Source organism: Ahaetulla prasina, chromosome 10, assembly GCF_028640845.1.
Source record: "Ahaetulla prasina isolate Xishuangbanna chromosome 10, ASM2864084v1, whole genome shotgun sequence".
Lineage (NCBI taxonomy): Eukaryota > Metazoa > Chordata > Lepidosauria > Squamata > Colubridae > Ahaetulla > Ahaetulla prasina.
The window spans coordinates 23,570,757-23,698,152 of NC_080548.1; the positions used below are offsets into that span (position 1 = coordinate 23,570,757).

Consider the following 127,396-nt stretch of genomic DNA (forward strand, 5'->3'; position numbering starts at 1 on the left):
TGCCAAAATGTTAACTGGGAAATCAGCCCCTTGTAAACTTTACGCTCAGTCCCCCACCTAAGCCCAGGGAATACTTTTATTTTTAAAAAATGAGGTTTCTTGCCATTATAAATGCCTTTGTAGATGGAAGTAGAAGGGATAGATAAAGGAGCTTTTTTAATTTATTTATTTTTTATTTTTTGTCCGGGTTGATGGTAAGGGATTTTGCAATGTGTGCGTGCTGTCAACCAAGTGGGATTTATTTGAATTTCAGCTCTCTTTTTGTGTCAGATTTCTAGAGGCTTTACATCCTGGGGGCCTGCTGCCCCTTCAGTGTCTGCATCGTTCTGTTAAAAGGATATTGGCTAAAAGGAACGATGTGTAATTTCTTCGAGAAAAATGATTTCCCTTTAGGTTCCATGCGGCCGCCCTGTGCCATTTTAGAGAAGTATGTCATTTCTTCCAGAAGATACTTGCATTATTAGGAAACTCTGCAATCGGTTCTGTGGACGCTTGGAGATTTGAAACCACAGATTTGAATGGCTAGATCAAAATTAATATATGAGAGGCAGATATTTCCCCTCTTTTCTTCCTCGCTGATGTCCCAGGCTGGATCTTATATCCATTTCCCTCACCTCATTTTAGCACAATTTCACCTGGACGCTAATAACAGCCTTCAGCTTCTAGTTATGTTGTGCATCTTGCTGGCTCAGCATGTCATCTCTTTCGCAAGGCAACGTTTGAGCAATTTACCTTACTCTTTCTGGCTCTCTTTCTTTTTTGCTGACGCTTAATTTATTTGGGTGTCTGCTGCGCATGAGAATGCGATTTTGATCCAAAAGTAGGTTTGCCTCTCAAGTCGTTTCCAAGTTGTTCATTCAAATTTGTCCCACATGGGGCTGGAGAAGGTATTATGAGGAGCGGGGTGGAAAGCTTCCAGAAGTAATTTCATTGCAAACTTACAGAAAGAAATCTGGTGGAGCCCAAACTTTGATTGTAGGTTCCATTTGCTGGACTAGGAAAATACTACCACAGAGGTGGGCGAACCATAACCTTCTTGGTCAGAGTTTGCAGCATATCCAACCAGCACAAATAAATGCATTTCAGCAGGATTCAGCATACAATATCAGGAACACAGAAGCAATATTCATAGCAACAAGTCATTACAGAGTAGAGAGCTACAGAGGCTAATATATTGTACAGAGGCACCCATTACAGAGGCCAAACCAACTCTTATATTGTTGCGACCCAGGCCCAAGTAAGTAGTAGTAGACATACTCTGTTCAAAAACAAACAAACTTTATTAGAACAGCTGAGAATTAAACTCATTCTCAGCGTAGTCCAAACTAAATCAAAGCAAAGTCTTCATAATACAATTCTTCAGTCTCATCACCAACCTTGGTCTAATTAGGCAAACTGCCCAAGGCTTTTCTTGGCAAAGGTTCAAAAGCTGAAGACACCGACAAGAAATAAATGCAGCAAGACAAGGAATAATTCTATCAATATTGTTTTCCGGCAAAGAGCCCAAATGCCGTTGCTGGTCTTTTAAGCCTTATGGGAGGGGTCAATCATTTCTTGGCCCTACTCCTGAGTCATCCTCTTTGCTTTAGCTGCTCTTGCCTTCTGCCAGCTCTTCTCATGTGTGCATTAGGAACAGGCTCCTCCTGTTCCTCTGCCTCACTACTGTCAGCCTCTGGAGGCTCTGGAGTCTGCACATCACTCCCAAATGGCCCTGGCCCCACTTCTGCCTCCGACGCAGAGCCCTCATCCGGGCCTTCCCTAGCCTCCAGGAGTGGCCCATGTTTTTCCTCAGGCTCATTGCTGTCCAACTCCATTGCCAGCTCCGCAGGCTGCTGGCGTACCACAACATATATACTGTTCAGCAAGTCTAAGCCATGCCCAGACTCCAAACTGTCTCTTATGGCCCCATACAAACAAATATTATGTTTCAGTTTCCAAACAGACCCTATTGGTTGATCTGTTGCCATGCCTATTCCAGTCTATGAATATTCATACTCTGACATTCTTCAATATTGCTCAGCCAGAAATCCTGACTTCCCCAAAATGGCCCCTTCTATCTCCCCACTTCCCCCCCCCCCTGCCCATTGTAGGAGCACAACCAGCTGGCCAATGATGAAGTCTCTAGTTCTCCAATGAAGAAGTTCTCCAACCCTGAACTTTAAGGTGGCAATGGCCATAGAGAAGTCTTCTGGATGTTTTTGGATTACAACTCCCATCATCATTTCTTACCCCTTTTGCTTGGAGGTCTTCTAATCCAACCCCCTGCTCAGACAGGAATCCCTATGTCATGTCAGACACATGGTTGTCCAATCTCTTCTTAAAAACCTCCAGTGATGGAGCATCCATCTTGATTGCAATTGATTGCAATCCATCTTGATTGATCGCTCCAATCTTGATTGCAGAAAATATGACTTCAATAACAGAGTTGTTAATGCTTGGAATACACTACCTGACTCTATGGTCTCTTCCCAAAATCCCAAAAGCTTCAACCAAAAACTATCTACCATTGACCTTACCCCATTCCTATGAGGTCTGTAAGGGGCATGCATAAGAGCACAAGCGTGTCTACCGTTCCTGTCCTATTGTTTTCCTTTGTTATATCCAATTAATATAGTTATTACATACTCATACTCATATATATGCTTATATATTGTATAGTTATTTCATGCTTATGCTTATATATACTGTGTGACAAAAATAAATAAAAAATAAAAATCCACAACTTCTGGAGGCAACCATTTATTTATTTATTATTTATTTTATTTATTTTATTTTATTTATTTGCATTTATATCCCGCCCTTCTCCGAAGACTCAGGGCGGCTTACACTATGTCAAGCAATAGTCTTCATCCATTTGTATATTATATATAAAGTCAACTTATTGCCCCCAACAATCTGGGTCCTCATTTTACCTACCTTATAAAGGATGGAAGGCTGAGTCAACCTCGGGCCTGGTGGGACTTGAACCTGCAGTAATTGCAAGCAAGTAATTTCCACTAATAAATGGTTCTCAATGTCAGGGAATTTCTCCATAGTTCTAGGTTGTTCTTCAATGTTGGTGAATCCATTTTATCTGTACATTAATAATTAGTCATTGTTATAATATTCATCGCTAAAGGATTCACATTCATTTCTCAGATTACAGAAATAAACCACCAGCCTGAAGATAAAGCTGGAGATGAGACTTTGGCATCAAATGAAACATTAAAGCAAATATTTCATTACTGACTGATTCTGTCAACCAGCAGAACGCCAAACAATCTCCCTTTCATTTATAAAGAAAGAAAGTTTACTTTTCTTGTAAAACAAACACAGATGATTAATTTTAGGGTTTAAAAAAACCCAGATAAAAATACTGAGTTGAGAAGAGAACTTGGCCCATCATGTCTTTACATCATTGCATTTACAGATCAATAATAATTCCATATGGATTATGTTTTGTAGTTGGACGATCTGAGATCACACGATTACCTAATCACACTGGAACAGTGGAACAACTTGCCTCCAGAAGTTGTGAATGCGCCAACATTCCGTCGCGCAGGGCTGGCCTAATATTTTAATATTTTAAAAGAGGGTTTTAAATTGGAGTTTAACTTAAGTTTTTAGTTTTTGCTTAATTTTATCTGTTAGCCAAATTGAATAAGCTTTTTAATAATGTTCTTAATTTTTTATACTTTTGTTTTATCTGGCTGTAAACCGCCCTGAGTCCTTCGGGAGAAGGGCGGTATAGAATAGATTTTTTTTTTTTATTGGCCAAGTGTGATTGGACACACAAGGAATTTGTCTTGGTGCATATGCTCTCAGTGTACATAAAAGAAAAGATACGTTCATCAAGGTAGGACATTTACAACACAATTGATGGTCAATATATCAATATAAATCATAAGGATTGCCAGCAACAAGTTATAGATTGGTGATGGGAATTATACAAATCAAAACAATAAATAAATAAACACTGGAAGTTTTTAAGAAGAGATTGGATAATTATTTGTCTAAAATGGTGTAGGGTTTCCTGCCTAAGCAGGGGGTTGGACTAGAAGATCTCCAGGGTCCTTTCCAACTCTATTATTCTATTCTAAATATTGGAACAGTGCTATTTTATTGTGCTATTTTATTGTGAGTTGGACTAAGGAGAAATTTCCTAAGGGTGAGACCAATCAAGTTGGCCACGCCCACCCAGTCACATGACCCATTTCCCACAGAAAACACTGAGAGCCACAAAACCTGGGCAGGTATGGCTGGGGGGGGTCATGTGACTGGGTGGGAGTGACATTGAGTTGGCCACACCCACCCACCGAGTCAAATGACCACCAAGACACACCCACAGAACTGGTAAGGAAAAAAATTGGATTTCTCCACTGCCCCAACCCACTCCAGGTTGGCAAAATCTTCAGGGCCTTGCAAAAAAGTGTCAACATCGAGGCCAATTTTATCTCCATGGGGAGCATGTTCCATGAGGAAGGAGCCACCAGATAGAAGTCTCTTCTTGGTCCTAGGAGAGGTGACCTGTAACATTCCTTGCCTCCCTGTTCTCATGAGTTGAGTAGATGTGACAGGGAAAAGATGTATGGAAATGTATGGAAGCGGGTTTTCCTTTGCCCTCCTTCGTTCTATATAATTATTTATTAATTAAATTTTTATGCTGCCCATCTCACTCTGGGCAGCTCACAACATCATCAAACAGCAATCTAAAGCAACTAGAATGTGAAAACATTGAACATTAAATGTTAACAGAAGACTAGAGAAGGAACCGATACACAAGTGGGACGGAGGTGGGATCTTCATAGTCCACCAACCACTTCCAGAGTGGGACAGCCCCATCAGGGGCCCTAGCCAATCAGCAGAACCAGGTTTCCAGGCCCTTTCAGAAGGCTGGGGAGCAGGTGAATCTCACCTTGATTAGCATAATGTTACAAAGGATGGAGAAAAAGGTTTCCTCCTGTACCCCACCAGCCGAATTTCCTTGGCCGATGGGGTCCACGGCATGCCCCTTTTGCCAGAGCAAGTGGGGCAGGCCAACCCCATTGGAACGAGGCGTTTCCTAAGGTAGCCTCTATGTCCCCCCCCCATCCCTTTAACCTGTAGTCCTAGGACTTTCTGGTGGCCTTCAATTCAAGGATTAAGTCAGGTCTGACCCTGGTTAGCCTTTTGAAATTGACCACTGAGGTGCACTTTCTTGTGGCATTCAGGGCCCAACAATACCCAGAACAAATTTGTTTTTCAATATTTAATAACTCTGACATTTCTTCCTTCTCTCGTGACTCAACCCAGGAAGCTGGATTGCCCATCAATTCTGGTGTTGACTGTTTCTCACAAAAGATGGGGAAGTTCACACAATGGATTGAAATGTTTCAAAGCATTTTTGTTTGGTTAAGGTCCCTTTTCCTTTGTGGCAAACATTTGTTGCCTTTGTAAACCTAGGTGTGGCAGATGCATATGTTGGTCTTTGCGTGTGGAGATATATATATATATATATATACACACACACACAACACACGTTGGCTTTTCTTACGGTACAAGAAAACAAACGCACCACAGGTCACTGTGAGAGACATTCATTCAATCAAAAACAGGAACAAAATGGAGAGCTTTTATATCTTCCTATTACTAGCAGCGGGTAAGTGAAGATCTGAAATGTTGGGGTTATTGGGTTTTTTTCCCTACGAATGACAGATGGAGCCTAATTTCAGTTCCCGAAAAGGAAGCTGGATTTCAGATAAATTTTGTGTAATAGTAGTCCACCATGCTAGCTTATAGAGGTAAAAAGCATTTAAATATGTTAAAACGTCCGTATGAATCTACCAATTCATACTGTATAAGGCCCTTCATCGTCATATGGCATGATCATCAAAGCTAGATATTTAAAATGAGAGCATCTCTGTTTAAACCCGACACCCCCCCCAAGGGACTTTTTAACCTACAAGAAGAAGGGTTAAAAAATGATAACTGTATAATGTAGTTAATAAAAAATAAGAACATGGTTTTAATTGGACTAACCACCTTAATGAGCCATGGTGGCGTGAGGGTTAGAGTCCAGTACTGCAGGCTACTTTTGCTGACTGCCGGCTCCCAGCAGTTTGTCAGATCAAATCTCACCAGGTTCAAAATTGACTCAGCCTTCCATCCTTCCGAGGTGGTAAAACGAGGACCCAGACTGTTGGGGGGCAATAGGCTGACCCTGTAGACTGCTTAGAGAGGGCTGGAAAGCACTATGAAGCAGTATGTAAGTCTAAGTGCTATTGCTAATAAGTGAATGCAGGACTTTATATTGTTTTTAAGTTTTAATACTATGAAACACAATGGAATGGAAACAACACATATGGCTATGTGATCTGGTTGTTCATACAACATGCTAACACTCAACCTAAGTTATAAAATACTATGGTCATCTTAATATACAATGCTTCAACGATCTATATGATGTCATAACATAATGAATTGGTCGCCTAGCATGTCAAGATAAAAGCTGAATTCTTATAACTTCCTGGATCACCAATTGCTGAGTTCAATTTTAGTGTAGCCTAACATTCCTACAGATCTAATAAATAAGTAGATTGTTCTTATTCCAAAGGACAGGCAACTTAATCCTCTGAATCCTTCTCCATTCTGGCATTTTCTAGATAGCTTGCAGAATTTGCCAGCCATTTCTTGGCCATACTGGCTAGTCATTTAGGGACTAGTAACATGTCTGGAGGGCACTTAGAGAAGGAAACTTGAAGGATCCGTCAGATTTAAATGATTGAGATTGAGAATGAGATCAGAATTGGAAGGGACCTTGTAGGACATCTACTCCATCTAGTCCAAGCAGGAGACCCTACACCATTTCTGACAGATCACAGTGCAATCTCTTCTTGAAAGCCTCCAGTGATAAAGCTTCCACAACTTCTGAAGGCAACTTCTGTTCCATAGGTTGATTGTTCTCACTATCAGAAAATTTCTCCTTATTTCCAGGCTGAATCGCTCCTTGTTCAGTTTCCATCTGAAGGATGCTACTTTAACTTTGGTGACTACCAGGAGGTTTTAGCAGAGATCATGACATAGTTATGTAGGACGGGTGCAGGGGTGCTATTCAGCAGGTTATGACAGGTTCCGGAGAACTAGTAGCGGAAATTATGAGTAGTTCAGAGAACTGGCAAATACCACCTCTGGCTGGCCCCAGAGTGGGGTGGGAATGGGGATTTTGCAGTATCCTTCCCCTGGAGTTGGGTGGGAATGGAGATTTTGCAGTATCCTTCCCCTGCCACGCCCACCAAGCCGTACTCATCAAGCCACGCTCACAAAACCGGTAGTAAAAAAAATTGAATTCCACCCCTGGATGGGTAGACTTGCTGGTACTCCTTTCTGACTATCGGAGCGTTACAGAAAGTACTGCCGTCAGCACAAGTCCTATCCTTTTTAAGAAGATTATGTCCAAGAGGAACTCGGATGTCAAAAATGTACCAGCTCATCTGAAAATCATTCCACTTTCTGCATTCTGAGTTCCTCCTTTGACATTGCACAACAGATCTTTAGACCTCCGGAAAAACGTATCTGTCTTTCTATCTTCTGCTTTTGAATCAAAGTGGTTTTCAGTCGTGTTCATTCTCATTTTAATTAAAATTACTGAATAAGGAATGTTTGCATGTATCTAGGTTTACATCCATGAATGAAAACACTCCAGATCTGATTGTATTTTTGTTTCTACTTTTTTTTTTTCAGGGTTGGCGTTGCCTTGTCTGGCTGCAAGCCCGAAGAGTAAGTTTTAGCTGAATCCATCAATTTGACTAGGGAATTTTCTAGGGCCAAAAACAATGCTATGCTGAAACAAGTAGAATGGTGGAGGTTAATCCCGGGACAAGGATCACCGTTAGCTTCATCCAAAAATAATCTCCCACATTCCAGATCAACCTTGCCCCCATCATGTTCTCCAGGTGTTTGAACTACACCTCTCAGAAGGCTCACAGCAGCCATGCTGTTGGGAGAATTCTAGGAGTTGGAAGTTACACATCAAGGGGACATTCAAGTTAGAGAAGGTAACCTTCATATATGCCCAGATGTTTCTTCCTAGACCTGCTACACTGGACGGCAAGGTCTCAAAATAATTCTTCTCCCCCTCCCATCTGAGTGCAAGTACAAACTTCTTTAATGATCATAGTCTGTTTTATTGTCATGGGATCAACTGGCTAATTTTCTAAACTCCCGTTGGTGCCATCAATACCTTTGTAAGCAGAACTGGATGAGATTGCAGTTGAGTATTGGTAATCAACCTTTAAAATGCAAAAAAAAAAAAAAAGTTTGAAAATCATAGAATATTCAGCACAAAATGTTAGAGACTTACTGCTGTTATACTAATAACAAATTTCTACCAGCCCCTATTGGTCACTCCCAAAATAAAACTATCAATTCACCAGAGATCCTGCCAAGAGCAATCATGACCTAGCCATTCAGGAATAGAGATCAATGGTTAGATACAGGGGTGGGCTTCAAAAATTTTAGCAAGGGGTTCTCTGCCCAGTTGCTGGGTGGGGCCGTGGCCATGGTGGGTATGACCTAGTCCTGCACCAAGGTGGGGGGGAGGTGTTTTTGCCCTCCCTGGGCTCCGGAGGCTTTCCTTAAGCCTCCAGTAGGGCGAAAACAGTCTCCCTGGGCTCCAGAGGCCCTCTGGAGGCAGGAAACGGGCCCATTTCCGGCCTTCCTAACCTTCCAGTAGGCCTGTTTTTCACCCTCCCCGAGCCTCCGCACGCACCCTGCATCCAAAACAGGCCACGTGGGGACTCCTGGGAGGGGAGGGGCAGGGCAGGGTGGGTGAGGCCAACCAGGAGTGGGATCTGGGGGTTCTCTGAACTGCACAGAATCTTAGCTAGAGGTTCTCCTGAACCCCTGCGAACCCCCAGCATCCCACCCTTGGTTAGATACTACCCAGTAGGCAGAGGTGAGTTTCAGCAGGTTCTGACCAGTTCTGGAAGCAGAAATTTTGAGTAGTTCGGAGAACTGGCAAATACCACCTCTGGCTGGCCCCAGAGTGGGGTGGGAATGGAGATTTTGCAATATCCTTCCCCCAGGAGAGGGGAGGGAATGGGGATTTTACAGTATCCTTCCCATGCCACGCCCACCAAGCCACGCCCACCAAGCCACAGAACCAATAGTAACAGTTTTTGAAACCCACCACTGCCTGTAGACCATCAGCTAAGGGTTGAAAAGCCCAAAACCAAATATGGTTTTTTGAAGAACAGTATCCAACCCAGGCGGAGGCAGGAAGGGAATTTAGAATGAGCAACATCTGTAGAAATCGATGCTCCAGGTAGCTGTTTGGAGGGGGAGGAGAAACGCCAAGGCTGAACAGAAATGCTGTTGTAAACCAGTGATGCTCTCTCTTATTCCAGCATCATTGCTCTATCCTTATGGGAAAACCCAAGGTGACTCAGAAAACCCAGTAGCTGATGATGGGAATTCTCCAGAGATCTCCATCGAAAAGTCCTTCTCCTTCTACGGCAAGAAATACAACTCCCTTTATGTATGTAACACCTGCCGGATATAAACCTCATATTTCTTTATCGAAACTAAGAAAGGGGTTACTCAACTCAGCTTGTCCACCCACCCACTGACTCTAAATATGCCCTAATGCATAATTTATTTATACCTCTCTGGAGAGGCAAGATCAGGGGTGCTATTCAGCAGGTTCTGACAGGTTCTGGAGAACCGATAGTAGAAATTTTGAGTAGTTCGGAGAACCGGCAAATACCACCTCTGGCTGGCCCTGCCCCCATCTATTCTCTGCTTCCCAAGTCGCAGCTGATTGGGAGGAAATAGGGATTTTGCAGTATCCTTCCCCTGCCATGTCCACTAAGCCACACCCACCAAGCCACACCACGCCCACCAAGCCACACCCACAGAACTGGTAGCAAAAAAAATTGAATTCCACCACTGGGCAAGATGTAACATTTGCTGAGATAGCTGGGAATGCCCAAACTCCCCATGGCTTTCATTTCTAAAATAGCTTTCTGGATAGATAAGAGTCATAACTAATACTTGTCCATTAATATGCCTTTATGAGAAGGAATGGGTGGGATATGAGCAATCTACAGTCACCTAAATACATTCAGAAACCCAATCATGAGCACAGTAGAGATCAGTGTGATAAGGATATGGGGCTCCCAGTGTTGACCTCCAGGTCCCAATAGGTCCATTTTGAGATCCACAGGTTCCTCTTCTCTGATATTAACTTATACTAGTTTCATGATTTCTGTGAAGGAACAATGGGAACTATTTCAACCTGTTGTTCTCATTTGCTAACCATCTAGTTAACTTTGGTTAGTGTGTGTGTGTGTGTGTGTGTAGAGAGAGACAGAGAAAGAGTTGTGTGGATAGATAGATGATAGATAGATAGATAGATAGATAGATAGATAGATAGATAGATAGATAGATAGATAGATAGATAGATAGATAGATAGATGGATGGAAATAGGTACAGTAGATAGATTGATACGCTAGATAGATGATAGATGATAGATTGTGTGTGTGTGTGTGTGTGTGTAAGAGAAAGAGAAAGAGAGATAGCATCCTATGTTAACTCAGATTACTTAGTTTATATCTTAATGTCTTTTAAGATTCTAGAAAATTGCCTAATTTCATAATAATATTGAGCATGTCAAATGAACACAGCTTACCACTTTGCTTTATCTTTCTCTAGGTCAACAACAATGGGGTTATCTCTTTTGGAAAGTATGTCTCAGAGTACACTCCTAATGCTTTCCCTCTGGAAAATGGAATACCCTTTGTTGCTCCATTTTGGTCTGATGTTGACAATAGAGTCAGTGGGAGCATCTTCTCGAGACAGACCGAAGATCCAGTGCTACTTAGTCAGTTTGCTGCAGACCTCAGTCGGTACCACAATGATATTTCTTTCACACCCACGTGGATGTTTATTGCCACCTGGGACGAAGTAGGCTACTACGGATCTGCTTCAGATAAGGTAGGTCTCATGCAATAATGTTAATCTAGAGCATTCCTCCTCCTCCAGTGGCTGCTGCTTATTTATTGAGAATAAATGTAGTGTAGAGGTAAAAGTGCTGAGCTACAGCCTCCCCCACCCCACATCACAGAATCTCACTGGATGACTTTGGGTCAGTCTTTCTCTCTCAGTCCAATAGCCATGGAGATAGAGGTGAAAGTGTTGGACAAGGAGCACCAAGACCCGGATTTAAGTCCATCTTAAGTCCATAGAGGGTCCCTGGATGACTTTAAGATTGTCTTTCCATTTTCAATACTGTCAGACCTGCCCCAGTCTGATCCCTTAGGAAAGAAAGACCCTCAACTCCATTGGTAGAAGTGATAGGTTCTATTATTAAAAGATGCTGACTGCAGTAAAGTCAGGCTAGAATTAAATTCCCCAAGCTAAAAGGATCCAAAATGTTTCCCCTCATCCCAACCCTCCCCCAGCGACCACTTCTTTTTCAGCCAATGAAGATTCACCTAGGTGTTTTGAGAACACTGAGATCTTTGGGGTAATCCAGATTCCTTCCCAAGGTGCATGGCCTTGAGTGCTGGCAGAAACTGGTTCGGAGCTTCTCTGTTCTTAGTCAAGCTGTCATCTCCCCCCTCCCTATTTCTCTGCACATACTAATATAGGTTTATTAAACATTTCTTCTCTGCCCCCCACATGCCCCTAGCCTTTGATGGCAGGATGCCAGCGAGGCACCAAGCCGAAGATGGTAGACTTGACACTTACCTTACAGACACTGAATTCCTGTAAGGAAACATGCAGGATACAAATTTAAGGAGGGAAGGATATAAATCTAATGGGAGAAAAAACCTAACAAAATATGCACCTGGCTGGAAGAATGTCCAGTTCATAGACACATAGGTTTTTGTACTAAAAAAACATATATGGGACCTGGACAATGTGATGAGAATGAAAGAAAAATGAGCAAACTCCTTTGTTTTTCTTGTACCATACTCATAGGTTGAGTCCTTTATCCCTTCCATTCTTTCTTATTTTATTTAATTTTAAAACTATTAAAGGTAAGGGTTTCTCTGTCCAGGTGTGTCCCACTCTAGGGCATGATTCTCATCTCCATTTCTTAGCTAAAAGAACCAGCATTGTCTGAAGACATTTCTGTGGTCATATGGCCAGCATGGGTGCACCGAACGCTGCTACCTTCCCACTGAAGTGGTACCTATTTATCTACTCCCATTTGTATGTTTTCAAACTGCTGGGTGGGTAGGAGCTGGGGCAAGGAATGGAAACTAACGTGGAAACTAATCAAGGAGAGCAGCAACTTAGAACTAAGGAGAGATTTCCTGACAGAACAATTCATCAATGGAACAGCTTGCCTCCATAAGTTGTGAATGTTCCAACACTGGAAGTTTTTAAGAAGTTATTGGATAACCATTTGTCTGAAGTGGTATAGGGTTTCCTGCCTAAGCAGGGGGTTGGACTAGAAGACCTCTGAGGTCCCTTCTAACTCTGTTATTCTATTCCATTTTAAATCACTAGTCCAATATGATTTTCCTTTAGAAACAGCTTTGCTAAGCAAGGATAGTCATGCCTTAAAATACCATTCTTTCCCTTTTTGTTGCAGGTCAACACTTTTCAAGCTATCTTGGCCACGGATGGACGAATATCCTTCATTATGATGAACTATGCTTATATACAGTGGACCACTGGAACTGGAAATGATGGCGATATCCATACAGGACTTGGAGGAATCCCAGCTCAGGTAGCTTTGGGATAGCTTGAAGGTGCAACAAGAAATGTAGGGTTATGTTTGCCCAGTTAATGCAATCTCATTTAATCAAAGTGGATAGATAGAATAGAATAGAATAGAATTTTTATTGGCCAAGTGTGATTGGACACACAAGGAAAGTGACCCTTAGTTATCCTTCTCATCTCATACTTTTATGCTGCTGCTTTCCCCCCCCTTACTTGTGAGCTTCAGAAAACTTCAAAAAAATCTATTGTGACCCAGGCCCAGGTAGGTAGTAGTAGATGCACTCAGTTCAAAAACAAACAGACTTTATTAGAACAACTGAGAATTAACTCATTCTCAGCGTCGTCCAAACTAAATCAAAGCAAATTCTTCATTTATTTATTTATTTTATTTATTTAATCAAATTTGTATACCGCCCTATCTCCCGAGGGACTCAGGGCAGTTCACAGGCCAATAAAAACATATAAATACAAATTAAGATCACAATTAAAAAACTTATTCTAAAGCCAAATTAATTAAAAATGATATAAATACTAAAACCAATTAAAATCAATATAAATTTAAAACCTAGTCCAGTCCTGCGCAAATGAATAAATATGTTTTAAGCTCACGGCGGAAGGTTCGGAGGTCCGGAAGTTGACGAAGTCCTGGGAGGAGTTCGTTCCAGAGGGTGGGAGCCCCCACAGGGAAGGCCCTTCCGCTGGGTGTCGCCAGACGACACTGCCTAGCTGACGGCACCCTGAGGAGTCCCTCTCTGTGAGAGCGCACGGGTCGGTGAGAGGTATTCGGTAGCAGCAGGCGGTCCCGTAAGTAACCCGGCCCTATGCCATGGAGCGCTTTAAAGATGGTTACCAAAACCTTGAAGCGCACCCGGAAGGCCACAGGTAGCCAGTGCAGTCTGCGCAGGATAGGTGTCACGCGGGAGCCACAGGGGGCTCCCTCTATCACCCGCGCAGCCGCATTCTGAACTAACTGCAGTCTCCGGATGCCCTTCAAGGGGAGCCCCATGTAGAGAGCATTGCAGTAATCCAGGCGAGACATCACGAGGGCGTGAGTGACCGTGCATAGGGCATCCCGGTCTAGAAAGGGGCGCAACTGGCGCACCAGGCGAACCTGGTAAAAAGCTCTCCTGGAGACGGCCGTCAAATGATCTTCAAAAGACAGCCGTTCATCCAGGAGGACGCCCAAGTTGCGCACCCTCTCCATCGGGGCCAATGACTCGCCTCCGACAGTCAGCCGTGGACTCAGCTGACTGTACCGGGATGCCAGCATCCACAGCCACTCTGTCTTGGAGGGATTGAGCTTGAGCCTGTTTCTCCCCATCCAGACCCGTACGGCTTCCAGACACCGGGACAGCACTTCGATAGCTTCGTTGGGGTGGCCCGGTGTGGAAAAGTACAGCTGGGTGTACAGCTGGTACCTCACACCGAAGCCACTGATGATCTCACCCAGCGGCTTCATGTAGCTGTTGAACAGAAGGCGAGAGAATCGACCCCGCGGCACCCACAAGTGAGGCGCCTCGGGCCGACCTCTGCCCCCCTGTCAACACCGACTGCGACCGAGGGGAGAGATAGGAGGAGAGCCACCGGTAAAGGGTGCCTCCCACTCCCAACCCCTCCAACCGGCGCAGCAGGATACCATGGTCGATGGTATCAAACGCCGCTGAGAGGTCTAATAGGACCAGGGCAGAGGAACAACCCTCATCCCTGGCCCTCAGAGATCATCCACCAACGCGACCAAAGCCGTCTCAGTGCTGTAACCGGGCGGAAACCGGACTGGAACGGGTCTAGATAGACAGTTTCATCCAGGTGTAAGGAAACTGATATGCCACCATATTCTACAACCTTCGCCGCGAAGGTTGAGACCGGACGATAATTACCTAAAACAGCCGGGTCCAGGGCAGGCTTCTTGAGGAGGGTCTCACCACCGCCTCTTTCAAGGCGGCCGGAAGACTCCTCCACCAAAGAAGCGCCAGAATTGCCTGGACCCAGCCTCGTGTCACCTCCTGAGTGGCCAGCACCAACCAGGAGGGGCACGGGTCCAGTAAACATGTGGTGGCATTCAACCTACACAACAAACTGTCCATGTCCTCGGGAGCCACAGGGTCAAACTCATCCCATACAATGTCACCAAGACCACCCTCAGACACCTCCCCTCAGTCACCGCAATTTTGGTCCAGAACGTCCCGGTTGAACGATTTTATCGTATAGATAACAGTTAAACTCCTCAGCACGCCCCTGTAACGGGTCATCCCGCTCCCCTGGTGAAGGAGGGAACGAGTCACCCAAACAGGGCGGCTGGGCGGTTATCTGTCGACGCAATGAGGGAGGAGGCGAGCAACGCCGCTTCCTCAATGCCACTAGGTAAGTCCTATTATAGGACTTCACTAGTGTCCGATCAGCCTCCGAACGGCTAGACCTCCAGGAACTCTCTAGGCGTCTTCTCCGGCGCTTCATCCCCCTCAGCTCCTCGGGGAACCAAGGAGCCGGTTGGGACCTGCGCCGGGTCAGAGGCCGCAAAGGCACAACACGGTCTAAGGCCCCCGCCGCGGCCCGTTCCCAGGCCGCAACAAGTTCCTCAACCGTGCCGTGAGCCACAACTCACGACAAGAGTCATGACACAACTCTTCAGTCTTATCACCAACCTTGGTCTAATTAGGCAAACTACCAAAGGCTTTTCTTGGCAAAAGTTCAAAAGCAGAAGACGCCAGCAAGGAATAAATGCAGCAAGACAAAGAGCAATTCTATCAATGTTGTTTTCCGGCAAAGAGCCCAAACGCCGTTGCTGGTCTTTTAAGCCCTATGGGAGGGGCCAATCATCTCTTGGCCCTACTCCCGAGTCATCCTCTTTGCTTTAGCTGCTCTTGCCTTCTGGCAGTTCTTCTCATGCATGCATTAGGAACAGGTTCCTCCTGTTCGTCTGCCTCACTACTGTCAGCCTCCAGAGGGTCCGGAGTGCGCACATCACTCCCCGATGGCCTTGGTCCCACCTCTGCCTCCGACGCAGAGCTCGCATCTGGGCCTTCCCCAGCCTCCAGGACTGGCCCATGTTCTTCCTCAGCCTCATCACTGTCTGACTCCATTGCCAGCTCCGCAGGCTCCTGGTGGACCACAACAAAATCTAAATATTTAAAGGAAGGATGTCTACAGCAATGGGGGTAGGTTTTACAGGACCAGACACTAAGAGAGTTTTCTGCCTATCACTGAATTGTTTTTTGGTTTTTTTCTGGATGTGTATTGTCAAAGTTTGCAAATGAAGATTTGCTATTACTTTCAGATAACAACTGTGTTTGTCTGCAATGGTTGCTTACGGTTCCCGCCCTTTCTCCAAGGAAGCCTAGCCTAGCCTCCATTTCTCCTGTCATACATTCAGTCTGAACAGGGAGTCGATGTGCAGGTGTGCAAATGCTCCTCTCACATTTCCAGGACATAATTGGTTAAATTAGGGATATGCCAGGAGGGAAGTGACAAGGTTTGCACATGCGTTCTCCCAAAAGGCTTTCCACACACGTGAATGGTGCACTTCTACCCAGAAGTATTAGAAGATGCCCAAAACAGATTAGATGAGGCTAAGATGAGACCGACAGTAATTCAGACCTCCACTGCAGATGAATCCTAGATTTGGAAGAGACATTAGGTGTTATCTAATCCAACCACCTGCTCGACGTATTATCTCCTGAAGCACTTAGGACAGAGAGCTATCCAGCCACTGTTTGAAGACCAGTAGTGAAGGGGAACATGAAGCAACTTGTTCTATTGGTTGCAGTTCTCCTGTCTAGAAGGAGAAGACATATCCTCCTAATACATAACCATAATCTACTCCCCTTTAGTTTCAACCCATTGGTTGTGGTCAGGGGTAGTTTCACTTACCTTTACCACCAGTTCGCTACACACACACATTCCATGTATGCACCCAGCCTTCCATGCTTGCACTTTGCTCACTCATGCGCCTTCCACTCATGCACCTGGCCTCGAAAATGTGCCTAAATAGCACGACGTGGAGCCGATCGCTGCTACCAATTCACCCGAACCGGTGTGAACCGGCTGAATACCACCTCTGGTCCCTATTTCTCTTTCTCTACCTCTTCACCAGGCTGGCTTTGACAGCGGGGACAAAGAAAATTACTACAACATTCCTGGTTCCCGAACTCCTGAAATTCTCAATATTATGGAGACCACCAATGTCGGTGAACCAGGTCGCTGGTTGCTTCAAGTGGATAAGTCAATTATTGGAGTTCCCACGGCAAAAAGTGATTGCTTGTATAAATAAGTAAGTGACAGACCTTCTCTTTTATTGGCTAGTAGGATAAATAGGTAAATAATTGGAGTGGTGCGGTGGCCTAGAGGTGGGACTCAATCAGGAGGCCGTGAGTTCGATCCTAGGTAGAGGCAGATATTTCTCTCTCTGAGCTCACTGTGAATATATTTGCTGAACAAAACTCCGCCTTGGCAACAGGAAGGGCATCTGGCCATTAAAACACTCTGCTAGCTCTATTAAATTGCCCAGACTCCACCCTGTAAAGGGATTATGGGACCTTCAAAATATGATGATGATAGATATGTAAATAATTACATATAATCCATGGCCCCTTATTTATTTTGCTGTTATCTCTTTTCATCAGGTGAAAACCACTTCCAACGCAGACAATCTGCTTCTGCATGCCAGCCTGGGACAAGTTGAACAGCATCTGCCAATTTTCTCATATCCCTCTGCTACCTCTTCACCAGGCTGGCTTTGACAGCGGGACAAAGAAAATTACTACAACATTCCTGGTTCCCGAACTCCTGAAATTCTCAATATTATGGAGACCACCAATGTTGGTGAACCAGGTCGCTGGTTGTTTCAAGTGGATAAGTCAATTATTGGAGTTCCCACGGCAAAAGTGATTGCTTGTATAAATAAGTAAGTGACAGACCTTCTCTTTTGGCTAGTAGGATAAATAGGTAAATAATTGGAGTGGTGCGGTGGCCTAGAGGTGGGACTCAATCAGGAGGCCGTGAGTTCAATCCTAGGTAGAGGCAGATATTTCTCTCTGAGCTCACTGTGAATATATTTGCTGAACAAAACTCTGCCTTGGCAACAGGAAGGGCATCTGGCCATTAAAACACTCTGCTAGCTCTATTAAATTGCCCAGACTCCACCCTGTAAAGGGATTATGGGACCTTCAAAATATGATGATGATAGATAGATAGATAGATAGATAGATAGATAGATAGATAGATAGATAGATAGATAGATAGATAGATAGATAGATAGATGATTGATAGATAGTAGAGATAGATAGATAAATAGATAGATAGATAGATAGATAGATAGATAGATAGATAGATAGATAGATAGATAGATAGATAGATAGATAGATAGATAGATAGATAGATAGATAGATAGATAGATAGATAGATAGATAGATAGATAGATAGATAGATAGATAGATAGATAGATAGATAGATAGATAGATAGATAGATAGATAGATAGATAGATAGATAGATAGATAGATAGATAGATAGATAGATAGATAGATAGATAGATAGATAGATAGATAGATAGATAGATAGATAGATAGATAGATAGATAGATAGATAGATAGATAGATAGATAGATAGATAGATAGATAGATAGATAGATAGATAGATAGATAGATAGATAGATAGATAGATAGATAGATAGATAGATAGATAGATAGATAGATAGATAGATAGATAGATAGATAGATAGATAGATAGATAGATAGATAGATAGATAGATAGACAGACAGACAGACAGACAGACTAGATACTATAGATAGATAGATAGATAGATAGATAGATAGATAGATAGATAGATAGATAGATAGATAGATAGATAGATAGATAGATAGATACTGTTGTGACCAAGGCCCAAGTAGTGATTACTAAACACAATAGAATAGAATAGAATAGAATAGAATTTATTTTATTAAAACAGCTGAAAATTAATTCATTCTCAGCTTCGTCCAAAACAAAATTCTTAATAATCAGTCCGTGGGCTTTATCACCAACCTCTGATGTCTTTGGCAACCTGCCAAAGGCTTTTTCTTGGCAAACCCCCCACAAAGTTCAAGAGACGCTGACAAGAAGCATGGAAATCAACACTGCTTTTCTACAAAGAACCCAACGGTTCGTTGATGCTCTTTTAAGCCTTGTGGGAGTGGCCAATCATCTTCTGGCCTTACTCCTGAGTTGTCCTTTTTTCTTCAGCTGCTCTTGCCTTCCGGCAGCTCTTCGCATGTGTGCATTAGGAACAGGCTCCTCCTGTTCCTCTGCCTCTCTGCTGTCCGTCTCTGGAGGCTGCAGAGTCCGCGCATCTCTCCCAGATTGCCCTGGCCCCATCTCTGCCTCTGATGCAGAGCCCTCGTCTGGGCCTTCCCCTGATTCCAGGACTGGTCCATTGTCCTCCCCAGCCTCATCACTGTCTGACTCCATTGCCAGCTCCGCAGGCTCCTGGCGGATCACAACAAAATCTAAATATTTAAAGGAAGGATGTCTACAGCAATGGGGGTAGGTTTTACAAGACCAGACACTAAAAGAGTTTTCTGCCTATCACTGAATTGTTTTTTGTTTTTTTTTTCTGGATGTGTATTGTCAAAATTTGCAAATGAAGATTTGCTATTACTTTCAGACAACAACTGTGTTTGTCTGCAATGGTTGCTTACGGTTCCCGCCCTTTCTCCAAGGAAGCCTAGCCTAGCCTCCATTTCTCCTGTCATACATTCAGTCTGAACAGGGAGTCGATGTGCAGGTGTGCAAATGCTCCTCTCACATTTCCAGGACATAAGTGGTTAAATTAGGGATATGCCAGGAGGGAAGTGACAAGGTTTGCACATGCGTTCTCCCAAAAGGCTTTCCACGCACGTGAATGGTGCACTTCTACCCAGAAGTATCAGAAGATGCCCAAAACAGATTAGATGAGGCTAAGATGAGACCAACAGTAATTCAGACCTCCACTGCAGATGAATCCTAGATTTGGAAGAGACATTAGGTGTTATCTAATCCAACCACCTGCTCGACGTAGTATCTCCTGAAGCACTTAGGATAGAGAGCTATCCAGCCACTGTTTGAAGACCAGTAGTGAAGGGGAACATGAAGCAACTTGTTCTACTGGTTGCAGTTCTCCTGTCTAGAAGGAGAAGACATATCCTCCTAATACATAACCATAATCTACTCCCCTTTAGTTTCAACCCATTGGTTGTGGTCAGGGGTAGTTTCACTTACCTTTACCACCAGTTCGCTACACACACACAGTCCATGTATGCATCCAGCCTTCCATGCTTGCACTTTGCTCGCTCATGCGCCTTCCACTCATGCACCTGGCCTCGAAAACGTGCCTAAATAGCACGACGTGGAGCTGATCGCCGCTACCGGTTCACCCGAACCGGTGTGAACCGGCTGAATACCACCTCTGGTCCCTATTTCTCTTTCTCTACCTCTTCACCAGGCTGGCTTTGACAGCGGGGACAAAGAAAATTACTACAACATTCCTGGTTCCCGAACTCCTGAAATTCTCAATATTATGGAGACCACCAATGTTGGTGAACCAGGTCGCTGGTTGTTTCAAGTGGATAAGTCAATTATTGGAGTTCCCACGGCAAAAAGTGATTGCTTGTATAAATAAGTAAGTGACAGACCTTCTCTTTTCTTGGCTAGTAGGATAAATAGGTAAATAATTGGAGTGGTGCGGTGGCCTAGAGGTGGGACTCTCGCCTCACAATCAGGAGGCCGTGAGTTCAATCCTAGGTAGAGGCAGATATTTCTCTCTCTGGGCTCACTGTGAGTATATTTGCTGAACAAAACTCTGCCTTGGCAACAGGAAGGGCATCTGGCCATTAAAACACTCTGCTAGCTCTATTAAATTGCCCAGACTCCACCCTGTAAAGGGATTATGGGGCCTTCAAAATATGATGATGATAGATATGTAAATAATTACTAGATCCATGGCCCCTTATTTATTTTGCTGTTATCTCTTTTCATCAGGTGAAAACCACTTCCAACGCAAACAATCTGCTTCTGAATGCCAGCCTGGGACAAGTTGAACAGCATCTGCCAACTTTCTCATATCCCTCTGCTACCCTCTTCAAACAAGTAAAAGTTTTCTGGCGCTGCCATTGACCGTAGATTTAGCAATAAATGATCGCACTCACATTGGTGGCGTATCCATTGCAGAGTGCAGGAAAGAAATGCACAATTGTTATGTGTGTGAATACGTCAGCCTGTGCATTTATAAAGGTGGTATGTATGTTTGTGGGTGTATGCTTGTGTGATGCTTTTAAGGGGAGTGACAAGCCTAAAGTCCTGTGAAGTTGGTTTCCTTCATGGGAGATGAGTGCAGATGTAAAATCCAAAGAGATGGGAAATGTGATGTGGACATCCATACTGTTGTGACCAAGGCCCAAGTAGTGATTACTAAACACAATAGAATAGAATAGAATTTATTTTATTAAAACAGCTGAAAATTAATTCATTCTCAGCTTCGTCCAAAACAAAATTCTTAATAATCAGTCCGTGGGCTTTATCACCAACCTCTGATGTCTTTGGCAACCTGCCAAAGGCTTTTCTTGGCAAAACCCCCACAAAGTTCAAGAGACGCTGACAAGAAGCATGGAAATCAACACTGCTTTTCTACAAAGAGCCCAACGGCTGGTTGATGCTCTTTTAAGCCTTGTGGGAGTGGCCAATCATCTTCTGGCCTTACTCCCGAGTTGTCCTTTTTTCTTCAGCTGCTCTTGCCTTCCGGCAGCTCTTCGCATGTGTGCATTAGGAACAGGCTCCTCCTGTTCCTCTGCCTCTCTGCTGTCCGCCTCTGGAGGCTGCAGAGTCCGCGCATCTCTCCCAGATTGCCCTGGCCCCATCTCTGCCTCTGATGCAGAGCCCTCGTCCGGGCTTCCCCTGATTCCAGGACTGGTCCATTGTCCTCCCCAGCCTCCTCACTGTCTGACTCCACTGCCAGGTCCGTAGGCTGCTGGCAGACTACAACACATACCAATATCTCCATACACACATTGACTATTCAATTCTTTATGCCAGAGGTGTCCAATCTTGGCAATTTTAAGATTTTTGGACTTCAACTGCTAGAATTCTCCATCCAAAGCTCTTAAATTTGCCAACATTGCTTTAGTTTTAGGCAATGAGAACAGGGGGAAGCAGTTTTTGCCTTCCCGGAGGCTCGAGGAAAATCTCCGGGAAGGCAAAAACTCCGGAGGAAAGCCACCCCCCGCCCATGGTGCAGACGGCCAACTAGGAAATGCCCACCATGGCCACACCCACCCAGCAAAAGGGCAGCGAACCCATTGCTAAAGGCTCTGAAACCCATGCCTGTGTCAACCCGAAATCAATTTACCAAGTCAACCGGAATTCTATTTTTTGTTTTGGTGGGGTCTTTGAATTAATTTTGATCATTTGGATTGGCTGGACAAAGTTTATGATATTTTCTTGGCAACAATTTCAGAGGTGGTTCACCATTACTGCTTTCCACAACTCACTCTTTCCTGGTTTCTAGCTGACCCGGTTTAATTCCAACGACACCATTGGGCAGTTTGAGTTCCTTTAATTCTGCATTATGGGGTCTGCTTGGGAATCAATTGATCTCCCTAAGAGTATTTATTTATTTATTTATTTATTTGTTTGTTTTATACCGCCCTATCTCCCTAGGGACTCAGGGCGGTTTACAGCCATATAAAACGTATATATATACAGAATAAAACATTAATTTAAAAAACTTATTACAAAGGCCGAATATTTAAAATAGAGATATAAATAATAAAACCCCATTAAAACCGGATTTAAAATTTAAATATTTAAAATTTAAAAATTCTAGTCCAGTCCTGCGCAAATAAATAGATGTGTCTTAAGCTTGCGGCGGAAGGCTCGAAGGTCAGGAAGTTGTCGAAGTCCTGGGGGAAGCTCGTTCCAGAGGGTGGGGGCCCCCACAGAAAAGGCCCTTCTCCTGGGTGTCACCAGTCAGCACTGCCTGGCCGACGGCACCCTGAGGAGTCCCTCTCTGTGAGAGCGCACGGGTCGGTGAGAGGCATTCGGTGGCAGCAGACGGTCCCGTAAGTAGCCCGGCCCTATGCCATGGAGTGATGCCTTTTCATGTTCCCATGACACATCTGCCTCTCCAGTCACCCAGGAACAGAATGTCCTGGTGATATTCAATTTTTTCCCCTACCGGTTCTGTGGGCATGGCTCTGTGCGGGAGGGGGGAGTCCTGTGACTGAGTGGGCATGGCCAACTCTATGTCACTCACGGCCATGGCCATTCAGTCATATGACCCCACCACCACCAAGCCACACCCACCGAACCAGGTAGGAAAAAATGTGTGTATGAGCACCAGAAGTGAACGCTGTGGCACAAAGAAGCTGAACTTTTCTCCCTCCATTCACAGCAGAACTGCTGCTCCCTTTATGGTCCCCCCCTCCAGCCCCCTCCCTCCTGGGGGTTGAAGTACCTTAAAGGGACAGATTGCAGCAGCTCCGCTGTGAATGGAGAGAAAAAAATTTGGATTCTCTCTGCTGCAGCATTTAACATTGAATTCTGTGGCAGAGAGAAGCTGAACTTCTCTCCCTCCATTCACAGCAGAGCTGCTGCAGCCTGTCCCTTTAAGGTAGTCCCCGAGAGGGAGGGGGCCGGGGTGGGAGCAGCAGCTCCGCTGTGAATGAAGGGAGAAAAGTTTCACCCTATAGGGTGGGGTGAGCAGCCAGAAGAGGCAACGAGCAGCCGAAAGGGGTGAGCGGTGATCTGGTGAGTGGGTGGGTGGGCCATCCGGTTCAGCAAACCGATTCAAATCATCCCTACCGGTTCTCCCGAGTTGGTCCGAGCCGGTTGAATTTCACCCCCGGTCTGAACACTGGGAATCTATTGCAGCACTTCTGACATTCCAAGGTTTTTTCAAGAAAAGATCCCTTTGAAAAGTCAATCGGGTATAAACTACCAGACCCTTACAATCATCTTCATTTCCATGGAATTCAGATAAAATAAACATTTTAGCAAGACGCAACAAGTTCAGCATTTTATTAGAAAGTCTGGAGGTCCACTCATGTCTAAAATAAAGAGTAAGATAAGCTGGGCTGGCAAAAGGCAATGTTGTACCTCGCCCGCCCTCCTCTCCTCAGCTGGGCCCCTCCCTCCTCCTGCCGGGCCTGCTATCAGATTCAGAGTCTGATAATGGCTCAGACTGGTAAGACAGTCTGTTATTAACACAGCTGCCTGCAATTACTGCAGGTTCTAGTCCCATCAGGCCCAAGGTTGACTCAGTCTTCCATCCTTTATAAGGTAGGTAAAATGAGGACCCAGATTGCTGGGGGCAATAAGTTGACTTTGTATATAAATATACAAACAGGATGAAGACTATTGCTAACATAGTGTAAGCCACCCTGAGTCTTCGGAGAAGGGTGGGATATAAATGCAAATAAAAAAAAATGAAGAGGAATGGCCTGGCATGCCTCCAGCCCCCAGCCCTGGCACCATGCCCGGACAGAATGTCAGGAATGAACAAACAAACCTCACTCCTACAGCGTGTGAGCACGAAGCCAGCCACGTGTTAGAATTGCCGGCAGCAGATCCGGAGGAAGGGAATTTACAGTGGACAGATCCCCGCTTCCGGAGAATTGAGAGGCGACGTCAGCAGAAGGAAGGGAGGGGCAGGCCTGGATAAGTGCTGAGTCATGGAGCCACACCCCATGGCTGGCCTATATAAAGGATCTGCTTTTTGGGCATTCCTTGAGTCAGGCAAAGTCTCATCTGGTTTGCTGAAGTCACACCTTGGATTCCTGCCTGCCTGAGAAATCTGAAAGGAATTTGGCAAAGCTGCAGAGGCTTCGTGGCCACGCTTGATACAGACTTCCCAGACCCGGTCGTCGGAGGAGGAGGGGGACACGACAGGCAATCTGATAGAAAGTCAAGTGGCAGGGAACAAGCTTATCTTCCAAGATATGCATTTATATCCTGTCTTTATTATTTTCATAAATAACTTAAGGCAGCAAACATGCCTAATACTCCTTCTTCATCCTGTTTACCCCACAACAACAACCCTGTGAGGTGAGTTGGACTGAGAGAGGGACTGGCCCAAAATCACCTAGCTGGCTTTCCTTCATAAGGTGAGACTAGAACTCACAGTCTCCTGGTTTCTAGCCTGGTACCTTAGCCTGGTACCTTAACCACTAGATCAGTGATGGCTAACCTTTTTGCCATCACATGCCATGAGCGGGGGAGGGGGGAGTTGCCCGCGCGCATGCCCACACCCATAATTCTTCCCCCGTGTATGCTCGTACAACACCCCCACACACACTCCCCACGCTCCTGGCACACGATGGCACGGTAGACCAGTTTTTTCCTCTCCCCAGCCTCCAGAGCCTTTCTAGGAGTCTGGGGAGGGTGAAAACAGCCTTCCCCACACACCCCCGGAGGCCCTCCTGAGCTCGTCTGCCCACTGATATGGCTACGCGTGCCATATCGGCACTAGATCAAACTGGCTATAAATTTAAATTATGGCTACAGATTTGGTTGTTTAGTTTTCATGGGACTTTATGGCTGCTGAGCCTTTTTTTTTTTTTTAACAATTCCTGTTACAGCCCAACCATCAATTTCTGGAACGTGTTGCAAGCATTAGCTGTCGTGTCCCACTCCTCCGCTGACGGCCGGGTCAGGGAAATCCAAATCAGGCTTGCCTCTGCAGCTCTGCCCAAAGTCCTAGCAAAGTCCTCAGAGCAGGCAGGAGACCAGAAAGTGACTTCAGCAAGATAAGTTCGACTTTGCCTGACTCAGAGACTGCCAGAAAGCAGATCCTTTATATAGGCCATGGGGCGTGGCTCCATGACTCAGCACTCATTAAGGCCTGCCCCTCCCTTCCTTCTGTTGCCTCCGCCTATCCAGTCTTCTGATGCGAGGGTCACTCCAATCAGCAGCTGTTGGAAATAAACCTTCCTCAGGCTCACATGCTGTGGAGGAGGGGGAGGGGTCTAGCTGCTCCGTTTGCCTGGGCATGGAGCCAGGGCTGGGGCCGGGGGATGCTCCCTCCTCTGCAGCCTGCTTGGGCATGGAGCCAGGGCTGGGACCGGGAGGTGCCCCCTCCTCTTCAGCTTGTCTGGGCATGGAGCCAGGACTGGGGCCGGGAGGCATACATTCCTCCGTGTTCGGGAGCAGATAAGAAGGCCCCGGCTGCTGTGAGAGCGGGCAAGACACAACATTAGCTGTTTCACGCAACCAGCGTAATTTGTTGTATGAATGCAGCTGGGTGCAAAAAAAAAGCATTTGGCTAAACTCTGTTGAGTTGAGCTTTGGACTTCTCCTTAATCTGTGACACAACCATTGCAATGAGGAAACTATAGTGCATCCATAACACGCTGTGTAAACCCAGCCTACTACAGATAGTCCTCGACTTACAACAGTTCGTTTAGCGGCCATTCGCAGTGACAAGAGCTGTGGAAGAAAAATGACCATTTTTCACACTTACGACCATTGCAGGATCTTCACGGTCACTTAGCGACTAGTTCATATTTATGACGGTTGCAGTGTCCCAGGGTCGCGTGGTCAACTTTTGTGACCTTCTGGCAAGCAAAGTCAACGGGAAAGCCAGATTCGCTTAACAACCTATTTACTAATTTAACCGTCACAGTGATTCGTTTAACAACCAGGGCAAGAAAGGTCATAAAATGGGACAAAATTCACTTAACAAATGTCTCACTGAGCAACATAAATTTTGGGCTCAATTGTGGTCATAGGTCGAGGACTACCTGTACATATTTTCCAACAGCAAACCATAACTTGGTGCAATAGCAATAGCGTTTAGACTTTACCTTCTCCAAGCAGTTTACAGAGTCAGCCTACGGCCCGCAGCAATCTGGGTCCTCATTTTACCCACCTCGGAAGGATGGAAGGCGGAGTCAACCTTGAGCCTGGTGAGATTCGAACTGCCAAATTGCAGGCAGCCGGCAGTCAGCAGTACTGCATTCTAACCACTGCACCACCACGGCTCAGCCGACCCCCTCCTAAGGAGATATTTTAACCAGCAACAACGAACCTTGACAAGATCTTTTATATATGATCCTTTTCTTAGTCCATTAAAAGCCTTTATGTTCCACTGATTAAAAACTTCCGTGCAATTCAGTGATGGAATTCCGTTTTTTTCTTACTACCAGTTCTGTGGGCATGGCTTGGTGGGTATGGCAGGAGAAGGATACTGCAAAAATCCCCATTCCCACCCCACTTTGGGGCCAGCCAGAGATGGTATTTGCCGGGTTCTCTGAACTACTCAAAATTTCCGCTACCGATTCTCCAGAACTTGCTGAATAGCACCCCTGATGCAATTCCTTAAAAAAAAAAAAATTTAAGGCTTCAAGATGCAGGAGGTGAATGTACTCCAGAATAGCTGCTAGGAAAGGAAAGCAAATCAGGGCTGAATTGCTGCCTCTTTACAGTCGAGGTCGGGACGTTGTTCGGCACTGGCAGGAGACACATTCTGATAAATGACCACAACCTAAAGAAATAACAAAAGCATTAGGACCATTTGTGTGTGTGTATACATTCTCATTCCACAGCTCAGAACAGAACCCCTCAGCTTTCCAAAAACCTTTGGACTAAATCTATCTGCTTTCAGTATGACTGTACAGCACTTTGATTCCCAAAAGAGGAATCTGGATCTTTGTTGAAGCATAAAGATATCACTGTCTCTCTTTAAAGCAGCTGAATCAGTAGTGAAATCCATTTTTTTTTTACTACCAGTTCTCTGGACGTGGCTTGGTGGGTGTGGTGTGGCTTGGTGGGCGTGGCAGGAGAAGGATACTGCAAAATCCCCGTTCCCTCCCCACTCCACGGGAAGGCTATTGCAAAATCCCCATTCCCACCCCACTTTGGGGCCAGCTATAGGTAGTATTTGCCGGTTCTCTGAACTATTCAAAATTTCTGCTACGGGTTCTCCGAACTGCTCAAAATTTCCACTACTGGTTCTCCAGAACCTGCTGGATTTCACCCTTGAGCTGAATCCTTTTTCTGATTGGCATGGCTAGAGCTCCCTCCAAAGCCCCAGAAAAAGATGCAGCTGCTTTAAAAACATTAACAGAGTTGCTGGGTTCAAGCTGTCACATATTTCAAAGCATCTTTTTGGAATTCAGTCTGAAGTGTTAGCTGGAGCCTCCACAGATTAGGCATCCCTCCTTATTTCAATGAACGTCAATGATTCCAATTGGCTGGAACCTGAGCTGAGATTTATAAGGTGTGTGGGGTTTTTTTCCCTTTAGGTTTATCACAATATGAGAATCTATCCACTATCATTTATTTACTGTATAAGCCAGGTGTCAGGGTTCCAAGGAACACCCCCAACGAAACAAAGCTCTGAGGCTTGAGGTTTCTCAAAGTTCCAATTTATTAGAGATGTCATGTTGGCACAGCTGGGAAAACCCGAAACTGAAACGGTTGACAGTTCACAGCCCTGCCCCACACCCACAAGTTCATCACATTGTCCAATCAACTCTTCACACTCAATTGGATACAGTCTTCAGACAGTCTACATCAGACGCAGGCAAAAGTCCTTGAATATGGAATGTTGTTATGACTAACTTTCTACCGCTCCAACAACAACCCCCTCCCAACTTCCCCAGCTAAAATATGTGGCAGTTAAAAAGCAAAAAGAAAATTGCCTTCCAAAACTGACACCAGGTTTGCAACACAGCGTATGCATTAAGCCAAATTATTCTTTTGTGCATACCTAGTACAACATGTGAACTCACCCTATCTTGGCAACCTTTTGCAGCAATCTTTCATCTTTGTTGCCAATGGCATCCCTTCGCCTGAAGCCATAGTATACACATTGCTTTTATCATTTATTTTTATAATGCAATTCAGCGCCTATGTTTTACATATAACAAAATAGCCAGGTCTGCAAAATTAATCATCATCATCACCCTCTTTTAATGACCCCATAATCTCTAGTGGAGTGGAGTCTGGGCAACTGAATGGAGCTGAGTGTTTACTGGCCAAATGCCTTTTCTGTCACCAATGCGGAGTTGTTGTTTTTTTCAGCAGATATATTCACATGGTACCCAGAGAGAGAAATATCTGCCTCTACCTGGGATCAAATTCACAGCCTCCTGATTGTGAGGCAAGAGCTTCACCTCTAGGCCACTGCACCACTCATCTGCAAAATGAATGAGTTAAGGTGAAGGGAAATGTGGTTGTAATCTCTCTAGGCTTCAGCTTTTTCACTCTCCTCTGGGGTCCAAATGACACCCATCCCAACTTATGCCAAAACAACCTCCATAGGATTTTATCCTTTTAATGAGTGTCTCTAAAACACATATGACTCAAGACATCGGCACAAGAGTAACTCAGAATCTCCCTACAGTGGTACCTCAGTACTCAACTGCTTCAAAACTTGTTGAATTTGGTATTTGACACATTTTGACCTGAAAATGTTGTCCCAGTACTCAACATTTGTTTAGTACTTGATACCCTGTGATAGGAAGAGAGGGACAACCACAGAGGACAGACAGGAAGTCGGCCATGCTGGAAAGATCACTACAAAAGGAGGGGGACAATCACAGAGAACAGACAGGAAGTCGGCCATGCTGGAAAGGTCGCTGCAAAAGGAGGGGGATAATCACAGAGGACAGACAGGAAGTAAGCCATGCTGGCAAGACCGCTGCAAAAGTAGGGGACAACCATAGAGGACAGACAGGAAGTCGGCCATGTTGGAAAGGTCACTGCAAAAGGAGGGGGATAATCACAGAAGATAGACAGGAAGTCAGCCATGCTGGGTAGGTCACTGACATACCGTAGGAAAAGGGACAGACAGAAAGTTCTTCCTGGCTAAAACAAAGCGTGATAAGTCACGTGGTTTGTTTAGGACTCATCCTTTTTTGTACCTATCACACCTCCTGAAACCAATTAACGCCAAGTACCGAGGTACCATTGTATATGAAAACTAGCCTGAGGAGAGGTGGCGAGAAAGAGATGTTATCCTATCCAACATAATGCCTTCCAATCCGACTATTCCATATTATCCAGATAACCAAACATCCGAAATCCGTGTTTCTCAATCCATTTCCCTTGATGAACTAACCATCTTCTTTTGGAAATCTTACGTTTTCAGGGAAGGTATCTCGGCAAACCATCTTACATCCAAAAGACGCAACTGAGATGGTGATGCAAAACTCCAGGGCGGTGAACAGAGTAAGAACAATCAGTATTCCTCTGCCGATATTCTGTCAATGAAACAGAAAAGTAACCTATCCATTTTTATACATACAGACAGGCATATTTATCTCCAATTCTAGAGTAAGGAAGATGATAGGGATGTGATAGGGAGGATCTATTGCCTAGGTCATAAGGGGATTGAAGTTGTTGGGTTTTTTTTAGTCCAAAACAGAAACAGAGTAAGAGTTGGAAGGGACCTTGGAGATCTTCTAGTCCAACCCCTGCTCAAGCAGGAATCCCTATGCCATTTCAGACTAGTCGTTGCCCAATTTCTTCTTTAAAACATCCACTGTTGGAGCATTCACAACTTCTGGAAGGAAGTTGTTCCACTGATTAATTGTTCTAGCTGTCAGAAAATTCCTCCTTAGTTCTAAGTTGCTTCTCTCCATCCGTTGTTTCTTGTCCTGCCTTCTGGCGCTTTGGAAAAATAGGTTGACCCCCTCTTCTTTCTGGCAGCCCCATAGATATTGGGGGCAACACAGAGATGGGTTTCAGCAGGTTCTGACCAGTTCTGGTAGCAGAAATTTTGAATAGTTCGGAGAACCGGTAGTAAAAATTGACTGGCCCCGCCCCCATCTATTCTCTGCCTCCCAAGTCCCAGCTGATCGGGAGGAAATGGGGATTTTGCAGTAACCTTCCCCTGGAGTCAAGAGGGAATGGAGATTTTACAGTATCCTTCCCCTGGATTGGGGAGAGAATGGAGATTTTACAGTATCCTTCCCCCGCCACGCCCACCAAGCCACGCCCACCAGGCCACGCCCACCAGGCCACACCCACAGAACCGGTAGTAGAAACATTTGAAACCCACAACTGTGGCAATGAGCTAACATTGGGAATGCTAGGGCCATGGCCTTCTTTTTCCTTCTCTGCCCTTTTGAAACCAACTTCTTACGGATGAATTTGGGAAGGTCACATACTTATTATATAAAAGGACGTACCTGGATTGGATTACACTTTTCCTGAATTTCTTTTTCAAGGGTATAGCAGTACCAAGACAAATTGAATTGAAAGAGTACACTGAAGCTGAGAAACAGGGATGCCAGGCCCAAACCAGCTGCTACAGTACTTAACACATTCATGGCCACCATGCTTTGCACCTAGGGGAGAGAAAATAAATTAATAAACATGCACACAAAGACACACACACACACACACACACACACACACACAGGCTGGCTATGATGTAACTGAGATTTCTCGGGCGATGATGGGAACAGAAGAGTGTCAGTTTTGGATTTGCTTTAGCCAGAAAAGATGAGATTTAACCCCTTGCAGGAGTGGCTCAGGGCCTTCTTGCTCCTCTCGAGTAGTGCAGCTTGGATGGAGACTCTGGCATAGCAGATTAGCCATTGTGAAAGAAGAGGGCCTCTGGTGGCTCAACAGACTAAGTCTGTCTGCTATTAACACAGCTGCTTGCAATTACTGCAAGTTCAAGTCCCACCAGGCCCAAGGTTGACTCAGCCTTCCATCCTTTATAAGGTAGGTAAAATGAGGACCCAGATTGTTGGGGGCAATAAGTTGACTTTGTATATAATATACAAATGGATGAAGACTATTGCTTAACACAGTGTAAGCCGCCCTGAGTCTTCGGAGAAGGGCGGGATATAAATGCAAATTTAAAAAAAGAGAGAGAGACAACTTCAAGACGTTTGCTTCCATGGAAGCAACTGCCTCGACCAACCGCAATATTCCATCGCCAGAGATGGAGACACTGAACCTCTTGGCCAAAATCGGGCACAAAGAGATTTGCGAAAGATTTGCAGCTTCCAAAAAGGGAATTTGGGGGAGAGGCTCTTAAACAAGAAATCACAGCCATGTGTTGTGGCCCGCCAGCAGCCAGTGGAGCTGGTGGCAGACTCAGAAAGTGAGGAGGTTGGGGAGGAACATGGGCCAGCCCTGGAATCTGAGGAAGGCTCTAATGAGTGCTCTGCGTCAGAGGCAGAGATGGGGCCAGGGCCATCCAACAGTTATCAGCTGCCTTCGGAATTGGATATCAGTAGGGCAGAAGAACAGCTAGAGCCTGTTCCCGATGTGCGCATGCACAGAGCTGCCAGGAGAAGGGAACAGCTAAGGAACAAGGGCTGACTCGGGAGTAAAGACACAGGTGGATGGTGAATGGCCCCTCCCATAGGGAATAAAGTGGAGTGAAAGGGGAGGGGAGTTTGCAGGAGACAATTAGTTCACTTAATTGGTTTGTGACTCTCAGAGACTCCTTGCCAAGTTTTGAAGATATCGGCCTGGCAGCTCTCCAAGCCAGATAAGGTCTGTGACTGTAAATTCACCCTTGAAAGACTTTGCTGGATGTGAATGAGAATAATTCACAGTAACAATAAAAAGGGGTTTTTGTCGGGGCAAGGAATCTGCTTCGTGGTTTGGGGAAGCCTAGGTCAGAACACCATCATGATGCTCCCGTGGATCTTAGTGATCCAGGAACGTCAGAAATCCACCAAGCTCCTGATTGGTAACCCAGTGGGTTGTAGCTCTCCATGACTTCAGAGGAGAGGCTTTCTCGATCTTTCATTGCTTGGATCCTACAGGTGGAGGATTTCTGATTAAACTCCACTTTTTCTCCAATGGATTAGCTACCAGACGGATCCTGGGATTCCAAGCAGCTGCCACAGCTAAGGATCCGGAGATGATGTACTGGAAGAAAAAGAAAAGGAAGTGAACCACTATGGCTTTTCTATCCCCGGAAACTTGGATTTACAGTAGAGACCCATAATCTCTTTGCCACCTTAAATTGCTGCCTATTGTCACTGCCTACTGTTCTCTGGTCATCTTTTGTGTTGAAACCCAATCAACTTTCCCTGTTCCAGTTGAAGATGCAGCTGCTTTAATGTGTCACAGGCAGGAGTTACGTTCATTGAATTTTTGTGTAACACAGCACTAACAGATTTAAGCAGTTAAAGGGACCTTGTAGGTCATTTAGTCCAAAAAAACCCCCACCCCACCCAAGCAGGAGACCCTGGTGGCAGTCCAGACCAGATCTGTGATGGCAAACAGATGGCATGCATAACCATATCAGTGGGAACATGAGCTCAGCTCCGGTGCGCATGTGCGCACTGGCCAGCTGATTTTCAGGACTTCTTGGCCCACCAGAAGTAGGGAAACAGACCGTTTCCTGCCTCCGGATGGCCTCCAGAGGGTTGGGGAAGGCCGTTTTCGCCCTCCCCAGATTCCTAGAAAGGCTCTGGACCCTGGGGACAGCAAAAAACGGGTCTTCCGGTCCCACCGGAAGTTGGCAAATGGGCCGTTTCCAGCCTCTGGACGGCTTCCAGGCAGGGGTGGGAAAGGCCATTTTCTCCCTCCCCAGACTCCTAAAAAGGCTCTGGAGCCTGGTGAGAAAAAAAAACAAAACAGGCATACCGGGCCATCATGTGCCAGGAGCGGGGGGGAGTGGGGGGGAGGGGTTGCGCGCACATGCGCGGGGCAGGGCGCATAGAATTATGGGTGCGGGCACATGCGTGACACACACGCACACCCGCTCCTGGCATGCAATGGCAAAAAGGTTAGCCATCACTGGTCTGGATCATGCTATTGAGTTGTTTAAATGCATCATCATTTAAAACAGGGCTGTCAAACACAAGCCCCAGGGGCCAGATCCAGCCCACAGGGCCATCCTGGAGCATATAAGAAACCGGCCAGCCTGGCTTCGATCCGGTCTACCCAATGCGAAGAGGAAACATGCCAGCAGTTTGGGGAGTGGCATCAAGCTGGCCACACCCACCCAGTCGGATACGCCCGCTCGGCCCCCTGAACGGGCGTATCCCTGATGCGGCCCTCAATGAAATTGAGTTTAACACCCCTGGTGTAAAATTACCAAGATTCCACTCCAATAGGGCATCCATACAGTAAGGTAGAAAATATCATCTCCACTAATTAAGTTGATCAGCATCCCAAAAATAATTTGTATGATTCCTATGAATATCTGTGTGATCTGCAAAGAGAAGAAAAAACAGTGCCTTCACTTCCAACTTATCCATGTAAATTTCATACCTTTCCTCCCCTCCAAAAAACCTCTGAACGTTAGTAAAATAATACAATATTTTAAAATAGAATATCTAATTATACACGCAAATCACCTGCAGCTGCTACAACCTTGCCACGGTCAGAGATATTCAGGACCAACAGAACTCCAGAAATTGCTGAACTACAACTCCCAGCATCTCTCGGCACTGGCAACTGGTGGTTTTATTACTACTGTGTTGTTCACTAACCTTTGGAGAACCTATTTTTCATGTCACCTTAGCTACTGGCCAGTAGGAGGCACTACACTTCTCATGTTCAACCCTGTTTCATAAGTATGTGTATATGTATATGTATATGTATATGTATATGTATATGTATATGTATATGTATATGTATATGTATATGTATACAGGGAAGCAGTGACTCAGTGGCTAAGATGCTGAGCTTGTCAATTGAAAGGTTGGCAGTTCAGTGGTTCGAATCCCTAGTGCCGTGTAATGGGGTGAGCTCCTGTTCCTTGTCCCAGCTTCTGCCAACCTAGCAGTTCAAAAGCACGTTAAAAAAAAGGGGAAGTAGAAAAATAGAGACCACCTTTGGTGGGAAGTTAATTGTTCCATGCGCCTTTGGCATTTAATCATGCCGGCCACATGACCACAGAGACGTCTTCAGCTTTGAAACGGAGATGAGCATTGCCCCCTAGAGTCAGGAACGACTAGCACATATGTGGGAGGGGAACTTTTATCTATGTGTATGTATATGTATATGTGTCGTGTCCCACTCCTCCGCTGACGGCCGGGTCAGGGAAATCCGAATCAGGCTTTCCTCTGCAGCTCTGCCCAAAGTCCTAGCAAAGTCCTCAGAGCAGGCAGGAGACCAGAAAGTGACTTCAGCAAGATAAGTTCGACTTTGCCTGACTCAGAGACTGCCAGAAAGCAGATCCTTTATATAGGCCATGGGGTGTGGCTCCATGACTCAGCACTCATTAAGGCCTGCCCCTCCCTTCCTTCTGTTGCCTCCGCCTATCCAGTCTTCTGATGCGAGGGTCACTCCAATCAGCAGCTGTTGGAAATAAACTTTCCTCAGGCTCACATGCTGTGGAGGAGGGGGAGGGGCCTAGCTGCTCCGTTTGCCTGGGCATGGAGCCAGGGCTGGGGCCGGGGGGTGCTCCCTCCTCTGCAGCCTGTCTGGGCATGGAGCCAGGGCTGGGGCCGGGAGGACATTCTTCAGCGTTCGGAAGCAGATAAGCAGACCCCGGCTGCGGTGAGAGCGGGCAAGACACAACAATATGTATATGTATATGTATATGTATATGTATATGTATATGTATATGTATATGTATATGTATATGTATATGTATATGTATATGTATATGTATATGTATATGTATATGTATATGTATATGTATATGTATATGCCGTGGTGAAACAGTAATTACAATATGGTACTGCAAGTTAACTCACTGTTCACTCCAGGAGTTCGATTCTGACTGGCTCAAGGTGAACTCAACCTTCCATCCTTCCCAGGTCAGTAAAATGAGGACCCAGATTGTTAGGGGCAAGATGCTGACTCTGTAAACCGCTTAGACAAGGCTGTAAAGCACTATGAAGCGGTCTATAAGTCTAAGAACTATTTTAAAAGGAAGATAAATACAAAGAGAAGGGATTTTGGTGTTAAATTTTATTTTTCTGGGCTTCATGCTATGGGCCTCACCTTCCCTTAAGGGGGAGAGGGTTATATAGTTTTTCGACGTTACATTAGCTGGCCAATAAAACAAATGGATCAAAAATTTTCATGTGTACATAACGAAGAATCCTCATAGTCCTATTGCAACAGAATTGGGCAGGGGTCTCCAACCTTGGCAACTTTAAGACTTGTGGACTCCAACTCCCAGAGTACCTCAGTCAGCAAAGCTGGTTGAGACACTCTGGGAGTTGAAGTCCACAAGTCTTAAAGTTGCCAAGGTTGGAGACCTCTGGAATAGGGGACGATGGGATCCTCAAAATGAGAGAAGCTATCATACCACTCATCTCCATACTCACCCCCAGTGCCAGAGGTTCGCCCCGATAAAACTTTTTCAGCGGGACTGGAAAATCAGTCTGAGCGATGTAAGAAAGAGACCCTGCACTCGTAACCACAGGCTGAGCATCCATACTGGGCTTTGCAAGTAGGGAAATCCTTTAGGACATCCAAGTCAGCAAGGCTATGGACCGTAGAAAGGAAAGAAACAGAGAGAGGATAAATAAAATAGAGAGTCTTACAAAATATAAAACATATGATCCCCGTTATTAATTTCCCAATCCTCAATAGTTAGGTTCTTCATCAGGAAGCATGGAAGGAATGCACTTTACAGTATCTTTTATCCTTAATTTGCAGTGTTTGCCTTCCCCTACAGTAGCAGACAGGGGTCTAGTGGTTACATTTTCCTAAGGTGGAAAAAAAAGCAGAGACATCACCCTGCCAACAAAAGTGCGTATAGTCAAGGCTATGGTTTTCCCAGTTGCAATGTATGGCTGTGAAGGTTGGACTATAAGAAAGGCTGAGCGCCAAAGAATTGAGACCTTTGAACTCTGGTGCTGGAGAAGACTCCTGTGAGTCCCTTGGACTGCAAGGCGAACAAACAAGTCAGTCCTAGAGGAGATCAACCCTGACTGCTCTTTAGAAGGCCAGATCCTGAAGATGAAACTGAAATACTTTGGCCACCTAATGAGAAGGAAGGACTGGGACTAATGCTGGGAACGATGGAGGGCAAAAGAAGAAGGGGATGACAGAGAACAAGGTGGCTGGATGGAGTCACTGAAGCAGTAGGCATGAGTTTAAATGGACTCCAGAGGATGGTAGAGGACAGGAAGGCCTGGAGGAACGTTGTCCATGGAGTTGCGATGAGTCGGACACGACTTCGCAACTAACAACAACAAAGGTGGAAATGCAATGCTCTGACCTCGGCTTCCCCAAAAAAGCACGAAGCAGATCCCTGGTCCCGACAAAACCCCTTTTATTAAACGAATGTGATTAAGAGGTCGTGGTAGCTCAGGCTGGTAAGAAGCCTGTTATTAGAACACAGCAGCCTGCAATTACTGCAGGTTCAAGCCCGGCCCAAGGTTGACTCAGCCTTCCATCCTTTATAAGGTAGGTAAAATGAGGACCCAGATTGTTGTGGGGGGCAATAAGTTGACTTTGTAAATATACAAATAGAATGAGACTATTGCCTTATACACTGTAAGCCGCCCTGAGTCTTCGGAGAAGGGCGGGATATAAATGTAAATTAAAAAAAAAAAAGTAATTAAGAAAATATTGGATTGTGCAGAAATGAATAGATTGACTTAGACAATCAAAGAAAGAGAGGAATCTGAATATTTTAAGACATGGAGACAATTTTACCATTGGTTAGAGAAGAAATATAAATAGGGTAATGTTGTCATGAAACGTGGGAAGAAGAAAGAGGAGAGAAGATTGATAAATGTGTGAATAGTAAAGTATGAAATGTGGGAGAACTGTTACAATAAATGAAAGGATGACATTATGAAATGATTAACATTGGAGAACAAGAAGAAGACACAAAAGACGTACTCAGATGAAGCACTGAACGATTGATAATGTATTAATGTCCTTCCTGTCAAAGACTACTTCAGCTTTAATTGCAATAATACTAGAGCAACTAATAGATTTAAACTTCATGTCAAGCGCTTTAATCTAGATTGCAGAAAATATGACTTCTGTAACAGAATCATCAGTGCTTGGAACACTTTACCTGACTCTGTGGTCTCTTCTCATAATCCCCAAAGCTTTAACCAAAAACTTTCTACTATTGACCTCACCCCATTCCTAAGAGGACCATAAGGGGCGTGCATAAGCGCACAGACGTGTCCTATTGTTTTTTTTCTTTTCTTCTTCCTATATATATGCTTATACCTCCTTATATTTACCCATATATGTGTTTATTTACTATATAATCTTTTTGTATGATACCTACATATATTGTTGTGACAAAATAAAATAAATAAATAAATAAATATTATATGTTTGTTTGTTTATAAAATAAAATACAAATGCAAAAAAAAAAAAACCTCCCTTCCAAATTCTGTTAATCTGTATCTGTATCTAGATCCCCAGTAGCTTCTCCACCCTTAAGACACCAGCACTTCAGAGGCTGAACTTCCTCAGAATCCACCCTCCGCGACAGTTTTGGCGTTCGTGGGACCTCAACTGGATTGACGCAACAATACCCTTAACGCCCTTACTTCATCCACCTGCTTTGCGAAACAAGCCGAGTCGTGCCAGCGATGGGGCCCGGAAACGCGCCGATGCAGACAAAACAAAACAAAAAAGTAATAATAATAATCCAGTTTACAAAACTCAAAACAGATTTAGAGCAGGGGGTCTCCAATCTTGGCAACTTAAAGGCTTGCGGACTCCAACTCCCAGCTTTGCTGGCTGAGGAACTCTGGGAGTTGAAGTCCACAAGTCTTCAAGTTGCCAAGGTTGGAGACCCCTGATTTAGAGCATCGCCCGAATGCAGCTGCTGCGGCGTTCGATCCAACAGGTGAAACCTGAACAGCCACCCGGGCATCTACTACAGCCCCGAGTGCCGGGCCGGCTCGTTGCTCAGCTGCCGCCGTGCGAAAACAAGGAAACGGGTTTTCTCTACAAAGCAACGGCGCGCTCCAGAAGCGCCCCCTTCCCCCGCGCGTAAAGACGCGCGCCGTTCGGATCTGGCTGAAAGAAACTCAAGGAGTCGATCCCAAACCGGCGTCTCCTTGCGATCTCCTGCCGCCCAGCAAGCCCCTTTCCCTGCCCACCGACTACCACCTCCAGCGGCTCCCAAGGAAGAAGAGGCAGGCAGCCGGCAGCCTTCCCTCCCTCCCTCCCTGCCCTTTGGAATGAGTCTGACCCATCCGCTTGGCTTGGCTGGGCTCGGCTCGGCTCGGCAGCGCCCCGGTCTTATCGTCCGGCCCAGTCGCTGCTCGAGGCCCGCCCGGGAAGGAGGAGGTGATTCACCCGAGCGGATTGTCATTGACAAGGCGGGCTTTTCCGCCTCTTCCTTTCCCTTCTCCCGGGGGAGTTGGGCTAGCGATCTGTTGCTGCGAGGAAACGGAGCCCGGAGTTTTCTCCAAACGCCATGTTCAAAGAAGCTGGATATTGTGCTGCTCTGCTTCTTCAAAAGTCCAACTTGGGTTTCCCTTACAAGGAATATATCATGGCTTGCTTGATTCTGATCCAAGAGACCCATCGCAGCATCTGAATATTTATTATGTTATGCTATGTTATAATAATATCAGAGTTGGAAGGGACCTTGGCGGTCTTCTAGTCCAACCCCCTGCTATGTTCTGTTCTGTTCTGTTCTGTTCTATTCTGTTATGTTATGTTATGTTATGTTATGTTATGTTATGTTATGTTATGTTATGTTATGTTATGTTATGTTATGTTATGTTATGTTACGTTATTATATTTTTTATTTATTTATTGGAATTTGTCAAACAAAAACGAGAGCAAGAATAAGAAAATACAAATACAATGACAAGGGACGATAGGCACGTCAGTGCACTTATGTACGCCCTCCTCTACCGTAAGTATGAAGTAAAGTCCATTTGTGGCTGAAACTCTGAAAATTTGTAGCTGAGACAACTAAATCAGGTAGGGCATTCCAAACTTTGACAATTTTATTACAGAGATCATATTTGTTTTACAGTCAAGTTTAGAACGATTTACATTGAGTTTAAAGCAGTTGTTTGCGGACCTATTATTGCGATTAAAGCAGAAAAAAATCATTTACAGGCAAAACATCACTACATATAATTTTAGAATAGAATAGAATTTTTTATTGGCCAAGTGTGACCGGACCCACAAGGAATTTGTCTTTGGTGCATACGCTCTCAGTGTACATAAAAGAAAAAATATGTTCATTAAGAATTCTTAGGTACAACTTTTAATGATAGTCATAGGGTACAAATAGGCAATCAGGAAACAATCAATATCACTATGTATGCAATACCTAGGTCTGACCGCAAGTGAGGCAGTTCTAAGTTATCCAAACAGAGAATTTCAAGCCTAGTAGCATAAGGAATTCTATTTTGTACAGAAGAGTGCAAGGATTTTCTCATGAAATACTATACTCTAAAATTGGTCTAGCATAAGCTTTATAAGCTCTAATTAGCAATACAATGTTTCCAGAAAAACAGCTTCGCAAAATTAAGTTTACAACTCTTAATGCTTTTTTAGCCATGCTTTTACAGTGAGCTTTGGAGCATAATTGTCAAAGATAGGTACCCCTAGGACCTTAACAAAGAAAGGTCATCTGCTAGATCACTGCCACCTAGCTTATAGTTGACATTCTAATTATGTTTACCAATGTGTAAGACAGAGCATTTATTAATCGACATTTGAAGTTGCCAAATAGATGACCATTCAGACACATAGTCGAGATCAGAATAGAATAAAATAGAATAGAATAGAACAGAACAGAACAGAACAGAATAGAACAGAATATCCCAAAGAATAAGACACACACTACCACCCCACTCCCCAACGCTCTTTATTTCTGTGGAATTTAGAGGGGGGGGGGAAACAGCAAGCCATAACCGAGTTCAGCAAGTTTATTAGTTTGGAGTGCAGTCGTGCCTCAAATAAAGAGTGAGATGAGCTGGATTGGCAGAAGGCAACCTGATGGAAAATGGAGTGGCAGGAAACAAGTTTGTCTTCTGATGTATACATTTATAGCTTGTCTTTATTATTTTTATAAATAATTAAAGGCAGCGAACGTAGCTAATATTCCTTCCTTTTCCTTTCCCCCCCCATTACAACAAAGTGAGTTGGGCCGAGGGAGGGACTGGCCTAAAGTCACCCAGCTGGCTTTTCTATTTAAGGTTGGATTAGAACTCACAGTCTCCTGGTTTCTAGCGGTATTCTAGTGGTTTTTCAACCACTAGAACAAATTGGCTAAAACTTTAAATTATAGCTATAAATTTGTCTCTTTCATTTTCATGGGGCTATATATGGCTGCTGAGCCTTTTATCTGAACAGTTCCCAGGGACACAATTAAATCCCACATATCAATTTCTGGAATGGGTTGCAAGCATTTGATGGTTGCTAAGCTCTGTCGAGGTGGGTATTGGACTTTGCCTGTTCTGTGATGCAACCATTATAATGGGGAAACTCTGGTTTATCCATAACATGTTTTATAAACCCACCAACAGGGCATTTTCCAACAGCAAAACATAACTTGGTACAGGTGCCAACCATCATATACGTAAATGTTTTAACCAGCAACAAAGAACAGCAACATTCTCAAGACCTTTTACGTGGTGCTTTGCTTAGCCCATTCAATATTTTTATGTTCCCCTGAGTAAAAAGTCCAATGTAATTTCTTTAAAAAGCTGAAGACTTCCATTTTGCAGGAGCCAATGCACTCCGGAATAGCTGCCATGACGGGAAAGCCACTCAGGGGGATTCTGGCTCTTTGCAGCCGATCGATGGATTTTCAGCACTGGCAGGAGGCGCATCCTGATAAATGACCACAACCTAAAGAAACATATAATGAGATTTTAAGCCACTTGTTTGCATGCATTTCTCATTCTGTAGCTTAGGACAGAAATTCTCAGCTTGCCAACCACCTGTTGAATGCTTCTGTCTCTCCTTGTTTCAAATAAGGCTCTGAAGCACTTTTGATTCCTTTCCCAACAGGAATCTGGATTCTCTGTCAAATCCTGGAGCATTAAAGACATCACTGCCTCTCTTTAAAGCAGTTGCATCCTTTTCTGCTTTTGCATGGCTGGTGCTGCCTCCCAAGTCCCAGAAAGAAATGCTTTATACCAGGGGTTTCCAACCTTGGCAACTTTAAGCCTGGAGGACTTCAACTCTAGAATTCCCCAGCAAGCAAAGCTGACTGGGGAATTCTGGGTGTTGAAGTCCTCCAGGCTTAAAGTTGCCAAGGTTGGAGACCCCTGCTTTATACACTCTCACACCTTTTGGGGATTCTACCCGAAGTGTTGCCTGGACCATGTGTAGATGAGGTGCTACTTATTGTCATTTTTAAATTATTATTATCGAACGCATTTTCTGCCCATCTTGTAGTTCGAGGCAACTCTGAGGAAGTCTTAATTGGGTGGTGAGAAGATTACCTCCTTCTCTGCCAATTAAGGATGAAGGTTGGGCCCTCTGAGATGTGTAAGGTGGTTTCTTTCCTTTGGGTTTATCGCAATATGAGAATCCACCATCACTGTTTATAACTCAAGATTTGCAACCTAGCATAATGTGTGAAGCCAAATCATTGTTTTGTTTCTTTTACAGCACCCTTAGTGCAATGTATGAACTACTAGAACCTAAGTTGACTGGCCAGCCATGTTTCTGAATCTCTTTCCTTTGATTAACTAACCTGCTTCCTTTGGAATCTTACCGTTTCAGTGAAGGCATTTCGGCAGAGCATCTTACAGCCAAAAGACGCAAGAGAGGTGGCGATGCAGAGCTCCAGGAGGGTGAACACAATAAGAATAGCCAAAATTCCTTCAGTTATACCCTATCAAAGAAGCAGAAAAGTAACGTGTCCATTTTTATAAGTAGAGATAGGCATAAAGGTAAAGGTAAAGGTGCACCTCACACATATGTGCTAGTCGTTCCTGACTCTAGGGGGCGGTGCTCATCTCCGCTTCAAAGCCGAAGAGCCAGCGCTGTCCGAAAATGTCTCCCTGGTCATGTGGCCGGCATGACTAAACACCAAAGGTGCATGGAATGCTGTTACCTTCCCACCAAAGGTGGTCCCTATTTTTCTACTTGCAATTTCTTCGTGCTTTCAAATTGCTAGGTTGGCAGAAGCTGAGACAAATCTCAGGAGCTCCCTCCATTACGCGGCACTAGAGTTTGAACCACTGAACTGCCAACCTTTCGATCGACAAGCTCAGCGTCTTAGCCACTGAGCCACCGCATCCCACAGAGAGAGGCATATTTATCTCCAATTCTAGAGGAAGGAAAATGGCCTGGATTAGATATGCAGGCTCTGTCTTGCCTGGCCAAAAAGGAGCATGAAGTGGTGTTGGGTTTTTTTAAGTCGAGAACAGTGAGATAATGTTTAAAAGTATCTCAGGCCAACACCTTCCTAACTGAATGCAGTATAAGAAGGGGGAGCAGGGACAGCCCAATCAATGTTGCAAGATTCTATTATTACAGCCGTTTCAATAAAATCAATAGTAGCTTTCCTGCAAGTTAACATTTGGTCAAAAAAAATGAAATGCCAGACACAACAGTGGAATCAAAGCTCTGGACAGATTTTCCTGTGCCCCACCTAAAACTCTGGCAAAACTTTGGGTGTGCTGATACAGCTGCCATTTCCATTCTTGGCCATGCCTTGAAGACGCTACTCTTGAAGCGGTCTTGAAAAGATTGGGGGAAAAGAAAATCAGAGCCAAACTCTGGAAACCCCAAGATGACATTTCTGCCCCTCGATTCCATGGTTAAAACTCTGTTGGAGAGATATTTTTGACCCCACCATGTCCTCCAAAGATCTGCATTTCCAGCTAGAGGTCACCATTGGCCTTCTCTGCCCTATGGAAGCCAATTTTTTAGATGAATTCTGGAAGGTCACAGACTTACAGCAATTTCGTGACAGTTTTCCTCAGAATAGTTTCCATATATATGGCAAAGGTAGATGGAATGGTATCTATAATGGTTGATTGAGAGACCCAGGAATATGATGCCAACACCAGCCGTTACGGCACTTATCACATTCATTGCCAGCGCGCCTTGCACCTAGGAGGGATAAAATAAATTCATCAGCATATAAAAACAGACACACCCATCAAGAGATTCAGCTGACTTTGAGTTCTGAATTTGCTTTAGACAGAAAAAGTGAGACTTTTACTCTTTACACCAGGGGTGTCAAACTCAAGGCCCACAAGCCAGATCTGGCCCACCGTGTGCTTAGATTTGGCCCATGGGGCCACCCTGGAAACAGTGAAGGATCGGCCCACACTGCCTCTGCTAGTGAAAACGAAACTTGGCTCTTTTTTTGGCTGCGACAGCTCCTGCAATGCTGTGCCAGTGAAAACAGAGCTTTGGAGGGCCGTGCCACGGCGTTCCTGAGCTCCATTTTTGCTGGCACAGCCCTGCAGGAGGCCATCGCAGCCGGAAACTGAGGGAAGGGTGCCCCTGACACGAGTGATGTCGAGCTGGCCACGCCCACCCCAGTCACGCCCACCCAGCCCCCAAGGTCAAACACAACCCTGATGCGGCCCTCAATAAAATCCAGTTTGACACCCCTGCTCTTCATCCTCAGGAATGGCTGAATTCCTTCTTGCCCTTCTTGAGTAGTGCAATTTGGAGACGCTCATTTGAATGCCAGATGTCAGCTTTGGAAGCCATACTAGGCCGAAGGCTTCCACGCTGCCACTTTCTCCTGTGTGAGAAAGTAGGAGAAGTGGGGGTGGGTTGGTACAAGGGGCCATTAGACATAATAACATTTTTCCTGCCAGTCAAGGTCAGGCCAAGACTGCATCTGGAGAAGGAGTGGTCGGAGTGATGCCTTGAGATGGGACAGTTGGTGATTGGAGCACGTGATCGGCAGAGGAGTCAAAGGGGGTGTGGTCTGGAGTTTTGTACCCGGAGGAAAAACTCAGATCTCCAGATTCGGAGTTTATCCAGCTGTGCCAGTTTACCTATGCTGGTAAAAGAACTGTGAAAGATGTTTGCCTCTGAATCTTTTCTGCAGGAGGGGGTTTTCTGGAACGTTGACACGAGACCGATTACCATGGAGGAAGAGATTCAAAGTGTTTCCTTCCAAGGAAGCAACAGCCTCTGTCAGGTCCCTAAGATCCCTATAGGGACACTGCCATTCTGGAGGGGGAGGGGGTCTTGGATGCTCTTTGACAACCTTTTTCACTTATCTGGTCTTCCTATCACTTTGATGCACCTGCTTGGGAAAGGGAGGGGGAGGGATTGACTTGGGACAATTTGCTTTGTCTCAGCTCAGAAGGAGCCCGAGAACAACTTCTTATCACTTACTCAGTTCTGAATTTTCACAACAATTTCACACCTGTGGATGGACATGGGGGAGGGGTTTTCTGCAACATTTAATCTAACAGTTTTTGAACGAAAACGTCAGATCCTGCATTGTTTTCCTTACTATCACTGTCTCTTTTGAGTGGGAACTTCAGATCCTGCCTTGCTTTCCTTGCTATCACTTTCTCACAATAAAAGTTCCTTTTGAAATGATGCCTGTTTGAAGAGTTCTGCTTTTTTGAGGAGAGAGGAGAGGCAAGTCCTTACAGCCTCATCCAATCAGAATATTCAATCAGAGACTGAGACAAACAACCTCTTTGCAAAAAGCTGGCATAAAATGATCTACAAAACATCTGCAGATTTCCAAAAGGGAACTCAAGACAAGAATTTAGAGTGGAGAGGCTCTTAAACAACAAGCCAGAATCATTGTGATGCTCCATTTGAGGTTAATGATCCAGGAACTTCAGAAATCGACCAAGCTCCTCTTTGGCCACCCAGTGGGTTGCAACAGTCCAGAGCTTCAGATGAGAGGCTTTTTCAACCTTTCCTGAAGTGGGTGGAGATCATGGCCAGGATTCCAGAAATGGAGGGCTTCTGATGACGCCATGTCATTCACTTATGTCAAATGGGTTAGTTACCAGAGGGATCTTGGGATTCCGAGCAGCTGCCACGGCTAAGGATCCAGAGATGATGTACTGGAAGAGAAGGAAAAACAAGTGAACCACTATGGCTCTATCCCCAGAGAACAATATAGACCCAGAATCTCTCTCCCACCTTAAATTGTTGCCTACTGTCACTGCTGATTATCTGTTGTGTTGAACCTCAGTCAAGGTTCCATATTCTAGCTGAAGATGCAGCTGTTTTAAGCCATGAAAGAAAGGAGCTGCTACATTCACAGGCCTTTTGTGTAGCCCTGCACTAGCATTCAGTGTTTTCCCCTGTTTGTTATGGCAAAGACACAGCTCTCCAGATGCTGCAAACAACTCTCAGATTCAGGATTCAAGTTGAAGGAAACCACTAGGAAGTGCAGGCATTAATGGCAACTAATACTCAGAATGATTATATGGGCAGTCCTCACTTACCCACCCAAATTGAGATGGGCACCTCAGTGCAGTTATTAAGCGTTATGTGATGTGATTCATACCGAGAGAGGTCCAGGTGCCGTAATGAAGCAAATCAATTAGCTGATTGGAAGCAGAAATTCCCATGAAGGTGACTTTCAACCTCCTGCCGGCTTCCCCATTGACTTAACAGGTCAGAAGCCGATTGTGCAAATGATGATCTCATGACCTCAGGATGCTACAGCCATTGTAAAATGTGCACCAAGTGCCAAACAACCAAATCATGATCATGGGGACCTTGGAGTGATTACGAGGCTTGAAAACTGCTCTGTCCCCCGTCCCCCCATATTGTAATTCGGAACAATGGCTGAATGAGCTGGGAATGAGGAAAGAGAGCCAAGGAAGTGACTTCCGTTAATGTTTGTAATCTCTTAGTTCAGCGGTTTTCTGAAATTTTCTGAAATTTGGAGAACGGACATAAGCCACAAAATGAAACTAGCCAAGCTGCTAAACTATAGCGCCCTTCAGCTAAGGCCAGTTTGCCTTGAGGATGCTATGATATCCACCGGGATCCTTGGTTGTGCTGTTGACTTTTTTAAAAATACACCCTTATGTAAAATTATGTAAAATTACCAAGATTCCACTCCAATAAGGCATCTTTATAATAATATATTCCATTAAAAAATCATCGACGACATCGAGGATGATCCCAAAAATAATTCCAATGATTCCTATGAATATCTGTGTGATCTGGAAAGAGAGAAAAAAAGAAAGAAATCACAGGATCAGTGATGGTCAGGACTGGGGAACCAACAAAACTCTGAATGTCACTGAATTACAACTCCCCTCTGGAGACCCTATTTCTTTCTTCATGTCATCTTAGCAACTGGCCAGTAGGAGGCACTACACAATCAATTTCATCCTTGTTGACACTCAACAGGCATAGAAATGTTTATGTTCAACCCACATATATATAATAAAGGTTTTGAAAAATAATGATAAAAGCTAAGAAAAGGATTTTTTTGTTTTTAATTTTCTAGGCCTCATGCTACAGCCCACAAGACCAACTTCCCTTAAGGGGGAGGGGGTTATATAGTTCTTAGATCTTACATAAGCTGACCAAAAAAAGAAATCAACATCATTTAATCACCCCATAATCCCTTGCGGAGTGGAGTCTGGGCAACTGCATGGAGCTAGCAGAGTGTTTACTGGCCAGATGTCCTTCCTGTTGCCAGTGCGGAGTTTTGTTCAGCAGATATATTCTCATTGTGGACAGAGAGAGAAATATCCACCTCTACCTAGGATTGAACTCACAGCCTCCTGATTGTGAGGCAAGAACTCCACCTCTAGGCCACTAAACCACTCTTGGCCAATAAAACAAAGGGATGAAGACTTTTCATATGTACTCAACCAAGAATCCTCATGGTCCTATGGCAACAGAATAGGGGACCCCAGGGATTTCCAAAAGGCAAGGACCACCATTCTATTTCTCTTCATACTCACCCCCAGAGCCAGGGGTTCACCCTGAAAAAACTTCTTCAGGGGGACTGGAAGGTCAGTCCGAGTGGTGGAAGACAGGGACCCTGGATCCAGGTTTAGAGGAGAATCCATGCTGGGCTTTGCAAGAAGGGCGGCTCCTCTAGGCAGCAAATCCAATGATGCTGGGGAGCCTAGAAAGGAAGGGAAAAGAGAGAGACTGTAGAAAAGACACCATCCCCGACTTTTGATTTCGCATTCCTCAGTAGTTAGGTTCTGCGCCAGGGAGTTGACAAGGAATGCATTTTATAGCACTTTTTACAAGTGGTGGAATTTAAATTTTTTACTACCGGTTCTGTGGGCGTGGCTGGGTGGGTGTGATGTGGCTTGGTGGGCGTGGCTTGGTGAGCATGGCAGGGGAAGGATATTGCAAAATCTCCATTCCCATCCCACTCTGGGACCAGCCAGAGGTAATATTTTCCGGTTCTCCAGAATCTGTCAGAACCTTCTGGATTTCACCCCTGGAGCAATTTCAGAGAACCAGACACATTAAGAAAAGCTTTTGCTGACTGGGGAATTCTGGGAGTTGAAGTCTTCCAGGCTCAAAGTGGCCAAGGTTGGAGAGATCCCTGCTCTATAGCCTTGATGATCCCTTCAAACAACAGTGTTTGCTTGTCAGATCTTTGGGAAGGATTGGGAAGCCTAAAAATCCAATGCTTTAAACAATCCAGCTGACTGCGCGACCAACGCTAATGGAGAAGAAATAGGCTATAAGACAACAGATCTTATTGCCCATGCCAAATTCCTGCTGATGGTAAGCAGAGCGTCCAACAATTCATTGGGTCAAATATGCTGCAGCCCTGCTGGTACCCTGCTTTTCTTTCTTTTCTTTTCTTTCTTTCTTTCTTTCTTTCTTTCTTTCTTTCTTTCTTTCTTTCTTTCTTTCTTTCTTTCTTTTTCTTTCTTTCTCTCTCTCTCTCTCTCTCTCCTCCCTCCCTCCCTCCTAAACGTAGCTTGCTCCCCTTTTTAGCCACTCCCCCAAGACTTTCTCCACCTTTGACGTCAACACCTCAGAGGTTGTACCTCCCCAATCCGGACCCCTCCCCCTCCCCCACGCCCCCCAACCCCTACCCCCGCCGGACAGATCGGCGCTCTGAAGAGCTTTTCTTCGATTCGCGCAAGGCATTCAAACCCCGTTCATTCATCTGCTTTCGGGGCGCAGGATCCATTTAAAACGCCCCCCCCCAAAAAAAACCGAATGGAGTTGGAAACGAGCAGGTTCTAAGCGTGGGGAGGAGGGGCGGAGGATGCAACGAACGTTCAGCTGATAAATTTAGGAAAGCTACTACCTTCCCTGGATTCAGCCGCTGGGTTTAGATAGGATCGGCTAAACGTCAACAGTCACCCCGAAACAGTAAAAGTAACGGAGTTAGAAGGGACCTTGGAGGTCATCTAGTCCAACCCCTCGCAGAGTAGGAGAAGGGAGAAGGGGAGCGAACCGGCTGAGGTTGACCTATTCGGCTTGGCCCGCTCCAAACTCTTGTTCTCCCAGCGTTGCCCGACGCCCGCTGGGCAAGGACAAGGTAACAACTCACCAGCCGGAGTTTCGTGGGAAGAGTAGCGTCCCGGCTCCTGTCTTCTTCTTCTTCTTCCTTAGAGTCGGGCGAGGGACTCCTTGGTGGCGAGGAAGCAGAGCGGATTCTTCTGTGACTCCGAAGTTCAATGAGGTCTCTGTTCTTCCTCTTCTCTTCTTCGAAAACCCATTTTCGCTTCCTCAGCCGAAAGCCTTTGGGGGAGTAGCACAGGGCTTGCGCGAGCCTAAACTTTGTAGCTACAAGACCCATCCCAGCATCTCAGCATCTTTTAAGCCTTCCAAATTTTCGTTTTGCTGTAAAGAACAAGGGAGCGTGTTGGGGACTTTTGTAGCGTGTAAAACATGTCAAATCAAATCTTGAAAAGATAGAAATTTAATAGAATAACAGAGTTGGAAGGGACCTTGGAGATCTTCTAGTCCAACCCCCGGCTTAGGCAGGAAACCCTACACCACTTCAGACAAATGGTTATCCAACCTCTTCTTCAAAACTTCCAGTGTTGGAACATTCACAACTTCTGGAGACAAGTTGTTCCACTGATTAATTGTTCTGTCAGGAAATTTACTCCTTAGTTCAAAGTTGCATCTCTCCTTGATTAGTTTCCACCCTTTGCTTCTTCTCCTGCCCTCAGGTACTTTTGAGAATAGCTTGACTCCCTCTTCTTTGTGGCAGCCCCTGAGATATTGGAACCCTGCTATCATGTCTCCCCTAGTCCTTCTTTTCATTAAACTAGACATACCCAGTTCCAGCAACCATTCTTCATATGTTTTAGTCTCCAGTCCCCTAATCATCTTTGTTGCTCTTCTCTGCACTCTTTCTAGAGTCTTAAATAGACAGAGAGAAAAACAGAAGGTATCCCAATTCTGATCTGATTTTTTTTTAAAGAGACTTTTCTGCTTCATCTCCTTTGAATGTCTGGGCTAAGTGGTCCTTGTACGAAAATGAGCATTTCCTCCTTCTGAGTACAGCTAAGCCAATGAAGGGATGAGCTGACCAAATATGTAGGTATACAGTATACAAGCCGAATCCAGAGGGGAGAAGGAGCACTTTGAAATCAGGCATTGGTTCCAAAATCACAACGTGGATATTTGCTGCTTTCCAGTGTAGGAAACCTTCACTTAAAGATGACACTTGAGGCTTCTCTCATTTGAAGAGGCATTCAGGACAATTCCACCTTTGATCAACTGCCCTATTGGGCTGTTCCTGGGTGGTCTTCAGAAGCGTCAAGTAAGGGACAAAGAAATGTGACCTTGCCTTAGGCTCATGCAGTATAATATTATGGAAAAGATTCAGAAAAAGTACTTTTGGGATACCTAGGAATGTTAATGTGGGGCCTTTAAAGCAGCCGTGTTTTTTTCTCAGGATTATTGTGCAATTCTGGGGAAAGACACGGCTGCTTACATATTCCAAAACATATTTTGGGGAATTAGATTGAAATCATTGCACAACCCTGCTATTATTCCCCCTATCCATCCCTGCCTTTCCGCCTTCCATTTTGTAAAAGACATGGTTCAGATGTTGTTGTCCAGATGGAGGGAACTTTATAAAGTTCTTTCCAGCTTCAGAGATTTCAATAAGAACCTCCATCTTGCCAGGCTTCTTTCCTGGCTCTTGATCTCAAAGCTTGCCAATCGTTTTAGAGAACAAGAAATTCTCACAAAACTGATTTTGTGTGTGTGTGTGTGTGTGTGTGTGTGTACTGTGATTTGGCTTTCTTTGCAAAGAATACAGGATTTCCTGCTAAAAGAGCAAAACTTAGGCAGAAATCACTTATGGTATGTTGTTCCCATTTCCCCTTTAGAAAAGCAGAAGGGGAAAATGACTGGGTGAGTTGAAGAATTAGAAAATGAGATTTCTAAGAACAGCAGCGATACAAATTGCAGTGTCTTGTTCAGGCTGGAATAATTAAACCATTTTAACTTTTTTTTTTAAAAAAAAAACTGACTCTAGAAACAATAAAAAAAATTTCAGGAGTCCAGCATATACAATAGAGGTAAACCAGCTAAGAAGTTGGCTCAGCAAATTGACTACTTCTCCCATATATATATATATATTTTTAAATACTATGGGATTTTTTTCTGGGGCCCAGAATGGTGTTTCAGTGTGGTGGTCTCTCATGATATAAGAGTCGAACGCGCGTTCTTCTCTGGATGAGAGCCCAGAGTCAAAACCAAAGCTCCCTTTTATTATAATTCATGCAAGGGGATACATACATGTAACATCATGATAGGTCAGTGAAGATGCATGTACAATGAAACAATATACGATTGGCTGAGGTGCTGCCTATTCAGTGAGTGCTAAGCTGAGAGAGATACCTGCTATGATGAAAATGATTTCTGCGTTATATCTGCTGGTAACAGTATGTGTCAGGTTCCTCCCAAGAGCAGAGATTCCCTGGGAATGAGTCATTTATTTATTTATTTATTTATTTATTTATTTATTTTTCATATTTATATACCGCCCTATCTCCCTAGGGACTCAGGGCGGTTCACAGGCAAGTAAAAACATATAAATACAGACTAAAACAACAATTAAAAAACTTATTCTAATAAGCCAGATTATTAAAAACAATATAAATGATGAAAACCCATTAAAAACCAACAAATTTAAAATCTAATCCAGTCCTGTGCAGATGAATAAGTGTGTTTTAAGCTCGCGACGGAAGGTTCGGAGGTCCGGAAGTTGACGAAGTCCTGGAGGGAGTTCGTTCCAGAGGGCGGGAGCCCCCACAGAGAAGGCCCTTCCCCTGGGCGTCGCCAGACGACACTGTCTCGCTGACGGCACCCTGAGGAGTCCCTCTCTGTGAGAGCGCACGGGTCGGTGAGAGGTATTCGGTAGCAGTAGGCGGTCCCGTAAGTAACCCGGCAGGATTGCCGGCTCATAGGCAGGAGACTAAAGTTCACCTTGTGGTTCAGCTGCTAGTCTGCCAACTAATGGTCAGCCAACTAAACAACCTGCATGTATAATCTCTACATTTCAGTAGAGTGTTTTTGAAAGCAGTAAGGTTTCTCATCTCCAACCGCTCCCTGGATGGTCAGAGGAGAGGTTGTAAGAGTGAACAGGAGTATTTGGTAAGCACATCTGTCTCTAATCAAGAAAACCCCAGGATCATTTAATTTATTTCTGGAGCCGAATTAATCCTCCATGTGTCCAACGTAGCCTTAAAGCAAGTGATAAATGAAGCAGAAAAGTAACATGTCCCTTTCGATACGTACAGATAGACACATTTATCTCCAATTGTACAAATCATAAAGTAAGGGAGATGACAATGAGATAGGCAGCCTCCATGGCTGGGACATATTTTTGACCCCACCATGTTCTCCAAAGAATGATGCCTCCAGCTAGAAGTCATCATGAATTCTCTTCTCTGCTTTGTTAATCAATCAATCAATCAACTCCTTAAAAGGAATTCTGGAAGGTCACAAACTTACAAATGAGGATTTCATGCTTTTGTAACACTTTTCCTTAGATCCATAATCATGAACGCAAAGGAACCGGACGTAAATTGGAAACAGGCGGCCGACGGTCAAAAACAAACTTATGATGCCAACACCAGCTGTAATGGCACTTATCACATTCGTTGCCAGCATGCGTTTCACCTAGAAGCAGAGGTGGGTTTCAGCAGGTTCTGACCAGTTCTGGAGAACCGGTAGTGGAAATTTTGAGTAGTTCAGAGAACCGGCAAATACCACCTCTGGCTGGCCCCGCCCCCATCTATTCTCTGCCTCCGGAGTCCCAGCTGATTGGGAGGAAATGGGGATTTTGCAGTAATCTTCTCCTGGATTGGGGAGGGAATGGAGATTTTACAGTATCCTTCCCCTGCCATGCCCACCAAGCCACACCCACAGAACTGATAGCAAAAAATTTTGAAGCCAACCACTGCCTAGAAGGGAGAAAATAAATTAATAAACACAAACATAGAGAGTAATTATGTGGCCACCCAGATTTTGTGCTTCCATTAGCTTGAAAATGTGACATTTATCTCCTCTAAACCACGGGTGTCAAACCCAATCTCATTGAGGGCCTCATCAGGGTTGTGTTTGACCTGGGGGGCGTGGCCAAGGGGTGTGGCCAGCGTGACATCACTCGTGTCGGAGGGGAGCGCCTGTGGCGGCCTGAGCGCTCTGCCAGTGGAAGGGGGCTCCTGAGCTCCGTTTTCGGCTGCGACGGCTTCCTGCAACCCTCTGCCAGTGAAAACAGAGCTCAGGAGGGCCGCCCATGGCCCTTCCAAGCTCTGTTTTTGTTGGCGGAGGCACCGTGGAATGGTCCTTTGCTGTTTCCAGGGCAGCCCAGTGGGTCAGATCTAAGCCCCCGGGCATTGAGTTTGACACCCTTATAAGAAGGGTTCGGTTCCTTCTTCCTCCCCTCAAGTAGTGCAATTTGTACACAGTCTGTCATTTGCATGCCAGGCCATCCACTGTGGAGGAAAAGAGACAGGTTCTCGATGTTTGTTCCCATGGAAGCAACTGTCTCATTTTTCCAGAATAGTCAGTCAGAGAAAGAGACACAGATCAACTTTGCATAAAGAAACCCACCAAAGACCTGCAGCTTCCAAAAAGGGGATGGGGGGGGAGGTGGATAGGCTCTTAAATAACAAGCTATAGCCATATTCTATAGAAGAGGAGGGGAGAGGAGAGAAGAGAAGAGAAGAGGAGAGGAGAGGAGAGGAGAGGAGAAGAGAAGAGAAGAGAAGAGAAGAGAAGAGAAGAGAAGAGAAGAGAAGAGAAGAGAAGAGAAGAGAAGAGGAAGGAAGAGAAGAGAAGAGAAGAGAGAGAAGAAGAGAAGAGGAGAGGAGAGGAGAGGAGAAGAGAAGAGAAGAGAGAAGAGAAGAGAAGAGAAGAGAGAGAGAAGAGAAGAAAAGAGAAGAGAAGAGAAGAGAAGAGAAGAGAAGAGAAGAGAAGAGAAGAGAAGAGGAAGGAAGAGAAGAGAAGAGAAGAGAAGAGAAGAGAAGAGAAGAGAAGAGAAGAGAAGAGAAAGGAAGAGAAGAGGAGAGAGAGGAGAGGAGAGGAGAGAAGAGAGAGAAGAGAGAAGAGAAGAGAGAGAAGAGAAGAGAGAAGAGAAGAGGAAGGAAGAGAAGAGAAGAAGAGAAGAGAAGAGAAGAGAAGAGAAGAGAAGAGAGAAGAGAAGAGAAGAGAAGAGAAGAGAAGAGAAGAGAAGAGAAAGGAAGAGAAGAGAAGAGGAGAGGAGAGGAGAGGAGAGGAGAATAGAATAGAATAGAATAGAATAGAATAGAATAGAATAGAATAGAATAGAATAGAATAGAATACCAGAGTGGGAAGAGACCTTCGAGGTCTTCTAGTCCAACCCCATGCTTAGGCAGGAAACCCTACACCACTCACTTCAGACAAATGGTTATCCAACATCTTCTTAAAAACCTCCAGTGTTGGAGCATTCGCAGCTTCTGGAGGCAAGTTGTTCCACAAGCCTTGTCTTCTGATCTATACATTTATAGCCTGTCTTTATTATTTTTCTAAAAAATTTAAGGTAGCAAACGTAGCTAACGTTCCTTCCTCTTCCTTTTTCCCCCCCACCAAAACAAAGTGAGTTGGGCCGAGGGAGGGACTGGCCTAAAGTCACCCAGCTGGCTTTTCTATATAAGGTGGGACTAGAACATGGAACTCACAGTCTCCTGGTTTCTAGCCTGGTATTTCAACCACTAGAACAAATTGGCTAAAAATGTTAAGTTCTGGCTATAAATTTGGCTCTTTCATTTTCATGGGACTATATATGGCTGCTGAGCCTTTTATTTGAACAATTCCCATGAACACAATTACATCCCACACATCAATTTCTGGAATGGGTTGCAAGCATTTGATGGTTGCTAAGCTCTGTCGAGGTGAGTTTTGGACTTTGCCTGGTCTGTGATGCAACCATTATAATCGGGGAACTCTGGTTTATCCATAACATGTTTTATAAACCCACCAACAGGGCATTTTCCAACAGCAAAACATAACTTGGTACAGGTGCCAACCATCATATACGGAAATATTTTAACCAGCAACAAAGAACAGCAACATTCTCAAGACCTTTTACGTGGTGCTTTGCTTAGCCCATTCAATATTTTTATCTTCCCCTGAGTAAAAAGTCCAATGTAATTCCTTAAAAAAGCTGAAGGCTTCCATTTTGCAGGAGCCAATGCACTCCGGAATAGCTGCCATGACGGGAAAGCCACTCAGGGGGATTCTGGCTCTTTGCAGCCGATGGATGGATTTTCAGCACTGGCAGGAGGCGCATTCTGATAAATGACCACAACCTAAAGAAACATATAATGAGATTTTAAGCCACTTGTTTGCATGCATTTCTCATTCTGTAGCTCAGGACAGAAATTCTCAGCTTGCAAACTGCCTGTTGATGTTTCTATCTCTCCTTGTTTCAAATAAGGATCTGAAGCACTTTTGATTCCTTTCCCAACAGGAATCTGGTGTCAGGCCTGGAAACCATATTAGCGATGGACATCTGGATTCTCTGTCAAATCCTGGAGCATTAAAGACATCACTGCCTCTCTTTAAAGCAGCTGCATCCTTTTCTGCTTTTGCATGGCTGGCGCTGCCTCCCAAGTCCCAGAAAGAAATGTTTTTTTACACTCTCACACATTTTTGGGATTCTACCCGAAGTGTTGCCTGGACCGTATGTAGATTAGCCACTACTTGTTGTCATTTTTAAATTATTATTATTGAACGCATTTGCTGCCCGTTTTACGATTCGAGGCAACTCTGAGGAAGTCTTAATTGCGTGGTGAGAAGATTACCTCCTCCTCTGCCAATTAAGGATGAAGGTTGGGCCCTCTGAGATGTGTAAGGTGGTTTGTTTCCTTTGTGTTTATCGCAATATGAGAATCAACCACCACTGTTTATAACTCAGGATTTGCAACCTAGCATAATGTGTGAAGCCAAATCATTGTTTCTTTTACAGCACCCTTAGTGCAATGTATGAACTACTAGAACCTAAGTTGACTGGCCAGCCATGTTTCTGAATCTCTTTCCTTTGATTAATTAACCTGCTTCCTTTGGAATCTTACCGTTTCAGTGAAGGCATTTCGGCAGAGCATCTTACAGCCAAACGATGCAAAAGAGGTGGCGATGCAGAGCTCCAGGAGATTGAACACAGTAAGAACAGCCAAAATTCCTTCCATTTTATACTATTAAAGAAGCAGAAAAGTAACATATCCATTTTTATCAGTATTATTATTATTATTATTATTATTATTATTATTATTATTATTATTATTATTATTATTATTATTAATTAAATTTCTATACCGCCCTTCTCCCGAAGGACTCAGGGCGGTTTACAGCCAGCATAAAACAATATTTATAAATACAATTAAAAGACAATATAAAAAACCTAATTCAAATTGGCCAGCACCTATTAAAATTATTCAAAGAACAATGATAAAACCCCACTTAAAACAATAGTCCATTAGGCCAACCCTCCGCGATGAAATAAAAAAGTCTTGAGCTCGCGTCGGAAGGTCCGGAGGTCGGGGAGTAATCGTAACCCCAGAGGAAGCTCATTCCAGAGGGTAGGTGCCCCCACAGAGAAGGCTCTCCCCCTGGGGGTCGCCAGCCGGCATTGTTTGGCTGACGGCACCCTGAGGAGACCCTCCCTGTGGGAGCGCACAGGTCGATGGGAGGCTATCGGTGGCAGCAGGCGGTCCCGTAAATAGCCCGGTCCTGTGCCATGGAGCGCTTTAAAGGTGGTTACCAACACCTTGAATTGCACCCGGAAGACCACCGGCAACCAGTGCAGCCTACGCAAGAGGGGTGTTATATGGAAGCCACGAGTAGCTCCCTCTATCACCCGCGCAGCTGCATTCTGGACCAGTTGGAGCCTCCGGGTGCCCTTCAAGGAGAGCCCCATGTAGAGAATGTTACAGTAGTCCAGGCGGGAAGGGACGAGGGCATGAGTGACCGTGCCTAAGGAATCCCGGTCTATGAAGGGGCGCAACTGGCGTATCAGGCGCAACTGATAAAAAGCTCCCCTGGCGACGGCCATCATGTGTTCTTCTAACGACAGCTGAGCATCCAGGAGAACGCCCAACCTGCGGACCCTCTCCATAGGAGCCAATGACTCAGCTCCAACAGTCAGCGATGGAACCAGCTGACTGTACCGGGACGCTGGCATCCACAGCCACTCAGTCTTGGAGGGATTGAGTCAGAGCCCGTTTCTCCCCATCCAAACCCGCATGGCCTCCAGACACCAGGACATCACATCAACAGCCTCGTTGGGGTGGTCAGGGGTGGAAATGTACAGCTGAGTATCATCAGCGTACTGATGATATTGCACCCCAATAGGCATAAAGAGATAGGCATAAAGGTAAAGGTAAAGGTGCCCCTCATACATATGTGCTAGTCGTTCCCAACTCATTTCCTTTTGAAAGCCGAAGAGCCAGCGCTGTCCGAAGACGTCTCCGTGGTCATGTGGCGGGCATGACTAAATGCCAAAGGTGCATGGAACGCTGTTACCTTCCCACCAAAAGTGGCCCCTATTTTTCTACTAGCATTTTTTACCTGCTTTCGAACTGCTAGGTTGGCAGAAACTAGGAGAAGTAATGGAAGCTCACCCCTTTATGCAGTACTAGGGATTTGAACCGCTGAATTGCCAACCTTTCGATCGACAAGCTCAGTGTTTTAGCCACTGAGCCACCACATCCCACAGAGAGAGGCATATTTATCTCCAATTCTAGAGGAAGGAAAATGGCCTGGATTAGATATGCAGGCTCTGTCTTGCCTGGCCAAAAAGGAGCATGAAGTGTTGTTGTTGTTTTTAAGTTGAGAGCAGTGAGATAATGTTTAAAAGTATCTCAGGCCAACACCTTCCTAACTGAATGCAGTATAAGAAGGGGGAAGAGGAAAAGCCCAATCAACATTGCAAGATTCTATTATTACAGCCATTTCAATAGAATTAATAGTAGCTTTCCTGCAAGTGAACATTTGGTCAAAAAAATGAAATGCCAGACACAACAGTGCAATCAAAGCTCTGGCCAGATTTTCCGACATCCCACCTAAAATCTCTTTCCATTTATGACTGTATGACTATAACTTGTTGCTGGCAATCCTTATGATTTATATTGATATATTGACCATCAATTATGTTATAAATGTTGTACCTTGATGAACGTATCTTTTCTTTTATGTACACTGAGAACATCTGCACCAAGACAAATTCCTTGTGTGTCCAATCACACTTGGCCAATAAAAATTCTATTCTATTCTATTCTAAAACTCTGGCAAAACTTTGGGAGTGCTGATACAGCTGCCATTTCCATTCTTGGCCATGCCTTGAAGCGGTCTTGAAAAGATTGGGGAAAAGAAAATCAGAGCAGGCCAAACCCTTGAAACCCCAAGACAACATTTCTGCCCCTGGATTCCATGGTTAAAACTCTGTTTGAGAGATATTTTTGACCCCACCACGTCCTCCAAAGATCTGCATGTCCAGCTAGAGGTCACCTATGGAAGCCAACTTTTTAAATGAATTCTGGAAGGTCACAGACTTACAATTTCAGGACAGCTTTCCCTAGATTCTATTCCATGTTTAGAGCAAATATACTTGAAATGAAAGGTAAAAATTGTGATTGTGAGACCCAGGAATATGATGCCAATACCAGCCGTTATGGCGCTTATCGCATTCATTGCCAGCGCGCCTTGCACCTAGGGGGGATAAAATAAATTCATCAACATATAAAAACAGACACACCCACCAAGATATTCAGCTGGCTTTGAGTTCTGAATTTGCTTTAGACAGAAAAGGTGAGAACTGTTACTCTTTACACCAGGGGTGTCAAACTCAAGGCCCATAAGTCAAATTCGGCCCACGGGGTGCTTGAACCTGGCCCATGGGGCCTCTCTGGAAACAGTGAAGTACCGGCTCACACTGCCTTTGCTAATGAAAACAGAGCTCTGGAGAGCCATGTATGGGCCTCCCAGGCTCTGTTTTCGGCTGCGACGGCCTCCTGCAGTGCTGTGCCAGAGAAAACAGACCGTGCCCCAGCCTTCCTGAGCTCCATATTGCTGGCACAGCACTGCAGGCCCTCACAGCCGAAAACGGAGCCTGGGAAGGGTGCTCCTGACATGAGAGATGTCGAGCTGGCCACGCCAACCCCAGTCACGCCCACCCAATCCTCGAGGTCAAACACAACCCTGATGCGGCCCTCAAGAAAATCCAGTTTGACACCCTTGCTCTATGTCCTCAGGAATGGCTGAATTCCTTCTTGCCCATCTTGAGTAGTGCAATTTGAAGACCCTCATTTGCGTGCCAGACCAATTACCATGGAGGAAGAGGTTCAAGGTGTTTCCTTCCATGGAAGCAACTGCCTCTGTCAGATTCCTAAGATCCCTATCAGGACGCTGTCATTCTGGAGGGGGAGGGGGTCTTGGAGGCTCTTTGACAACCTTTTTCAGGTATCTGGTCTTCCTGTCACTTTGATGTACCTGCTTGGGAAAGGGAGGGGGAGGGATTGACTTGGGGCCATTTGTTTTGTCTCAGCTCAGGAGGAGCCTGAGAACAACCTCTTATTACCACCTCAGTTCTGACTTTTCACAACAATTTTGCACCTGTGGATGGACATAGGGGATGGACATTTCTGCAACATTTAATCTAACGGTTTTTGAGCAGGAACTTCAGATCCTGCCTTGCTTTCCTTGCTATCACTTTCTCTTTTGAGCGTGGCTTCAGATCCTGCCTTGTTTTCCTTGCTGTCGCTTTCTCACAATAAAAGTTCCTTTCAAGATGATGCCTGTTTGAAGAGTTCTGCTTTTTTGAGGAGAGAGGAGAGGCAAGTCCTTACAGCCTCATCCAATCATCATCATCATTTAATCACCCCATAATCCCTTGCAGGGTGGAGTCTGGGCAACTGAATGGAGCTAGCAGCATGTTTTAATGGCCGGATGTCCTTCCTGTTGCCAGTGCGGAGTTTTGTTCAGCAGATATATTCTCATTGTGGACAGAGAGAGAAATATCCACCTCTACCTAGGATCGAACTCACAGCCTCCTGATTGTGAGGCGAGAGATCCACCTCTAGGCCACCACACCGCTCTTGGCCAATAAGACAAAGGGATGAAGACTTTTCATATATACACAACCAAGAATCCTCATGGTCCTATGGCAACAGAACAGGGGACCCCAGGGATTTCCAAAAGGCAAGGACCATCATTCTATTTCTCTCCATACTTACCCCCAGAGCCAGAGGTTCACCCTGAAAAAACTTCTTCAGGGGGACTGGAAGATCCGTCCGAGTGGTGGAAGACGGGGACCCTGGATCCAGGTTTAGAGGAGAATCCATGCTGGGCTTTGCAAGAAGGGCGGCTCTTCTAGGCCAGCAAATCCAAGGATGCTGGGGAGCCTAGAAAGGAAGAGAAAAGAGAGAGACTGTAGAAAAGACACCATCCCCCACTTTTGATTTCCCATTCCTCAGTAGTTAGGTTCTGCGCCAGGAAGCTGATAAGGAATCCACTTTTGTTATTTTATTTTATTTATTTATTTATTTATTTATTTATTTATTTATTTATTTATTTATTTTTATTTTATTTTTATTTATTTATTTTGTCAAGCACCTATTAGATAACATGTCTCTCTCTTGCTCTCTCTCTCTCACACACCCTCCTAAACGTAGCTTGCTCCCCTTTTTAGCAACTCCCCCAAGACTTTCTCCACCTTTGACGTCAACACCTCAGAGGTTGAACCTCCCCAATCCGGACCCCTCCCCCTCCCCCACGCCCCCCAACCTCTCCCCCCGCCGGACATATCGGCGCTCTGAAGAGCTTTTCTTCGCTTCGCGCAAGGCATTCAAACCCCGTTACTTCCTTCATTCATCTGCTTTCGGGGCGCAGGACCCATTTAACCCCCCCCCAAAAAAAAACCCGAATGGAGTTGGAAACGCGCAGGTTCTAAGCGGGGGGGGGAGGAGGGGCGCTGGAAGCAAAAAGCGTTCATCTGAAAAATTTAGGAAAACTACTACCTAGCCTGGATTCAGCTGCTGGGCTTAGGTAGGATCGGGTCAGTTAAGCGTCAACAGTCACCCCGAAGCAGTAAAAGTAACGGAGTTGGAAGGGACCTTGGAGGTCATCTAGTCCAACCCCTCGCAGAGTAGGAGAAGGGAGAAGGGGAGCGAATCGGCTGAAGTTGACCTATTCGGCTTGGCCCGCTCCAAACTCTTGTTCTCCCAGCGTTGCCCGACGCCCGCTGGGCAAGGACAAGGTAAAAACTCACCAGCCGGAGTTTCGTGGGAAGAGTAGCGTCCCGGCTCCTGTCTTCTCCTCCTCCTCCTCCTCCTCCTCCTCCTCCTCCTCCTTCTTCTTCCTTAGAGTTGGGCGAACGACTCCTTGGTGGCGAGGAAGCAGAGCGGATTCTTCTGTGACGCCGAACTTCAAAGAGGTCTCTATTCTTCCTCTTCTCTTCTTCGAAAACCCACTTTCGCTTCCTCAGCCGAAAGACTTTGGGGGAGTAGCACAGGGCTTGCGCGAGCCTAATCTTTGCAGCTACAAGACCCAGCCAGCATCTCAGCATCTTTTAAGCCTTCCAAATTTTCGTTTTGCTGTAAAGAACAAGGGAGTCCGTTGGGGACTTTTGTAGCGTGTAAAACATGTCACATCAAATCTTGAAAAGATAGAAATTTAATAGAATAACAGAGTTGGAAGGGACCTTGGAGATCTTCTAGTCCAACCCCCTGCTTAGGCAGGAAACCCTACACCACGTCAGACAAATGGGTATCCAACCTCCTCTTCAAAACTTCCAGTGTTGGAGCATTCACAACTTCTGGAGGCAAGTTGTTCCACTGATGGATTGTTCTAATTGTCAGGAAATTTAGTCCTTAGTTCTAGGTTGCTCCTTGATTAGTTTCCACCCATTGTTTCTTGTCCTGCCTTCAGGTGCTTTGGAGAAGAGCTTGACTCCCTCTTCTTTGTGGCAGCCCCTGAGATATTGGAAGACTGCTATCATGTCTCCCTTACTCCTTCTTTTCATTAAACTAGACATACCCAGTTCCTGCAACGGTTCTTTATATGTTTTAGCCTCCAGTGCCATAATCATCTTTGTTGCTCTTCTCTGCACTCTTTCTAGATAGAAAGAGAAAAACCGAAGGTATCCCAATTATTATCTGATTATTATTATTTTTTTAAAATGAGACTTTTCTGCTTCATCTCCTTTGAATGTCTGGGCTCAGAGTGGTCCTTGTACAAATTTATCAGAATGAGAGCATTTCCTCCTTCTGAGTATAGCTAAACAAATGAAGGGATGAGCTGACCAAATATGTAGATATACAGAAGCCGAATCTAGAGGGGAGAAGGAGCTCTTTGAAATCAGGCATTAGTTCCAAAATCACAACATGGATATTTGCTGCTTTCCAGTGTAGGAAACCTTCACTTAAAGACACTTGAGGTTTCTCTCATTTGAAGAGGCATTCAGGACAATTCCACCTTTGATCAACTGCCCTATTGGGCTGTTCCCGGGTGGTCTTCAGAAGCGCCAAGTAAGGGACAAAGAAATGTGACCCATTTCTTTCAAGTTCTAAGCGAGCCTTGCTTTAGGCTCATGCAGTACAATATTATGGAAAAGATTCAGAAAAAATACTTTTGGGATACCTAGGAATGTTAATGTGGGGCCTTTAAAGCAGCTGTGTTTTTTTCTCAGGATTATTGTGCAATTCTGGGAAAAGACACGGCTGCTTTAAAAACTAGAGATAAGAGTCATAGTTTTCACTTACATATTCCAAAACATATTTTGGGGAATTAGATTGAAATCATTGCACAACTCTGCTTGATGTTATTCCCCCTATCCATCCCTGCCTTTCCGCCTTTCATTTTGTAAAAGACATGGTTCAGATGTTGTTGTCCAGATGGAGGGAACTTTATAAAGTTCTTTCCAGCTTCAGAGATTTCAATAAGAACCTCCATCTTGCCAGGCCTCTTTCCTGGCTCTTGATCTCAATGTTTGCCAATCGTTTTAGAGAACAAGAAATTCTCACAAAACTGGTGTGTTTGTGTGTGTGTACTGTGATTTGGCTGTCTTCAGATTCTGTTGAACTTTATAAAAAATGCAAGACAAAGAATACAGGATTTCCTGCTTAAAGAACAAAATTTAGGCACAAATCAGTTATGTTATTCCCACTTCCCCTTTAGAAAAGCAGAAGGGAAAAATGACTGGGTGAGTTCAAATGAGAGAAGCCTTTAAGTGAAGCTTTAAGTGAAGGTTTCCTACACTGGAAAGCAGCAAACATCCACGTTGTGATTTTGGAACCAATGCCTGATTTCAAAGTGCCCCTTCTCCCCTCTGGATTCGGCTTGTGTATACCTACATATTTGGTCAGCTCATCCCTTCATTGGCTTAGCTGTACTCAGGAGGAGGAAATGCTCACTTTCTGATAAATTTGTACAAGGACCACTCTGAGCCCAGACATTCAAAGGAGTCGAAGTAGAAAAGTCTCGTTTTTCAAACAAACAAATGAACAAAAATTCAGATCAGACATAATTGCTTGGGATACCTTTGGGTTTTTCTTTCTATCTAAGACTAGATAGTCTTCGTTTCTAGAAAGAGTGCAGAGTGCAGAGAAGAGCAACAAAGATGATTAGGGGACTGGAGGCTAAAACATATAAAGAACAGTTGCAGGAACTGGGTATGTCTAGTTTAATGAAAAGAAGGACTAGGGGAGACATGATAGCAGTGTTCCAATATCTCAGGGGTTGCCCCAAAGAAGAGGGAGTCAAGCTATTCTCCAAAGCACTTGAGGGTAGAACAAGAAGCAATATGTGAAAACTAATCAAGGAGAGAAGCAACTTAGAACTAAGGACTAAATTTCCTGACAGTGAGCACAATTAATCAGTGGAACAACTTGCCTGCAGAAGTTGTGAATGTTCCAGCACTGGAAGTTTTGAAGAAGAGCTTGGATAACCATTTGTCTCAAGTGGTGTAGGGTTTCATGCCTAAGCAGGAGGTTGGACTAGAAGACCTCCAAGGTCCCTTCCAACTCTGTTATTCTATTAAATTTCTATCTTTTCAAGATTTGATTTGACATGTTTTACACGCTACAAAAGTCCCCAACACGCTCCCTTGTTCTTTACGTCCAAAACGAAAATTTGGAAGGCTTAAAAGATGCTGAGATGCTGGGATGGGTCTCGTAGCTGCAAAGATTAGGCTCGTGCAAGCCCTGTGCTATTCCCCCAAAAGCTCTCGGCTGAGGAAGCGAAAATGGGTTGTCGAAGAAGAGAAGAGGAAGAACAGAGACGTCTTTGAACTTCGGCGTCATAGAAGAATCCGCTCTGCTTCCTCGCCACCAAGGAGTCCCTCGCCCGACTCTAAGGAAGAAGAAGAAGAAGAAGAAGGAGAAGAAGAAAGGAGCAGGGACGCTACTCTTCCCACGAAACTCCGGCTGGTGAGTTGTTACCTTGCCCTTCCCCAGCGGGCGTCGGGCAACGCTAGGAGAACAAGAGGTTGGAGCGGGCCAAGCCGAATAGGTCAACCTCAGCCGGTTCAGTAAGAGCAACAGAGTTGGAAGGGACCTTGCAGGTCATCTAGTCCAACCCCCTGCTCACCGAAAAGACCTATATTATGGATTCGAACCGCCGAACTGCTGACCTTTCTGATGGACAAACTCAGCATTCTCCCTTCTCCTACTCTGCTGGGCTTCGGGGTGACTGTTGACGCTTAGCCCACCCGATCCTACCTAAGCCCAGCGGCTGAATCCAGGGAAGGTAGTAAACTTTCTTAAGTTTTTCAAATGAACGCTTTTTGCTTCCATCCCCCCTCCTCCCCCCGCTTAGAACCTGCGCGTTTCCAACTCCATTCGAGGGTTTTTTTGGGGTTCAATGGATCCTGCGCCCCGAAAGCAGATGAATGAAGTAACGGGGTTTGAATACCTTGCGCGAATCGAAGAAAAGCTCTTCAGAGCGCCGATCTGTCCGACGCGGGGAGGGGTGGGGGGGCGTGGGGGAGGGGGAGGGGTCCGGATTGGGGAGGTTCAACCTCTGAGGTGTTGACGTCAAAGGTGGAGAAAGTCTTGGGGGAGTGGCTAAAAAGGGGAGCAAGCTACGTTTAGGAGGATGAGAGAGAGAGAGAGAGAGAGAGAGAGAAAGAAAGAAAGAAAGAAAGAAAGAAAGAAAGAAAGAAAGAAAGAAAGAAAGAAAGAAAGAAAGAAAGAAAGAAAGAAAAAGAAAAGTAGGGTAGCGGCTGGGTTTTCAGCATACTTGACCAATGAATTATTGGACGCTCTGCTTACCATCAGCATGAATTTGGCATGGGCAATTAGACCTGTTGTCTTATAGCCTATTTCTTCTCCATTAGCAGCATCGGTAGCTCAATCAGGCAGATTGTTTAAAGCATTGGATTTTTAGGCCAAATCCTTCCCAAAGATCTGAAAAGCAAACGTTGTTGTTTGAAGGTATCATCAAGGCTATAGAGCAGGGGTCTCTCCAACCTTGGCCACTTTAAGTCTGGAGGACTTCAACTCCCAGAATTCCCCAGCCAGCAAAAGCTTTTCGTAATGTGTCTGGTTCTCCGAAATTGGTCCAGGGCTGAAATCCAGATGGTTCTGACAGGTTCTGGAGAACCGGAAAATATTACCTCTGGCTGGTCCCAGAGTGGGATGGGAATGGAGATTTTGCAATATCCTTCCCCTGCCATACCCACCAAACCACACCACACCACACCCACCCACCAAGCCACGCCCACAGAACTGGTAGTAAAAAAAATTGAATTCCACTACTGGTAAAAAGTGCTATAAAATGCATTCCTTGTCAACTTCCTGGCGCAGAACCTAACTACTGAGGAATGGGAAATCAAAAGTCAGGGATGGTGTCTTTTCTACAATCTCTCTTTTCCCTTCCTTTCTAGGCTCCCCAGCATCCTTGGATTTGCTGGCCTAGAGGAGCCGCCCTTCTTGCAAAGCCCAGCATGGATTCTCCTCTAAACCTGGATCCAGGATCCCCGTCTTCCACCACTCAGGCGGACCTTCCAGTCCCCCTGAAGAAGTTTTTTCAGGGTAAACCTCTGGCTCTGGGGGTAAGTATGGAGAGAAATAGAATGATGGTCCTTGCCTTTTGGAAATCCCTGAGGTCCCCTATTCTGTTGCCATAGGACCATGAGAATTCTTGGTTGTGTACATATGAAAAGTCTTCATCCCTTTGTTTTATTGGCCAAGAGTGTTTTAGTGGCCTAGAGGTGGAGCTCTCGCCTCACAATCAGGAGGCTGTGAGTTTGATCCTAGGTAGAGGTGGATATTTCTCTCTCTGGCTACAATGAGAATGTATCTGCTGAAAAAAATCCGCACTGGCAACAGGAAGGACATCCGGCCAGTAAACACTCTGCTAGCTCCATTCAGTTGCCCAGACTCCACCCTGCAAGGGATTATGGGGTGATTAAATGATGATGATGATTTGTTTTTTTTGTCCAGCTAATGTAACATCTAAGAACTATATAACCCCCTCCCCCTTAAGGGAAGTTGGTCTTGTGGGCTGTAGCATGAGGCTTTTGTTAGTGTTTATCATCCTTTTTCAAAATCTTTACTATATATGTGGGTTGAACATAAACATTCCTATGCCTGTTGAATGCCAACAAAGATGAAATTGATTGTGTATTGCCTCCTACTGGCCAGTTGCTGTGATGACATGAAGAAAGAAATAGGTTCTCCAGAGGCTGGTGAACAATAGTGATCTAATATTGCCAAGAGATGCTGGGAGTTGTAGTTCAGTGGCATTCAGAGTTTTCTTGGTTCCCCACTCCTGACCATCTCTGATCCTGTGATTTCTTTCTTTTTTTCTCTTTCTAGATCACACAGATATTCATTGGAATCATTGGAATTATTTTTGGGATCATCCTCGATGTAGCCGATGTTTATTTAATGGAGTATTTTATTATAAAGATGCCTTATTGGAGTGGAATCTTGGTAATTTTACATAATTTTACATAAGGGTGTATTTTTAAAAAAGTCAACAGCACAACCAAGGATCCCGGTGGATATCATAGCATCCTCAAGGCAAACTGGCCTTAGCTGAAGGGCGCTATAGTTTAGCAGCTTATTATTATTATTTATTATTTATTTGATTTTTATACCGCCCTTCTCCCGAAGGACTCAGGGCGGTGTACAGTAGCTTGGCTAGTTTCATTTTGTGGCTTATGTCCGTTCTCCAAATTTCAGAAAATTTCAGAAAACCGCTGAACTAAGAGATTACAAACATTAACGGAAGTCACTTCCTTGGCTCTCTTTCCTCATTCCCAGCTCATTCAGCCATTGTTCCAAATTACAATATGGGGGGATGGGGGATGGACCAGTTTTAAAACCTCTGGCCATCATAATCACTCCAAAGTCCTCATGATCATGATTTGGTTGTTTGGCACCTGGTGCGCATTTTACAATGGCTGTAGCATCCTGAGGTCATGAGATCACAATTTGCATAATCAGCTTCTGACATGTTAAGTCAATGGGGAAGCCAGCAGGAGGTTGAAAGTCACCTTCATGTGAATTTCTGCTTCCAATCAGCTAATTGATTTGCTTCATTACGGCACCTGGACCTCTCTCGGTATAAGTCAGGTCTCATATCACTTAATAACTGCACGTAGGTGCCCATCTCAATTTGGGTGGGTAAGTGAGGACTGCCCATATAATCATTCTGAGTATCAGTTGCCATTAATGGCTGCACTTCCTAGTGGTTTCCTTCAACTCGAATCCTGAGCCTGAGAGTTGTTTGCAGCATCTGGAGAGCTTTGTCCTTGCCATAACAAACTGGGGAAAATGCTGAATGCTAGTGCAGGGCTACACAAAAGGCCTGTGAATGTAGTAGCTCCTTTCTTTCATGGCTTAAAACAGCTGCATCTTCAGCTAGAATATGGAACCTTGACTGAGGTTCAGCACAACAGATAATCAGCAGTGACAGTAGGCAACAATTTAAGGTGGGAGAGAGATTCTGGGTCTATATTGTTCTCTAGTGATAGAGCCATAGTGGTTCACTTGCTTTTCCTTCTCTTCCAGTACATCATCTCTGGATCCTTAGCAGTGGCAGCTGCTCGGAATCCCAAGATCCCTCTGGTCAGTGGTGGGTTTCAAATTTTTTTACTACCTGTTCTTTGGGTGTGTCTTGGTGGGCAGGGCTTCGTGGGTGTGGCATGGGAAGTAAAATCTCCATTCCCACCCTACTCCAGGGGAAGGTTGTAATGTATTACTGTAAGTTTTGGCGGGAGTTTTAGGCGGGAAATATCTCGTCTCTGATTAGATGCAGCCTCAGGCTGAAGTGTATATAAGGAGAGGTTTTTCTCCAGAGTTTTGCTGGGTCACACTATATTAAAGAGCTGTTGTCACTAACCTGGTCTCCTGCCTCGTCAATACCCAAACTTAACATTGGCGACGAAGGTGGGATCTTGAGGCAGAGCACCAGAACAGAGCTGAACTCACTACGAGAATCAAACCCAGCAAGGTGACGGCGAATGCAGCGATGACCGGCTACACGCCACCCACTCCGTTTGACCCTGCCCAGGAGACATGGGGAATATATATGACCCGTTTCGAAAGTTTCCTGGAGGCAAACGAGCTACAGGGAGTCTCCGACAACCGCAAACGGGCTTACTTCATAAGCCACTGTGGGTCCGCAGTCATCGCCGTCGCAGAAGCCCTAGCGGAGCCAACACCGCTACACTCCGTTTCGTGGCAGACCCTTCAGACCCTCCTGAAGAATCACTACGCACCAGCCCCGCCCAAATACGCTCGACGGTACGAGTTTGGGGAGCGAGGCAACAAGAAGGCGAGTCTATCAGCGACTACATGGCAGCCCTGAGACAAGCCTCCAAGCATTGCGAGTACCGCGATCTGGACGAAGAGCTGCTGGAACAACTTATACGGGGGTCAGAGACATCCGTTTGAGGAGACGGTTGCTAGCCAAGAGCAACCTGACATTGGCAAACGCCTGGACGAAGCCAGAGCCCATGAGATGTCCAACCATGCAGCAGACACCTTACAAAGCGACTCACGCCGATGGCGGGCGCAAAGCCGAGCACAGTCCACCACGAAGAAACCTATCGTGAGTCAACCAGCGAAGAGGAGGAAGAAGTCCACTACACCGGAAAATCGACAAGGAAGACCCGGAGGAATGCGGAAGTTGCGGGCGACATCAGCGCCAAAGATGTAAGTTCAGGGACGCCATTTGCGGCGGTGTGAAAGGAAGGGCACCTGGCTCAAGTCTGCCGAGCACCCCAACCTTCCGCCGAAAATTCAAATCGGCCAATCAGAGCGGCTCTGAGTCAGAGATGCAAACCCCACATTCCGCGAAATTTCAAACCAGCCAATCAGAGCGCGAGATCGGCGAGGCGACCCGCGATTGGCCAGGAAAGAAAGAGCGAAGTCAAACCGAATGACTGTTACCATAGACCACGCAGCTACCCGCATCGAAGAAAAGATCTTCACAAACCCGACAATTGAAGGCGTACCGTGCCGACTGGAAGTAGACACAGGATCAGCTATCACAATCATGTCCTGGGACACTTTTGTGAAAGCCTTGCCGACATCGCAAAGCGCAAGCTACAGAAACAACGGCTCCGGGTGCAGGATTACCAGGGCAACCGCATCCCTGTTCGAGGACAACGACCGTCGAGGTCAAGTATGGCACATACGAAAAGACCCTGCCCATCACGTTAGTCGAGGGAACCTTGCCAAGCTTGCTGGGGCTAGACTGGTTCCGGGCGTTGGCAATGGGGCTGACTGCCGCCCACCGGAGCGGCTGCAACCTGCAAAACGCCTAATGGAGGAATTCGCAGACGTATTCGAGGACCGGTTAGGCAAGTACAAGGGGACCCCTATCTCCTTCAATTTAGACCCCCAAATAGCTCCCATTAGGTTAAAGGCAAGGAGGGTTCCTTTTGCACTCAAACCTAAAATCGACAAAGAGTTAGATAAATTAGTCAGCCAGGGGATACTAGTGCCAGTTGACCATGCCAAATGGGAGACGCCAATCGTCACCCTATAAAACCAGACGGGTCCATAAGAATTTGCGCTGATTACAAGGCTACCTTGAACAAAGCATTGCAAAAGAGCGCCTACCCAGTTCCAGTAGTGCAACACTTATTGCACTCACTAGGGCACGGACAAGTTTTCGCCAAATTAGACTTGGCACAAGCGTACCAACAGCTACCCGTAGATGCTAGCACAGCTGAAGCCCAGACCATTGTAACGCACCGGGTGCCTTTAAGTGCACCCGGTTACAGTTTGGGGTGAGTGTGGCCCTGGGCTATTCAAAATTTGATGGGCGGCTCCTACAAGGGTTACCGAGTCGTGCCCTATTCGATGATGTGTTGGTATCAGGGAAGATTTAAGAGAACTGGGGAAGCGATTAAGGAAAGTTTTGGCCATTTTAGGTCGGCAGGATTAAAAGTCAAAGCAAGCAAGTGTCAGATAGGGGTCGAATCTGTTGAATTTTGGGCTATAGAATAGACAAAAAGGATTCACCCACTGAGAGCAAAGTCAAGCGATAAAGAGAGCCCCAGCACCCAAAAACAAGACAGAACTCCAGGCTTTCCTGGGTCTGGTAAACTTTTATGCTGTATTTTTAAAAGACAAGGCAACCGTTGCTGAACCGCTGCATAAATTGCTTGGAAAAACACTGTTTGGTCGTGGGGAAGTCAGAGAATAGGGCATTTGAGGCAGTAAAAGTTTGCTATCAAGCGATAGCCTGTTAATACAATACAACAACAGACTGCCGTTAGTATTGGTTTGTGATGCGTCCCCTATGGAGTAGGAGCTGTACTTAGCCACAGACTCCCAAAGCGGCACTGAAGCCCCTATAGCGTTCTATTCACGAGCGATGTCCCGGCTGAGAGGAATTACAGCCAGCTAGATAGGGAGGCTCTACAATAGTGTCAGGGTGAAAAATTTCACGAATCGTTTTTGGGCGAGACTTTGAAATTATCACTGACCACAGACCGCTATTGGGGTTACTGGCTGGCGACCGCCCAACGCCAGTAACACTCTCACCTAGACTGACCAGATGGACTATTTTCTGGCCGCCTACTCCTACAAACTGCAGCATCGGCCTGGAAAGGAGCTGGGGCATGCGGACGCACTGAGCAGATGCCCATTGCCAGGAAATCGAGGACCCCACCCGGGCACCCCGTTCTACTAATTGACTCTTTGGACTCTGGCCCAGTCACATCTCAGGAAGTGGCTCGGGCCTCCTACCGAGACGTTGTTTTAAGAACTGTAATCGGTTGGGTTCAAGGGATGGCCCGCTGCGCGGCGACGTTTTAAAGAGTTTGTAAAGAAAAAGGGAATTGTCTGTGCAAGGGGTGCCTGCTCTGGGGGATAGGGTGGTAGTTCCAGAGAAGCTGAGAAAAAGTCCTGGAACTCCTGCATGAGGGTCACCCAGGAATTGTGAGGATGAAGGGTTTGGCTAGGAGCTATGTCTGGTGGCCCCTAATGGACAGGGAAATCAGTGACAGGGTTGGCGATGCCAAGTATGTCAGGAATCCAGACCACTACCACCCACGGCCCCAGTGTTGGAGTGGGAGAAACCCCAAGGCCCTTGGTCCCGCATACACATTGATTTTGCCGGCCCTTCCACGGCCAAACATTTCTAATTGTGGTGGATGCATTCTCCAAATGGCTGGAGATCATCCTAATGAAATCCACAACCGCTGGAGCTGTCATCTGCAGCACTAAAACACCTTTTCGCCACACGGGCTACCGGACACCTCGTGTCCGATAACGCCCACAGTTCACCGCAGCATTATTTGAAGGGTACCTGGCTGAAGAGGGCATCCGACATGCCCTCTCAGCGCCGTTCCACCCTGCGTCGAACGGCCTTGCTGAACGCTTTGTTCCGGAGTGCGAAAGAAGCGCTATCACGAAGCGGCCCGGCGATTGGCAGGCACAAATCGACGCATTCCTAACCGTCCAACACAGGACCCCTGTGGCCACCGCCGCAGCCCAGCCGAGCTATTAATGGGCGGAAGCTAAGATGCCCACTAGACCGGCTGCACCCAACTACGTACAGGACGGGTTCAAAACAAAACCAGATAGAAACTCAGAGAATTAAACATAGGAGACTCAGTATGGGCACATAATTACAGCGACGGCCCAAGCTGGAAGAGGGGATAGTCATAGACAAACGGGCCCCAAATCTATCTAGTGGAAATAGACGATGGCAGAATCTGGCGACGCCACATAGATCAATTAAGAAATAGATTGAGCGATAAGACAGAATTAGGCGAGACCAGCCCTGACTATGATTTAATTAACCCCACAGCTGACTGGAGCCGAGAACAAACAGAAAGCGTAAGCAAAGAACCAAACAGAGACTTATCTGAGTCAGGCGAGGTCCAGCGACACCCTCCGGTCCCTCTAGAGGACAGCAGGTCCGAGCCGGCGAATAATCCAGGGCCGGATGGCCGGGAGGAGGAGCTCAGAGGAACGAAAAGTCCCTCCGGCAAGCCCGACTCAACTCCAGAAAGTGACCTGCGCAGGTCGGGGAGAGTCAGGAGACGCCCCACGTACCTGCAGGACTACGTAGAGAAGTAATATGCAAATATTGGCAAAGTGCCTTCTGGGAGGGAAGGAGTGTAATGTATTACTGTAAGTTTTGGCGGGAGTTTTAGGCGGGAAATATCTCGGTTCTGATTGGATGCAGCCTCAGGCTGAAGTGTATATAAGGAGAGGTTTTTCTCCAGAGTTTTGCTGGGTCACACTATATTAAAGAGCTGTTGTCACTAACCTGGTCTCCTGCCTCGTCAATACCCAAACTTAACAAAGGTTACTTGCAAAAATCCCCATTTCCTCCTGATCAGATGGGACTTGGGAGGCAGAGAATAGATGGGGGCGGGGCCAGTCAGAATTTTTACTACCGGTTCTCTGAACTACTCAATATTTTCACTACCGATTCTCCAGAACTGGTCACAATCTGCTGAAACTCACCTCTGCCTCTGGTAACTAACCCATTTGACATAAGTGAATAGCATAGCTTAATCGGGAGGGCTGCATGTGCAAGCTCCGTTTTCGCTGGCCCAACGCTGCAGCAGTGCTGCAGCCGAAAAAAGAGTCTGGGAGGATAACGCACAGCCCTTCTGAGCTCTGTTTTCGCTGGCAGAGGGACTGTGGGCTGGTCCTCCCCTGTTTCCAGGGTGGCCCCATGGATCTGGCCCACAGGCCTTGAGTTTGACACCCTGGTGTCAAGAGTAAAAGTCTCACCTTTTCTGTCTAAAGCAAATTCAGAACTCAAAGCCAGCTGAATCTCTTGGTGGGTGTGCCTGTTTTTATATGCTGATGAATTTATTTTATCCCTCCTAGGTGCAAGGCGCGCTGGCAATGAATGTGATAAGTGCCCTGACAGCTGGTATTGGCATAATATTCCTGGGTCTCACAATCCCATATTATAGACATCATTTCTTGTACCTTTGCTTTGTATCTGGAAACGAATCTGAGGAAAAGTGTCGTGAAATTGTTGTAAGTCTGTGACCTTCCAGAATTCATCTAAAAAGTTGGCTTCCATAGGGCAGAGAAGGCCAATGGTGACCTCTAGCTGGACATGCAGATTTTTGGAGGACATGGTGGGGTCAAAAATATCTCTCCAACAGAGTTTTAACCATGGAATCGAGGGGCAGAAATGTTGTCTTGGAGTTTCCAGAGTTTGGCCTGCTCTGATTTTCTTTCCCCCAATCTTTTCAAGACCGCTTCAAGAGTAGCGTCTTCAAGGCATGGCCAAGAATGAAAATGGCAGCTGTATCAGCGCTCCCAAAGTTTTGCCAAAGTTTTAGGTGAGACGTAGGAAAATCTGGCCAGAGCTTTGATTGCACTGTTGTGTCTGGCATTTCATTTTTTTGACCAAATGTTAACATTATTTTTGTTCCACAAAAGTGTGGTTTTCAGTTTTTGTGACCAAAGTTGATGGTTGGAACTGGGTCTCATCTTGACTAGGCGCTAGCTATGCTGCCCAGGAGGCATTGGTCAGCCCTGTCAGGCAGAGCAGACCAGGAAACCATCTCTGCAGGAAAGCCACTACTAATTTTATTGAAATGGCTGTAATAATAGAATCTTGCAACGTTGATTGGACTGTCCCTCCTCCCCCTTCTTATACCGCACTCAATTAGGAAGGTGTTGGCCTGAGATGCTTTTAAACATTATCTCACTGCTCTCGACTTAAAACAACAACAACACTTCATGCTCTTTTTTGGCCAGGCAAGATAAGCCTGCATACCTAATCTAGGCCATTTTCCTTCCTCTAGATTTGGAGATAAATATGTCTATCTCTGTGGGACGCGGTGGCTCAGTGGCTAAGACGCTGAGCTTGTCGATCGAAAGGTTGGCAGTTCAGTGGTTCGAATCCCCAGTGCTGCCGTGTAACGGGGTGAGCTCCTGTGATTTGTCCCTGTTTCTGCCAAACTAGCAATTCAAAAGCACGGAAAATTGCAAGTAGAAAAATAGGGACCACCTTTGGTGGGAAAGTAACAGCGTTCTGTGTGCCTTTGGTGTTTAGTCATGCCGGCCACATGACCACAGAGACGTCTTCAGATAGCGCTGACTTTTCAGCTTTGAAACGGAGATGAGCACCGCCCCCCAAGAGTCGGGAACGACTAGCACATATGTGCAAGAGGAACCTTTACCTTTACCTTTATGCCTATCTCTACTGATAAAAATGGATATGTTACTTTTCTGCTTCTTTGATAGGGTATAATTGATGGAATTTTGGCTGTTCTTACTGTGTTCAATCTCCTGGAGCTCTGCATCGCCACCTCTTTTGCGTCTTTTGGCTGTAAGATGCTCTGCCGAAATGCCTTCACTGAAACGGTAAGTTTCCAAAGGAAGCAGGTTAGTTAATCAAAGGAAAGAGATTCAGAAACATGGCTGGCCAGTCAACTTAGGTTCTTGTAGTTCATACATTGCACTAAGGGTGCTGTAAAAGAAACAAAACAATGATTTGGCTTCACACATTATGCTAGGTTGCAAATCCTGAGTTATAAACAGTGGTGGTGGATTCTCATATTGCGATAAACCCAAAGGAAACAAACCCACCTTACACATCTCAGTGGGCCCAACCTTCATCCTTAATTGGCAGAGAAGGAGGTAATCTTCTCACCACCCAATTAAGACTTCCTCAGAGTTGCCTCGAATCGCAAGACGGGCAGCAAATGCATTCAACAACAACAACAACAACAACAACAACAACAACAACAACAACAACAACAACAACAATAATAATAATAATAATAATAATAATAATAATTTAAAAAATGACAATAAGTAGCGCCTAATCTATACATGGTCCAGGCAACACTTCAGGTTGAATCCCAAAAATGTGTGAGAGCGTATAAAGCATTTTTTTCTGGGACTTGGGAGGCAGCGCCAGCCATGCAAAAGCAGAAAAGGATGCAGCTGCTTTAAAGAGAGGCAGTGATGTCTTTAATGCTCCAGGATTTGACAGAGAATCCAGATTCCTCTTGGGAAAGGAATCAAAAGTGCTTCAGATCCTTATTTGAAACGAGGAGAGACAGAAGCATTCAACAGCGGTTGGCAAGCTGAGAATTTCTGTCCTAAGCTACAGAATGAGAAATGCATGCAAACAAGTGGCTTAAAATCTCATTATATGTTTCTTTAGGTTGTGGTCATTTATCAGAATGCACCTCCTGCCAGTGCTGAAAATCCATCCATCGGCTGCAAAGAGCCAGAATCCCCCTGAGTGGCTTTCCCGTCATGGCAGCTATTCCGGAGTGCATTGGCTCCTGCAAAATTGAAGCCTTCAGCTTTTTAAAGGAATTACATTGGACTTTTTACTCAGGGGAACATAAAAATATTGAATGGGCTAAGCAAAGCACCACGTAAAAGGTCTTGAGAATGTTGCTGTTCTTTGTTGCTGGTTAAAACATTTACGTATATGATGGTTGGCACCCCTACCAAGTTATGTTTTGCTATTGGAAAATGCCCTGTTGGTGGGTTTATAAAACATGTTATGGATAAACCAGAGTTTCCCCATTATAATGGTTGCATCACAGACCAGGCAAAGTCCAAAACCCACCTCAACAGAGCTTAGCAACCGTCAAATGCTTGCAACCATTCCAGAAATTAATGTGTGGGATGTAATTGTGTCTGTGGGAACTGTTCAAATAAAAGGCTCAGCAGCCATATATAGTCCCATGAACATTAAAGAGACAAATTTATAGCCACAACTTACATGTTTAGCCAATTTGTTCTAGTGGTTAAATACCAGGCTAGAAACCAGGAGACTGTGAGTTCTAGTCCAACCTTATAAAGAACAGCCAGCTGGGTGACTTTAGGCCAGTCCCTCCCTCGGCCCAACTCACTTTGTTGTGGTGGAGGGGAAAAAGGAAGAGGAAAGAATATTAGCTAAATTCGCTGCCTTAAATTATTTAGAAAAATAACAAAGACAGGCTATAAATGTATACATCAAATGACAAACTTGTTTCTTGCCACTCGACTTTCCATCAGGCTGTCTTCTGCCAATCCAGCTCATCTCACTCTATATTTGAGGCAGGACTGCACTCCAGACTAATAAACTTCCTGAACTCCTTATGGTTTGCTGTTTTTATTTTCTCTAAATTCCACAGAAATAAAGAGGGTTGGGGAGTGGGGTGGGAATGTGCATCTCATTCTTTGGGATACTCTGTTCTCTCTCCTTTTGCTGGCCCTCTTGCTTTGGAGCAAAGGAGAGTTTGGAAGGTTCAAAAACAATTCATCAGTGGAAGAACTTGCCTCCAGCTTGGAATGCTCCAACACTGGAAGTTTCTAAGAAGATGTTGGATAACCATTTATTTTTATTTATTTATTTTATTTTTCGTATTTTTATACCGCCCTATCTCCCTAGGGACTCAGGGCGGTTCACAGCCAAATAAAAATATACATATAAATACAAATAAAACATCCATTAAAAAACTTATTACAATGGCCGAATAATTAAAAATGACAATAAAAATAATAAAATCCCCATTAAAACCAATTCGAATTTAAAATCTAGTCCAGTCCTGCGCAAATAAAAAGATGTGTCTTAAGCTCGCGGCGAAAGGTTCGAAGGTCGGGAAGTTGGTGAAGTCCTTTGTTTGTTTGAAGTGGTGTAGGATTTTCTGCCTAAGCAGGGGGTTGGAGTAGAAGACCTCCAAGGTCCCTTCCAAGTCTGTTATTCTATTCTATTCTATTCTATTCTATTCTATTCTATTCTATTCTATTCTATTCTATTCTATTCTATTCTATTCTGTTCTGTTGTTCTATTCTATTCTATTCTATTCTATTCTATTCTATTCTATTCTATTCTATTCTATTCTATTCTATTAAGTTATCCAGATGCTGCGGAGTGTCCGCAATTACAAAGATCAAGGCTTGTGCAAGCCATCAATGGAAGCCAAAGTGAGGCTTGGAAAGAAGGCGAGGAAGATCTTCTGAACTTGGCGATGGAGAAAAGTCCAACCTGCTTCCAGGCAGCAATGAGTGACCGTCCCGCGGGTCCAGGTAGGAAGAGAAGGGAAAACGGCTGGAACCACCACCGCCTTTCCGATTCCGGCTGGCCGAAACACCTCCTTCTCCTCCTCCCAGCCCTCTGTGGAGCAGCGGCCGAGAGGACGGAGGGCCGCCGAGCTGAGCGGCAGCCGACTGGGTCAGTCTCAATCCGAAGGTCGGGCAGGGATGTGGATTTCCTCGGCCCCCCACTTCCTCCTCCCAGACCCGCGGGAGGCGGTGGGTAGGGAAAGCAGCTGCTGGCCGGCGGGAGAGCGCGGAGAGTCTGTCTAGGTAGGTAGGTAGGAAAAGAGAGAGGTAGAAGAGGGGGAAAGGAGAGGAAGAAGAAAGGGGAAAGAGAGAGGTAGAAAAGGGGGAAAGGAGAGGAAGAAGAAAGGGGAAAGAGAGAGGGTTAGAAAGGGTGGAAGAGAAGAGTAGGGAAGGAGGAGAGGAAGTAGAAAAGTGAAGGAGAGGAAGGATGGAGAAAGTAGAAGAAGGTAGAGAAGGGAGGAGGAAAGGTCATGTTAAGGAAGAAAGTGGTAGCTGAGCAGGCCCGAATAAGTAACAAATGAAAGTTAATGATTAATGTTGAATAAGAGACTGTACATTGAATATGTTTTTGGAAAATGGAAATAAAACTTTTATTTAAAATAAAAAAGAAAGAAAAAGAAAGAAAGAAAGAAAAGTCATTCGGGGTGAATTGCTGGCTGTATGCAGTCAAAGGGTGGGTCTTGTTTGGCCCTGGAAGGAGTCACGTTCCGATAAACAACCACAACCTAAAGAAATGAGAAATGGAGGTTTTAAGGCGATTTGTTTTTGTGCTTCTATTTTTATTGCACTGTAGAGGATGGCATATACAACTGAATAAATAAAACAAATACAATTAATTTTTTTATCCGTGTATTTCTCATTCCACAGCTCAGAGTAGAGGGCCTCAGCTTTCCAACGGTCTACTGACTACTTTTATCTGTCCTTGTTTCAAATAAAGCGGTTTGATTCCATTCTGAAGTGGAATGTGGGTTTTCACCGGAGATTAAAGATAAGCACTGTCTCTCTCTTTAAAGCAGCTGCATCTTTTTCTGTTTTGCACGTCTGGAGCTACCTCCCAATTCCCAGAAAATGATCCAGCGGCTTTAAGGACTTCAACACAGCTGCTGGGTTCAGGCACATTCCAAAGCAATTCCTGAACTTCACTTTGAAGTGCTATCTGTATCATTTGTAGATGAGATGGTGGCACTTATTTGGGCAGGAAAAACCTGATCTCCTCCCCTGCTAACCAGAGCTGAAGGCTGGGCTCACTGAGATTTCTAAGTTGGTTAACTTTCTTTAGGTTTATTACACTGTGAGAATCTATCCACCACTATTCAGAATCCTTGATTTGCAACATAGCACTGTGCCAGTTTGGTCTAGTGGTCAAGGACTAGGCTAGAAAATGGGAGACCGTGAGTTCAAGTCTCACCTTAGCTATGAAAGCCAGCTGGGTGACTTTGGGCTACTGGTCATACTCTCTCAACCCAACCCACCTGACAGGATTGTTGTTGTGGGGAAAATAGGAGGAGAAAGGTATATTAGATGGGTTTGCTGCCTTGTAAAGGTAAAGGTAAAGGTTCCCCTCATACGTGCTAGTCGTTGCCGACTCTAGGGGGCGGTACTCATCTCCGTTTCAAAGCTGAAGAGCCAGCACTTTCCGAAAACGTCTCCATGGTCATGTGGCCGGCATGACTCAACGCCAAAGACGCACGGAACGCTGTTCCCTCCCACCAAAGGTGGTCCCTATTTTTCTACTTGCATTTTTTACGTGTTTTCGAACCGCTAGGTCGGCAGAAGCTGGGACAAGTTACGGGAGCTCACCCCGTTACATGGCAGCACTAGGGATTCGAACCGCTGAGCTGCCAACCTTTCGATCGACAGGTTTATTATTATATTATATATATATTATATATTATATTATATAATATATATATATTATATATGTTTTCTGAGGTTCCTACATATATTATATAATATATATTATATACTATATTAGATGGGTTTGCTGCCTTGAGTTATTTGTAAATAATAAAAGATGGGAATGAATGAATGAATGAATGAATATGATGTGAAGCCCAATGATTACGTTGTTCTACAGCACACTTAGTACATCATGTAAACTAGAATTGTACCCTGTTTCCTCGAAAATAAGACATCCCCTGATAATAAGCCTAATTGGGCTTTTGAGCACATGCGTGAAAATAAGCCCTCCCTAAAAATAAGCCCTCCCTGAAAATATTTAAACGCATGTGCAGCTGGTCCCACCATTTCCTCTGGTTAGGGTTTAGGAGACTGAGCTGGAAATCAGTAAGATGGCAAGAGGATCTCTGTCTTGCTCCACGCGCCCCAAAATAATAAGACCTCCCCGAAAATAAGGCCAAGCACTTATTTCATGGTTCAAAAAAATATAAGGCAGGGTCTAATTTTCAGGGAAACATGGTATGTTGACTGGCTACTCTTTTACTTTTATAATTATTATAGTCTACCATTAACTGCTAAAATCCTACTATTCCATATTATTCAACAAAGTATCAGAAAGCCACATTTCTGAATCCCTTTGATTAACTACCCATCTTCCTTTGGAATAGAATAGAATAGAATTTTATTGGCCAAGTGTGATTGGACACACAAGGAATTTGTCTTGGTGCATATGCTCTCAGTGTACATAAAAGAAAAGATACGTTCATCAAGGTACAACATTTACAACACAATTGATGATAAATATAGCAATATAAATCATAAGGATTGCCAGCAACAAGTTATAGTCATACAGTCATAAGTGGAAAGAGATTGGTGATGGGAACTATGAAACGATTAATAGTAGTGCAGATTCAGTAAATAGTCTGACAGTGTTGAGGGAATTATTTGTTTAGCAGAGTGATGGCCTTGGAAAAACTGTTCTTGTGTCTAGTTGTTCTGGTGTGCAGTGCTCTATAGCGTCGTTTTGAGGGTAGGAGTTGAAACAGTTTATGTCCAGGATGCGAGGGATCTGCAAATATTTTCACGGCCCTCTTCTTGATTCGTGCAGTATACAGGTCCTCAATGGAAGGCAAGTTGGTAGCAATTATTTTTCTGCAGTTCTAATTATCCTCTGAAGTCTGTTTTTCTTATTGGGTTGCAGAACCGAACCAGACAGTTATAGAGGTGCAAATGACAGACTCAATAATTCCTCTGTAGAATTGGATCAGCAGCTCCTTGGGCAGTTTGAGCTTACTGAGTTGGCGCAGAAAGAACATTCTTTGTTGTCCTTTTTAATGATGTTTTTGATGTTAGCTGTCCATTTGAGATCTTGCGATATGATAGAACCCAGAAATTTGAAGGTTTCTACTGTTGATACTGTGTTGTCAAGTATTGTGAGAGGTGGAAGTATGGAAGGGTTTTTCCTAAAGTCTACCACCATTTCTACGGTTTTGAGTGTGTTCAGTTCCAGATTGTTTTGGTTGCACCACAAGGCTAGTCGTTCGACCTCTCGTCTATATGCGGATTCGTCATTGTCTCGAATGAGACCAACCACTGTTGTGTCATCTGCGAACTTCAGTAGCTTAACAAATGGATCATTGGAGATGCAGTCATTGGTATACAGAGAGAAGAGAAGTGGGGAGAGCACACAGCCTTGGGGGGGCCCTGTGCTAATTGTACAGGTATTTGATGTGATCTTGCTTAGCTTCACCTGCTGCTTCCTGTTTGTTAGGAAGCTTGTGATCCACTTACAAGTCTGTTCCGGTACCTGTAGCTGGAATCTTACCGTTTCAGTGAAGGGATCTCGGCAGAGCATCTTACAGCCAAAAGACGCAACTGAAATGGAGATGCAGAACTCCAGGAGGTTGACCACAATAAGAAAAACCAATATTCCCTTGCCGATATTCTACCAATGAAAGAGAAAAGTAACATATCCATTTTTAAGACATACAGGTAGGTACGTATATCTCCAATTGTAGAGTAAGGAAGATGACCTGGATGAGATGCATCGCGTTCTGAATTGTCTGGTCAAAAAGGGGAGATGAAGCATTTTTTAAAAAATTGGGAGCGATGAAATACTAAAAGTGGCTCTGGCAGACACCTCCCTAATTCACTGCAGTATAAAAAGAGGGCAGTGGTGGAATTCAAATTTTTTTACTACAGGTTCTGTGGGTGTGGCTTGGTGGACGTGGCAGGGGAAAGATACTGCAAAATCCCCATTCCCTCCCCACTCCAGGGAAAGGATACTGCAAAATCTCCATTCCCACCCCACTCTGGGGCCAGCCAGAGGTGGTATTTACCGGTTCTCTGAATTACTCAAAATTTCTGCTATCGGTTCTCCAGAACCTGTCAGAACCTGCTGAATAGCACCCCTGAAAGAGGGAAGAGGGGCAGTCCTTATAAGATTCTGTTGCTGCAGCCAGTTTCTACAAAAATAGTTATAGCCTTCCTGCAGAATTGATTCTCTAGTCTGATGTAGCTTGTGAGGCTCCCATATACCTTATATAGTCAAGGTATATAGTCAAGGAGGGGATTTGATCACAATCCACAAGCAAAAACTGCAACCTAGTTTTGTAAATAAAATAAAATAAAACAAAATAAAACAAAACCTATGGTCAAAAATAGTCAAATGCCAGCCTCAAGAATGGAATTAAAGCTCCAGCTGTTTTTTTTTCTTCTATGCAGTTATAAAATTCTGGCAAAACATGGATTGCTCTCTTATTGCTGCCCCCTTGAATTCTGAAGATGCACTAACCAGTGCAGCTGCTTTGAAAGGATTGGGAGGGGGGGAAATCCCAGAAGGCAACATTCCTGCCATACTTTTCAATGGCTAAATCTCTTTGGGATAGATTTGTGACACCACAAACTCCAAAGTGTTACGCCTCCACCTAGAGAACACCATGAGCTCCCTCTGTTGTGGCTTGCAGCCAGCAGAGCTGGCAGCAGAGTCAGAGAGTGAGGAGGTTGGGGAGGAACATGGGCCAGTCCTGGGGGCTGGGGAAAGCTCAGACGAGGGCTCTGCGTCGGAAACAGAGAGGGAGTTAGATAGCAGTGAGGCAGAGGAACAGCTGGAGCCCGTTCACAGTGTGCGCATGCACAGAGCTGCCAGAAGACAAGAGCAACTCAGAAAGCAGGGTCGACTTGGGAGTAAAGCCAAACCTTGGAGATAATTGGCCCCTCCCATAGGAAACAAAAGAGGAGCGAACGGGGAGGGGGCTTTTGCAGGAAACCATTTGTTTGATCATTCGGTAGTTTCAAGAGTGGGAAGTTCTGTTTGTGACTCTAAGTGACTCTGTGCCAAGTTTTGCCTTACTCTGCATTTGGAAACAAGTCACGTGGCAGCTTGCCAAGTGAGATAAGGTTAGTGTTGAGAAATATTCCTCTGAAAATCTGTTTGGACAGGCCTTGCTGACTGTGAATGAAAGGAATTCACAGGCGTGTAAATGAAAGAAGTTTTGCAGGGACCAATTCCTGCTTTCTGCTTTTTAAGGGAGCCTAGGTCAGAACACCTTCCTCCTCCTCCTTCTCCTTCTTCTCTGTCCTGTTGAAACCTAGTTCCCATTGATGGATTCTGGAAGGTCACAAGCATATAAAAAGTCACACCTGGATTTCATCACATTTTTCCTTAGTGTCATAACGATGATAGTTGCAGATGCTGCCGAAATCAAATGGAAGGAGGGGGCTGAATGAGAAAGACAGCAATATGATGCCAAGGCCAGCTGTAATGGCACTTATCGCATTCATTGCCAGCATGCCTTTCACCTAGGAGGGACAAAAATAAATAAATTAAGAAACACAAATACACACAAGCACAAACACACAGAGTGACTATATGGCAACCCATATTTCTCCAATGGTACAAAGAACAGAAGAGTTCAGATGGCTTTCAGGTTTGGATTTGCTTTAGCCAGAAAAGGTGAAAAGGTGATAACCTCTACAGTCAACGCTCTTATAAGAATGGCTCAACTCAGGGGTGAAATGCTCCCGGTTCAAACCGGATCAGCAATGGCAGTGCGTGGTTCCGAGAACCGGTAGCAAAAATCCCTCCCCCCATACCCTTGCCCAGCTGAGCCACACGACCATCAGAGCCTTTTTTTTTTTAACTTTTAAAAGCATTTTTTTACAACCTACTTGGTCGAATAGGTTGTAAAAAATGCTTTTAAAAGGTGAAAAAAGGCTCTGACGATCCCAGCTGAGCCGTGCAATCGTCAGAGCCTTTTATTTTTACTTTTAAAAGCATTTTTTTTACAACCTCTTTGGCCGAAGAGGTTGTAAAAGAATGCTTTTAAAAGGCTCTGACAATCCCAGCTGAGCCGTGCGATCGTCAGAGCCTTTTTTTTTTAACTTTTAAAAGCATTTTTTTTACAACCTCTTCAGCCGAAGAGGTTGTAAAAGAATGCTTTTAAAAGGCTCTGACAATCCCAGCTGAGCCGTGCGATCGTCAGAGCCTTTTTTTTTTAACTTTTAAAAACGTTTTTTTACAACCACTTTGGCCGAAGAGGTTATCAAAAAAAATGCTTTTAAAAGTAAAAAAAAAAAAGATTGCGGGCCACAGCTGATCACCCCCTCAACGTGCTGTTCTACTCACTGCATACCTCCTTTTGCCGTGCACTGCATGCGTGCACTTCGCATTTGATGCATGGTGCCCACTGCGCATGCACACGCAGCATGCATGCACAGCCAGCGAACCGGTAGTAAACCGGTTCAGATTTCACCACTGGCTCAACTCCTTCGTACACCTCTCCAGTGGTGCTGTTAGGACACACATTTGCATACCAGACCCTCCACCTGACCACCGTGGAGAAAGAGAGACAGCTTCGAGATGTTTGCTTCCATGGAAGCAACTGCTTCAACTACTAGAATATTCAATCGGAGATGGAGACACCGAACGACTTTGCCATAAAGTGGCAACAAGAGATTCGCAAAAGATTTCCAAAAAAAGGGACTTCAGGGCAGAGGCTCCTCAACAAGAAGCCAAGAACCGTCGCGATGCTCCATTTGATGTTAATAATCCAGGAACATCAGAAATTCACCCAGCTCACAATTGGTAACCCAACGAGTTGTAGCTCTTCAGATAAGAGGCTTTTAAGCCGTGGCCTTTACTTGTCTCACGTAGGTTAATTACCAGAGGGATCTTGGGATTCCGAGCAGCTGCCACAGTTAAGGATCCAGAAATAATGTACTGAAAGAAAAGAAAAAAGCAAATCAATCTGGCTCCATTCCCCAGAGAAGCAGACTTACAGACTTCTTCTCTCTTCCGTCACAGGCCTATTGTCAGGGTTCCAAGCAATACACCCATTATAGATAGGATTCCAAAGCAGGTAGATGCCTCAAAGGATTGTTTTATTAGATCTATCATATTGGCACAGGTTGGTGAAAACTGACTAAAGATTCCCACATTTTTTACCAAGTTTTTCCCCGTCCCCAAACAGTCAGCCACATGGTCCAATCAGCATGTCTTCTGGTTGCTTGGTAACATCATTCCACCTCTCACCGACCACCTGTGGGAATGTCCTTGGTTCCCAGGGCAAAGTATTTGGTTTTGGCTACAAACCCCATCTCTCTCTATTCCCCCCTCCCAGTGTGGCAACACCGAAGTCCAGAAAATGGCCTCGGTTAGGCGAGCTTCAGGGTTGACACCTATAATCTCTCTCCCACCTTAATTTGCTCCATTACTGTTCACTGGTCATTAAGTACTGACATATTTTTGTGTGCTGAACTTCAATCGATTTTCCCTATTCCAATTGAAGATGCAGCTGCTTTAAGGCATTGCAGCCAGGAGCTACATTCATAGAACTTTTGTACAACGCAGCATAGCAGTAATATTCAGTAATATTTTCCCCATGTCTCTATGATAGGGGTGTCAAATTGGATTTGTTCGAGGGCCGGATCAGGATTGTACTTCTGCTCCATGACCCGGCGGGGGAAGGAGTGGGGGAGAGACGGGACGGATGCCTCCTGCAGCACTTTGCCGGCCAAAACAGGGCACAGGGCCCATGCATGGCTCTTCCACACCTCCTTTTTGGTCTCCCCAGCCTCCAGCAGCACTCTGCCAGTCAAAAATGAGCCACACGGAGGCCCCGCGAGGCCCATTTTTGGCTGGCAGAGTATTGCTGGAGGCCGAAAATTGGCTGCAGGTGGGCTGGATGTGGCCCCCTGTAGCCCGTTTTGGCCGGTAGAGGCACTGCAGACTGGTCCTTTGATATTTGCAGGCCGGCCCCACGGGCCAGATTTAAAAACTGTGAGTTTGATACCCCTGCTCTATGATAAAAGTTTCCAGATGCTGCAAATAACAGCTCTCGGTCTCATGGTTCTCATGACTTGCAGTCTCCTGCTGGCTTCCCCATTGACTTTGCTCATCAGAAGCAGGCTGTGAAAGCTACAAATGGCAATCACGTGTTACGGGATACTGCATACCAGTTGCCAAGTGTCTGAGTCACGATACTATGACTATGACTATGACATGATCATATATGACATATATGACTATGACTATGACATGATCCTATGAATGTTCTTTCTGCGCCAACTCAGTAAGCTCAAACTGCCCAAGGAGCTGCTGATTCAGTTCTACAGAGGAATTATTGAGTCTGTCATTTGCACCTCTATAGCTGTCTGGTTCGGTTCTGCAACCCAACAAGAAAAACACAGACTTCTTGGTAAAGGACTGTATGATAAAGTGGGCACAAAATTTTCAGGAGCCAATATTATTGGAAACGTGGGGAAAAATTTGGGTTAGAAATGTTAAATTCACGCAGGCACAGAATCTGAGGGAAAATTTTTATAAAATGTTTTATAGATGGCATCTAGATCCTAAAAATTATCGTATGTATCCAGAAATGCAAGCAAAATGTTGGAGATGTAATTGTGATGACGCTACATATTTTCACATTTGGTGGACTTGTAAGGACATAAAGGCCTTTTGGATAAAAATTTGGTGGATTTTACAAAATGTTTTGAAAAAGAAGATAAAGTTCCTGCCGCAATTTTTCTTGTTGGGAATTATTACGGATTGTACAGTAATTGAGACTAAATTGATTTTAAATCTAATAACTGCAGCAAGATTACTAATAGGACAATATTGGAAGAAAAAAGAAGTACCAACAATAGAAGAATGGATATTGAAAGTTGCCAATTTGGCTGAGATGGCGAAGATATCAGCCTTTTGAAAGACAATACGCAAGAAAGATACTTAAAGGAATGGAAAAATGGATTGACTATATTCAACGTAGATATCAGACTAAGAGTTATCAGACTGTTTTGAATGATTATGATGTATTATTTTGATTGCTTTTGGGGAAGTTAGGAATTGATGATTGTAGGGGTATAATTAAGTTGGGACGAAAATTTTTAGCATATGCTTGTTTTATTTTTAACTATACCTTGTGCTCGTTCCGGGAAGTCGGGGGGGGGGGAGGGGGGTTGCGAAGGGAGGGGGGAGGAGGGGGGGAAAGGGGGGAAAAAAAATTTTGTAAAACTTTTTGAATAAAAAAAAAAAAAAAAAAAAGAAAAACACAGACTTCAGAGAATAATTAGAACTGCAGAAAAAATAATTGCTACCAACCTGCCTTCCATTGAGGACCTGTATACTGCACGAATCAAGAAGAGGGCCGTGAAAATATTTATAGACCAGACCCCTCGCATCCTGGACATAAACTGTTTCAACTCCTACCCTCAAAACGACGCTATAGAGCACTGCACACCAGAACAACTAGACACAAGAACAGTTTTTTCCCGAAGGCCATCACTCTGCTAAACAAATAATTCCATCAACACTGTCAAACTATTTACTGAATCTGCACTACTATTAATCTTCTCATAGTTCCCATCACCAGTCTCTTTCCATTTATGACTGTATGACTATAACTTGTTGCTGGCAATCCTTATGATTTATATTGATATATTGACCATCAATTGTATTGTAAATGTTGTACCTTGATGAACGTATCTTTTCTTTTATGTACCCTGAGAGCATATGCACCAAGACAAATTCCTTGTGTGTCCAATCACACTTGGCCAATAAAATTCTATTCTATTCTATTCTATTCTATTCTATTCTATTCTATTCTATTCTATTCTATTCTATTCTAGACAATGGGGGCGGTGCAATGGCCACAGGGTTGAGGACTGGTCCTCAGTCCCCCTTGTTCAATGGCACTATAATTTCAGTCACTGAATGTGGTGGTTGGTTGGTAAGTAAGAACTAGCTATACAATAAGAGCCAAGGAGATTACTTCTATTTTTGTAATCTTTTAATTCAGAGGGTTTTAGAAATTTGGAGACCGGGCATAAGACAAACATGGCACTTTTTCTGAAGTAAAGTCTGTAAAAAGATCTGGAGAAACCGAAAGCGGCTAAACTACAGCTCCAAGCATCTTTCAGCAAAGACCAGTTTGCTGTCAGGCTGCTATGATGCACAGTTCAACACCTGGATCCCGAGTTATTGTGTTGAATGGTTTCAATAAATCATCACGTAAAATTACCAAGATTCCACCCCAATAGGGTATCTTTATAAGCAGGAAGTAACTCAAACGAGTATCAATTAAGTTGACCAGGAGCCCAAAAACTATTCCAGTGATTCCTATGAATATCTGTGTGATCTGCAAACAGAGAAAGTAATAATTTCAATTTCAGTCATCACTCTCAACTCACACACCACAACCAGAGCAGGAGGGCAGAGAGACATGCCAAGGCCTGATCATATTTTATCCCATCGCCTCCCAACACTTTAAATTTTAATAAAATAAATACAAGATTTTAAAATGGGATATCTAACTATAAATGTCATTCACCTGCAGATACGACCTTCCCACAATATGGAAAACCAACAGTATTCCAGATGTCATTGAACTATAACTCCCAGCATCTGTCGGCATTGGCCACTGGTTTGGATCACTATTGTTCACCAACCTCTGCTAAACTTATTTCTTTCTTCATTTTATCTTAGCTACTGACCAGAAGGAGGCACTATGCAATCAGTTCCCTCCTTATTGGGACTCATCAGGCATAGATATTTTTATGTTCAATTCATACAGGGGCCTCTGGTGGCTCAAACGACTAATGCAGTCTGTTATTAACAGCAGCTGTTTGCAATTACTGCAGGTTCAAGTCCCACCAGGCCCAAGGTTGACTCAGCCTTCCATCCTTTATAAGGTAGGTAAAATGAGGACCCAGATTGTTGGAGGCAATAAGTTGACTTTGTATATAATATACAAATGGATGAAGACTATTGCTTGACATAGTGTAAGCCGCCCTGAGTCTTCGGAGAAGGGCGGGATATAAATGCAAATGAAAAAAAATACATAGCACACTTTATAATATTCTTTCACTCATTTGCAGCCAATCTGTAACTTCAGCAAGTCAGAGAATGCAACTCTTATCTCTTTGCCTAATTGTTTTCTTGCCCTCATCAGGAATGAGCATAGGTGGCGCTCCAGAAATACAACTCCCAGCATCCTCCGGGACTGGTCCCACTCACTGCAGCTGTTGGGAGTCATGTATTCACCTCTGGAAGACCATCCATGTTTCCCAACCTTACAGAACGCAAGCAATTCAAAGACCAAACTAAACAGGAATGTCCATTGCTCTGATTTAACTGCCCTGCAAGGATGGGGACAGCTATGACCACACCGAGATTTCCAAGAATCATTCAAAAGGAGGCGAACCATCATTCCCCACTCATCTTTGTACTCACCCCCAGGGCCACGGGTTCACCCTGATAAAACTTCTTCACTAGGATGGGATGATCAGGCTCAGGGGAGGAAAACTGGGAGTCTTTACCCATGACCACAGGAGAATTCATGCTGGGCTGTTCAAGAATGGAAGCTCCTTTAAGATGGCCAAGTCAGCAATAAGTGAGGGACCCTAGAAAGGAAGGGGTGGGGGAAACAGAGAATGTATAAAAGACACCATCCCCTTCCTTTTAATTTAATAACACTTCACATGAAGTGTTATTATCACTTTATAATGCCTTGATAAGGCCACACTTGGAATACTGCATTCAGTTTTTGGTCGCCACTATGTAAAAAAGATGTTGAGACTCTAGAAAGAGTGCAGAGAAGAGCAACAAAGATGATTAGGGGACTGGAGGCTAAAACATATGAAGAACGGTTGCAGGACTGGATATGTCTAGTTTAATGAAAAGAAGGATTAGGGGAGACATGATAGCAGTGTTCCAATCTCTCAGGGGCTGCCACAAAGAAGAGGGGTGTCAACCTATTCTCCAAAACACCTGAGGGCAGGACAAGAAGCAATGGGTGGAAACTGATCAAGGAAAGAAGCAACTTAGAACTAAGGAGAAATTTCATGACAGAACAATTAATCAGTGGAACAACTTGCCTGCAGAAGTTACAAATGCTCCAATACTGGAAGCTTTTAAGAAGAGGTTGGATAACCATTTGTCTGAAGTGGTGTAGGGTTTCCTGCCTAAGCAGGGGGTTGGACTAGAAGACCTCCAAGGTCCCTTCCAACTCTTGTTATTCTATTCTAATTTCCCATTCCTCGATATTTAAACTCTGCATCCATAAGCCTACAAGCAATGTAGTTTACAGTACTGTATCACCATGCAAGACGCTTCCCTAGGTTGCTTGGTCGCCTTTAGCAACTTCCGAAAGAGTTTCTTCAACCCTGACATCAACATTTCCAAAGAGGCTGGAACCTCCCCGATCCATGCAACGCACTTAAAGCAACCACTTTAAGGAAAGTGACTTAATTCACACGCTGTTGGTGCACGCATCCATGACGCCAACGGGTCTGAAAACACGCAGGTGCCAAGCCCGCCACCCGGGGAAAAAAACGGCAAAAAAAACCCCGAACCCATCTTAAAAATGTACAGGGTTAAGTAGACCGTCCGAATGCAGCCTCTGGGTTCAAACCTCAGAGGTCCGCAATCTACCGCCCCGAACACGCGTCGAGCCCATTGCTCAGCTGCCAGCGCGGGTCGTGGGGAAACCAAGGACACGGGATTCTTTGCGATGCGCTGTAGAGAAGCGGCCCCGATCCAGAGAGCCGCCGCTCTTCCGAGCTGGTGGAGGGAAGCGCCGGATCCGGATCCAGAACCAGCGCGCCTCTTCCCCGCTAAGCAGCCTCTTTCCCTGCCCACCGACTACCGCCTCCGCGACTCCGGAAGGACGAAGGGGAGCGGAGTTGGCCGCCCTGCCTGCCTGCCTGCCCACCCTTCGGACCGAGGCGACGTCCCGTCTTTTCGTTCGTCCCGGCCGCTGCTCAGCCGCGGGGCTCAGCGTTGTTTCGAAGCCCGTCGGGGAAGGAGAAGGTGCTTCACACCCAGGCAAGTCTGCTTACAACCTAGAGGTCCTTCGGAGCCTCTGAAGCATTTTTGCTTCCTGATGATTAGCTCACTTTGTGTTGTAATGCAAACGGATAATGAGCTAGAAAAACTTTGCAAGGTTGAAGGAAACGGGAAGACAATGGATAAGGATGGGATCAAGGAGACCCTAAGAATATCTTTGGAAGCGGTAGGGAAATTCGGGTTTTTTTACTACTGGTTCTGTGGGCGTGGCTTAGTGGGCGTGGTTTTGCTTGATGGGCGTGGCAGGGGAAGGTTATTGCAAAATCCCCATTCTCTCCCCACTCCGGGGGAAGGATACTGCAAAATTCCCATTCCCTCCCCACTCCAGGGGGAAGGATATTGCAAAATCCCCATTCTCTCCCCACTTCTGGTGGAAGGATACTGCAAAATCCCCATTCCCTCCCCACTTCTGGTGGAAGGATACTGCAAAATCCCCATTCCCACCCCTCTCCTGGTGGAAGGATACTGCAAAATCCCCATTCCCACCCTGCTCCAGGGGAAGGATATTGCAAAAATCTCCATTCCCACCCCACTCTGGGGCCAGCCAGAGGTGGTTTTGCTGGTTCTCCGAACTACTCAAAATTTCCTCTACCGGTTCTCCAGAACCTGCTGGATTTCACCCCTGCTTGGAAGAACTGTGGATTGTTGCCTGTTATAGGTTAATCTGATATTTGTCTATGCATCAAGAGTCAAGCCCAGTTGTGCCATCTACCTACCTACCTACCTACCTACCTACCTACCTACCTACCTACCATAATCATCTCTAGAGAGACCAGAAGTTCAATCTACACCAGTTATCTGACAATAATAAAACTGGAATGTAGAATTATTCAGTTTCCTTGACAGTAAAATGATGTCTATTAATAAAGAACTTAGACTTAGGACCCAACAGGCTTGTCCAATCGTTGTATTTTTTTAGGCATGAGAGGCTCCTTCCCTCTGGAATTTTTTGATGCATTTTTTGATGGTGGAGGGGGGAAGAAATGGGGGAAACATATAATTATGTAAAAACACAGTATGCCTCTATTTGGCATGCTTTCTTTTTAGAGGTCAACCTGTTTTTTGCTTTTTGTTTTTTTTTAAAAAAGACTGAGCTCAGGAACAAATGGAACTCTAACTTAAAAAGCTCAAATTCTAAAAGTAGCCTGGTTGGACTCTTTTTCATTTAGAAACTCAAAAAGGTAAAAGAATGTTTCTGCTGCCACCTTCTGGTCGAAATCTTCCAAGGTCTTTTCTTCTCAACTATGGTTTTGCATTTTTTTGTTCCCATGCCTTTAACAGGGAATTTTTCATTTTGAAAAGTCATATTAAGTTCTGTTTATACTTTCCTGCACATGTTTTTCAGACATATGTGAGGGCAGGCTTTGTTTTGTGTTTGAAATGGCAGGAAGTTTGCAGTTGCACAAATATTTTAAAAACATTCAAGAAAATACAGGCACAATCATATAGCGTATGTATTAGATATAAAATCATCTAGAATTTTCATTCCTGTTGCTTTGGTTAACTCTAAGATGATTCCCAGGGTCACTTCTGTAATTTCCACCTCAAAAAAAAAAAAAAAGCAAACTTCAGTTTATCTCAATGTTGAAAAATGTTGGGCTTCGGCCATTCAGCTTTTAATTTTTTTAAGGATAGCTGTAGGACGTACATTCATGTTTTTCAACCTTGGCAATTTTAAGATGTGTGGACTTCGATATGGATGACTGGGGAATTCTGGGAGTTGAAGCCCACAGGTCTTGAAGTTGCCAAGGTTGAAAACACTGGCCTACAACGTATGATTAGTCTGTAGGGTGATAACTTTGCTTGAGTTTGGGGGTTTGGGTGTTTTTTTTAAAAAAAAAATTGAAGTGAAGCTGGGTACGAACTCTAGCCATAATGTAGAAAAGGTTTTGTACCACAGTCATGGTGCTTACGTCAAAGCAACATGAAATAAAATATATGCACCCAACGATAAAAAATAGTTTTAACAAAGTATTAGTACTGGGACTCTCTCTCCCCCTGTGTTTGTGTGTGTGTGTGTGAGAGAGAGAGACAGAGAGAGACAGAGAGAGAGAGAACGAAAGACAGACAGAAAGACATCACCCATATGGCTTTGTGCCTAAGATGGCACTAGAACTCAGTCTCCTGTTTCTAGTCTGATGCCTGAGCCACTAAACCAAACTGCCTCTCTAGTACTGCAAGAGGCAAGTACAAATTTCCTAAATCTTACTGAATGACTTTGGGTTAGTCATTATCTGAAAACCAGGGCTGATCTGAACATAAACTGAAGGAGATGGAGGCCTGCTGGAGGAAAGGCTAGGGTAGAAAAAAAATTTTTTTGAAGATGTAAGCCAGACTAGAAAAGGTCTGGATCCTGTCAACAGCGAACAACATTAAATACAAACCGCATCGACCATAAATATAGCATTCGTTTTATTTGTTGCAGCTTCTTTCCCATATTAATGCAATATAAATTATTCGGTCCTTCAACATCATTGAGCAACACTTTGTCACTGATTATGAGAGTTGTTATTGCAAAATCCCCATTCTCTCCCACTCCGGGGAAGGATACTGCAAAATCCCCATTCCCACCCCTCTCCTGGTGGAAGGATACTGCAAAATCCCCATTCCCACCCCAATCCAGGGGGAAGGATATTGCAAAATCCCCATTCCCTCCCCTCTCCTGGTGGAAGGATACTGCAAAATCCCCATTCCCACCCCTCTCCTGGTGGAAGGATACTGCAAAATCCCCATTCCCACCCCACTCCAGGGGAAGGATATTGCAAAATCCCTATTCCCACCCCACTCTGGGGCCAGCCAGAGGTGGTTTTGCTGGTTCTCCGAACTATTCAAAATTTCCTCTACCGGTTCTCCAGAACCTGCTGGATTTCACCCCTGCTTGGAAGAACTGTGGATAGTTGCCTGTTATAGGTTGATCTGATATTTGTCTATGAATCAAGAGTCAAGCCCAGTTGTGCCATCTACCTACCTACCTATCTACCTACCATAATCATCTCTAGAGAGACCAGAAGTTCAATCTACACCAGTTATCTGACAATAATAAAACTGGAATGTAGAATTATTCAGTTTCCTTGACAGTAAAATGATGTCTATTAATAAAGAACTTAGACTTAGGACCCAACATACTTGTCCAATCGTTGTATTTTTTTAGGCATGAGAGGCTCCTTCCCTCTGGAATTTTTTGATGCATTTTTTGATGGTGGAGGGGGGGAGAAATGGGGGAAACATATAATTATGTAAAAACACAGTATGCCTCTATTTGGCATGCTTTCTTTTTAGAGGTCAACCTGTTTTTTGCTTTTTATTTTTTTAAAAAAAGACTGAGCTCAGGAACAAATGGAATTCTTAACTTAAAAAGCTCAAATTCTAAAAGTAGCCTGGTTGGACTCTTTTTCATATAGAAACTCCAAAAGGTAAAAGAATCTTTCTACTGCCACCTTCTGGTCGAAATCTTCCAAGGTCTTTTCTTCTCAACTATGGTTTTGCATTTTTTTGTTCCCATGCCTTTAACAGGGAATTTTTCATTTTGAAAAGTCATATTAAGTTCTGTTTATACTTTCCTGCACATGTTTTTCAGACATATGCGAGGGCAGGCTTGGGTTGGTTTTGTTTTGTGTTTGAAATGGAAGTTTGCAGTTGCAAAAATTTTTAAAAACATTCAAGAAAATACAGGCACAATCATATAGCGTATGTATTAGATATAAAATCATCTAGAATTTTCATTCCTGTTGCTTTGGTTAACTCTAAGATGATTCCCAGGGTCACTTCTGTAATTTCCACCTCAAAAAACAAAAAACAAAAAAACAAACTTCAGTTTATCTCAATGTTGAAAAATGTTGGGCTTCGGCCATTCAGCTTTTAATTTTTTTAAGGATAGCTGTAGGACGTACATTCATGTTTTTCAACCTTGGCAATTTTAAGATGTGTGGACTTCAATATGGATGACTGGGGAATTCTGGGAGTTGAAGCCCACAGGTCTTGAAGTTGCCAAGGTTGAAAACACTGGCCTACAGTGTATGATTAGTCTGTAGGGTGATAACTTTGCTTGAGTTTTGGGGTTTGGGTGTTTTTTTTAAAAAAAAATTGAAGTGAAGCTGGGTACGAACTCTAGCCATAATGTAGAAAAGGTTTTGTACCACAGTCCTGGTGCTTACGTCAAAGCAACATGAAATAAAATATATGCACCCAACGATAAAAAATAGTTTTAACAAAGTATTAGTACTGGGACTCTCTCTCCCCCTGTGTTTGTGTGTGTGTGTGTGAGAGAGAGAGAGACAGAGAGAGACAGAGAGAGAGAGAACGAAAGACAGACAGAAAGACATCACCCATATGGCTTTGTGCCTAAGATGGCACTAGAACTCAGTCTCCTGTTTCTAGTCTGGTGCCTGAGCCACTAAACCAAACTGCCTCTCTAGTACTGCAAGAGGCAAGTACAAATTTCCTAAATCTTACTGAATGACTTTGGGTTAGTCATTATCTGAAAACCAGGGCTGATCTGAACATAAACTGAAGGAGATGGAGGCCTGCTGGAGGAAAGGCTAGGGTAGAAAAAAATTTTTTTTGAAGATGTAAGCCAGACTAGAAAAGGTCTGGATCCTGTCAACAGCGAACAACATTAAATACAAACCGCATCGACCATAAATATAGCATTCGTTTTATTTGTTGCAGCTTCTTTCCCATATTAATGCAATATAAATTATTCGGTCCTTCAATATCATTGAGCAACACTTTGTCACTGATTATGAGAGTTGTTATTCCAGAGGTGGGTTTCAGAAGGTTCTGTTCTGGAGAACCGGTAGCGGAAATTTTGAGTAGTTCAGAGAACCGATAGTAAAAATTCTGACTGGCCCCACCCCCATCTATTCTCTGCCTCCCGAGTCCCAGCTGATCGGGAGGAAATGGGGATTTTGCAGTATCCTTCCCCTGGAGTGGGGTGGGAATGGAGATTTTACAGTATCCTTCGCCTGCCATGCCCACCAAGCTACACCTACCAAGCCATGCCACGCCCACCAAGAACCAGTAGTAAAAAATTTTGAAACCCACCTCTGTGTTATTCAATGGCCAACTTTACTCCTGAAGGCTATAATGCGATAAGCCGAATGTCCCTTGACATTACGGGAAGAGATATTAGCTGGGGTTCTTCAAGATGGATTACAAACTACGAAGGCTGAGTTTACCCATTATGAGGAACCAAAATCAAATAGACCAGATTATGGTTTAATATGTGTTAACCCAGAGAACGGGTTTTTGTTTTTTTTAATAAAACCACCTCCTTCCTTCTTTTCTGAATCTTTCTACCTTGTCATCCAATCTGACAACTTCCAGATCCCAGTGATAATAGCTTTGCTGTCATAGCTTCTTTCAGAATGAGGGTATGTAAATATAACCCCCACCCACATCAGGCCAAAAACAGCACAGAGTCAATGTCAGGAAACTTAGAAGCAACAAACCACACCAAACATTTATTGAGAGAACAGAACTCGAGATTTCTTGGCAGAGAATTTGGACAGACAAGTTTTGCTAAGCAACCAAGAACAATAGTCATTATACACATTGCCCTGACCTCAGGCAGGCGTAGAAAGGAACAATGAATTTCCAGGTCTTGTGGTTGTTGTGCCAAGGAGCTAGTTTAATGTAACAAAAAGATAATTTAGGGAGAGGGCAATAAAAATGGACTTATGTTGCAGGATGATAATAAGCACAAACGGAGAGGTCAGATAGCAGGAAGATGGTTTTGGGAGAACACCAAACATTTTTTCACCATAAGGTGAAAGGATGCCCCCTGGTGGCGCCAAAGCATTCCCAGTGCAGTCTTCAGAGGCTTCAGGCAAAGAGGTTTCAAGCCCGAGACACATCGTATGTTCTGTAAAAATAAGAAATCAGGATCAGAGTTGGTCACGCGTGAGAATCAAGACATGTTTCTCAAGCACAATGTTCTTCTTCCATTCCGCTTTTCATGTGATCGAGTGCAGAAAGATAAGGGGGCAGAGCAGGGGTGAAATCTAAAAATTTTCCCTACCGGTTCTGTGGGCGTGGCTTAATTTGTGGGCGTGGCTTGGTGGTCAGGTGACTGAATGGGCATGGCCAATAATAATAAATAATAAAAATAATAAAGTATACAAAACTTGGGAGCGCACCAGTCTACCTTTTTAAAAAATAGAGGCACCAGTCTACCAATTGCTTTTTTTTGGGGAGGCACCGGTCTACCTTCTTTAAAAATAGAGGCACCGGTCTACTAGCTGCCTACAGTGCTGATCAGCTGGCCCTTTGAAGTGCTGCGGCAGTCATCTAAGGCTGTTTGCAGCCATATCGCCACCGAGAGCTTCAGGGACAGAAAAGAGGAACAGCGAGGCGTGGGCAGTGGGGGTGGGGCAGGGATTTTTGCTACCGGTTCTCCAAACTACCCACCCCCATCGCTACCATTTTGCGCGATCCAGTCCGAACCGGGAGCATTTCACCCCTGGGATAGAGTGGGCAACACCATCGTGGACTTACCTTGCCCGCTTTTTCCCTCGGCACCGTGGAAATTTTCCATGTTTACCACCTGAAGAGAAAAAGAAAGCAAACAAAGTATTTGAAGAATGCTCGTTCCTAAAGATCAGAACAGAATGGGAAGAGACGGCATGTCATCTGCTTCTTACACTAATGGTTGGGTACACTAAGGTGCTTGTATTGTAGCTGAGCACATCTGGAATGCCAGAACCTCCCCACCACCCTCACTTTGCCTTAGAGTTTGCCTTATGGTGAAAAAAAAAAGACAGTCTACGTATAATATACAAATATAACAAATAATAATAATAATAATACGTAGCATCTTTAAACCCACCAAGGCATTGGATCTAACCTCCTTCCAAAATCATTCATTTTTCCTGACTTTATTTTGAATCATGAAGAAACCAAGTAAATTGGGTTTGCACAACATGCAAAGCTACCAAAATACCCTCAAATGGTTTTTTTTTAAAAAAAAACACTGACCAAAGCTTAACGTATTGTGTGGATGTAGCCACTAGGATCAGCAAGTATCGTTTCTGGAATCATGGTGGAAAACAGTGTTCTAAACAATATGCTTTCCAGAGGCCTTTCCTGGACATGTAACTCTTTTAATTTCAAATTCACCATCCAGATTTTCTTTGGAATGGATAGGCAGCCGTACACATCGATAGCAAAGTTAAGTGTTCCCACCTAAACATTGCCTTTTTTCCCCCCTGAAGCACTTCTGATTTCAAATGGTGATATTAATGGTGTGATGTTCTATTCTAGCATTTCCAGTTATGCAGATAATATTGCTGAGAAAGCTAATGCAAAGACAGTGTAATGAACTGATTAACGTTAACTGTAATTGTTAAAAACTAAACTAGGGTTGTAAAGCGATGACATGAAACATGGTTCCATTCTTTTATTCCATCGTTCTCTTTCCACCCTCGGTTTATAAGCTACAATTCATTCATTCATTCATTCGTTCATTCATTCATTCATTCATTCATTCCAGTCTCTCAGGCTTACAGGTAAGAATGAGAATGCCCAAGATGAAAAGGATGGCAGCAGCTACTAAACCCCACTTGCGCAAGGAGCAATAATCTGCAAGGCAAACGGAGAAAAGTCAATAGTCTGGGACATCTGGAACGGACAAGAGAGATGACAGTTTCAAAAGCATCTATTGATGTTTGATGGAAGGCATTGCATCTAACCTACTTCCAAAATCATTCATTTTTCCTGACTTTATTTTGAATCATGAAGAAACCAAGTAAATTGGGTTTGCACAACATGCAAAGCTACCAAAATACCCTCAAATGGTTGTTGTTGTTTTTTAAAAAAAACCCACTGACCAAAGCTTAACGTATTGTGTGGATGTAGCCACTAGGTTTCCAGCTTATCAATCCAGCATTGGGCCCATGTGCCCAATGGTATAACCATTAGGCACATGGGCATCACAGAACATGTGAGCCTTCCAATGTTGCCAAATGAGTGCCAGAATCTCTCTCTGTTGGCCATCAATATTTGAAGGACCTCAGGTGCCTCATCCCAACACATGTATATGTTACAGTAGTGTGTGAAAAAGTGGCACAGTATATAGAATGCCTAGAAAGTCTATAGCAGGGATAGTCGACCTTTTAATCCCTACTGCCCACTTTTGTATCTCTGTTAGTAGTAAAATTTTCTAACCGCCCACCGGTTCCACAGTAATGCGCTGTGTATCGTCTGCACATGCCACTCGCACATCGTGGACTGAGTTTGGGGGGGGGGCGCCGGCTACCAGCTCTGCTTGTCTGTTACAGCTGGGTGGTGTGGGGGGAGATGCACGAGCTATTCTGGGACGAGGCTCTTTTGTTTGCGGTCGCACTATAACGCCATTTAGTTTCACTTACGTAATGTGAACTAAACTTATGCACGGGCGATACAAAGAGTATATTTTCAGAAATTTAAATTGTCACGGGGAATTTTATGAAAACCTAATGAAAATGTTTTTAAATAATGCTATGAAAATTTTTTAAAAAGTCAATTAAATTTAAAAAAAAGGAAAGTGCTTCAGTATCGGAGAAAAACCCCACCGCCGACCATGACAGCTGGAACGCCCACTAGTGGACAGTAGGGACCAGGTTGACTACCACTGGTCTATAGCGTGTGTGACATATTTAGGCAAAAATGTCTGTTATTTTTAATATGCTATATACTTTCCCTAGGCATTGTATATAGTACCTAGGCATTATGCGGAATGACAAGAACTATTTAAAGTATGAAAAGAGTTATGAAAATCCTAACTATTAACCCTAAAACCCTAAGAATCTGCACTACTATTAATCGTTTCATAGTTCCCATCACCAATCTCCTTCCACTTATGACTGTATGTCTATAACTTGTTGCTGGCAATCCTTATGATTTATATTGATATATTGACCATCAATTGTGTTGTAAATGTTGTACCTTGATGAACGTATCTTTTCTTTTATGTACACTGAGAGCATCTGCACCAAGACAAATTCCTTGTGTGTCCAATCACACTTGGCCAATAAATAAAATTCTATTCTAAATAAAAAAAATTCTAACCTAAAATCATTTATTGAAAAAAAAAACATATGAAAGAAAAAATGCAAAACAAAGTACAGGACTTTTTTTACTGGAAAGAAAGAAGAGAAAAAGACCAGTAATGGCCTACTTGTTGCAACAAGAAAGGCTAGAATGGCATTTTAATGGGAGTATTTTATACTTTTATACAGTTTGCCTTTTGGCATCGCAAAGAACGCCTAGGAAATGTGTGAAATATAAAGAGTTTCATACTTTGATGTCCCATTTTTGGCATTCTATAGATTTCCTAGACATTCTATAAAATGCTTAATTTCACTCATTGATCGTAACATATGCCTTTTATATTAGTATTTTCTCCTCAAACCAATTTTTTTTTTTACAGGATCACAGGTGTTTGGAAATCTCCCTTCAAGGTTTCTCCTTTGTTTAACCCAGTTTAAAACTCACCATAAGTGAACAACTCAAGATATTCTTTCCTCTCAGCATCTATGGAAAGAGGAGGAAAACATATTGAGTGGGAAATGTCAGAACTGAAAACCGTATTTTTCAGCATTTACTTGAGTTAAGATTGTAGATTTTATTGTTCAGTAGATGTTCATATGTTATCTCAGATATTCATTAATGTTGGCAAGAGTCTGTCATCTTGGAAAAGTTTGCCCAGCATGGCAAAACAGTTTAGAAAACTTTAAATCTTTCATAAATAAATTAAAAAAAAAATACCTGTTCTATTTTTTTGGTCAACAGATGGTAGCTGAGGTGTGGAATCTTCTGGAAAAGATAATGCCAGAAGAAAATTTTACTATGCCAAGAAAATCATTCTTGAAAGTTCTGTTCCCCTAAGCAAAAAGATATTGGACTAAAATACACACGTGGTTGGAGAAAATGATTCAAAAACACATAGATTTTAAGCCAGAAGTCTTTCTGTTGGGAATTATACCTGAGATATATACCAGAGATGTAAAATATCTGATTGTGAATATTATTACAGAAGCTAAGATTGTGTTCGCTAAAAATTGGAAAAATGAGAAATTACCTTTGCAAGACGAAATAATTAGGAAGATGATGGAATGTGCAGAGATGAATAAATTGACATTTGAAATTAGAGAACAAGAAGATAAGCAATATTATAAAATATGGGATTTATTTGATCATTGGCTAGAAGGAAAGTTACGTTAGAAAAGACAATATAAGATATATGTATGAAAAAGAAGTTTATTTTGAGATTGCACAAGAAGATATGTAAACACCGCCCCTTCAGCACATTGTAACCGTTTGATGTGTGTATGTGTTTTTTGTTGTGAAAAAATAAAAACTTTTATAATAAAAAAGAAAAGAAAGAAAGTTCTGTTCCCCTGTGAAAGAGGCTTTGTGGATTGTTTTTGGTCTGATTTTCAGGGTGTTTCCGAATTTATTTCAAAATTCTTTGTGTTCTTTGGACTCACAGTTGTGACCTCACCTGGAATGTTCTTGGATTGCACAATGCTTGTGCTGAGGGCCACTGTCACGTCAGCTGGTGTTGTCACTTCTATAACAAGTCAAGAAAAGAGTGCCCTTAAAAAAGAATTGTTACTTTGTGGATTTTCCCTATTCGCTTGGTTTTTTGTTTTTGTTTTTTAAATCAACCTCTACAGATTCTTCAGCTAAGCATTAAGCAGAGAAAGGAAATCCTTAACCATAATTCCAACATTCAAATACATTTTTGTCAGCTCACAAATTATGGCTTAAGTTCATGCTGGGTTTGGACATCAGTCAAAACTGTTCTCTTTGACTGGTTTATTTGGCTGACAGCAACTGCCCATAGGAACAAATGAACTATGTGCACTAAACATCTAGCAATATCCACAGTTACATACCGCTTGTTGATACATTCTCTTGCAGGAAGGTTAGATTTTCTGGACTGTGACTTTCATTTGTTAACACCCCTGTCATACAGAAACAAAGCACAGAGAAGGAAAAATATATTAAAAAGATGAATTTCTCTGGTTAAGCTTCAGCTCCATCCAGATGCCCCAACTCTATGCCGAATTAAGAGATTAAAAGTTCATAAAAAGGGAGGGTTTCCTAATGAATACAAGTGACCCAGTGATCATTTTAAACACCGAATAGTAAAGACTGTAGCTCTGGGTTGAAATGTTCAGTTTATGGTGTTCTCTGAGACTTTTTCTTCTCTTCCTGCAGACATTTTATTACCAGGCTAGATAGCAATGGGGAAATTGAGTTTGCTGAAATTGGTTTGCCATTGCTTGCTTCTTAGGGATGAGAAAGAGGGATTGGCCCATGTCACCCAACTAACTGCATGCCTAAGGCAGGCCTAGAACTCACAGTCTCCCAGTTTCTAGTCTGCTGCCTTAACCACTATACTCAATCGGCTCTCTATCATGATGTCGTTACCTAGCCTGATAATGAGACATCCGCAGGAAAGAGCCAAGGTCAGAGAACACCGAGTATTTCATTAAACTATGAAAATATCGTATTAAATAATAAAGTGAAATATGTCCTATCCACCAGTGGTGGGTTTCTGCTGGTTCGCCCCAGTTTGGGCGAACCGGTAGTAGCGGCAGCAGGCTCCGCACGCCCAACCGGACATCAGCATGGATGCTCTGCGCATGAGCAGAAGGTTTTGCGCATGCACAGATGTTCCATGCATGAGTGAAGCAAGCGTGTACATGTGCGCACTCCCGGTTCCAAACCAGTAGCAAAGGTAGGTGGAACCCACAACTGCTCTCCATACACAAGAACCAGAGAGTTCTCCCAACCCACAAGACCATGTGTATATCCATTTACCAACTCAGATGGTTTGGAGACTTTAATAATTGTGTCACAAACCTATTTGATAGGCAGACATATGGGGAGAAAAATGCTAAGAGGGGGAAAAAAGAATGAACCACCTTACATCAGATTCATTTCTGTTTAAAATTAATTCTCGGCTTCTAGAATCTTAACCCCTTGGCTTTCAAAAAGTGTTAAGCATCAGACTAAGTAACAACTCCAAACTGTACTCAAGAGTCCATTATATGGCAAAAACTATATGCTCATTAAACTTTAGCAAGAGTTTGAAGGAGTGAAGCAGCATTCTAGGGAAATCAGTCCTTTTGTCCGACCAATTAATTCTCTTCTCAAAATACATCTTCAGGGAAGCAAAACAATCTAGGGATGGGAAATATATACTTAATTAGTACACAAATGCTAGTTTAGTTGAATAAGATGGGCTATTGCCAGCTATTTTGACAAGAGACTCACCAACAGTACTCAGAAAAAATTCTGTTGTGGTTTGAAATCCTTTGGCATCTTCTTCCTTTTGAGCTATCAAAGTTGGACTTCCTGAAACTGAATCAAGATGGAGAAAGCTTAATATCCTTTTTCTGTCTGACACTTTTGTGTATATCTTCATCTTTTCTCCAAATTGCTCAGAGCAGTGCAATTTCCCATTTTATTCTCACCACACCCTTGAGCAATGTTTCTCAACCTTGTCAACTTTAAGACATATTATAGCCTTCAGCTCCAGACGTGTGGACGCGTGTGCTCTCAAGCAGTCCACAAGTCTTAAATTGCCAAGGTTTGGACACTCCTGCTGTAGTCCAAAGCCAAGGAGTGGAAACTACAACCAGAAAATCAGTATGTATAAACAAAGCTGGAGATCAACGTGGAGTAGCGGGTCTCAAATTTGGACCACATCTGGAAAAGGAGGAGTAACAAGTGAGATTGAAGTATAGAGTGTAGGGATTAGAATCCCAGTTAACATTCCACTAGTTGTTTCCAGTTTTCCACCCAGGTACCATGTGGACATTCTGCTGCCAGGGGTCATGTTCGGTCCTTTTTGGAAGATTCCCCTACAAAGTTCTGTCTCCTCTCCCAAAATGGTTTCAGAAGCTGTAATTTTGCAGATGTTGGATTTCTCCACAATGGTGCTGTTGCCTCTTGCTTCACTACAGAACTGCTTCACTACAGAGATAATTGCATTCAGGTTTGAACTCCAGAAGTAGAAGAAAGTATAGGCCAGGGGTCTCCAACCTTTAAGACTTGTGGACTTCAACTCCCAGAGATCCTCAGCCAGCTTTGCTGGCTGAGGGACTCTGGGAGTTGAAGTCCACAAGTCTTAAAGGGACCAAGGTTGGAGACCCCTGGTATAGGCAGTCCTCAACTTACAATTACGCATTTAGTGCTGTTCAAAGTTATAAAAGCGTTGAACAAACTGACTTACGACCATTTTTCACCTGACCATTGCAGCATCCCCATGGCCCCCCCCCCATTGGTCACGTGATCAAAATTCAGATGCTTGACAACTGACTCATATTTATGACAGTTCCAGTGTCCCGGGGTCATGTGATTCCCTTTTGCGACTTTCTGACAAGCATAGTCAACGGGGAAGGAGATTCACTTAACAACCATGTTACTAACTTAACATGTTACAGCCAAACAGTGTAGGCTGGCGACCCCCAGGGGGAGAGCCTTCTCTGTGGGGGCACCTACCCTCTGGAATGAGCTTCCCCCAGGACTTCGACAACTTCCTGACCTCCGGACCTTTTGCATGAGCTTAAGACATATCTATTCTTCCGAGCAGGACTGGCTTAAATAGGGTTTTTAAACATGGATTTTATTGGGGTTTATTTTATATTTTGTATTGTATTTTAAATTTAGGCTATATTGAATAAGTTTTTTAAATAGTGTTTTTATTGTAATGTATTATATTATTTTTATCTGCCTGTTCACCGCCCTGAGTCCTTCGGGAGAAGGGCGGTATAAAAATTAAATTATTATTATTATTATTATTATTATTATTATTATTATTATTATTATTATTATTATTATTATTATTATTATTATTATTATTAACTGCAGTGATTCACTTAACAACTGTGGCAAGAAAGATTGTAAAATAGGGTAAACTTACTTAACAACTATCTTGCTTAGTAACAGACATTTCGGTCATAAGTCAAGGACTACCTGGACAATTATTTGATGCCAGAATGGTCATTCTTCCCGCATAACATGTCCCAAACTCCCTTCTTCTTCTTCTTATCCTTTGTAGTAAGTTTAGGATCCCAGTTAGGTACATTTCCTCGCCTTTCTTTCTGCCAGCACTCCGCAAATATTTAAAAATATTTTTTTAAAAAGGCAATCTGGTTCTTGGCTTTGCAACGCATGCAGGGAAAAAATGTGAAATTTTGTCACTACAGGTTTTTTTTTAAAAAAAAAAAGAAATGTAGAAAATGCCAGCATATGTTTTGGCTTATTTAAAGAGAATTAATTTTCATTTTAAGTGTAAAATTAATCACAATATTTTTTATCTCAATTCTCCAAATGTCTTCCTTCCCACCTCTTGTGGGCATTAAAGGAAAAAGGAAAACAGGAGGTGGTAAAAGGGGGGTCCCTGCATAGTTTTCTTTCTTGTTCCTCTCCCCGTCTTGATTTGTCTAGAAGCATCTTTATAAATTATATACACCTTCATCAAAAATTTCCCATGCTGGTTGCAAATTGCATTGACTAAGAACAAGGATAAATCAGTGGGTAACTTCCAGGTAAGCGTTTCTCTATGAATTTAAGAAAAGCACAACAAAAAAGCCCAGTACTACAATTAAATTGGTTTCTGGCCCGGCTACAGCACGGAGACGGCTTTGGTCGCGTTGGTGGATGATCTCTGGAGGGCCAGGGATGATCTCTGGAGGGCCAGGGATAGGGGTTGTTCCTCTGTCCTGGTCCTATTAGACCTCTCAGCGGCTTTCGATACCATCGACCATGGTATCCTGCTGCGCCGGTTGGAGGGATTGGGAGTGGGAGGCACCGTTTATCGGTGGTTCTCCTCCTATCTCTCCGACCGGTCGCAGACGGTGTTGACAGGGGGGCAGAGGTCGGCCCGAGGCGCCTCACTTGTGGGGTGCCGCAGGGGTCGATTCTCTCGCCCCTTCTGTTCAACATCTATATGAAGCCGCTGGGTGAGATCATCAGTGGCTTCGGTGTGAGGTACCAGCTGTACGCTGATGACACCCAGCTGTACTTTTCCACACCGGGCCACCCCAATGAAGCTATCGAAGTGCTGTCCCGGTGTCTGGAAGCCGTACGGGTCTGGATGGGGAGAAACAGGCTCAAGCTCAATCCTTCCAAGACAGAGTGGCTGTGGATGCCGGCATCCCGGTACAGTCAGCTGAGTCCTCGGCTGACTGTTGGGGGCGAGTCACTGGCCCCGATGGAGAGGGTGCGCAATCTGGGCGTTCTCCTGGATGAACGGCTGTCTTTTGAAGATCATTTGGCGGCTGTCTCCAGGAGAGCTTTCCACCAGGTTCGCCTGGTGCGCCAGTTGCGCCCCTTTCTAGACCGGGATGCCTTATGCATGGTCACTCACGCCCTCGTGACGTCTCGCCTGGATTACTGCAATGCTCTCTACATGGGGCTCCCCTTGAGGGGCATCCGGAGGCTTCAGTTAGTCCAGAATGCGGCTGCGCGGGTGATAGAGGGAGCCCCTCGTGGCTCCCGTGTGACACCTATCCTGCGCAGACTGCACTGGCTACCTGTGGCCTTCCGGGTGCGCTTCAAGGTGTTGGTAACAATCTTTAAAGCGCTCCATGGCATAGGGCCGGGCTATTTACGGGACCGCCTACTGCTACCAAATACCTCTCACCGACCCGTGCGCTCTCACAGAGAGGGACTCCTCAGGGTGCCGTCAGCTAGGCAGTGCCGTCTGGCGACACCCAGGGGAAGGGCCTTCTCTCCCACCCTCTGGAACGAACTCCCTCCAGGACTTCGTCAACTTCCGGACCTCCGAACCTTTCGTCGCGAGCTTAAAACACACTTATTCATCTGCGCGGGACTGGATTAGATTTTAAATTTACTGGTTTTAATGGGTTTTTACTATTTATACTGTTTTTAATAATTTGGCTATAGAATAAGTTTTTTAATCGTCGTTTTAATCTGTATTTATATGTATTTTAACTGCCTGTGAACCGCCCTGAGTCCTTAGGGAGATAGGGCGGTATATAAATATGAAAAATAAATAAATAAATAAATAAATAAAATAAATAAAAAAGATCTTTTAGAATCTCTGATATGGATAAAGACAGCCGAACAGATATGGACTGAATTGTTGTCATAAGGCTAGTAAGCAAACACTCCAAATAAAAGATGCAAAATTATACTATGGGATGTCTATGGAGATTCTCAATCAACCAGGTCATGGTTGTCCCAAAAGTGCTTTTTCAAGAGGCAACTGGACTTTCTGGTTTTTCTTTGAAGATGTTTTGCTTTTCATCCAAGAAGCTTCTTCATCTCTGACTAGATGGTGGGGAACTCTTGAAAAATATACTATGGAATCTTTTTCTTACGCTGGGGGAGAATGGGAGAGCTATATTCTGCTTCATATTTTGCTAGTCCTGCCAGGGTGCAGACAAACTTGAATTTTGAGGGAATTGAAGACTTTATTATTCAATCGTGCGGAACTAGCCTAAGTGCATTTTAATTTATTTATTTATTATAATTTTAAATTTTAAAGGGTTTTATCAGTCTAGGACCGTTTTAGTGAATTGGCCTATGAAATATTTCGTTTTAAATTTTAAATCTGTTATTTATATTTTGTATTTTTTGTTGTTTTAATATGGCTGTAAACCACCCTGAGTCCTTCAGGAGAAGGGCGGTATAGAAATTAAATTATAAATAAAATAAATAAATAAATAAAATGGCTTTAGAAAGTATTAATAACTGATCTTTGGATCTCCCAGGTGACCCTCCTCTCAGGTTCTAAGCTTTATGTCGCTAGGTTTTCCTGTAACCCTGAAAGATTCCCATGCACCAGATAGTATGAAAGACTGACAGTCATGGGAAACGTTATTTATTAAATTTATTTATTTATTTATTTATTATTTAGATTTTTATACCACCCTTCTCCCGAAGGACTCAGGGCGGTGTACAGCCAGATTAAAACAGAACAATATACAAATTAAAAGCATAGTTAAAATAACGTATTCTATAAATGGCCGAAAATTAAAACCGTCAAAATTGACCCGTAAATAAAATACACCAGTTAAAATTATTAAAATTTAAAAATTTAAAAATTTAGGATATTAAAAATTAAGCCAGTCCTGCTTGAATAAACAAGTACGTTTTCAATTCACGGCGAAAGGTCCGAAGGTCAGGTAATTGACGCAAACCAGGGGGAAGTTCGTTCCAGAGGGTAGGTGCTCCAACAGAAAAGGCCCTTCCCCCTGGGGGCCGCCAACCGACATTGCTTGGCGGACGGCACCCTGAGAAGACCCTCTCTGTGTGAGCGTACGGGTCGGTGGGAGGCATAGGGTAACAGCAGGCGGTCCCGTAAGTACCCGGGCCCTAAGCCATATGGCACTCGTCTCACTGTTGAGTGAAATAAATGAACAAAGCCAATGCTTGTTACTACTGTGGAGATGAGGGGATTTACATGCCAAGACCCACGTCAAAAAATAGGTAGCATCTTACCTTGGGCAGCCACAGGAGGTGTGAAATGTACAAGGGCAAGCAGGACAAAAAAAATGAACTGGAGGAAAAAACAGAATTATGAATCAACTGCGATGTATTTTCTGTCTCTGTCCACCCCGAATCACAACATAATCAACCCAGAAAGATTTATCAATGAAATCAACATGGGCCATGTTAAAGTTATAAACCAAGCGCAGATCCCTAGACTACAGGGCAGGCAATTGCCTTAGTACGGGGGTTCACTAGAGATAATTTATGGGAGTCATACATTTTAGTTTGTCCAAATTCAGAATAGCAGATGCTGAGATGCAGAATGTTAATTGGTTTTAGAGTGGTGGAAAAATACTGTCTTGTTCCTCATCTGCAGATATTTCTGTGTTTAAAGCAAGTTACAGATTTTTTTTTTCATTATGAAAGTTTCCCAGATTTTCAGAATGGGCCCATATTCAATTAACGTGCCGGTAACTTTTAAAATTAGCTTGGATTAAACACTATGCAATCAACCTATTTTTTCTGTCCACATTTACTAATTCCAAAATGAATAACTGAGATCAAAAACTGGATTGTGTATTTATCATTTCTGTAATGAACCAGCAGGATCTAATTCTCAACTTATCTATTTAAATAGCAGTTTTTTTAAAACTCAAATTCATCCTTTAAGCCAACAAATAAAAAAAAAATAAGTGGCATTGTTTTTCTAATCGTTTCTGAATGCTCACCAACGTGGCACACATCAATGAAAAAAAATGAAAAAACTCTTGAAAATGATGATTTAACAAAAACATCTTAATCTAGAAGTTCATCAAAAGCAATAAATAAATACTCACATGGATGACAGAAAATATTTTCCCGTCAGAATATACCATAGATAATTCAAATACTTCCTCCTTCCTATTTTAGCACTGGGTTGCAGTGCGCTAACACAAACAAAACTTCCTAATTCCTGATCACATAAATCTGACATTTGGAAATCAAGTAACAGAACAGGTTTGGGGACACAACATTTATACACTTATACTCACACACTCACAAAATTCCTACCCTACATGTTGTGTTGTTCTATCTTAAGTGACCGCTTTACAACGTAACGGGCATTTCTGGTTTGTTCCAAAGCTCTGACGAAGTTCGTAGTTCCATATAGATCCAAGCCTCCTGAGCTGGAAAAATCCTGACATTTCCACCCAACGGAACAGATCCTTCTTTCACTGAGACAGCTGAAAATATTGCAGTTTGTTGGAGAAAAACTCCTAAAAACAGTGCGGGCCAGCGCTTGCTATCTGCAGAATCCGTTTGGAGTTGTCAGCCAGCCAAAGCCCTCGTCACAAAAGACCGTTGGGGTTGACAGAAACCTACCGTGGCCTCTCACTTCTGCATCATAAGGCCGGGTGGATTTGCTAACCCTCTCCTACGGGATTCCTGCCAATCTACTGTAGCCTACACATCCCTGAAATTAACTATCCCCTTCCTGGCTTTTAGCTTTGTAGCTGAGAAGGCAAATGACTTTTCCCTGCGCACATTTGCTTTCTCGATTGTGTATACACAAACACGCATAGAAATACACACACAGCAGCAGCAGCAGCAGTTCTAAAGTTCTAAACTGCTCTAACTCTGAAGCCTAAACTTTTGGAATCTGCCGTTTCGGCTGAACCAATATGCTCTCTCCACCCATCATTAACTATAACACAAAGTTCTCGTCTGTTGCATGAAAGAACTTCCTACAAGCAAACCGAAGACGGTGAAAGGCGTTTCAGGGCTGACAATATAAGTGGGGAGAAATGCATCTCTGTGCTTTTCTGTCTGCCTTCTGGTTCACAACTCTGCTTTTCCACGCTTACCGCTGATTTTCCATCTCTTCCCATATGCCTTTCTCAGTGGAACATGTGGTTTTCATTCACTGCAACTACCCACCCACCCCCACCGCCTCTTTTACCCAGAGTCAGGTTCTTCAACCCAAAGAGTTAACTTCCAGCAAGGAATTTCCCAGCTAACACATTGTTCCAGAGGCAGGAAACCGAAAGACGGGAGACTGGTAGTTATTGTTAGAAAGGAAACTGGGCATAGGGGTCACTCACCTTCATGGCGGCTGCTTCACAGCCCTTGGAGTGTGGCATGTCGCGCATCTGGAAGGGAACGAAAGGCCGCACCAATCATTTCCTCTTCTTGCCACTTCCTGGCCCCGGAGAGTGGGTGTGTGAGTCACAAGACACGTGCTCCAACATTTCTAAGTGTGTGGGGTATGTATATACAAAGACCAGCAGCATACATGTACAGTATGTGCCTTTCAGAAGGGTCCAGTGCATTGGCCGGAAATACAAGCATTCTCTGTTCAGGACAATTCACAGTAACCCTACCTCAGGCTGTTCATCAGAGGAGAACAAAGGCAACCTGATTTTTCTTCACTCTTTCTCTGCAAGGCTGATCAAGTGGCAGAAAAGTGCCCTGGTTCTTCCCCAACATTGATGGCTACAAATGTTAGGCACTGTGTTGCAGAGGAAGAACATTGAGAAATCTCTTTTCAGTGAGCAGGTTGGCAGGGCAAACTAAACCCACTAAACTAACGATCCGAACAACCAAGTGGTACTTAACAAATTGATTGACAGCCTCCTCACTCACGTGCAGTGACTTGGGGCAGTGCATAACATTAAAAATCCAGAGTTAAAAATCTACAAGTTCAAACTCCACCCCCATGGCAGCGACAATATAATCGGACAAGTCACTTGATCAGGTCTGAAGGACACGGAGAAAACTATGTCTTCAAGACAGTGTTATAACACCAATTCCTGCCTTTTTCCAAAATGGATCTGAAAAGCTTTGTTGGAAAGAAGACAGAAAGTGTAATGCTGCAAGGTCCAATTCACAGGTGTAGTGTTTCAAGGCAGGTTGTGGGTCCAGACCAATAGTGGGTTTCAATTCCCGGCGCTACCGGTTCACTACCAGAAGCGTGTGTGCACTTTGCGCGCAAATGGCACTTCTGCACATGTGCAGAGTGTTTTTGATGACATCTGGGCAGGTGGGCAGAGCCTCCCGCCGCCGCCACCAGTTTGCCCAAATTAGTAGCAACCCACCACTGGTCCAGACCCATCAAAGAACTTTAAGACATTTTAATCAAGGGCATCCAAATTATGTCCCCAGAGCTATACAGAGGAAATAATGATCAGAACTATATTTCATTAATATAAATTTAATGGAGTTTAGTTTTGTCTTAGAAATCACCTATGCCTTTGTCCTGTCTGGTGTGGCTGAAACAGATGGTGGAGGTATTTTTGCATATCCTATTTGCAAATGTTTTGCGAAAACCAGATCAGGCTGGCCCTACCCTTAGGCAAAGTGAGGGAACTGCCTCAGGTAGGAGATTTTAGATGACAGGACCAAAAAAAAAGCAAATCCCAATTTGCTTTTCTGTGTTTGATATTGTTTTTCCTTCTGTGGATGTGGAAAGGTAGTTGCTAGAGTCTTTTCTTTCTTCCTTTCATCCCCAAACTATTGGGCACTTTGATTCTGGCTGAACTTAGAAATGGAGTCTTGCTATGGGAAACCAATATTGTGTTTTCTTTCCTACCAGCTCAAAAAAGGAACCCCAAATTATATTTGTTTTGTTCTAAGAAATGGCTTTTGTGAAAGAAATATCTCAGTTACTTAGATAATATGGTTCTGTTTCTTGTCCATTCTGCTAAGCTATGATAAGCCTCAGAACCAGTGGTGGGATTCAGCCAGTTCGCACCACTTCGGGAGAACCGGTTGTTAACTTTCTGAGCAGTTTGGCAAACTGGTTGTTGGAAGAAATCATTAGGGCAGAGAACCAGTTGTTAAATTACTTGAATCCCACCACTGCTCAGAACCACAAATCACCCATTGGAGGATAGAATTATATGTGATCCAGTGACTATGGGTTATTTAAAAGTTATGGTGGTGCATGGGGATCTCCCTGACCAAGCACTGGCTATCTTAAGGGTACAAAACCCATGTGGGATCCATCACACAGAATGAGAAGACTAAGAACTGAAAGTAGGTAAAAACAAGAGGTAAAAACAGAGCAATTTTTTAAAAAATATGAAAAAAATGAGAATTTATTGAGAAAAAATGAGAAAAAATTATTTATTTACATAACATAATAACAGAGTTGGAAGGGACCTTGGAGGTCTTCTAGTCCAATCCCCTGCCCAGGCAGGAAACTCTACACCATTTCAGGCAAATGGCTATCCAACGTTTTCTTAAAAATTTCCAGTGTTGGAGCATTAACAACTTCTGGAGGCAAGTTGTTCCACTTATTGATTGTTCTGTCAGGAAATTTGTCCTTAGTTCTAAGTTGTTTCTCTCCTTGATTAGTTGCCACCCATTGCTTCTTGTCCTATCCTCAGGGGCTTTGGAGAATAGATTAACTCCCTCTTCTTTGTGACAGCCCCTGAGATATCGGAACACTGCTATCATGTCTCCCTTACTCCTTCTTTTCATTAAACTAGACATACCCAGTTCCAGCAACCATTCTTCATATGTTTTAGCCTCCAGTCCCCTAATCATCTTTGTTGCTCTTCTCTGCACTCTTTCTAGAGTCTCAACATCTTTTTTACATCATGGCGACCAAAACTGAATGCAATATTCCAAGTGTGGCCTTACCAAGGCATTATAAAGTGGCACTAACACTTTACGTGATCTTGATTCTATCCCTCTGTTTATGCAGCCCAGAACTGTGTTGGCTTTTTTAGCAGCTGCTGCACACTGCTGGCTCATATCTAAATGGTTGTCCACTAGGACTCCAAGATCCCTCTCACAGTTACTACTATTGAGCAAGGCACCACCTATACTGTACCTGTGCATTTTGGGTTTTTTGCCTAAATGTTGAACCTTATTTTTTTCACTGTTGAATTTCGTTTTATTAGTTAGCGCCCAATGTTCAAGTCTGTCAAGATCCTTCTGTATCTTGAGCCTATCTTCTGGAGTGTTGGCTATTTTAACATAACATAACATAACATCAGAGTTGGAAGGGACCTTGGAGGCCTTCTAGTCCAACCCCCTGCCCAGGCAGGAAACCCTACACCATCTCAGTCAGATGGTTATCCAACATTTTCTTAAAAATTTCCAGTGTTGGAGCATTCACAACTTCTGCAGGCAAGTCGTTCCACTTATTAATTGTTCTAACTGTCAGGAAATTTCTCCTTAGTTCTAAGTTGCTTCTTTCTTTGATCAGTTTCCACCCATTGCTTCTTGTTCTACCCTCAGGTGCTTTGGAGAACAGCCCGACTCCCTCTTCTTTGTGGCAGCCCCTGAGATATTGGAACACAGCTATCATGTCTCCCCTTGTCCTTCTTTTTGTTAAACTAGACATGCCCAGTTCCTGCAACCGTTCTTCATATGTTTTATCCTCCAGTCCCCTAATCATCTTTGTTGCTCTTCTCTGCACTCTTTCTAGAGTCTCAACATCTTTTTTACATCGTGGCGACCAAAACTGGATGCAATATTCCAAGTGTGGCCTTACCAAGGCATTATAAAGTGGTACTAGCACTTCACGTGATCTTGATTCTATCCCTCTGTTTATGCAGCCCAGAACTGTGTTGGCTTTTTTAACAGCTGCTGCTGCTGCTGCTATTTCCTGCAGACCTACTTTGCATTTAAATACCATGACTTTTGGCCACTAATACAGTATTCTTTTAAGAGTCCTTTGAAACCATCTCATGCTTAGTGGCCCCTGCAACATGGCAGCGCCTGTCATTAATTGCTTGTGCGTTATGGGTAACAATGTTTTTGAATCTGTCCCAGATCTGCTGGTAGTATCAGATATCCCATAGGGCACAGCTATCAGCAAATAATCAAAAATGCTTTCTACAGCAGCAAATCTAGAATGACTCAACAATTACTTAGACAGCCTGCATGTCACAAGATCTTCCAAACTCTTAATCAGATTGTTTGGTACAAAATACAGGAGTGGAAAACAAGATGTTTTTAAATCCATCATTTTAAAGCAAAACAGCACGCACAAAAATGCCTCCAATCCCTCCAACTTCCCGATGTATCTGTGAATAGCAAAACATGTCTATTTATAGCTATCAGTACAATATCCATTTGGCGGCACAGTAATGGATTACGAGGCTAAATGCTTTCCTCGCCTAGAAAAGATGTTTTAATAGACGCTCTCATCCACACTTCACACATTTTGTTGTGCCACTGCGCCCTCTGCTGATCTTTCAATGATCTTTCCTAAATGTCAGGATTGGGACAACTGATCACAGCAACATTTTCGCACCCACTTCAACCCCTCATCCCAACTGCAGCCAACCTAGCTTGGGCATTCATTCTCAGCTGGCCCTCTGCCAGCACTCCACTCCTGCCACTGGTCCCCCATCTTCCCCTGGCTGTATGACCTGAGTTTAACTCATAGAATCATCTGTTACAACGTCCTTCCTGTTGAAGACTACTTCAGCTTCAATCACAACAATACACGAGCACAGAATAGATTTAAGCTTAATGTGAACCGCTCCAATCTTGATTGCAGAAAATATGATTTCAGCAACAGAGTTGTTAATGCCTGGAATGCACTACCAGACTCTGTGGTCTCTTCCCAAAATCCCCAAAGCTTTAACCAAAAGCTGTCTATTATTGACCTCACCCCATTCCTAAGAGGTCTGTAAGGGGCGTGCATAAGAGCACAAGCATGCCTACCGTTCCTGTCCTATTGTTTTCTTTCGTTATATCCAATTAATATAGTTATTACATACTCATACTTATATATATGCTTATATATTGTATAGTTATTACATGTTTATGCTTATATATACTGTGTGACAAATCAATCAATCAATCAATCAATCAATCAATCAATCATGGCCAATTCAACCAGGGAGACTTAATCCTGGATGATTCACAGTGCAGGACAACTGAATACCAGCCAGCAGCCTCACTGAGGGATGGGCCCCTGCCTTAATGGATGGCAGCAGCCTTGGGCACTGGGGAGGCAGGAAACAGAACAATGGGGGTCTGAAAAGACCTGTGGGGAAGAGGCGATCTGGCACCACAATTCTCAAACCACTGCCCTACACTTTGCATGAGCCTCAAAATACCTCCAACCCAGCGCAGGACAACTTGAGGGTGCAAGTTGGCTGGCATCATGGGAAGTGGAGTTCCAGGCTTCGTGCAAAGTACAGGGCAGCAGCGACAGCAGCATGCAGCTGCACCAGCACACACACAGGCAATTCCAGGCCCTACTGCCCTGATCCTGTGCCTCCCAGCAGCCCAAGGACTCTGCCATCCATCCACTGAGAGGCCCACCCATTGGTGCAGGGACTGATTGGCATTTCATTGTCCCACACCACAAAATGGCCACCAGGAAGTTTCCCTTGGTAAATCAGCTGTAATCATGTGGCAGGGAGGGAAGGACCAGTGACAGGAAGATGTACTTGCCCAGGACCAGCTGAGAATGAATGACCAAAACAGCACAATTACAAAGGGAAGCATGGGCTACCGTAGTTTCAAAAGTGTCACCATCATCAATTGTCCTAGACCAGCGGTTCTCAACCTGTGGGTCGGGACCCCGTTGGGGGTCGAATGACGATTTGCCAGGGGTCGCCTAAGACCATCGGAAATATGGGAAGTATACTTGTGAGTCGAAGAATTGCGCTCCAACGGTTGACTCCACAAGCCAGCTGCAGGCTCTTCAAATTGCTAGCCTAATCTGGCTTCAGGCACGATAAACTTAATAGGGGAGGAGTCTCTGCTTTAATGCCTCCGTCCTCAAGGCAATCGCAAGCAGTTCAGATCGCTTGCCAATATGGCTTCAGGCGCGATAAATTCAAAACGAAAATAATTTTATGGTTGGGGTCGCCACATCGTGGGGAATTGTATTAAAGGGGTCGCAGCACTATAAAGGTTGAGAACCACTGTCCTAGACACTACTTCTGGAGCTCTGTCAAGCACCATTGACCATTCTTTTGGATTCTAAGAATCATCGCCACGGTCAAAATTATGCCAAGCAAGAAAACTATAAACTCTTATTATCCATCAACAGCCACATCTAGCATTAAAGTGGGCAGCTGATGTCTTCTTCTGGTTCTAAGAACCATTTCCATGGCCAAAATTATGCCGGGCATGAGACGGAGTGTCTCTGGACCTCAGGCACATGGCTGCATAGATCTTTGCTCACGGAAACAGCAGCACCATAGTTGCTGGAAGTACCTTGCTAAACAAGCTTGTAACCTTCTCCAATATCTCTGGATTACTGTCCCTTCCATCTGGTTTCCTGAAGGTATGATGGCGATGTTTCAGAATTTCGGCTAACTTGCAGCAGCGTCCAGTCACTGCTCCTATGCTGAGAGGGCCAATGCGCACTGCTTTTGGCTTCTTTTGAGCTAGTTCTTTAACTGGTTCCGCTCCTGAACCGGGATAGACCTTGTTCATTTTTTCAGGTTGGTTGGGTGGGACCAGCGCATGTCACCTGCAGAGGATGCCCTAGTGCCCTGGTGGCAAACCTATGGCGTGCATACCAGAGGTGGCATGCAGAGCCCTGTGGGCATTCGTGCCATTGCCCCAGCACAGTATGCCATAGGGCGGGTGTTGGCAAGCCACTGCTTCTTTCATCCCTCCTGTTCTGTCCCCGCACCTCAGTCCGGGAGGCACGAGAAAAGACTCAATTAGCCGGCAATTGAGTCCACGGCAGCTATCAGCTCTGGCAGCAACCCAGCGAGCGTCTGCCAAGGTTTTTCTGTTATCTTTTCTGGCGCGTCAACCAGGAAGTCAGGAATAAACAGCACTTCAGCTGAAGTTCTCTCTAGGCAGTTTGATTTGTTCGTCACGAAGCAGTATAGCAGCCCCTCCTGCTTTTATACCCTGTGGGGTGTGGCTCCGTGACTCAGCACTTTCTAGGCTTGCCCCACCCCTGCTTCTGTTGTTCCTGCCTCTCTCGTCTACGAAACCTGGGATTTAACCAGGACTGATTGTCCTCAGCTGGGTCTGAAAGCGTTTCCTGGGCAGGGGGAGATACAGGAGACAGAAGCCTTGTCACCTCTTCCACCTGGCCTGCCTCTGACTCCTGGAGCTGAGCTGGGGAAGCCGGCCCTGCAAAAGGAAGCCCTGATGGCCCTTCCCCCTCACTCTCTGAGTCACTCTCTGGCAGGGGGCCAGGCCCGGGGGTGGGGAGGCTGGAGCCACAACACATCCGCTGCGGCTCCCTGTCAGGTGATCCCACCACTGGCTGGCCCCGTCATGTTCCTTCCCCTCCCAGTCACCCCAGAGGAGTCTTTGAGGGCTGACCGCTGAGAGGCACAGATTTCCTCCGCCTTCTGCCTTCCCGCCCCTCTCTGAAGCCAACCATATGGACCAGGGTCTCCCTCCCTGCTAAGCGGCCCCACCAAGCCTGCTTGCAAACTCTGCCGAGCACGGCTCCAAACATTCACATGCAGTGTCTCCGCCGCAGGGAAGGTGCACACCCTGCCTGCTCCTCTCTTGCTGGCCAGAGGTGGGGCTATGTGTCACTGCACATTTGTTTGCTTGCTGGTCGCCTCTGAGAAGGCAGCTGCACTCCCCCTGTTGCTCTGCCTTGCTGATGTCTGACTCTGGAGGCTCTGGAATCTGCACATAACTCCCAGATGGCCCTGGCCCCATCTCTGTCTCCAACGCAGAGCCCTCATCCAAGCCCCCCAGATCCCCGCCGCAGGGAGCGGGCAGGGAGGGTGTCTCCCCAACAGAATCTGTTCTGACCAAGACTTCCTGAGAGAGTAAAAGGCACACAGTTAGTCCCCAAAACCCTCTTTTTATTTCAATGGCTGTGAATTCTATTCATTCACAACCTGTTCATTCTCATTCCATTCATTCACAGATGAGTCACAAATAGTTGTAAAGATTCCGACAGAAGTCTGCCACAGTCCTTCGGGATAAGTCTGATAAGCACCCACCTTTATCTCTCTTGACACGCTGCCAAAGACGTAATTGTCAGTTAACTTTGCAAGGCCACATGGAGCACAGAGTCAAAACGCGGAGCTGCAAAATTTAAACCGGCCAGAATGAACAACATTGCTTCCTGCAAAGGCTCACATGCCTTTGTTCCTCCTTTATGTCTTATGGGAGGGGCCAATAATCTCCAAGCCCTACTCCCGAGTCGTCCCTATTGTTTTAACTGTTCTTGCCTTCTGGCAGTTCTGTGCATGCACGCATTGGGAAATGGCTCCCCCTGTTCCTCTGCCTTGCTGATGTCCAAGTCTGGAGGCTCCAGAGTCCGCACATAACTCTCAGATGGCCCTGGCCCCATCTCTGTCTCCAACGCAGAACCCTCATCCAAGCCTTCTCCAGACTCCAGGACTGGCCCATGTTCCTCCCCAACTTCCTCACTATCCGAATCTGCTACCAGCTCCACAGGCCACTGGTGGACCAGAACAGGATCCAGGTTGGAGTTGTCTTATTTTGTGTAATTGTCTAATGCTTGGCTTTGCCTGCCAGCCTCTACTCTCCCTCCTTAGCCCAAGTGGTTAGATTCACAAAACATGTGAAGCTGGGCAGGAGAGCATGGAGGGAGGGAGGGAGGTGAGACAGAGAAAGAGAGGGAGGAAAGGAAAGAGAGAAAGAGGGAAGGGGGGAAACAGAGAGAAAGGAAGGGAAAGAGAGGGAGGGAGAGACAGAGAAAGAGAGGGAGGAAAGAAAAGAGAGAAAGAGGGAAGGCGGAAAACAGAGAGAAAGCAAGGGAAAGGGAGGAGGAGAGACAGAGAAGAGAGGGAGGAAAGAAAAGAGAGAAAGAGGGAAGGGGGAAAACAGAGAGAAAGCAAGGGAAAGGGAGGGAGGGAGAGACAGAAAGAGTGGGAGGGAGGGAGGGGAAAAAAGGGTAAAGAAAGAGAAGGAGGTAAAGAGAAATGATTTATTGTTGCTGAACGTAATATTTCAAAAGCTGGAAAAAAATGAAGGGGCATACAAGTCCACTTATCACGGTTTTCTTAGAACAATTAGCTGAACTCTTGCCTTGTTTATCCTTATTTTAGGTAGTAAAACCTCCATATTCAGGTTAAATTGCTGTGTTGGCACTTTGCGAAAAATAAGTGGGTTTTGTGTTGCAGTTTGGGCCACTCGGTCTCTAAAAGGTTTGCCATCATTGTCCTAGTGGCTTCGATCTGTGTTTCAGCAAAATTTCGGACTGGCCTGTCACCCGGGTCTGGCGTTGGGCTCCATGATCAGTTTACCACCACCCAAAAATAGGCGGGCTGTATCCAGCGGCACCACAAGGAGGAATGGACCATCACCGCCATTCATCAACAGCCCCACCAGGGTGAAACGCTACCAGATCAGGCCAGTTCTCCCGAACCAGTAGTAAAAAATGCTACCTGTTCGCCAAACCAGAAGCAAAAATTTTGAGCAGTTCGGAGAACCAGCAAATACCACCTCTGGCTGGCCCCAGAGTCGGGTGGGAATTATTTATTTTATTATTTATTTATTTAATCGCATTTTTATACCGCCCTATCTCCCAAGGGACTCAGGGCGGTTTGCAGCCTAATAAAAAATACATATAAATAAAACACCAATTTAAAAAACTTATTAAATAAGGCCGAATATTAAAACTACAATAAGATAATAAAACCCCGTTAAAACCAAATTTAAAATTTGAAATTCTAGTCCAGTCCTGCGCAGATAAATAGATGTGTCTTAAGCTCGCGGCGAAAGGTTCGAAGGTCAGGAAGTTGGCGAAGTCCTGGGGGAAGTTCGTTCCAGAGGGTGGGAGCCCCCACAGAAAAGGCCCTTCCCCTGGGCATCACCAGCCGGCACTGCCTGGCTGATGGCACCCTGAGGAGTCCCTCCCTGTGAGAGCGCACGGAGATTTTGCAACATCCTTCCATCTATCTCCGGGAATGGAGATTTTGCAACATCCTTCCCCCAGGTGTGGAGAGGGAATGGTGATTTTGCAGTATCCTCTTGGAGTGGGGTGGGAGTAGAGATTTTGCAGTATCCTTCCCCTGCCACGCCCACCAAGCCACACCTCACCCACCAAGCCACGCCCACAGAACCGGTAGTAAAAAAATGTGGATTTCACCACTGCCTTAGTGTGACCTGTGCCTCCCCTTCCCTCACCCAAGGACCACATAGTTAAGGCACCAGGCTAGAAAAGCCGTGAGGCCGTGAGTTCAAGTCCTGCCTCAGCCATGAAAGCCAGACTGGGCAAGTCACTCTCTCTCAGCCCAACCCACCTCACAGAGTTATTGTTGTGGTGGGGAAAATAGGAGCAGGAAGGTGTGCTTTAATACGTTTGCCACCTTGAGTTATCACTGAAGAAGAGCCTAATGCTGGGACAGATTAAGGGCAAAAGAAGACGGGGACGACAGAGAGAACAAGGTGGCTGGATGGAGTCACTGAAGCAGTAGGCATGAGTTTAAATGGACTCCAGAGGATGGTAGAGGACAGGAAGGCCTGGAGGAACGTTGTCCATGGGGTCGCGATGGACCCAACAACTTCGCAACTAACAACAACAAACAATGGTGAAATACAAGTAAATAAAACTAGCAATAAATCTCCCAACTGTAACTTGAGCTTCACAAAAGGAGCCGCCCCCATCTTAAGTGATCTACCTTTGGAACTTAACTGCAGACTTTATTTTGCAGTACTGTAGTAAAAAATAGTTTGGAATAATACTTCACCAAATGTAGAAGGATTAAGTTTCGAGTGAGAAGGATTTATAAATTCCTCAGCCTCCCTTCACTGTATCCAGTTCTAATGGCCATTTCACTAAATTCAGCAGCTTTCTTTAATCTGGCAGATGTGTTGTGCTGTTATTCCCGCTGGTCCAGCTGCAGGTGTTGTAAGATTTGAAGTTCTATACACCTGAAGGGCACCTGCTTGAGGAAGGTGAGTTAATTTATTCTGAGCACCTTATTCCCAAAGGCTTATATTCTACAATGAGTTAGGGAGGTGAGATAATCCTTATTTGAAAGCTTAAATTCTGAAAGGCATAATACAAAAAGAAAAAAAAAAAAGGATGGAAGAAGGAACAAGGAAGCCCAAGTGCTAACTTAAGCAAAATGATTTCGTACGTTAATAATCTATTGGGTACCATTTAAGGAGAAAAGATACATAGCAAGGAAAGAAAGAAAACTGGACATGAAAATCCTTAGATTTGCCTTAAAGTAACTCTTTGAAATCCATGTCATCTGCGCCCAAATCAAGAAGCAGACGTCAGTGTGCATCAGTGCGAAGACTTCATTTTTAAATTTTAAATTAAAGGTTTTCTGCTGCTTGCCTATTGTATTTGATTAGGTTTTTTATTAATTATACCGGATGTCTGGTCAATCTCCTTCATAAAGCTGTAGTATGATTTGGAGCAGGGGTGGGCTTCAAAAATTTTAGCAAGGGGTTCTCTGCACGGTTGCTGGGTGGGCGTGGCCATGGTAGGCGTGGCCTCCTGCATCACGGCATTTTTGCCCTCCCCGGGCTCCAGAGGCTTTCCTTGAGCCTCTGGGAGGGCGAAAACAGCCTCCCCAGGCTCCAGAGGCCCTCTGGCCCTCTTTCCGAACTTCCAGTAGGCCTGTTTTTCGCCCTCCCGGAGCCTCCATGCACGCCCTGCACTTACCTGCAACCAGAATGGGCCCCGTGGGGACTCTTGGGAGGGGAGAGGCAGGGCAGGGTGGATGGGGCCAGACAGAAGTGGGATTTGGGGGTTCTCCAAACTGCACAGAATCTTAGCTAGAGGTTCTCCCAAATCCCTGAGAACCCCCCAGCAGCCCCACCCTTGATTTGAAGGTAGTTTCCTTCCATTTGAAAACAGAAACACAAAAGCAATCATATACCCCATGGGTCCCATCGCATCCTTTTAAAACAAAGCCAAATTCCCCATTTCAAACTTTGGCCCCTTCCGTGCACGATGGCATGGCAGCAATCTGTACAGCAAGTATGGTACGGTGGTTAAGATCAGTGGTGAAATTCAAGTTTTTTTTACTACCGGTTCTGTGGGCGTGGCTTGCTGGGCGTGGTGTGGCTTGGTGGGTGTGGCAGGGGAAGGTTACTGCAAAATCTCCATTTCCACCCGACTCCTGGGGGAAGGATATTGCAAAATCCCCATTCCCACCCCACTCCTGGGAAAAGGATATTGCAGAATCCCCATTCCCTCCCCACTCCTGGGGGAAGGATGTTGCAAAATCTGCATTCCCAACCCACTCTGGGACCAGCCAGAGGTGGTATTTGCCAGTTCTCCGAACTACTCAAAATTTCCACTGCTGGTTCTCCAGAACCTGTCAGAACCTGCTGGATTACACCCCTGGTTAAAGATGATGCCTAGAAATCAACAAACTATGAGTTCTAGTCCCACCTCAGGCAGGAAAGCCGATTGGATGACCTTGGGCCAATCACCAGGAGACGTTGAGTTCTAGTTCTGCCTTAGGAGCGAAAGCCAGCTAGGTGACTTTAAGCCAGTTACTCTCTCAGTTCAATCTACCTCACAAGGTTGTTGTGGGGAAAATAGGAGGAAGCCATATTATGTATATTGGCCAACTTGAGTTACTTATACAGTAATAAAGCGGGGATAAAAATCCAATATATATAATAAATAAATCATGACCCTCCCCTCCCCCTGAAGGTACTATAAAAGGTGTAGCCCACCCTAGTACAAAACACTATTATTGTATTGCAACATATATTTCAGCAAAACAAGCAGTCTCGTTGAGAAATATGACACACATTATTGGGGACTTTCATCTTTTTTCTCTTTTCTTTTATCGTCACTGAAAATTACACACACAATTGACTGTATATTACCCACTCCTTGTTCTTTATTTCCCACCGTGTGATTGGGGCACAAATAAAAGCCAGGCGAATGCAGGAAGGGAAAATAAAAAAAAAAGACAAGCTGAATGAAGAAAGGACACAGTTGTTTTTCACAGCACATTAGATTCGACTTTATAATGTGATATGCTATTTGAAGCATCCCATCACCATTTTATGAAGTGTTGAAGCGTTGTATTTTGATTTTATTGATGTGACATTTGCTCAGCCTTCTTATAGCTCAATGTTAGAAAAAATATTCTGAATAAATCAGTATTAATGGCTACTTTTGGGAGTGGTAGGGTTGGGGGGGGGAGGGGGTATTTGCCAAAACGGATAGCAGATGCTTTGGCGAGTAACAACAAATGCTAACTGTCCATAATTTTACAGCCGCAATGTTAGCTGTGCTATCCATACAGAAGGAATCTACCAGAAAGAGGAAATTTTCTAATTTCCGAAAAAGGTCTCTGCCTGTTCTGTCCTCCCTCGCCTCCATCCGAGCGATGGCTTAATTAGCCAGCACTATCAGCCCTGGCAGCAAAAGAGCGAGCGTCTGCCAAGTGGCTCCGTTATCTCCCTCGACGCCGATAAGTCAAACAGTACTTCAGCTCTTAGTTCAGCAGTTAATTTGCCTGCTACAAAGAGGCACAGCAGCTCTCGCTGCCCTTATATCCTGTGGGGTGTGGCTCCATGACTCAGCACTTCCTAGGCCTGCCCTGCCCCTGCTTCTGTTGTTCCCTCCTCTCCTGCCTACGAAACCTAGGGTCCAACCAAGCCTGATTGCCATCAGCTGGGTCTGAAGGCGTGGCCTGGGGGGGGAAGAGTCAGGGGATGGAGGCCTCATTATCTCTTCCACCTGGCCTGCTTCTGGCTCCTGGAGCTGAGCCAGGGAAGCTGGTGCTCCCAAGGTAAGTCCTGACGGCACTTTCCCCTCACTTTCCAAGTCACTTTCTGGCAAGAGGGCCCGGCTCGGGAGGCGCAGACACAACACTGCCTTTTAAGAGTTCCAGTTTCTCTGCACAACAGTAGTATGAGCGACATTACTTCACGTCTTCCCGCCCATAAAAATTAGGTTTGCAAATATCTAAATGTTAGCAGTATTACAACCTTAAATAAGACCCAGCCACGGTGGTGAAATGCTCTGAAGTCTGCTACTGCTTCGTTTCACTACCGGTTCGGTGTGTGCGCGCATGTGTGGTGCACGCCAAACACGCGCTTCATATGCATGCGCACCACAGGTGCTACCACACGGTGCTGAAAAAGGAGGATTAAGAAACCTTTTCTAAGATAAGTAGAATGGGGGGGGAACAGCTGTGCTGCATGATTTAGATTAGCTAATATAAATCGCGTGGCACAGCTGATTGTTGGAAATACCGGTTCATCTGAACCAGTATCATTTTCTACTACCGATTTGGATGAACCTTTCCAAACCAGTAGCATTTCACCCCATCCAGCCACCTCAAGTAAGATGAGGGCAGCTAGGAAGGACCAAGCATAGTTTCTTCACCGCCCCCGCCAAGAGTCTGGAGATGGGATTTAAGGAATAGTGAACTATTCAGAGTCAAAAGAAATAAATCACCAAGTCAAGAGATTTGTTTTAAAAAAAAAACCACCATGATTTTTATTGATTGGTCAAATTTTTCTCCATGTGTGAATGCGACATGGAGATGTGGATGGTACTGCATGGAGAAGCTGAGGTCAGCGTCCCTTGGCAGAAGAGGACCCTATGACAAGAAAGCAACCCTTCCCTTTCTAACAGTTCTTCCCTAGCTTGCTTGCTCATCACTCCGACTACAGTCCTACATCAGGCCTGCAAAACCCCTACTGGACCACTAGATGGCAGCAACAAGCTATGGAAAAACGCTTCACTTTGCCACCCTCTAGTGGTCAGCAGTAATATTATATCCTACTTCTAAAAGTCCGATCCATTAGAAGGGATGGAATCCATTACGGTGCCCCGCCCCCACACTCCAAGAAAGGGCTAGTTTCCCACAAGGCAAGGGGGGGTTGGGGCTCTTTGGACTATGCCACTTCGCTTTGTGGCTAATGGCGTTCACAGCGCAGCAAGAGGCTCAGACAGCAAAGCAGCAACAACAGCAGCAGCAGCAGCAATGGAAGGTTATATTATGCCCAGCGGCGAGGAAGCATTCTGTTTGATTTGTTTTCCCAGAGAGCAGTAGCAGCAGCAGGCAGCATTATTGCATTTTAATGGGACCCTGTGTAGGAGAGGGAGGGGGAATTATAAGGACCAGCCCCCGGTAGAGTCGGGGGTCAGCGGGCACTGACCGGCAGATGGGCTGCATCACCCCGTGGCCTGTGCCGTGCCCCAACCCCACCCGGGTGGCCTGCTCCCATCATGCAATGGAAGCGCAAGAGCTAACTGGTTATAAAAGTGCCCCTCCCTCCTTGAGGTTAGACAGGAGAGCCCTTCCCCCATCCGGGCAGTCAGTGCCAAGGTTTCCGGGGGGAAAAGTCCCAGGAGCGGTTCATCGCCAGCCACTCGGGAGCAGGACATCTTCAGGACGGTGCCTACACGGTGCCAGCCGGAGCTGGGGAAGAGAAAGAGGAGGGGGAGGGAGAAAGTGAGGGAATATCAGCATTTAAGGTGTAGTATATAATACAGGCAGTCCTTTAACTTGCAAGCATTCGTTTACTGGCCATTCGAAGTCACCACGGCACTGGGGAAAAAAAGTGCCTGACAACCCAGTCCTCGCACTTACAACCCGTGGCAGCATCCCCATGGTCAGGAGATCAAAATTTGGTTCCTAAAACGTGGCGTGTGTCTTACTTAACAACCTCCCCGCTCAACGCCAGAGAGGGCCAACTGTGCTTATCTGTTGAGGACTACCTATAGGTGAAAATTTGGGGAGGAAGTTTGGAGAAGACCCTCAAAATAGAAAAATTCAGAGAAAGTGGGAGAGAGAAATGAAGTTCAGAAGAATAAAACTTGGTTAAACATCAACTGGGGGGGGGGAAACACAGGAAAAAAAGGATTTTTTTAAAAAATTCTCCCAATCGGGTTCCTTTTTCTTTCCTTTCAACTATTTTTATTCATAGCTGCCCATCTCATAGCAATAGCATTTAGATTTAAATACCGCTTTACAGTGCTTTACAGCCCTCTAAGCAGTTTACAGAGTCAGCCTCTTGCCCCCAACAATCTGGCTCCTCATTTTACTCATCTTGGAAGGCTGGAAGGCTGAGTCAACCTTGAGCCTGGTGAGAATCGAACTGCCAAATTGCAGTCAGCCGGCAGTCAGCAGAAGGAGCTTGCAGTACTGCACTGACTGCTGATTCATACATGTAACTCAAGCTCATGCATGTAACTTCAATTATTGAATTTTATGCAGCTGCATAAAATCTCATGCGTAGGATTTAGACTTCGGGTACCTGGTAAAAGTTCTGTCCCCCATTCTTTTCCGTACCTTATCCCATCCCATCTTTCCTGCTCCCCCAAACCTCTCATCTTTTAAGCAGGAACAAATATGTCCTGCCGTTCGGAAGCCTTTGCAAACAACTCTTCCCCAAGGGCTTCTCAACTCCCCAAGGAACAGTGCTAGTCTGTTGCCACGGCATCACCATAGAGTCTTCAGCTCTCCTGGCAACATCAAGAAGCTCCATGGTAACCCCAAGTGGGTGGCAGGTGACTTCAGGTGTGGGAGCTCCAGGCAGTGGCTGACTTTCTCCCGCAAGAAGAAAGTTTAGTGAATGATAAACAGATAACCTTACATTAACATGAATGCCCAACCTAGTCTCTGCGGAATAGAAAGGCTGGTTTAAGCTAGGATCCCTGGATTACTTTTAAGCAGAAATTATTAAGGAGTTTTTAAAAAAACAAAACACCACCCAAGTAAAAAGTGAACATTTGTTCTCTGTTCTGGGAAACTCAGTTTTTGGTCTAGAGAAGCTACCAGAATTTATTTATTGTTTAAAAGGGATATCATAGAATGGTGCTAATACAGTCAAACAGCCAAATGTTCGTTTTGGTTTCATCACTGTAAGACATGGAAACCATTCCCAATAACTGGTTAATATTACCAGTGCCCTACAGGTAGTCTTCAACTTATAACCAATCGTTTAGTGACCATTCAAAGTTACAATAGCACTGAAAAAGTGACTGATGACCATTCCTCGCACTTACAACCATGACAGCACATTTGAGCAGCTGGCATATATTTACAATGGTTGTATCTTCTTGTAATTGCTATTTGCAAGTTTCCAAGCCAGCTTGCAACAATAATGGGGGAACCCTGATTCACTTAAGGACTGCGTGATTCATTTAACAGGAACAATTTGCTTAGCAACCATGGCCAAAAAAAAAATTTGCTTAACAACTACTTTGCTTAGCCACAGAAATTTTGGGGGCGCAGTTGTGGTCATAAGTGGACAATGACTTGCAGAAACTTGGCTTCAGCAGATCTTGAACGGGAGTTTTTGGGAGCTGTCCGTTGAAGATCCTCTTTGTCCTTGTGGTGCCAATCAAGTGGAGAGCATTATTCACTACAGCCGCCACTGCCCCATTTATAAAAGAGATTATGACGAACATTATTGATGGG

The 127,396-nt window shown here is 44.5% G+C and overlaps 7 protein-coding genes and 1 long non-coding RNA gene across 16 annotated transcripts; 3 read left to right on the forward strand and 5 right to left on the reverse strand.

The window, feature by feature from the left end:
* The first annotated feature begins 5,464 nt into the window (after positions 1 to 5,464).
* LOC131204829 (alpha-tectorin-like) lies at positions 5,465 to 17,406 on the forward strand. The gene is made up of 7 exons (XM_058196443.1): positions 5,465 to 5,617; positions 7,699 to 7,734; positions 9,363 to 9,493; positions 10,670 to 10,951; positions 12,561 to 12,698; positions 16,782 to 16,958; positions 17,311 to 17,406. The coding sequence occupies exons 1-6, from the start codon at positions 5,581 to 5,583 to the stop codon at positions 16,956 to 16,958; spliced, it is 801 nt and encodes a 266-aa protein (XP_058052426.1). The 5' UTR covers positions 5,465 to 5,580; the 3' UTR covers positions 17,311 to 17,406.
* Positions 17,407 to 19,132: 1,726 nt separating this feature from the next.
* Positions 19,133 to 20,846, forward strand: LOC131204841 (uncharacterized). Its single transcript, XR_009156647.1, has 2 exons — positions 19,133 to 20,319; positions 20,679 to 20,846. It is a non-coding gene; the product is annotated as an uncharacterized LOC131204841 (long non-coding RNA).
* A 3,628-nt stretch (positions 20,847 to 24,474) lies between these two features.
* Positions 24,475 to 38,882, reverse strand: LOC131204831 (membrane-spanning 4-domains subfamily A member 15-like). 3 transcript variants are annotated; one of them, XM_058196447.1, is made up of 7 exons: positions 38,746 to 38,882; positions 35,897 to 36,057; positions 33,709 to 33,825; positions 32,475 to 32,531; positions 30,827 to 30,985; positions 29,777 to 29,896; positions 24,475 to 27,174 (listed from the first exon to the last, which is right to left on the reverse strand). In XM_058196447.1, the coding sequence occupies exons 2-7, from the start codon at positions 36,005 to 36,007 to the stop codon at positions 27,088 to 27,090; spliced, it is 651 nt and encodes a 216-aa protein (XP_058052430.1). In that variant the 5' UTR covers positions 36,008 to 36,057; positions 38,746 to 38,882; the 3' UTR covers positions 24,475 to 27,087. The 3 variants fall into 3 exon arrangements, with proteins under 3 accessions (XP_058052430.1, XP_058052431.1, XP_058052429.1); XM_058196448.1 differs by lacking the exon at positions 38,746 to 38,882 and adding an exon at positions 38,105 to 38,698; XM_058196446.1 differs by lacking the exon at positions 38,746 to 38,882 and adding an exon at positions 38,096 to 38,697.
* Positions 38,883 to 39,484: 602 nt separating this feature from the next.
* Positions 39,485 to 49,126, reverse strand: LOC131204834 (membrane-spanning 4-domains subfamily A member 4A-like). Its single transcript, XM_058196453.1, has 7 exons — positions 48,973 to 49,126; positions 47,405 to 47,571; positions 46,535 to 46,651; positions 45,479 to 45,535; positions 43,437 to 43,592; positions 42,247 to 42,366; positions 39,485 to 41,372 (listed from the first exon to the last, which is right to left on the reverse strand). The coding sequence occupies exons 2-7, from the start codon at positions 47,510 to 47,512 to the stop codon at positions 41,292 to 41,294; spliced, it is 639 nt and encodes a 212-aa protein (XP_058052436.1). The 5' UTR covers positions 47,513 to 47,571; positions 48,973 to 49,126; the 3' UTR covers positions 39,485 to 41,291.
* Positions 49,127 to 54,085: 4,959 nt separating this feature from the next.
* Positions 54,086 to 61,280, reverse strand: LOC131204838 (membrane-spanning 4-domains subfamily A member 4A-like). The gene is made up of 5 exons (XM_058196461.1): positions 61,177 to 61,280; positions 60,143 to 60,310; positions 58,467 to 58,619; positions 55,988 to 56,107; positions 54,086 to 55,222 (listed from the first exon to the last, which is right to left on the reverse strand). Exons 2-5 carry the CDS (start codon positions 60,248 to 60,250, stop codon positions 55,142 to 55,144), a joined length of 462 nt encoding a protein of 153 aa, XP_058052444.1. The 5' UTR covers positions 60,251 to 60,310; positions 61,177 to 61,280; the 3' UTR covers positions 54,086 to 55,141.
* A 2,924-nt stretch (positions 61,281 to 64,204) lies between these two features.
* LOC131204835 (membrane-spanning 4-domains subfamily A member 4A-like) lies at positions 64,205 to 76,454 on the forward strand. 3 transcript variants are annotated; one of them, XM_058196455.1, is made up of 7 exons: positions 64,205 to 64,333; positions 65,791 to 65,958; positions 66,725 to 66,841; positions 67,925 to 67,981; positions 73,220 to 73,375; positions 74,597 to 74,716; positions 75,525 to 76,454. In XM_058196455.1, exons 2-7 carry the CDS (start codon positions 65,851 to 65,853, stop codon positions 75,603 to 75,605), a joined length of 639 nt encoding a protein of 212 aa, XP_058052438.1. In that variant the 5' UTR covers positions 64,205 to 64,333; positions 65,791 to 65,850; the 3' UTR covers positions 75,606 to 76,454. The 3 variants fall into 3 exon arrangements, with proteins under 3 accessions (XP_058052438.1, XP_058052437.1, XP_058052439.1); XM_058196454.1 differs by lacking the exon at positions 64,205 to 64,333 and adding an exon at positions 64,340 to 64,652; XM_058196456.1 differs by lacking the exons at positions 64,205 to 64,333; positions 73,220 to 73,375; positions 74,597 to 74,716; positions 75,525 to 76,454 and adding exons at positions 64,340 to 64,652; positions 72,183 to 73,151 and having other exon boundaries at positions 67,925 to 67,988.
* Positions 76,455 to 78,000: 1,546 nt separating this feature from the next.
* Positions 78,001 to 91,590, reverse strand: LOC131204832 (membrane-spanning 4-domains subfamily A member 4A-like). Of its 4 annotated transcripts, none has more exons than XM_058196450.1 (7): positions 90,535 to 91,590; positions 89,055 to 89,224; positions 87,844 to 87,960; positions 84,486 to 84,542; positions 82,964 to 83,122; positions 81,147 to 81,266; positions 78,003 to 78,147 (listed from the first exon to the last, which is right to left on the reverse strand). In XM_058196450.1, exons 2-7 carry the CDS (start codon positions 89,160 to 89,162, stop codon positions 78,058 to 78,060), a joined length of 651 nt encoding a protein of 216 aa, XP_058052433.1. In that variant the 5' UTR covers positions 89,163 to 89,224; positions 90,535 to 91,590; the 3' UTR covers positions 78,003 to 78,057. The 4 variants fall into 4 exon arrangements, with proteins under 4 accessions (XP_058052435.1, XP_058052434.1, XP_058052433.1 ...); XM_058196449.1 differs by lacking the exon at positions 90,535 to 91,590 and adding an exon at positions 90,235 to 90,363; XM_058196452.1 differs by lacking the exons at positions 87,844 to 87,960; positions 90,535 to 91,590 and adding an exon at positions 90,235 to 90,363 and having other exon boundaries at positions 78,001 to 78,147.
* Positions 91,591 to 96,094: 4,504 nt separating this feature from the next.
* Positions 96,095 to 110,351, reverse strand: FXYD5 (FXYD domain containing ion transport regulator 5). Of its 2 annotated transcripts, none has more exons than XM_058196459.1 (10): positions 110,204 to 110,351; positions 108,132 to 108,189; positions 102,933 to 103,019; positions 101,546 to 101,614; positions 101,149 to 101,217; positions 100,413 to 100,457; positions 100,140 to 100,178; positions 98,172 to 98,246; positions 97,164 to 97,212; positions 96,095 to 96,531 (listed from the first exon to the last, which is right to left on the reverse strand). In XM_058196459.1, exons 1-10 carry the CDS (start codon positions 110,249 to 110,251, stop codon positions 96,507 to 96,509), a joined length of 564 nt encoding a protein of 187 aa, XP_058052442.1. In that variant the 5' UTR covers positions 110,252 to 110,351; the 3' UTR covers positions 96,095 to 96,506. The 2 variants fall into 2 exon arrangements, with proteins under 2 accessions (XP_058052442.1, XP_058052441.1); XM_058196458.1 differs by having other exon boundaries at positions 100,413 to 100,460; positions 110,204 to 110,349.
* Positions 110,352 to 127,396: the final 17,045 nt, after the last annotated feature.

What these genes read in the sequence shown, in the direction of transcription:
- LOC131204835 (XM_058196455.1), top strand. Translation starts at nt 65,851, where the DNA reads ATGGATTCTCCTCTAAACCTGGATCCAGGATCCCCGTCTTCCACCACT. An exon ending in GGAATCCCAAGATCCCTCTG is followed by an intron (nt 67,982 to 73,219) that starts GTCAGTGGTGGG and finishes TATCCCTCCTAG; the next exon opens with GTGCAAGGCGCGCTGGCAAT. An exon ending in GAAATGCCTTCACTGAAACG is followed by an intron (nt 74,717 to 75,524) that starts GTAAGTTTCCAA and finishes ATGTTTCTTTAG; the next exon opens with GTTGTGGTCATTTATCAGAA.
- LOC131204834 (XM_058196453.1), bottom strand. Translation starts at nt 47,512, where the DNA reads ATGGATTCTCCTCTAAACCTGGATCCAGGGTCCCTGTCTTCCACCACT. An exon ending in CTTATTGGAGTGGAATCTTG is followed by an intron (nt 45,536 to 46,534) that starts GTAATTTTACAT and finishes CTTCTCTTCCAG; the next exon opens with TACATCATCTCTGGATCCTT. An exon ending in GGAATCCCAAGATCCCTCTG is followed by an intron (nt 43,593 to 45,478) that starts GTAACTAACCCA and finishes TATCCCTCCTAG; the next exon opens with GTGCAAGGCGCGCTGGCAAT.
- LOC131204838 (XM_058196461.1), bottom strand. Translation starts at nt 60,250, where the DNA reads ATGGATTCTCCTCTAAACCTGGATCCAGGGTCCCCGTCTTCCACCACT. An exon ending in GTGAACCTCTGGCTCTGGGG is followed by an intron (nt 58,620 to 60,142) that starts GTAAGTATGGAG and finishes TATCCCCCCTAG; the next exon opens with GTGCAAGGCGCGCTGGCAAT. An exon ending in GAAATGCCTTCACTGAAACG is followed by an intron (nt 55,223 to 55,987) that starts GTAAGATTCCAA and finishes ATGTTTCTTTAG; the next exon opens with GTTGTGGTCATTTATCAGAA.
- LOC131204829 (XM_058196443.1), top strand. Translation starts at nt 5,581, where the DNA reads ATGGAGAGCTTTTATATCTTCCTATTACTAGCAGCGG. An exon ending in TCTGGCTGCAAGCCCGAAGA is followed by an intron (nt 7,735 to 9,362) that starts GTAAGTTTTAGC and finishes CTCTTATTCCAG; the next exon opens with CATCATTGCTCTATCCTTAT. An exon ending in AGAAATACAACTCCCTTTAT is followed by an intron (nt 9,494 to 10,669) that starts GTATGTAACACC and finishes ATCTTTCTCTAG; the next exon opens with GTCAACAACAATGGGGTTAT.
- FXYD5 (XM_058196458.1), bottom strand. Translation starts at nt 110,251, where the DNA reads ATGCGCGACATGCCACACTCCAAGGGCTGTGAAGCAGCCGCCATGAAG. An exon ending in GTGAAGCAGCCGCCATGAAG is followed by an intron (nt 108,190 to 110,203) that starts GTGAGTGACCCC and finishes TTTTTCCTCCAG; the next exon opens with TTCATTTTTTTTGTCCTGCT. An exon ending in ATTTTTTCTGAGTACTGTTG is followed by an intron (nt 101,615 to 102,932) that starts GTGAGTCTCTTG and finishes TCTGTATGACAG; the next exon opens with GGGTGTTAACAAATGAAAGT.
- LOC131204832 (XM_058196450.1), bottom strand. Translation starts at nt 89,162, where the DNA reads ATGAATTCTCCTGTGGTCATGGGTAAAGACTCCCAGTTTTCCTCCCCT. An exon ending in GGAATCCCAAGATCCCTCTG is followed by an intron (nt 83,123 to 84,485) that starts GTAATTAACCTA and finishes TGTCCCTCCTAG; the next exon opens with GTGAAAGGCATGCTGGCAAT. An exon ending in AAAAATGTGATGAAATCCAG is followed by an intron (nt 81,267 to 82,963) that starts GTGTGACTTTTT and finishes TTTCATTGGTAG; the next exon opens with AATATCGGCAAGGGAATATT.
- LOC131204831 (XM_058196447.1), bottom strand. Translation starts at nt 36,007, where the DNA reads ATGGATGCTCAGCCTGTGGTTACGAGTGCAGGGTCTCTTTCTTACATC. An exon ending in GGAATCCCAGGATCCGTCTG is followed by an intron (nt 30,986 to 32,474) that starts GTAGCTAATCCA and finishes TCTCTCCCCTAG; the next exon opens with GTGCAAAGCATGGTGGCCAT. An exon ending in GAGATACCTTCCCTGAAAAC is followed by an intron (nt 27,175 to 29,776) that starts GTAAGATTTCCA and finishes TTATTTCTTTAG; the next exon opens with GTTGTGGTCATTTATCAGAA.